The sequence below is a fragment of the Idiotropiscis lumnitzeri genome, chromosome 4 (genome assembly GCF_059441095.1).
Source record: "Idiotropiscis lumnitzeri isolate Australia: NSW breed Sydney's pygmy pipehorse chromosome 4, RoL_Ilum_1.0, whole genome shotgun sequence".
NCBI lineage: Eukaryota > Metazoa > Chordata > Actinopteri > Syngnathiformes > Syngnathidae > Idiotropiscis > Idiotropiscis lumnitzeri.
Window position 1 is genome coordinate 21,400,632 of NC_142394.1, and position 124,586 is coordinate 21,525,217.

The 124,586-nt window shown below is 39.6% G+C and overlaps 1 protein-coding gene and 1 long non-coding RNA gene across 2 annotated transcripts; one reads left to right on the forward strand and one right to left on the reverse strand.

The window, feature by feature from the left end:
- Positions 1-1,458: 1,458 nt before the first annotated feature.
- Positions 1,459-4,059, forward strand: LOC148338540 (uncharacterized). Its single transcript, XR_015842873.1, has 3 exons — positions 1,459-2,208; positions 2,304-2,398; positions 3,838-4,059. It is a non-coding gene; the product is annotated as an uncharacterized LOC148338540 (long non-coding RNA).
- On the reverse strand, positions 3,269-94,061 carry LOC148338541 (uncharacterized). Its single transcript, XM_088293843.1, has 5 exons — positions 93,946-94,061; positions 83,420-83,556; positions 61,060-61,178; positions 7,519-7,585; positions 3,269-4,071 (listed from the first exon to the last, which is right to left on the reverse strand). Exons 2-5 carry the CDS (start codon positions 83,536-83,538, stop codon positions 3,903-3,905), a joined length of 474 nt encoding a protein of 157 aa, XP_088149969.1. The 5' UTR covers positions 83,539-83,556; positions 93,946-94,061; the 3' UTR covers positions 3,269-3,902.
- Positions 94,062-124,586: the final 30,525 nt, after the last annotated feature.

Consider the following 124,586-nt stretch of genomic DNA (forward strand, 5'->3'; position numbering starts at 1 on the left):
GAAAAATAAATATGGAAGAAAAATGAACAAAAACCCCTCACAAAACCCAAGCGAAGTCAGTTACACTTCTGAGGTTACTGTAAAAGGTGGACTGGAACCAGAAAAAGTGCCCCCAAAAAATGCTTCGAAGGTTACACAAAACTTACAGATTTCAAAAAGTGCATGGTCCGCACACTTGAGATACAATTTGAAATTGGACTAAAATTCATCATCAGAATCAGAACGATGAGAATTAAAAAAAAAAAAAAGACTAATTAAAAAAAAAAAAAACAACGTCATACCATAACCCTAAACCTAACCGTTAAACCCGAACCCTGTGTTTAAAAAAAAAAAAAAAAAACAACCAAAAAAAACTAGACCCCAGCTGGGAACTCTAACTGCGTTATAAAACCTTAGCTGGGAACCCCTCCTGTGTTTAAAAAAAAAAAAAAAACTAGCTGGGAACCCTTTGGAATCTGACCAAATATTTCAGAAAAAATACACTTCAAAAGTTTCTATTCTCCCAAAGTTTTAACTGTGTCCAGGTAACACCATATAAGGCCTTTTAATCTATATATTTTGTTCCCAGCAGGGTCGTTTCTGACACTTGAGGACAATTTCTGTCATTGTTGCGCTTTCCTGTTTTCAGAGTATTGTTGCAGAATGTCTGAAGGCAGCAACAGATCAGGTCAAAGGTCGAGAGAGAGCGACCTGTAATTGACTGTGAACCTCGTATTGTTTTGGTTCACCCATTAACCGCCGGCCCCCCGAAGACCACCCGCCTCCCCCCAGTCTCACATGCACACACAAACAACAAAAGACGAAAGGAAAATTAATCCACCAATTTGACAATGGGATTACGGTGTTACCGAGACGTTGGCATCACCATCCCGCTTCCACTGGACTCTTTGGAGAAGTCTTTGAAAGGCCGGACTCCATTGTGGCGGCAGCTCTCCCACTGGGCTCGTCCTCTGAACTGTACGTTGACGCTAACTCGAGCCGACGGGTTAACTTGGGCAAAAAAAAACAAAGTCTGGAACTCCGGGACCCGATAAACAACTACGGTTTGACCGCTTTGTTCGTCTAACTGCTCGCTGTGGGACTACGTTGCTTTTTAACCGAGGATGTTGAAAAGATTGTTTACATGAAAACTTTGGTTTGCGGCTTTACATGGCAAATATTTGAATACTGGTCTCAAAGTGAATGTTTTTGAAAGTGACAATGTTGAAAAACAATGGGGGAACAAATTTAGGAATTATTTTGGGGTCCAGACAAAGACAACAGTGTGTGCTTCTTAAAAAAAAAAAAGAAGTCACTAAATACGTCTTGATGTCCAGTCACATGATAACCAATTATTTCATGAGCAATGAAATAATCACCAATCATTTAATGCCCAGTGACTTAAAACCGGTGGCATGATTATTACTAGAACTTAATTGAACCGCTAAAACGCCTAAAATACCAACTCTTGTCCTCCGAGCCACGATACGACCAGCATAAATGGATCGGAAAGCCCCGTTACTGCCGTGCGACCGGTTCATTTGCCGCCAATGTTTAAACGTTTGTCTTTGTTGTATTGGAGACTGGATTGTGTTGTCTTAATCCTTGTGAGCAGCACAGAGACGTCTGCGGATCTGTGGAACGAACGAATGGAAAACCAAATGAAGAACGTGGTCTTTAACTTTGCACTTGAGGGATCAGCGAATGTGACAGCGGCGCATTTTTATCACGAATGAAAATACAGTGACTAATGTGGAGCGGGGGGACAAATTTAGAAGGTATTTCGGGCTCCAGACAAAAGCTATAGTTTGTTTCCAATGCAGCATGCTGACAGTATGTCACCAAATATATGATCTTAATGTAAACGTTTTGAGTAGCGACAGAGACCATCTCCTTACTACACGCCAACGCACCACAGCGAGTGTGGGAACAAACAAGATTGAGTGAGCGAGCGAGCGTGTCTCCTACTTTGATTCGGCGTCACAACAGGAATACAACCAGTAGCTCTTTGTTGGAAATAAACGCGAGTTCACCGACCAATGACTCCCTAATCCATAGTAGGCGCTACAATATGTTATCGTAACCAAACATGACATCATGACACACACATAACCGGCTTGTGCTAATGCTAGCTTCAGACACGACTGTCCCTATTTCAGAAATGTTATCAGGCATCAGCCACAATGCGCCTCTGCTCATTTATCACCGCCGTGCCGCCACGGAAGGCAGGTTTGCATCACATTAAGTATTTAGGATGAAATGTGCCTCACCTTTCGGACTCGGGTGCTAGCCATGACGATCGATTGCTTCTGTTTACATCACAGGTGACCCGGATTGCCATGACTGTGCGTGGGCAGACGGCCAGCAGGAGAAGCCAAAGACGAGGCAGTTTGGAGAAAAAAAACAGAGTGACACATACGTAAATAAATAAACAATGTCGATGATTTGGCTCGTTGGTTCGGTGTCCGACAATTTTTATGATTAAGGGTTGAGGCCGTAACCATACCGAGATAGCGGCCGAGGGCGGGGGACTCATCGGGAAAAAAGGGTCAAGTGCCCAGCTCTGCCATTTACTACGACTCTATTTGAATCAAATGAGATTTTCTTCGATTGGACTATGACATGTTTTTTTGTTGGGTTTTTTTTTTCATAAAAATGCTGATGTAAACACAAATGGCAATTTTGGGTGCAAGTCCGGGCTCTAGTTGATCTCCGGTGACTTTAACAAGTGAGCTGAATTGATGACCAACGAGCTGATTCCAATAAACCGATGGCCCAATAACCAATGACGATGAGCAACGAATCTTTGAGGTCCAATGACTTGATGACATATGACTCGATGACCAACGACTTAATACAGCTAGGCTTGCGGAAGTATTTCTATTGCCATTCTATGAATTTAGAAGTTCAGAGCCCGACCGCCACTCATAAAAGTTAATTGCAGCGACAACACTCTCCACCTCGCCTTTACGGCCCGACCCTTCTATTTTCGATCCGCACGATTTCCAAAGTGAAACAAGAGCAGCACGCCTGTGACATGCGTGTCAGTGAGATATGCATCCAAAGAGCCAGGCGTTATTTATCAGTCTAGGCTGGAGGCCTTTGGGAGAACGAAACTGGAGCTTAATCCACACAGGTGTCTATGTGTAAAGCAGCCAGCTGCTCTTCCATTGAGAAGCTCATGCAGTCGAGTCGTGTTGTTTGCAGTCTCCAAATGTCAATATTTTAAAAGCAGTTGAACTCAAGGCTATAAGGCAGATTTTTATTGTTCAGAAAATTGTGCGATTAAAAAAAGATTACCTCATTATCCCATAAATGGAAGTCAACAAAAAAAAAAAAATTACAGTATGTTACATGAAGCCCCACCAGTCTAAATATCGTATTCTGATTAATGTTGCATTTGTGGGAAAGGAATTGAGCAACAAAATTCAAGTTTTTATCTATATCAGCGGGCGGACATTTTGCCACTTGCTGTCGATTCCAGATGACATCTTACTGTAGTTGCTCAAGGGTCAGGTATTGAGCAATCATGGCTCAGCTTGTGAACGCCTCACGGCCAAATTCAGAAAGCTGGGGAGCCGTGATTATTTTTTGTACAAAAATAATCTATTATTTTTGGTACAAAAATAATATATTATTATTTAAAAAAAATATTATTTAAATTACATCTGATTATTTTCAAGATTTTCCTTCTGTGGAGCCCTAAAGCCCAAACAGTCTTGGTGATGATGTTTCAATATCTGAGGAATATTTTTTTTCTTTTTCACAATACCAGACAACTGCATATCTGATGAGTCACTTGAGACAAAAATAGGAAGATCAAAAAGTAGTGACATATTTTCCATTTGTTTGCAACAGGCCCATTTCCTCCAATGCTCTGTGGTGACCTCATGTGACCCCCCCTTCAGTACCGCCTTGCTCTATTAACAGCAGGCCGGCCCATCCTCATCGGCCACAAGCGGAAAGCCATTGAAACGGTGGAAGGGCAGGAAGCCAGCGTCCTCATCAGCTGCTTCCAACTTCATTTGTCTGGCCAATCCTTTCAGCAAATGCCATTTGGCCGATTGATCCGATCCAAGTGATCCCGAAGCCCTGACCGGAAGCAGAAGATAAAAACATTTAAAAACATGGACAATGATAGATAGTATGTACAGGAATCCAAACTTAAATCTTTGGTTTTGTGCAACAATTTCAACTGGTTTTATATTTTGAATCTATTAGTAACTATATGATAAACATCCTGAACTCAAAAAGTGTCATTGTTCAAATCCTCCTTTTCAATGTTTTCTGATTTCAAACATCCCCTTGAAATCCTCAAATTGCACAGGATTTACATTATTTATGGTTTGGTTTGCTGTAATAGTCCAAAGTGTTTGGTTCCGTTGTGAGCTTGCATTCCATTGGTACAAACAATTCAACGCTTAAAATGTGCTTCGCAAAGGCGAGGAAAAATCACAAACGCTTTCACAAACAGTTAATGACATTCAGAAGCAAAGCATCATTTTGACCTGTAAGCACAAATGTATTTATGAACATGTTCTCATAAACATAAGCGCGACATGTATATATGATTGGTGCTGAGTCGCTAATATGGTAGTGGCTCGATACAGATACCGATTATTGGTAGTCATGGAGGCCGATAACCGATATTTGAAGCCGATATTCATTTGTTGAAAAAAGGGCAGCTTAAAGCCAATTGGCTGCTACCCACTGCACAAGGAACCGATCAAATGGTGCTGTGGGCAGGCCAATCTGCTTCTGCAGGCAGGGCCACGAGCACAGCAGAGAGAGAGAGAGAGCGAGCGAGAGAGAGAGAATGTGCCAAAATAAACAGCTTTTATCAGCCTTGAAAGTTAAGAGAAGGCCGATGCAGATAATCAGCAAAATTCCAAATATCGGCCCCGATAATCGGCCCGGCCTGAAGCGTAATTTGGCAGGTTTGTCATGAAGTGCTGCCCCCGCGAGTGAAAACACATATTTATGAGGGCTGGCTTTTAGTCTTTCGACTACAGGCGACAGTGGATGCTCGCCCCGTCACAATGCTCTAGCCCCGCCCACGGCAGTCTTGATATGATATTTTCGAGAGCCTAATTTGCACCAGGCAAATCTAGTGGGCATAGAATGTGTTGTGATTGGTTTGAAGAAAGTGTTTCAAATTGTGACAAACAAATGCAAATGCCTCGTTTAAGCAATGGCGAGTGTAGTTGCTACCAGCTCTTCAACCCCTTCACCAGAATTTCCGTAAATTCACAAAGATTGATCAAAGTGACTCTCAAGTACTATTTATATGCAGTTTCTACCGTTTTAATTTAAAAGTAAAATAAAAGCAAATTTGTTTCCCTGTGTTTGCGGCTTCCTGCACAAGCATGTGTTTCAAATCGTTGACTCGTTCTTTTTTTTCCATCCTCTGGAAAACATCTCATTTCAAACTAAGCCAGCAAGTGTGCCACAGTTACTTTTGTTCTACTTTAATTACATTAAATGCAGTCGTGACAAAGACTGGAGCGGACAGTGTGCATGACTTTCAAAAAGACTGCCGCAGTCTCAAATAACAGCAGCACAGGCCAATTATGCAAAAAAGTGTAAACACGAGCAGTGGGGGTAATGATGATGGGAAAAATGTGCGTTGCCTCGACTTGAAATACTAAACATAATTCATCGGAAGAACAAAAAGCCTCAAATAGTGTCAATAATACAGCCGCAGGCCAAGTGCATATAAATAGCCTTAGAAAAACAAATTGTTATGAAAGTGTATCACCACACATCATGAACGATTTAACGTTGAATCATTTCATGTAAAAAGTGGATACGTTTTAGTAGTCAGTTGCTGTAAAAAGAAAAAAAAATATATATTTTATATTAATAACACATTTCTTTAACAGCACAGTGTGCACTCATATTGTTAGCCTAAAAGCATAACTCTATAAGTATTTTATTTTATTTTTTTGACACAAAATGAAAAAAAGTAGCAATGGGCTTGCAAAAAAGTTTTCTTTCAAAAATGACTGAGGCAATTATGCTATTTGATGACTGTTTGAAATTAACGTTTGTTTTTTTTTTTTCGGGAAAAAAGGTCAATTACGAAAGAAATAAAGTCTGATTGTTTTCAAAGAGAATATATAAATATTTTAAGGATTTTTTTTCCAGAAATAAAGGCATAATAAACGACAATAAAGGTGTATTTTTTTTTTTAATATTAAAAAATCGGACTTTATTCTTGTATAATTAGAATGATTTTATCCCAACAAAATACCTCTTTGTTGATGTAATCATTCAAACTTTAATTTAAAGAAAATATAAATTTTACTTCTAAAACCTTTTACAAATTTGTTACCGTAATGTTTCAACAATACATTTTCAGTCCTACGGGCATTGTGGGTTGCACAAGGTAGTTATGTGTAATTAGCGTCAGGATTATGAGGGGCTCCTATGAACATTTTCTCCGGTGTAGAAAAAAAAAAAGAAGAAAAAAAAAAAAAAGAAGCCATGAAGTAGATTTCCCTCCCAAAAGCCTTGAAAAGCCTTGAAGCAAATTGTAAAGGAAAGGCTGCCAAGAGGCCTCCAGCTGCACATTGTGTCACAAAGGGCCTTTTCACATCCTGCGATGAGCGATTGTAATGAATTGTTCAAGCCGCATTTGAGAAGCTTTTCATTATTGGTTCACACCAGGACAATTTTTCAAATAGTCATTGAACACACGCTACGATAAGAACGCAAAGAAACACGGAAGGTCGGCGGGGGGGGGTGGTTAAATGACGATATTTGGAAAAGCGGCTAGCATATACTGTAGGCTTGGAAACTAAAGATGACTAACACGCGCAACGTCAGAAGGATGTTGCCGTTCGGAGCGAACGCTGTAAATCAGATGCACGTGTGCGGCGGAGGGTTCAGCCAAACGTCGCCTGGCACTCAATACCAGTTATGCACACAACAATCACAGGGCTACGCAAAGCAAAGGAATGCACAACACACACACACACACATGAAGTTTTCCTTACAGTAAGTAAAAAAGTACAAACGCAATCACATTTGAATGACGATTTTAACCTTCTGAACCGTTGTAGTTGGATTATTTCAAGTGTCAATTGAAACCAAGATGTTACGTGAGTGACACGGATTGGAAGCGAGACAAAAATGGCAGTGGTAGAAATTCAGACAACGTTAACATGATCATTGAGGAACGAGCTAAATCATTCAGGACGTAGATTTAACCTTGGTCATGGTAGGCGTAGCCTAAAGGCTAGCTTAGCAGCATTCTGGAAATGAGGCTAGCCGACCATGGTGAGTTTGATAACAGATGCGCCTTAACTTCAGGCCTCTACATACATGCCTTTCACTTCGTCTTTGCGCTACAAAGTTGTCCGCTTTCGTCCAGTGCACTGCTGACAGCCAATCACAGTGATGTGATCATTTGTTTCGACAGCCCGACCTGATTTTACCTGTTGAATCGGCTGAACACGCCCCCTCCCCCGATGCTCCAAGAACGGTTCTGACTTTACAACGTCAAGGGGCTACACCAAACAGACGGCGTGTACCAACCTTCCAACGCCCGACGTCGAATTGGCGTGTAGCGGCTTTGAGAGTCTGTTTGGCTGTTGGGATTGTTCTACAGGGACAACAGATACAAATTAGCCATTGGCTATAATCTGGTATATTTACGGGAAACTCTTTAATTAACCTTGTATACATTTAGAAAATAAATAAATACAAATACAAAATACAAATACGGTTTGTAAGAAATGTTGGACAGGTGTGACGAAAATTATTTATTTATTTATGCAAAGGTTTTCCATGATAATGTGGGCCAGAAGCTCAACCAGCATGTCAACAAAGACGTTTGATGTTGTGACGTTTGCCGTGTTCAGTCCAAGAGGCCAGAAAGGTGGCAGGACAAATCGTGGCAGCTTTACCACTGCCTGCTCACAAGGGCCTGAGCATCTGACAGTTCCTGGCTGACAGGAACATCAGTGTGCTTGAGCAATTTTTGATTTTTATACCTCTTTCCCAAGATCAAGAGGGTCATCAAGGGGACTCATTTTGAAGACATGGACATTGTCAAAATGGCTGTGATGACGGAGCCGCAGAGGATCCTGGAGTAATCCTTCCGGGAGTGCGTGTCGGCATGGCACAGAAGGTAGTGGAAGACAGAGGAGTCTAAGGGGAAATCTTGTACCGTGAACTTGAAATATATCGTTTGTGACGTCAGTCCTGCAACTTTACCGAGAGACCTCAGATTTACAATTATCTGACTGAGAAAGCTATGATGGCTTTAAGTTGACCTCCATGTAGCTCCACTTAATAGATAGCGCACTGTACCTGCAGGACGGCCGTTACGTCTTCCTAAATTACTCTAAGGGTATCCATCTTAACATTTTCTACATACCGAGGACAGGCTTCTCTGTTCAACAATTTACAACATAGACTCAATTGATCCACAGCTTCCGCTGGATTCATACATGAAAAATAAATAAATAAATAAATAAAACTATAAATATATACATATATACATACATATATACATATATGTGTGTGTATGTATATAACAAAAACTGTTGGAAAAAAGTCAGAAGTCAATTGATAAAGTAAGGAGTATAAAGAACAAATATCTGTTTCAAAATGGAGGGTGTAAAGTGAAACATCATCGGAATAATAAATAAATAAATACTCAAGTAAAGTACAATCCAATACAATTTCATTCATATAGCGCATTTCACAACAGCTGGAGCTGTAACAAACCTGAAAATACACTTAAAGAGAGTAACAAAGTATTTGTAGTTAGTTACTTAACACCACCAAATGCAACAAACTACTGTTGCGCCAGAACGTTTTTTTAATTTCCCTGTAAACCCTGTGGCCACTTCCTGCCATCAGCGCTTGTAGTGAACCACAACGAGTGTGTCCCCAATCACTGTATGAAGTCACTACATCAGTGAATATGAAAACCACATTGGCCCACCAGCCCTGCGCCCTCCCCCTCTCGTACTTTCATGAGGACGGCAGCTTGTTTCAAGCAGAGGGATGAATTGTACACATTCAAGCGCAGATCTGAAGTCAAGGCCACCGTAGACGCTTCCAAGTGGATCCCGAGATGGAGCTTGCTTAAAAAAAAGGGACGGAGGCCAACACAAGAGCAGAAACAGATTGAAGCCAAACTGTAAGAAATCAAATGATCCCTTGTGTCTTTGGAAACTTGAAATCTTTGCTGGAACAAAATGTGGACTGTGTCATGGTGTTAAGTTGTGATAGTGCCATGTCCCTGTTATCTGTCTGTGTTCAAGTTTTGTGTTTTTGTTTTTCCAGTTGCCTGGGCTGGTGTGGACACAACAATTACCATAATAAGCCAGGTTCTGGAGTGCAGGAGAAACAGACGAAGGTTGAAAGACTCTTGCTTGCTCATCAACGTGGCCTCATTCAGTATTTTGATTGTTCGTCTTAACTTTCACCACAAAATACAGGGGAATTAGCGCTGGACCGACAAGTCTACATCTCTTTCAGTCTAGCAGTTGCAGGTTACCATCACTAATTTCCCACACAACTCTTCATATTTTGAAAGGGATGTGAGCTGCTAGTTAGCATGCTAGCTGCAATAACCACGTTTCCATCGGCCTAAACAGAAAAGAGCACATGAACTGGGTCAGAATTCAGGTGCTCTTCTTGCTTGACCTTCAGAGTTCCGCAAATTATCGTCTACATTGTCAACGCGACAATCCTTAAAAATTTGAAGGGGATCCAATTGGCTAGTTAGCATGCTAGCCGTTGTCACCACAAAAGTATCAGGATGGAACCCTTAACCATCCTGTGAGAATTTGTTGTGCTCTCCCAGTTGCAACACTTGACACATTTTCAAATGTCTACTGATAATTTCCGATACCAACAAGACTTAAAAATTGAACATGCTATGCTGTTGCTGCAAATCGATAGGATTAATTCAAACTAAGCCTTGAACCACTTTGAGCATTCACTGTACTCTACCAGTTGCAAGTTCCATTGTGTGTGTTCCTTTCCTATGGCAGAACCGTTGGTGGCAAACAATTGCTCTTCAACATAAAAGATCAAAGTAATTTTTCTTTGGATCAATGTATCAGTCAGAAACGACTACCGCTAATTTAGGTCAATAGCCTTCGTGGGTAGCCCAAAGGAATTATTAGTCCAAAAGACAAACGAAAAAAAACAACTACAAAAAAATGTATCAAGTCTGCCCATCTAGGCAAGCTTCTTTTCTCTACGAAAATGCACAAAAAAACCCAACAATATTTTGCATTCATCTCTATTAGTACATAAATGCGCGGCCTGTTGAAATGCACTCAACTCTTATGTAGATTTACAACGCACATCTGGTTCTTTCATCCCAATCTTAATGTCTTCTTGTCAGAGATATGAGCAACTTGCTTCCTCGAGAATACTTTTAGCAGCAATCCTCCCACCAATATATGTGTGTGCATATGCTAAGTTCCGCACCTGTTTTCCAAGAAGATGGACTGGCTTTCATCCTAATCCTCATCGAGCAAATATATTTCCGTTATAACGTGACGTACGGGAGACGGTGGTTCTTTCTCCGCAAAGACAAGGTCAGCTGTCAGAATCCAAACGACGCTATATAAGCGCCTCAAAGCATCCTACTGCGTCTGGCAAGACAAACGCCGGCACGACGCTTCCGGCTCACAAGCTGTTCCCATCACTGCGGGTAGAAAAACGGGTCGAAACCTTGGCTCAAACCACCAGAAGGCGTTTAAGCGTGACAGTTGCGGAAAGGCATTATCTTTCATGTTTGGTATTCCCGGGTCTGTGGACCGCAACAATTATGCATCGAAAAAAAAACAACAACCATGCGATATAATTGAAATGTTTTCAGACCACAACACAAAATGCAAAGATGATGAGAAGGCCTCTGTAAATCCCGGTTGGAATGTCAAAACTAGCTCGTCTTGACTTAAAAGCTCGGGAGTCGCCAGTGCCTCCAGCTGCATTTCAACCCCCCCAAAAAACTGAACGGCCCAATTTTCCTCGAGATTGGTTGAAGGGCGTAAGCATGAGCCCTGGGAGAAACTATTCCGACTTGGCACGGGACCTCAGATTGTGGGGCAGATCTGTTTCACATCTGACAGACAAAAAAACCCCAACATGGATTATACGCTCGTCAGCGAGAATGAAGATGTGTCACAGTGATGTCAAAGTGCTATATTGAGGAAATGCAACCGGAGGCGATATCGCATTTGTCCTTTTCGCCCCAAAATTGTCCAAATGGTGGATAAAGACATTCCATTTCCCATTGCATGCAAGTCATCCACTCGATTAATCGTGTCTTGAAGCAATTGAGGCAATTGGGCTGCGCGTACTTGGCCACAACGACGAGTAGACGCGCTGAGATTCACTTGCAACTAGTTTGTGGTCTGGAGAAGAACCACAACTAAGACTTTCTTCCCTGCAGGCCTCCACATTGCCACGACTCCATCGGCCAATATTAAAATCGATGGGCAAACGGGAGTTCAGAACACGACGAGAGCGCAAAAGACTCTCCATTCAATCAAATATAACGTTAAACACTGACGACCACATTCCATTGCAACCTGAAACGCTGATGGAATGTGTCATCTCCCCAACATTCTCTTTTCCAACGGATTGAAATGTTTTTCTTTTAGCAGCTTTACAATTCCTTATTTTTTCCAGCTCCATGGTTTTCAGGTTGGTTTTAGTTCAACAGTTCAGAAAACATCATCCAGGAATCTTTTTTCTGTTGCTCTGGGGGATCGACACCGGCTGACTTTGGTTGAAGGCGGATGAAGAGTGCGGTACAACTTGGACTAGCCAGCAGTCAACCAGAGGGCAGAAACAAAAATTCACACTAACACCAATAGACAATTTGGAGTTGTCAATGCACTTATTTGGAAAATGGGAGGAAGCCGCATTACAGAGTTCATTGGTTGAGAATTGTTCTCACCCTGAGATCCAAATTTTCCTAGAGTTGCTAAATTCTAAAAAGTAAAATATAAAGGACGTACATTGTTTAAAATAGCTTTTAAAACATGTTTCAAACATAAATTAACATGTTCAATGCTTTTTAGAGAAACTTATTGAGAAAGTGACGAACATTAGTACACTAAAAAATTATCTGGCACAGATCGCTTCTTTTTAAGGAAAGTGGAGCATCAAGATGTTTGTATTCATTTTAGAAAACGAAGGATACAGACCAAGCCGACTGTCCCGGTTTTACCAGACTAAATTATTATGTTACGAAAATAAGCACTGGCGTTTGGGTCTTGAGTCTTGACCCACCATTTGAGAATCACTGATCGAGTCCATCCATCCATTTTGTGAGCTGGAGCCAGTCCCAGCGAGAGGATCCCCAGACAATTCCAGAGCCCAAAATAAAAATCACATTCACATCTATGGAAACTTTTGATACTTCTGTCAAGCTCAGATAATGTTTTTGGGATGAGGGAAGAAGCCAGTGTACCTGAAGAACTCATGAAAACTTGACACAGGATGGCCGTAATCGTGATCCCAACACTGAAATCCAGAACAGGTTCCACCCTCTCCAGTACGACACGACCTTTTGTGAGTTGGTCAGCACCAGATTCACTTTACATCACTCATATTGTGTAATCTGCAAATCATGACTGATGGAGACCGTTCCAAACATCAAGCCTTGCACTTTAAAGCAGGCGTTCAAAAGTGCGGTTTTCGCATAATTCCTTTGCGTCCTACGCTTGAAGCATCCCATGGCGCAGATGTGCAGTCTCTGGCAGCCGATCCGCCCGTTCAACAGTTGCGGTGCTGCGAAACCTCACTGTGCCAATCAGAGGTGCATTGGACCGGATTGCGCACACGAAGGGGGCTGTTGCCAGCGCTTTGAACTGCGAAAATAAATAGTGAACAGGGGTATGGCCTACTATACATTTTGAGAGCCAGGCTTAGACAACCGTAGTCGTCCGTCTCGGCATGCGCGCCGGTGAGTGTTTGCCTTGGAGGGAAGCCATCTCATGCGGTAGCTGCAGGATTTTCACCCCGACCCACCAACCCTTGATATTTATATTTTTTTTTTTTCTAAGTGCGCATTTGATCAAATTCATTTTGCACACGCAGCCTGTCCTTGTCAAGGATGAGGCCTGTGCAAACATTCTGATTGTCTGCGCGTCTGCTAGAGAAGTTTGCGTGGAGGCTGAAAGAGCGATCACAAAGTTGAGGGGGGGGGGGCGCCGAGAGGATGTGAGGCCACTCAAAGGAAGGAGGCAAACGGAGCACCTGGGACAGATTGATTTGGATGATTTGGACGTGGACGAGGGGGGACTTGTCGGCCGGCCAACATTCTGTTTCTGCGCGCAGATGACAAGATCTGACAGCGTCGCACGGTAGTAGTAAGACGAGAGCGAGAGTACGAGATGGGATGTCAGTGTAAACACTCACGGTGCATTTCGGAGGATTACCTTCCCCTTGTTGTATGTGTGCTTTATCCGCCGCGGCATGGAGCGGCTCCAACAATCATAAGAGTATTTAATAACAGCATGAGTGAGGAGATTAAAATCGCTCTCCAAAAGAAGGAAGGAGCCTCCAAGTGTTTGGGTTTCAGGAAGGATTCAAAAACATGATGGTGAGGATAATCTGTTCAAAGTGGTTCGAGATAGAGCGCTAAATCAGTGCATGTGTAATCCTTGTTCAGAAAATACACCATCAGATGAATCATGCGTCAATGTTCATTTAAAAAAAAAAAAAAAGTGTTCTGGCGCTGCAGTGGAGGCTCTCAAGCGCATGTACTTATATCTTCGTACTGTATTAATTAAGCCTTTGAGAAAATCTCACTTCTGTTTACCGATTTTTTTCTGGGTGTAGCGTCTGATTAATTAGTTGATCATTAATTGTAGAAGCGTTGTGTGTTTAATGTGTGAATTACATTTTTACATGTGAAAAAAATGGGAAAATTCTTGAAATCTGAAAGATGACCAGTTGAAGTAATTGAAAAATAAAAAAAATTAAAAAAAACGATTAATTTATGACTAATTTTCCACATAGTCAATAGAATAAAATTAGTCAAAAATCAACTCTTAAAAAACATTGAATTCAGTGTTATTCAGTGTTATGGAAACAGGTACTGGAAATAATGTGTCTCTTGTGAGTGATTCCCTCAAAGAAGGATGGAGATGGAAAGTATGTACATATGGCCAAGTGGAAAAACATTGAACATAAGTATTGGCTGGAGATGATATGCAACACGCTCGGCTCATGAGGGTGCCATCACAAACGTGGCTCATCTAATTGCATTTTCCGCAGTGCGCACGTGCATTGTGCCAATCAATGTTCCCGATCAATCACCGTCAGTGACAAGTTAAGCCTGGCTATTGTTTTGGTGAAAATGACACGTGTTTTATGTTTGATGGCAGAAAAATGGTTAATGGCAATTTTTGGGTTGCGTAATAATGCCACAATGTAGTGTGATGAAATTCTATCTCCTGTTTAAAAAAAAAAAAATTTTCCAAGCACTATGAATAGCAAAAGTGGGGATGGCAGTCATTAAAGTTGCATCAACTGGCTAAATTAGCTTTCGGGAAAACGACCCCCCTCTCTCGTCTGCAATTATTGTTCTAGCTTCCAACTTCTTTTAGGGCATTTTGTAGTTGCTGAACTAACAGGGAATTCTTCATACGGCTGACGTGAACCCAAGAGAGTCTTTCAGTGGTGTGTATTGGATGTGAGGCCAAATAAGCTTTGGCCAATGCGCACACGTGGGCTTTTACTGCCTGGATACTCACGGAGCGCTCGTCGCTAATCGTAACCTTCACCCATGTCGTATGCGGAAGGTGAGAACTGTAATTCATTACAAAAACATCAATTTAAAAAAAAAAAAAAAAAAGAGCTCCACCAGGATCTTGCATTTTGGCCAAGACGGTGCGTAAAGAATTATTGTCCCATGACGACCCATGAACATGGTCCCACATGCAAAAAAAAAAAAAAAAAAAAAGAACTGTGGAAACAACCAGATAAATTTATCGAAAATCGTGTTCCTCCGGCTCGTTTTTTTTAGCCCCAAAATCAAACCCAGCTGTGGACCGTCGTGTCAAGAAAAATATGCACGGGCGACAAGACGTCGACGACTGTTGGTGTGTACGTCTGAGAGGCGCGGGGCCAAGCTGCCATTTTTTAATGCTAAAATATCATAGTCATCGTGTTGTTACATTTCTAACTAGCTTTAATAGCGCAGACGCTATGAAATATTTTGACATGCTATTTGCTTCCAAAACACACAGTTTGTCCCTGAAATGTAGCAGCAGAGCGTTAAAAGTGATGAATCCCCCCTAGAATCCACCGTTTTACCCCAACTATTTTATTTGCAGGTTTTCTCTCCAAACTGCCATCAAATGTCATTTTGATGTAGCACTAGCGGAGCACATGTTCAATTACAAGAACCGTCGACGGCTGAATTTATGGAGCGGTATTAGCCTCGCCGATGTCGTAAATCACACCCATGCTTTCCCCTGTAGTGATGAGTTCTCTGTGGACGCTCGTGAAAAGGAAATCGGTGAAAAAAAAAAAAAATCATATTTCATCGCTCCCTGAGGTCAGGTTACTGAGGGTCAGGAAAGCTCTACCAATGTGCTATGGCATGATTTTTTTTAAAAAGATTTTATAATTATTTCCAAAAATCCAAAATTAACCCAGATAAATTCCGAGTCAGGCTAAGGCAATCCGTCAAAAATCAACCCGAGTCGAGAAACGTGTGTATCATTTGAAAAATCACTGTCACAAAAAGTTGTGTCAGTCCTGTACGGTGAGCAGTAACAATGAGATTCTCCACCTGTTATCTAGTCCCACGCCTACGTAGCATTGCAGTAATGTTAAACGTTAATTCAGTTGCGCTCTTTTTGATTTTTTTTTCCCGCATGAAGATGATAAAAAAAAAAAAAAAAAGTTCTCTCAGGGATGCATGCCATCAGATTGATCTCCACGGAGCTCATTCTACTGACATGGTTGACAACTGGAAGTCAGAGTTGATATGTAGCGCCTCACATGAAGGTCGTCCTGCTCTTATGTTCACGTCAACGTGACTGCCTGCACTTCGATAATTTTCCCATAAATTATTGCAGTATGCGGCCTTCATTTCGACATACAGTGCCTCTGGTCTGTAATCTCGGCTCGAATGACTTCACCCTTTTGCTATTGTGCTTGAATCCCCCCCGATTGAAGAGGCATTACTATTGTCCTCCACACAAGTCCCAGTAGATGGTTGAGTTCTTGGTGTTCACCGTCAGCGCGCCAAGACTCAAATCGGCAGGATTAGACGGCCATCAAAATTGTGATGAAATTATCGTGTCGGGCAATCCCCTTTTGTGAAATGGAAAGTCGGGTTTCCCGGCACCAAGTGTCGAAAGTCATCACAATGGTCCTCAGGCACGACCGTCGAGTCTCACCAAGGCCCTTTTTAATAAGACGCAGGCGCCTCTTTGTTTGGTGCTTTAAGAGGGCGTGGCGCAGCAAGTGACTCACGGTCGGTTTTTTATCAGCAGTACAACGGAAAACGGGTCAAGACTGCAGAGTCACAAGAGGATTAGTCACTAATTGGTCTTAAGTGTAATAACATTTGGAAAAATGTTATCTGTCACATTGGCAAAAGACGATGGAACTTGACTACATTCCCAAAAAAAAAAAAAAAAAAAACTAAAACAAAACCATCTACAACCTTTAATCAGAAGCCTGAAGAAAATAATTTTCAGCACAGGAAGACTTGAAATAACGTGTGGAACGAGGACATAGACAAAAGTATTCCTGACTCAGTGCAACTCAAATTTTCAGTCTTTTGAATAATTCTGAGTAAGACGTACATCAAAACAACATTAATTGTATGCTGAGAATGACATTATAGAGACGTCAGGCCTGATGATCAAACTTGAGTCATTGTTTATTCGTCCGTACCTCCCTTTAGATGCCCCCCCCCCCCAGTGTGAACATCATACTGGATTTCAACATCGGGTTAACAAAGCACCAAACCAGTTTTCCCATCAACATACGAACACAGAAACCTGAGACTTGGAAAATCTTTACCTTGGCCCAAGTTTTCCTAAGAAAAAGTTATTAGCGACCTTAGCATGTGGACAAAAAGCCAAATCCCATCGGAAAAAAAAAAAAAACATGGACAGTTTCAAACCCAGCGTTGTCCATCCATGCAGGTTTCTTTTGCGCCCAATATTTTTCTGGCGTCAGAGTAAAACGCATCTAAGCTCGACTTCCAATTAGGAGCTCTGGCAACAGGAAGTGGTTCAACCGTGCCAAAGCAGCCAATGAGCTCTTTGTTTGAGGTCCACCCCGAGCTCCAGCCGTGCATCGTGATGCTCGCCACTTACTCGAGGCCACCGGCCCACCCAAGAAAAGAAATCACGGCGTCCAGAAGTTGTCCCCGTTCCTCAATAAAAGTTTATTGTTGTCGGGGTTTGAGGAAGCCTCCAGATGGAGAAATCAGACTGTGTGCTTTGTGTAAAAGTCATGCTGTGGCGGTTTATCAGTGGTTACGTGTGCTGTGTGAAATGTACAGAGGTGGGATGGTCAGTTTCAAGAGGGGGAGCATCATTTGCCCTTGACAGTGAGGTTAGGCCTCAAAAGCCAAGTTGGTCATCAAACATTTTCCATGATGATACGACAAATCAACTATTTATCGCTACGTTTGCTCAGTGTCTCATGGAACAAATTTGGATGGAGTGACTAAACCTATTTTTGAATTATGGACAGTATATACAGCACTTATCTAGTCAGTGTTTAATACTACTAACTAACTAATTGACTAACTAGATTACCAGTTGTCTATACAATAATAGCTAACTAAAGTTAATCCCAGATTTATGTACATTTTTTTGGTGAATAGCACTCAAAAGCTTTGAACCAATTAAATTAGTTTCAACAGCTACCTGAATTTTTTTCTATTAACTTGCTGACTAATTCAGAGTTCTGTAATATTTGTTGCATTAATTTGGCCGTTTTTGACCAGTATAATTGCCTCATGGAAAGGTACGTTTTTTTTTTTCATGTATCTTGACCTAAATATTAGATTCATTTATTTGTGTAAATATCGACCCATTATCTTTTCCGCTTCTCCTCACGAGGGTCGCGGGGGTGCTGGAGCCTATCCCAGGTGTCTTCGGCCAGTCGGCGGGGTACACCCTGAACTGGTCGCCAGCCAATCGCAAGGCACACAAAGACAAACAACCACTTGTGCTCACAATCACACCTGCGGACAATTTGAAGCGTTCAATCAACCTACCATACATATTTTTGGAATGTGCGAGGAAACCGGAGTACTTATTCAGTCTCGAATTAGGGGAACTACAAGAGTACATTTTATTTTTTTTTTACTTAATCCTAACTGACATGGACTCGTATGTCAATAAATAATTAAGTCAAAACAAAATATATGGCAAGTCAAAGAATGAATACATATTAAATCATTATTTAATTAATTATAATTACATTAAATTAAACAAATCATGAAGGAGAATTATTATTTCTTCATTTAAAGTGCACAAATATTACCCAAAGGTTTGCTCGTCTTACGTATAACATTGCTCACTAAAATTGACGTGAGCAACAACATGAGAATTTTCTGTTTTATTTCACTTATTTTTCTTTTTTTGTGATTTACCGCAAGTTAGAAACCTCATATTAACATATGAACAATCTTTTAAAACTAAACCCGTTTTGAAGGAGGGTTGAAAGACTGAAGCGATCAACAAGACTCCACAGAAGGTTTTCGGCCTCACTTGAACGTCTCGCCACATAAAAGTAGAGTGAGCGTTTCCTATCACACATTTGAGAGGCTCTCTTGTGAGTAAATGAAGCTGCCGACGCCATCGCCGACAAGGGTTGCCGTGGGGTCGTAAAAAGGCGGCGAAATATGCGCCCTGCCACACCAGAGCGCTTGCGACGCCCACGCGTGCTTCCTCGTCATTACTGGCGGGCTGGCGCGCTTCCTCTCCTGGTGCCTCGTGGGTACATCTGGAGAACTACTGCACCAAGTGTGGAAACACAGAGGACATGGAGGTGGGGGATTTGCTGACAGGTTCAGGAGTTCAGTTCAAGGAAAACAGCCAATGAATTATGACAGACACATAGAGTCGCACTTTTGAGGATCTCTGTGAGGAAATAAAACGGACAAAATGAAGATGCTAAAAGTGCTACATGCTGGGGAGGACTGGACAATGCTTACTGTTACTTATTTTGAAGCACATGAGATTTATTGTGACCAGATTTTCTAAATGAAAAACCAGGACACTACAATTTTGCTGAAACTGAAATACACAATAAATTAACTCAAACCTTTTATAACAAAATCAATCTGGTGAGCAGTGGTTATTACTTTAGCTCAGGGGTGAGCAAACTTTTTGATTGGCAGGCCACAATGGGTTCTAAAATTCGACAGAGGGGCCGGACCAGGAGCAGATGGATGGAGTATTTTGGTAAACTCACCTCATCGGAGAAAAAAAATACATTTCATTTTAAATGAAAGTGAACAAAAGCATTCCAACACTATATTTGTCTTTGAAAACCACCGTATTTAGAAAATAAAACATGAACAAGGTTTATGCGTTTAATTTTTTTCAAGTTCGGCGGGCCGGGTTAAAACGTTTAACGGGCCGCACGTGGCCCCCGGGCCGTAGTTTGCCCACGCCTGCTTTAGCTCATGTTAAATGATATCTTGGTGGACAAAATATTGCCAAACAAGTCAATGCACTCAACATTACGCAAATTGTTTTGCATTGGCATGACATAACCTCGCCGTCCCACATTGTAATACAGTGAAACCCCGCTACTTCGCGGTTCACCTTTCGCGGGTTCAGTGCTTCGCGGGTCTAAAAAATATTCAAAAATTAAAAACTTTTTTGCCCGGGCACGATCGGGGCTCTCCATTCACTCCGCTCCGCGGGGGCATTGTAGTTTCGCCGAGCGGCACGACGGGGCGCTGGAGCGGTTAGATGGCCGGCGTGTGCCGAAGAAGAGCGTGGGCGAAGAGGAGAGTGGACGAAGAAGAGCACGTTCCCCCGGGCACGATCGGGGGCGAAGGTTTCGTGCGGTTCGGACCGTACCAGAGCTCCGGCCGGCGTGCTTGGCAGTTAAGCCGTAGAGGAGCACCTTCCCCGGGCACGGGCGGTTCCAAGCGGCCCCTACGTTGAACCGAATGGAAGCTCCGGGGGAGGAGGGCGGGCGTGCGTCACAGTTAAGCCGAATAGGAGCACCTTCCGCCCGGGCACGAGCGGGGCGACATTTCGCTCCGTTCATCTTAAATCCAAATATTTGGCATGCTGACTGGTCTGAAAAATAAAAACGGGACGCCGAGACCAGACCTTTGTTAAAGTGTGACAAAACTATGGGGTTGGTGAAATCCGCAGGGACTCGGGACACAAGGCTCAAAACCGGGGCAGTTCTGGTTAAACCAGGATTTTTGGTGACGCTAATTTCTCGCCAGCTAGCTAACAACAAACGATGAGCTCTACTTATGTAGGTAGCTATATAAGATAATATGTAAGTGACAACCTATATGGTCAACATACAAACTATTTTCCGAGGACGCATTCGGAAACTGAGGGCGCACTGGTTCACACTGACCTTAAGTGTTATATTCAGAGCGCACCAAAAACGTGCTCGTGGATAACTGGCTGGCTGTACAGAATGACGATCTAGCTTCCAAACCATGACCTAATCAATGTGACTATTGCTATCTATATCTTGCTAACTGCCCAATCCCTACACGACACTAACTTGATAGTGCTCTTCATATCGCTAGATAGTTATAGAGCGTTTGCTAACTCCCTGTGCTCTACGGAAGAAATTACCTTTGGAAAACAAGCGAGAATATCACAAACACGCTTTCATCCGAGTCTACACACTGTTTTTGAGAACTAATTTTTCCCGCCTCACTTCTTGTTGGTCAACTTGGTTTCCAACAAGGATGCCTGGTAGTCGTAATGTCTTCCAGCTGTGTGTCACCCCCTTCGTCATCCCCTCCCCCATTCTTATCTTTGCATGAGTTGAACTTTCCATTGGTGGGAAGGAGGACCGAGAAAAATGCGGAGTGGAAATTCCTTCATTTAGATTTGGTCCGCGGGAGCCATCCGGCACATTGGAGAATAATTTATCAGGATTCCCGTATCGAACCATGACATATACCCTCGGATCCTCGTCTCCCCAGGTCCGGATATCCCAAATATGAAGACATGTCCTGCTTAATGCATGTGCTGATCCTCCATAAATAATTGGTCGCCAAGGCCCATTGACACGAACCAGCTGCTTTTGACATGCTCTCCATCCTTGAAGAATGTGTGCTACAGCTTGCGTCCACTGTCAGGTGTGTCACTAAAACTAATGTTGATGTTTTATGGTCGGCTAGAAAGATGGCAAGAACTATAGTTAGCTTGTTAGCCACCAACGGCCACAACTGCTCTACAATTTGAGGTATTTGATCAGCTAACTAATCAACCGATATTTGGCCAAATGACTAAATCTACACAAAGTTACCAAATATGGATAACTAACCAACCAACTAACTACCTACAATATTTATATTACTAGCCAAATAGCTCACAATCTGCATCATTACCTAGCTAGTTCAATGTTACTAATGACCTAGCTTGGTAGCCACTAACTAATATGCTATGGCATAGCAATTAAATAACTAAAGAACAACAGAACGTATGAAAGAACTAACTATAGTAAATATGGCGCCACAAAATCAGAAATCTACTTAATCTTACCTAAATAATTACAACAAACTACGTGAATAGTTCTATCATTTGAAATGGATGAGTGAAAAAAAAAAATGGTGCCTGAATGAGGCATGCCAGGGACTCAAAGAGCTCGTTTTAGCACTGTGACCAGTCCAAGTGAATGAACTATATAACCTGCCGCCTCCAAACCGCAACATTTTACCAAAATATCCCCTTTATTTTCCACGTGTTTCCTTGTGACGTTCACCATCATTCTTGTCCAATGGTGAGTTGTTCATGCTGTCAAACGCCTCGCGATGGTTAACAATTCATGAACGGCGACAGACAAGTATCGCAGAAAGGTCACACTCAAGGCCTCCTAGCAAGATGATAAAACATGCTTTGTGCGTCTGTGTGAAGAAAAGCTGAGTCGCGTGGCCAGGAAATTTTCCATCAATCACAAGAGAGGATGGATGCCGCTGATCTGTTCACCTTTCTTCCAACGCACGTTACATGGGCATGTGTTTGGATTGGGGATAGGACTTCAAAAGTTGAGCTGTGGTGTACATAAGCACAAGTATGAGAAACTGATGCGGCTGACTTATTGACATGTAATTACCTACCTAAGGTACCAACCTACCCACCTATCCTTATTGCTAACAAAGTATTCCCACTGTCCAAAAAAACCCCAAAAAAACCCCCACGTATTTTTCTAAGTAATAAACTACATTGTCTTGTTACTACTCGTATACGTCACTAACTTGAGAAAATGAAGTGAGCTTATTAGCCAGTGATTGAACTGATAATCGGGGCCGATATTTGGTATTTTGCCGATTATCGACATCTGCCTTCTTTTTTTTTTTTAACTTTCAAGACCAATAAATTAAACGCTGGTTTATTTTGGCTCCTCTCTCTCTCTCTCTCTCTCCCTCTAACTCTCTCTCTCTCTCTCTCACTCACTCACTCACTCTCGCTCTCTCTCTATCGATCTCTCTCTCTCTATCGATCTCTCTCTCTCTCTCCCTCTAACTCTCTCTCTCTCTCACTCACTCACTCACTCACTCACTCTCGCTCGCTCTCTCTCTCTATCGAACTAACTCTCTCTCTCTCTTTCTCTCTCTCTCTTTCTCTCTCTCTCTCTCTCTCTCTCTCTCTCTCTCTCTCTCTCTCTCTCTCTCTCTCTCTCTCTCTCTCTCTCTCTCTATATATATATATATATATATGTACTGTGCTCGCGGCCCTGCCTGCAGAAGCAGATTTTTCCGCCACTATCTGGTTCCTTGTAGCAGCCAATCAGCAGTAGGCTGCTTGTTTGGTTTTCCACCCTGAGTTGTTTAAAAAATATGTGCTTAAAGGCATTTAAACTAAGTTAAGTTTTGGAATTTTTATTTTTCAAAGTTTTGACACCTTTTTTCAACAAATTAATATCGGCTTCAAATATCGGTTATCGACCCCCATGACTACTAATAATCGATATCGGTATCGGCCCTGAAAAAAGCATATTGGTCTGTCACGATGATTAGCTACTATCATCCACAGCCACCTGTCAATTTGCTGCCCATTTCCAACTATCCACTTTTTTTTCCAAGTTATGATCCTCTAGGTTTTAGTATCCTACGTGGAAAGATGATAAAAACCAGTTCAGACATGATCTTTCCACTGCTCATAGGAGTACACACAGAGGAATATTTTAGATTGAACCAATATGGACGTCGCCTTTTGCCAGAACGTCTGCTAAAAACGTGTGTGTAACAACAAGCTGTGACTACAGCAGCAACAAAGTCTTTCCACCCGGTGCATCACGGTGCCACGGAGGAGTCACAAAGCCAAAGGCGGGCCGTGGCCTCATGTCTGGCGGAGGGTCTGCGGCAACGGTTGGGCAGATGTGTGACGTGGCGGACAAATGCGCCGACTCCTGTGTCTGTTTTGGAAACTGGCGATACAAAAAGAACAAAAAACTAAAAATACATACCGTCGTCGTTGCATTATTTATTATTATTATTTTTTTTTATCATTGTCTTTCCATACTTTAAAATATGACAATCATTGTTGCCAATAAACTAAGTGGACGTCACTGATTGGTCCAAGCCACAGCATCCCGCTAATCCATCAAGCCTCGTGATGAAATAAATCTCAAGAACACCCAACAAGAATGAAAGTATAAATCATGTTCTTCTACTCCAAACCCAGAAATAGTTGTTTGTCCTGTTTCCAAGGTTTTTTTAGGGGGAGCTCTATATATTATGTACAATACAGTATGTTGCCATGTCTCCAACTAGCTTGCAAAAGAACCAAAATACACTTTGTTCCAGATTCCTAGATACAACAATAACGCTACATATATCTTACTAAATATCTGGTTGCCACTAATCACTTTGCTATCTAACATTAATAAATTGCTTGACTGACGAACTACCGTAGCTAATTCTACAGTATGGACTATAGATTGCCAACGAGCTAACTAAATATCACTAACTGGCTGTATTGTATTAAAGAGATTGTTTGTTAGCCTCTAACTCGACCCTAATTTACAATCAATGACACAAACAAATTAACTCATTTATATCTGCCTGAAATGACATTGGTATTTATGAATCATAAACTAAATTGCTAGCTAACAGTTGACCAATCTATATGTTACTACAGCCTCCAAGTCACTATCAGGCAGAGCTAGGCACTTGACCCTTTTTTGCCGGTCAATGTTCCGCCCTCTGGCCACGATCTGGCTAGCCTTCCTGCCTCGACCCTCCAGCCTTACTCATAAAAATTGTTGGCCCCAGACCATGTTAATAATAATAATAATTCCCTTTATTAGTCCCACAATGGGGAAATTCGAGATTCGAACCCAGGCCTCCTGGGGAGACTGGGTCCTGAACGCGGCGCCTTAGACCACTCGGCCATCCTGGCAGCCATTAGGGTATCACTAACAGTCACTAACTAATTAATGAACTACATTAATTGCGTTGCATCAAATCAAGGACCAATAGACTGAGAAACAGTTTCTTTCCAAGAGCCATCTCCATTCTAAACTCTCACACACACACACACACGACCACCCTTACCTTGCAGAACAGCAACGTGATGTGTTTTTATATATCCTATTCAGTATTATTTTCCATTGCACTAACTATTCTCTTATTTATATATTTATCTGAATTATTGTTGTATTGCACTGGAGAGGGGAGCTCTCTAATCTCGTTGCACACTTGAGAACAATGACAATAAAGGGATTTCTGATTCTGATTCTGATTATTTGTATTGAAGTGATAGTGAAGTCGTTTGGTTCCCAGCATGCATTTTCACCGAAATAACATGAACAGCCGGTGAGAAATCAATGTATTCAAGTTAGATGTGCATAGCGAATGGCAATGTAAGATGGCCGAAGGTGGCTTCACTTCTTGCATAAAATGCAACTTCTTTAAGGGAATTATGCAACCTTTAAAGTAGCATATGTATAAGGTTTACCACTGTATAAAAAAATAACTTAAAACTAAAAAAAAAAATTCCATTATGACACAAAATACTGCAGAGGCAATGGTGGCAATCCATCAAGATGGCGGGCTGCTCAGGTGTTGCCTGACAGGAGGGAAAAAGAAAAGAAAAGAAAAAAAGACAGACAGTTGGCTGTTTATTTCGCTGGCACAAAGACAAATGGCCGATCGATTGATCACATTCAAGTGTGATCTGGAAAAGCTCCCTCGTGGACATTAGATTGTCGTTACAAAAGATGAGAAGCCAATTGTTGGTGGCCCAATGTCCAGCACATATCTCAGTCTGAAGAAGCTGATTTAAAAAAAAAAAAAAAGCATGCAGCTTGTTTGATGTCATCTCTAGAGCCTTTTTTGTCACATTTTCTTTTTTTTGTCAATTTTTTTTGGGTTATTTTTGTATCAATTTTATTTCAGTTGCATTTTTCGGTTCAGTTCATTTATTGGGATTCATTCGATTTTTTTTTTTACTTTTTTTGTCATATGTTGATTGATTGAGAAATTATTTAAGTAAAAAACAAAAAAGATAATTACTTTTTTTTTTTTAGAATAATAATAGATTGATTTAAGTTAATGTTCGCTTATGGATGATAGAACAACACATTCTTTTAAAAGTCAAGGGAAAACCCATTAAAAGTCTGCTTTCTTCATGTTTTAAAACTGTGAGACTACTGACTGTGAGGGAAATTGAAAAATCTCCTCCAAAGAGCAGCTTTATATAACTAGGCATCCTACAGAAGCAAATCTTTTGACTTCAATCTTCAAAAGTCACCGGCTCGTGAGCTTTTTTAAAAAAAGATCCAGATTTCCTTTACCTGTCCACGCATTTAGAAAAGCAGTCCAGACTGTCGCCCGTCTATCAAGGCACTCTTCAACCGTCTGCAGTGAGGAGATATACGACTGACATACTTTCATATAAAAGTCCGGATTTGGATTTACACCTAGCAATTTGCGTGAGACGGGGGGCGAAAGGAGAATTCAATCTTTTAAGTTCAGAGATGAAATGTCCGTTTTTCCTCACATAATCACATCTGACTGTCAAATTATGCAAAGCCTCAACAAGAAATGGAATGAGCACATTTAAAATAAATAAATAACTAAACAGAATTGTGACTTGTCCCTGAGTACATTCCTCTCTATTTCAGTAGACTTGTTTCGTGCGCTGCACAATGTTAGGGAATGCCAAAACCGCAAATTAAACCAAAAAGCAATGAAAACAAGTTTACTGTTTGAGGACCCGCATAATAAAAACACACGGAAATCATTGTTTCCTGTGCGACTGTGGGGCTGATTGTGTGTTACTGCTTTATTTTGCTTCAGGGGGGAATGTTTAGATGACAACATCAGTAACTGGAAACGACTGTCACTGTTGCACAAAAACATTATTAATGAAGAATGGTAGAGTGTGGAATTGAAACACAAAGAATGGTTCAAATAAAATTGGAAAAATTTGAAAACATTAATTATCCGCATTTTTAATTGAATATTTGTTTCATAATAAAATGAATGTAAGAAAATATTGGCCCAATTATTTAATTCTAACAAACAAGGCAAAATGCCATAGACAGGATAATAGAACACAAATTGTGCAGCAACACATGTGGACAGACACCATAAGACTACTCAGAGAAGAATGACTTTGTCTTTTTTACTTTTTAGGTGCTCTCAATTTTGGTTTATTTGTGAATTTTGCTGCTATGCCAATCTATTTTTCCATACTTTATATATTATTATGCCCCAAGGCGGCCACGGTGGGCACCCAAGAAGCAGTAAAGAGAGCAGTTGAAAGTTGTGCTATTAAATACTGAATGTTTGGTGTCAATTATATGTGGACTTTCAGCATTCACGGGCGGGCGTCGCTGTGGTCAAACATGGCAGGCGCACAAATCAATGCACTGCTCAACCCAAATGTGCAATGAAAAGATCCGGCAACAAAAACTCAAGAGTTGGAGCGGCGTGGCTGTTTTTGCACTTGAAGAATACATTTCCTCTGCAGCTAACGCAGCGCGACTCGTTTGTATCGGCGCCGACGTCAAGTGCGATATCGAGGCTGCGAGAAGTTTACCCCGAGGGAGACGATTGGGTTTCGACGAGGTGAAGTGTTGTGCTCGGATTTTGCTGACTGAGCTCCTCCGGGAAGCGCTGCTTGCTATCCAGAAGAAAAACTCAACACACAACAAATTGGACACTTCCTTTTCCACAAACGTCAGAAACTGAATTTTAAGTTTAAAAACATTTTTTTTTTATTGGTTGGGGTTTTCTGTTGTGGCTTTTTGTTTTTTTTGTTGATTTTTTTTCACTTTTTGCAGATTTTTTTTCTCTTTTTTCTAATTTGTTCATTTGTCTGAATCTTTTATTTTTGCCACTTTTTGGGACATTTTATTTTAGTATTTTTTTTTGGGGGGGGTTAATGTATTAATTTAAATCTTGTAGTTTTTCCAAGTTTCTTCCTTTGTCAGTTTTCTATTTTGTTGTCATTTTGTTGAAATATTTCTCTTCTTTGTTTTTTTGTTTCCTATTTTCCCAATGTTTTTCTATTATGTTGGCTTTTATAATTGAGCATTTTTTAAAATATTTTATCTTTTTGTTATTGTTGCAATGTATTTTTGCATTTTCTTTGTTTTCATATTTGCATTCTTGTGACTTTGGTGGGGTTTCTGTCACTTTGTGGTGTCAAATCTACTCCTTTTGTTGCTGTTTCTCACTTTTTAAAAACAAAATGCTGTCTATTCTGTCACATTTAAAGCTGTTTGGATGACAACATTGGCAATAGTGAAATGTTGCATCAAGATGATAGTATGCAAAAAAAAAAGGCAATTAATGGACACTTAAAAACATGCAATAAATAATTTTTTTATTTCTCTTTCCACATGCACAAAAAGTCAACATGAATTTAAAATTGAATGCGCTTGTAAGTTCATGTTTTGTTCTTCCATCTTTTTTGCATCCACTTTATTAGAAACAGCTCTCAGTATGACGCAATGTTGTTCCATGCAACTCCAATCGCAATGCTAAACATATTGCTACGTTACAGCGCTCCTCATTGCGGGAGACGTGTAGAACAGAATCCTCACATTCACGGCCAAAGAGGTGCCGCGCGGCCTTGGAGCTGTGACACGCATCCGACATATAATCAAGCAAGGATGTTCCGGGCGGAAAATACGCGTTCTTTTAACGTGATCAATGACAGAAAAAAAAAAAAAAAAAGACGTTGCTTGTTCTGCAGGTGTTTTTATTTTGCATGTGGTCATACATCAACCCCACTTAGCTTCTATGGCTAAATCCCGCCACCGCTTCACCTCTTAGTGAGTAAAAAGAAAGTGGAGAGATTTCTCAAAACTATAGAAAAAAAAAAAGTGCAGGTGCAAAAGGCAAAATGTCGTGATCCAGACAGATTGACCTCTGCAAGGGAGGTTGAGAGTGACAGCTTGTTTTTGAATCAAGACGTGTGTGTGCGAGCGTGTGCGCGTGTGTGTAAAAACAGCTCATGTTTATCCCATTACGACACATCATTTACCAGCAGACATATGGACATATTCATAATGTGAATTCTTGCCTTCCTTTTTGACTGCTGCCATTTATTCTATTTTATGACAGCATCTGTGCACATCACATTCTTATTATCATTGGGAGACAAAAAAAAACGTTCAACATGGAGCGTAACTAGTCCTGACACTGCAGATTCACAAATTGACATTTGCTAATTTATCAGTCGAATATAAAAAAAAATATTCCCCAAAAAATGTATAATGTCTGTCAGCAACAGTCCAGCGGGATTGCATGAAGGACAGTCAAGAATAAGTCAATCACAAAATTATTAAAATATTACACACGATATAACAGATACATACGAAAAGGCAGCAGTCACTAAAAAACTAAACTAAGGAATAAAAATTCTATATAAATTATCTATTTACACATCAACGAGCCGGCGTACTCCGACCAGTATCACGACAGCGACGACGCGGTGCCGTAAAGTGTCATGGCGTTTTTTTATTTTATGATGGATAAAGTTCTCGTAAGCACACAGTTGTTGTCTGTGTGTTGTCCGGTGATGAAACTTCACTTTGAGTCGCTGGCCTTGATCCTCGTCTGATATGAGTCTTTTATGGTCAACGGGCGATCAGAGTTAGATGTTAACCTGAGCTTTGGGCTAACGTCAAACTCCTCTGCTAGCTTCCACCGCGCACGTGAGCACAACTTTACTGGAGAGGACGGTGGAACTACGCCGCTAACAAAATACGGACAATATGTAACAGTTGGCAGCACTGCTAATGAATTATTAAAGTAGAGGACCGAGTGATAAGGCAGAAGATCCGGGTGGTGGAAGTTAACAGCTGGTCACGGCAGCTAGCAGCTCAAGGCAAGATGCAACAATAAGTGGCCAATTTATGATAAAGACTTGTTTGAGTCACGGCTCATATGTTTTCTGGATTTGACCACGAGACATTCGCAATGCGAGCCCGAAGCCGAACAGCTGAAGGCGGAACAGGACCAAATGGAAGCGCTCTGAGACTGATGACAACAGATAGATTCATCTGTTTAATTCTTATTCCACGAAACAGAATACTGTGTTTAGATTGGCAACCAGTTGAGGGTGTATCTCGCCTATTGCCCGAAAACAGACTCCAGCACGCCCGCCACCCTCGTGAGGAGAAGCGGATCAGATAATGGATAGATGGACTCCCCTTGATGTCTGACTCGTGTCAAGTCATGTGACGGGAGTCCCCAAGCAGATTGATCTCTGAATAATGTCCCCTTTCAGACCAAACACGTTTAAGAGTGAAACACCGGAAAGCAACAGCATCAGCAAATGATTGAACATGTGCTGATGTTGTAAACAGGTTGTCATCAACGCCTTGGAAAGCGATCCTCACGGAGCACCGCGTGTATCCAAATCCAGTGGTGTCGCTTTCAAATTGGATTGGCTTTCTGGCACGGGACGACATGATGTTGTGATGGAAGTAACATGCAGCGAGCGGCATGTCTGCTTCTCACAGCGTGTCGTGGATGTGACGGCAATTACACACGAGGGTTTGTGTTGGGGAATTATATTGGAAATATAAAAAAAAATGTTATTTGGATGATTTCCGGAATCAAAATCTGTTTAGAACTCAAACGTCGGCATGTGGTCGGGAGTTTTGTCTACAACCAAAGAACACTAATTACTGACACAAAATGGCTGAGGGCAATGCAGGTAACATTTTGGTTTGTCCTTTTAAAAAGTTGCCCTCCCACTGATATACATTTAAGCCTTTTTTTTTTTTAATATATATGTTTTTGGTGTATTTTTTCTTGATGTATTGCATTTTGTTCAGTTTTTTTCTTTAATTTTGTTGCATTTATTTGTGTTTGTGGCAATTTCCTTGTAGTATTGTTTTTGTTCTTTTAGTGTTGAATTTTCTATTTATTATTTTTTTTCTTTGCTGAATTTTGTAAAAAAAAAAAATGTTCAGTTTAGTTGCAGGTTTTTCTTTTGGTTTGCCACTTTTTTATTTTTTTGGTAAAATTGTGTTTTGTTTTGTCACTTTTCATTTGTCAAATCATGTTTTTTGTGGCATTGTTTTTGTACTTTTGTTTGTAATTTGTGCATTTTTTTGGCATTGAATACTTTGATTTGTGTTGCATATTTTCTTGGTTATTGATTGATTTAATTATTTATTTATTTTGGCCTTTGCTGTAAATTTAGCCACAACTTTCTACTTTCTGCCATCGGATTCATTATTTTTTTTTTCCATTTTATTGTATTTTAATCACATTTGTTCACTTTTCATTTGCCGTCGTTTAGCCACGATAAAATGCATGGGAGGTGACAAAATGACTCTGTTATGTGTGTTTGGTGCCAGATTTTTAATTTCACGCAGTAGGCCTATGTGTCTGCCAAGCATAATATGAATCCTTACAACTGCAAAGGAAGTATCAAGGAGCGACACCAAAGAAGGGATGAAGATAGACTCAATGAGATCACTGCCTGCCATCTTTCCTGCGTTGACAATTGAAATGTAAAACAGTTGTAGATTTACATAAAAGTTCCCGCATGTGCTACAAATTGGCCGGCAGCAGCTATCAATTGATGGAGAAGAAAAAAAAAAACACTTTGAAAATGAATTTTGAATGGGTAAACGTTTGTGATGACTTCAAGCCGGTTGTGATGTTTGAGTTAAAAAAAAAAATGCAGTTTCTAAGCAAAATATATTACAAGGTTAAATTGCCAGCACCTTCATTTTCTAAAATGAAAAGATGTCAGCGTGTGTTTTAATGTAATTTTACTGTATACATAATTTAAATGAGAATCTTTGAAATGCTGAATTTATTATATAAATGTATTTTAATCAGTTCTTTTTTGCAAAACAAAAATGCTGCAAGTAGCATCATTAATTTTTTTTTCTCTTCTTTTTCACTGCAGGTCTTCCTTTTTTGTGGTATTTCCATCCTTTCATTTTTTTCTTTTATTGTAGAATATTTTCTTTTTAGCTGACCATTTTTTTTTTTTTATTTATAGTCGCCTTTTCCCTTATTTTTCCTGACTTTGCACTTTTATAGTTTGCATTTTGTTATTGTTACTGAATATGAACCAAACCGTAATTTTCCAAATCACAGGTACCAAGGAATGAGAATTTCTGGCGGACTGTTACACCCCTTTGCAAGTACCTAATGTGTCCAGTCATCTTATATGATCTGCAAACTAAAGGTAAACTAACAATGCATCAATGAAGCATGAACGTTCATGTTGCTACTTGGCATATTTGCAGCAAATGCTGGCAGCGTTGCCTTCTGTCAGCTGTTGTGCATATTTCACATTTGACATGAAAGCTGGACTTCAGGTGTCGCTGAAACACATGTGCGACACACTCGCTGCACACACAGCACGCTTTGGTGTCGTCCTTTGACGAAGCTTCTTTTGAATGATGTGGTGTGGATGGGTCCAAGCCCAAAGGTGTTTGTATTTCAAAGCCGACACTTGACGGGGTTTAATGCGACGCCATGTGCACTTGACACCTGCCTAATCCGATTTTTAATCCCTGCGAAGAGCCTCTGCCTGCTCTCTTGCTATTTGTCAACAGCTCCGAAAGATGAACAAAAGCAGCGGTTGAATCCCGCTAATTGGCGCTGTAAATGGGGATAAAAATCCCAGAAAAGTGGGGAAAATTCAAAAAAACGAAAAGAAAAAAAATTGCGAATATGCGAATTCATGGATGCCAAACTGAAAATTTACACTGATCAACACTAGCTTCATGGTGTAATATCACTGAATGCCACTAGATGGCAGACATGTCTTATTTGCTATTGCACAGGGTCACACTACAACATTGTTAGGCATCATATTTTTGGGTAGATTTGGAATGATATGATGGACAAACCTCAACAATATTCTAATTTTGTGTGAGTTAATTTCCGTGGGGGAAAAAAAAAAATCACAAATGAGTTCTTGCGCTTAACGTTCGTTGTACAGCTGTTTTGTGCCATCCTTGAATGGTCGTTTTCATGCAATCTCATTGAAAAATAAACGTGTGTTTATTAATTTATTTTTGGGGGCTTTTAACTCTTTGTCATTAGGTTAGGATAGTGGATCTTTTTATGCATGCATTGAAAATGTATTATCAAAAATTAAATACATTAAGAGCATATATTTTGCACAAGTACATTTATTTTGTCCACATTTCAAATAGCATTTTTGTCATACATGAAGTTAGGAATTGTGCGGTCCGTGGTTGTGGTCTCTACAGGATTTAAATTGCCCAATCCTGTCCTGGAGATTTTGTCCAGTCAAATATGAAACATGTATGCTGGACAAAAAGGGCAACACTAAATCGTAGTCATCGCATGCTCCTGCATTTGTTTCCCTTAAGTTGCCCAATCACTATTCAGGAGATGACAAAATGGGCCAGTCAGTAATTGAAAGAGCAGATGTTGTTTGATTGATAATGAATGCATCATCAGGGACTACTGGCTCTCTCAATGAAAGCTGTTTGATTTGCTGGCCGCCTGACAGTATAAACATATTCCTTTTATCTGCGTGCGTGCCAAGACTTGTGGCTGCTTCCACAACACAGGCCCGTGTAGCGTAAAATTTATTTCTGTTTACGGAGCAGCCCGGAGACACTCCATCACGCGGTCGTATCTGCGGGCCGACGTTTGAGGCCAGGCTGGTTTTTCGCAAAGGGGCGCGTCATCCCGCATGTTGGTTTAGCGCATGACGTCTTAAGAAGTCTGGAACGCAGACCAGTCTTCCGAATGTGGTGCGCCGCTGGGACCGAGCCAAACAAACAAAATCAATAGCAGAAGTCTGTGAAGACCGTGAGCTCCTGGTCATTCTGTTTTTTAAACCGGATAAGCACGTTCCAGGTATATCGGAAACGTTTGTCCATTTGTTCATGAAATTCCCAAGATGTCATTCCGGTCCAAACATATATTAGAAAAAAAAAAAATAAATAAAAAAAAAAAACATGGCCACTTTCCAGAAAGCACACAGTGAGCCTTTCATTTTACATTCAGCAAAAAACACAAAGCTAAGCATGTAATTAAAAAACATCCCTGCACTTCAACCATAATTGAACAGCATGCATTTTAATTAATAGGACATAGCATAAGGGTCAAAAGTTGAAACATTTGGCAAAGTGTACTCGAATTAAATACATTACTGCTCTACAGTACAATAAACAGTCAGACAGAGCACATCTGTTCACAAGTTTTGGCACTAAACCCTCACTTTTACCGACCCCGAAAGTTTGTACGGACACACGTGCCTAAGTGGAAAATGGATCATTCCGTGTTCTTGCAATATTTCCACGGCATTACTCTAGAAACTAATTGTGCAAGAAAACTTTACTCCAAATGTGTTTTATGTACATCATCTTAACTTGGAAACACAGCCAAAAACTTTATTGTTCAAACACGGACAATAACGAGCAAACTGCTGACCTCTGTTGCTAACTACTCAATTCTTACGGCACATAAGTACGTTCCGTGGACCTTATTAAAGATGATCTTTGATTATATTATATGACAGGGTTGAGCTGAGGTGGTAGCAACTTCTAACATTGTTTGAAATCATTACTAAAATCTCAAAGTATTCATAGGATTATAGTTAACCTTCACAAGCCGCAAAGATACGCTCCAAGAATAATCGATTACCCTCACCCAAACCCCAGGAATAGTAGCACTCAAAAGTCATTCCAACTTATCTTGAATTATACCCCTTTGAAAAAAAGAAAAATGCTTACAGCTCAGCGCGTACAGTATACTCCAACAATTCTCACAATTACTAAGATGAAAATGATTCGTTGTAAATTGAAATAAGTTCCCAGACAAAAATGTTTGGCGGCAGAAGATACAATCAGACAAACAAACAAATAGCCAAATTAATTGAAGCCATCCCCTCCTCCTCCTCCTGATAAAAATAAAAATAATCTAGGGTACCTGTTTCTGATTGGTGGTATAGGAGCTCCACCCAATTTCGTGACCATCCAGCTATTTTTTTCCAACTATCCAGAGGGCGCTACCCAATTTGTTTTTGGAGGGGGTCGGGACCCGGGGGGGGGGTGTCATGTTCAGGACACCTAAAATGCAAACATTCTCACCTGGATGCATACACTTGTCAAAACGTATGCGCTTTCGGGCATGATGAGGCCCCTAAAAGGCCAAGGAATCATTAGAAACAGCCAATCAAAGAGGGCCCTGATATCCAAACACACTGTACTAACATTTTTTTTTTTTTTCAAAATTCCAGCACAGAAGTTCACACAGACTGATGAAGCAGATGTTTTACTGAAGATTACCGTGGTTTGAAAAATAAGCCAATTACCAATCCCCCCACTGGGTTATCTGAATTCATTTTATATAAAGTGTGAGTCTTACGTTTACTGCATCATCAAAAGAGGCTGATGGGCCTGTGGAAGTCTTTTAATAACAATCCCGCCGGTTCTTCTCCCCTTCCAACAAGGGAGGCTGATTGGAAATTTCCTCAGAAAATTCAAAGTTTCTTTTGTACATCCAAAATGTGCATGTGTCATTGTGTCCTGCTTTATGTTTGTGTGTTAAATTGAACGGTGCGTGTGACAGATTAAATGGAATCGTGAGTATGATATTTTTTTGAGTGCATAAATTAAACACCTTCAGACTATAACTCAAACCCATAAACTGATTTTATTATTTTATTTTAATAAAATCTTTATTGTATATACTGTAGTTGTGTTGCATGGGTGTTTCCTAGTGAGTGACACACCAAGAAATGGAGCCCAGTGAGCCGTGTCCTACAGCAGCTCCTTGCAAGTGTTGTCATTTTGTATTTGTGCGTTGTCCCGTTTAATAAATGGCTGATTGTGCATTTGTGGCTCTCCTTGCCCAAATGCAAGCACCTTAATCGCACCATCTTTTTCCACTTCACGCAAAGAATGCCTCGACACACGAACAATGTAGGTGATGGCGATTCAACGGCGCCGCTGAGGTTGAGCTCCTATTTAGCTCAATTGCTTCAAGACACGATTAATCAATAGTCACCTCCACGCAATTTAGCTCCGATTAATGAATTAACAAGGCCATCACGAAGATAAAAGCGGCTTTTATCATTGAGAATCAGACGTGCCCACAACAAGGCCTTTCCAAAAAACGCTTTCATCCCGTTACAAGTTTGGCCCGTGTTCCTGCTGGCAGCAGGTGAGGGTATAAACATTCTTTGCTCGCAACATGAGGATGTGTTTATTCTCCGCTGCATCTGGGGAAACAAGATGTCTGCCCCTCTTGTTCCTGTCAGCTCTCACGTAATGGGCTCGGTAACATTTGGCAGCGCTTTAAAGTGGAGCGAAGGGGATGCACCTGTTTGTTTCATTAAGTTGCGTGCCTTTTAATAGGCTTTAATACTTCATTTTCCTTTTTTCTCTCGATTCAACCTGTCCACTCACTAACTGCCAGCCGTGTATATTGTAATGTGCGCTCACAAGACACTTCATTAGGTACACCTGCACAATCTAATGATATCCGATACAAGAAATACCGCCTCTACATTGCACCCAAATGATATTCTAAAAAAAAAAGAACAAAAGGACTCAGTTGGGGAACATATTCTTCATTTAAGTACATTTATATCAGTCTAGAATAGCAAGATTATGCAAAACAGAAACATAGCTGGCCTGCAAACCCGCACTGATATCTTAAACAAGTTGATAATTGTTATTATTATTATTATTATTATTATATGGCATCACAGTTGTTCAGGGCATGGGTAACGACCAATCACAGCGCACCAGTTTTCTGAAGCTGAGCCATAATTGGTTGTTAGCTGAGCTCTGAGCAACTGTGTCATTTTCAGTCGACAGAAATTGACAAAATGGCCGCCCTCTGAGACAGCAAAAAACGGATGGATTTTGCTGCGTACATCACATTCCACAAACGTGGAAAATGTTTCCATTAGTGAAGGCACAAAGAACATATTGCAAAGATTTTTTTGGGGTTGACTTTCCGTTAAGGGAAATTTTTATTTTATCAATTTTGTATTGTTGCAAGACCCATGACCTGTGACTGAGACGCAAGCAGTAACATTTTGCTCCATGATGTCATTGATCGTCTTGAGATTTCAGGCACTACACAGCTCCAACGCACCCTTTGCAGGTAGTAGCAGAGCAGCCCCAGCCTCGAACTGACAATTGTCTGTGTCCATGGGCAGCACATTTCACTGCAGAAAACCTTTAAAGACTTCAGACTTCACTGTACCGTTTCACTTTCAAGTATGGCAGAGGTAATAACGCTTGTGACAAATGTGACACTGAGTAATTCCAGGTCAAGCTCGCATAAAAGTCCACATGGTTGCAATCAGTCATGTTTTGTCGTTAGCCCAGTTAGCTTTGGAACGCGCTACCATGACTCATCACTGGGAAAAGATGGATAAAACAGTTAATTTGCACAGACATTTACTGACTCCGTAGGATACCTCATAGTGGACACTCATAAAAATTTTAAAAGCCTGACCCGTATCGCATGGACATACCTCGGGAGTGTGCTCAGCGGACTCAATGATCACAGGATGAGTCAAGGCTTCTTTATAATCTATTAATCACTCACACGTTTCGCTATGAATGCGCAGCCAAATGAAATATGATATGAGGGCTGTGTTCAAATGTGGCACTGTGAAGGCAAGTAAAAAAAAAAAAATAATAAAGCACTGATGTTATAAATCTCACTGGAAAAGTTGTAGATTTTCCCAGACGTTAGGATGTGATGCGACGACATGAATACCCGGATATTGTAGTGGTTCACATAGTCATTTAACAAAAACATTTTTAATTATTTGAATGCACTACCACAAGCTATGCACATGTCGGTAGATTACTGATTTTTTTCGATTATTGATTGAAGAACATTCGAGTTGGGATGCTAACTGTAAATAATGACCAACATGAGGAAGTGTTTCGGTTTTACATTAGAATAATAAATGAAAATCTTTGTTTTAAATGATATATTATGTTGACTGAATACGCAAAAAGGTGACATGACTTAGCATGTCCGCCTCACAGTTCAGAGGTGCAGGGTTCGAATCCGGCTCTGGCCTTCCTGTGTGGCGTTTGCATGTTCTCCACCGTACTAGTGTGGGTTTCCTCCCACATTTCAAAAACATGCATGGTAGGTTGACTGGATGCTTTAAATTGTTCATAGGTGTGATTGTGAGTGTGCGTGGTTGTTTGTCTTTGTGTTTTGATTGGCTGGCAACCAGTTCAGGGTGTCCCCCTCCTACTGCCCGAAGAAAGCTGGGATAGGCTCCAACAATAATATATGCAATAAACTACTACCAAGTTTTGAATAAGGCTGAAGTTGACTAACAGGTATTCACTCTAGTTACCTTGAGGAATGTTAATGTTAATGTTCGCTATTAGGAAAGTAGTGCTGGATACTGGAGAACATTAAACAAAAAACGAACCAAATAAATTGAAGACAAATTTAAACAGTCTCAAATAAAAGTAAAATAAAACAGAACAAGAAAAGAAAAGAGTCCTATGTGCTATATGTCTATCTATCCATGTTCAAAAATTGTAACCAGTAAAGTCATTCTGACTGCAAACTTAAAGGGGAAGACAACCCCAAAATTTTCTTCCCAAGAATATGTTCTATGCAGGCCCACTAGTCGAGCTTCAGAAAACATGTGAGCCGTGATTGGTCGTTACCTGAGCGCTGAGCAAATGTGATTTCAGATTCAGTCGACAGATGTGACAAAATGGCCGCCCCTGAGTTGGTTAAAAATAGGGGAATTTTTCATATTCCACAAACGCATTATTTATCAGAATGCCATGGAACATTTTATTGCAAAGAATTTTGGGGGATGACTTCCCCTTTAACACGCAATAAATTGCAAATCTTGTATTTGAGGCGAGGCATTTAAAGTCTGTAGCGGCATCACACGAAAGGTTCTAACAGAAACGCAAAGACATGTTAAGCAGTCTGAGCTTTACTAAAGCTTGGTTAAAGCGCCGATGCCTGACCTTGTTCATGTAACGTAAATATACGATGGTCGTTATTAAAGAGAAGCAAACGCGACACGTTAAAGGTCTCGGCTCAGCGTCGGCCGTCTAGCACGTTCGCCTTCAGATGGCGATTAGCGACTTTAAACTTGAGAAGAGAGGTCACCTCTGTCAAAGGCGAGGCCGTGATTAATGGACGAGCCCTTTGCGGGTTCCCTCTGGCGGCCCATGTGGCGCTCGCTGCAAATACTCGACTTGATCTACCCGGGTCTGACCTGCCCTGGAGGTTCAGAGGTCAATGGCGGCGTGAAATATAGCCAGAGCCTCGCCAAACGGCGGCGAAAGACAAGAAAGCGGGGCCAGCGTCGGCCCGGCGACCGTAAATAATTTCACTTTTGACACCGTAATCATGACTGAGTTGTAAAAGGATCTTTATGTATCAGCACGAGGACTTGTTGCTACTTAAGGGCCAAGAATGAGCAAAATCTGGAGGTTTTTTTTGTTTGTTTTTTTTTGACCAGGCATAATTTTCCTACTCCTGATTATACAAAGCTTTTCTGCGTTATAACTTTTGATCATGTTCGGTGGCAACAAAAAATAAAATTGTCAAAGCATTGCACAAGACTTCGAGCAGAGGTATTAGCATTGAAGTAGAGAAGCCAACATAAGTGCTTTCATTGTTAAAAAAAAAAAAAGGTAAAAATATATTCTTCTGCATGTTCTCCACTCTTGGGCGAGGTCACCTTCTCGGGCAGAATTTACGACCCTTTTTAAGTATGCAACTCATCATATTTTTTTTCCATCCTTCAGGGTCCCGCTGCCTTGTGTTAAAAGCCACTCAGCATGAAAATCGGACCGGCTCCCTCTCCGACTGCGGGCCCGTGATGAAAGCCAGACAGAAGGTGACGTCCCACCTTATCTTTCTGCTTGTTTCCACTCCAAACATGTAAAAAGATAGACACTAACCATCTCTCTCATCGTCTCTTTCCCCAGGATGTGAGTCACGGCAGAAAAAGTTGCCGTCCGACAGGTAGAATTTTTCTCACACGGCTCCAGCCAACAAACTTTAATTGCTTTACCTTCTCTCTTTATTAGTGTTAGAGCTCATTTTTCATGCAGCTGGAGGCAGCGCCACTGTGGCTTTAAGTGCTGAGTGTGCACTACTGCCACCTGCTGGTCTACTGACAAAGACCAACTACTGAAAACATGGGGTGGAAAGAACAGGAATTCCCTCTTTCCCTTGAGTGAACATCATCATATTTCAACACAAAATCAACACACGCTCCATGTGTTCAATTTCTTGTTATAGCAAAGCTGACATATTTGATTAAAATTCATTTAAACAGCACAAACTGGGTGTCGACTGATGTCAAGATGTGGGCGTTTTCACTCAACTGACCCTCAAGTCATTCGCTATTGACAGCTGAATTATGTCCTTGACGTAAAACTTTCATTTACTTGAATATATGAGTGGAACATTTAAAGACAAATCGGAATGAGTAGGAAAAAATGCGGCGAAAAGTACACAAAAACATTTGAGCTGTCATTTTGCAATACTAAATTAAGTGTGAGAGGATTTAATATTTCAAACCCAGACTACAAGTTTACCCCAGAAAAACAACTAGCAGATTCATAAAAAAAGATTCTGTGGTGTTTTGCTAAATTCAGCCTGAGCATCTGACACTTCCTGGAGATAAGAACACCGCCACCCTGGAGCTACCTCACTACTCCCGGATCGATCTGAAATGTTTCTATCCCTTTTTCACGAGCTTACAGGAGTGCATAAAGATGTGGTAAAGTTTGACTCAAGGGGATTACGTGGAAGGGAAAAAATTTTGAAAAAAGTTTGAAGTGTGGATTTCAAATACATCTTTTGTGACGACAATCCTGGAACATTTCTGACAGACCCCGGAGACAAAAATTCATGTGAAAGGAGCGGATTCACATTCAACATGATAAAATGGAAGGACAACTTAAATGCTGGATGGGCCACAATTTTTCATCATTGTTACTGCGGGACCATATCGGACTACACGCTTCCTAACCAGAAGGAGCACAAGCAAAGAACAAAATAACCACAAAGTGTATTTTTTTCCAGAGCAAAGGCCTCACTTGCATATAAAATAGCATTCAAGGATGGCACAAATCTGCTTAACAGTTCAAGAATTCATTTAATTAATTTTTTCACAAAAATTGTAACATTATAGAGGTACTGTTTGTCCAGTATATCATTCCAAATCTTTAAAAATAAATATCAACTTGCATTTTAGTAGAGGGCAGTGTAAGATCTAGTGTAAGTGCAACTAATACATTTTGCCATCTAGTGGTGATTGATGATATTACAACTTAAAAGTCCAGTCGTTCGGATATTCGTAATTGGGCACCCGTAGATTTGCATATTCATAAATTTTAGTTTTCTTCAAGTTTTTTTTTTCAACATTTGTGCATACTTAGGATTTTTCCATATAAAGCGTATTCATCAGCTGTCTTATTTATATATTTATTTATTCATTTATTTATATATTTATTTTCAAATTAAAAAAAATAATCAAGGGGCCTCTCAGAGTGGCCAGCGGGCCCCCAGTTGCCTGTTCGTGAATCATATTACATTTTAAACACAGTACATAGTAAATTAAGTTTAGGGTTACAAAGTAGTGTTTCAAACTCAAGTTAGGGGTTTAAACTATGATTAGGGTGTACAATTCGGCTTTCAAAGTAACAAATTAACTTTCAAGTATAGCCCATTTCACACTACTTGCTGTTGTCGTTTGTGTTACAAATGGCGTTAAAGTGCAGTAATGACCCAGCAAATTCTTCACAGAGTTGTTTCTGTTTGACGAAACCTTGTTTGCAAGCCTTGTTTATTTTTCCCGAGTGTTGGCGACCAGAAGCAAAGCGCTGCACAGCGTAAACCGACCAACCCCGGAGGCCTCCGCGGTTTCTGGATGGACGCTTGTGGTCGGACGCTTGGACCCCAAACGACCAGGGAGGACGGAGTGCGATAACCTTGGATGGAGCCGGCTGGAATCCCAGACCGCGTTTATTTGTTTGTGGCCGGCGATAAAATGCTTATCATTCGGGTTCACCGATTCTTTGACATGAGCACTGGAGCCGAAATGGGGGGATTTTTTTTGCAAGCACAATATGAAACAGATTGAAAAACTGGCAGATAATGACGGGCTTGTATTTGAGTTATAGCTATTAGCTGATGACTTTAGGATTTTTCCCATCAGTGTTAAGTTTAGGGAGTGAGAGAGAGGGGTCGAACTTGTTTGCAATGCGGGGGCCACATTAACTGCTAAGATTGAGTTGCAATGAAGAGTGGAACGTGAAAGTCATTGTTCATTCAAGCGTCCCGCTAGATACAAATTCTTGTAAATAGCACATACTATTATTTAAAAAAAAAAAAAACATAGTCATAAGAATTGAATTTTTTTCCCATCAGGATTATTTAATTGTCACTCCGTTTGGTATGCACAACTGCAAGTGACTCTGTAATCTGCAGTATTAGTCATCTGTCAGAAAGGATAAAAAATACATGCTTGTTGTATTGTCTGTTTATATGTGTTGCTGCACAGTTTGTGTAAAAAAATCCATTGCAACAAGGCCACTTAGATGCTAACTTTGTTAGCCCAGCTACAGTGTTAGCATAACAGCCAATGATCAGCTATTTCTCTTAAAAATGACTCATCTGTCTGAATACCTCCTTGCTACCTTAAAAAAAATCCTCCTAACACATCCATGACCATTGAACTTGTGGTAGTAAATTGTCTGCATACTCAAATACTTCGGCGCCACGCTCTCAGAGGACCCAGCTATGCCTCTAATTGCTTATCCTTCTTTATGCAGCAGTCTTTGCGCCGTGTACGTTGGTGGGCTTCAAGGGGGGAGCGATAGAATATTTTGGGGGTCTCTGTGACCCCTTGCTCACATGCAGTTGAAGAAGAATGGTCTAACAGCGAGCATCTCTGCTGTGAAATTCAAATAATGACTGTTGTGTCTTGTTTTTACGCTGACATTTAAAAAAAAAAAAAAAAAAAAAACAATGTCGCTAACAAAAACACCAGCACCTAAGACTGCTGCATAAAGAATTTAAAGTTGATGGCTAATTGAGAGAGGTGTTTGTTTTAGGTCAATGGTTGTGTGAGAGATTTTGCATCAAGTTGAATTAGAGGAATTTATTCCTCTTGTTGTTTGGCATTTATTTGAGGGTGGTGTTTGAGTTCTTTTTTTTTTTTTTATTCAAGGGAGGTTGTTTGTCTCATGTGTTGTACTGTTAATTTACAGGATTGCCTGAGCTGCTGTTTATTTCTCTTCATGTGATTAATTGAGGGAGGTGTTTCCAGTCAGCTGTAGAATAGATTTTAAAATTCTCCAACTGTAAGAATCACTGAATGGCATAGGTTCTGAATACATTAAAGAACTGCTTGTGGAATATAACCCCAGTTGGGTTCCATAGTCAGCAGACTTGGGCCAATTCGTGGAGCCTGGATTGCAAAGCAAACATGGTGAAGCAGCATTTAGCTGTTATGCTGCATGCAAATGGAATTAACTGCCAACAAAGTCAAATGAGTGCAAATGGAGATTAAAATCAATGTTTTCTTCCCATCAATGTCAAGATTTTATTCATTTTAGAAAGCCTGTTTTTATTTCTTCTTTAAATCTTTAAGTCTTTTTTGTAAGGTGTTTAAATATTGTCACTCTTTGTGACGGTAGTAATTTTGTGACTTTTGTTTTCTCTGCTTTGCTTTAGAATGTCTTTATCTGTTTGTTTGTAAACGTTCTTGGGAGTTGTACCTTTGGTTGTGTGTGCCTTGTGTATGAAATGTGCTGTATAAATAAATATAAATAAACTTTTGTCTTGATCATTTGAGGAGACATTTATTTGCCTTTAGGTGATGATTACGAGAGAGAAGTGTTTGCTCTGAGTTGAAGATTGCTTGTGGGAGGCATCTAATTGGGGCATTGCGTCTTTTAGAGGGCCAGTCATCGTCCAGAATGAACAGTTTGCTGGTCTAATTGCAGCTTAATAATTCAAAAGATGCGTAAGGGACATGGAAATATATACACAATAAAAAAGAGATTAACATTTCGTAGCTATTCATGTGATACGTGTGAGCAGGCATTTGTCTGCAAAATGAGCTCGAGTGGCAATGGAGCGGGATGTTAAACGTGAGCAACCAGCGTGGCTCCACCAATGCCCGCCTTCATGAAGTCAAAAGTCGTTTAAACGTCAACGCTATTCCACTCTTGCTGGAATTCAGGGTGTCTCCCCTCCCAAAAACCATAAAACAATTGTAGGTTGGCAGAGATAAAACACGTTATCTCGGGGAAAACAAGCAGAAATATGGCCGCAGCAGGGATCACGAACACAAACAGCACATCAAATATGTCAGCAGACGATTTAAGAGACATTATGCTTTTTTTTTTCCCCATAACTAAAAACAGTTCCCAGGTGTCTTAATAACATGTCTGTCAAACTTAAAGACTGTTTTGAGGGGGTGGTGATGTCTGACGAAAATGATTGACTGTTTTAACATGAGGGTGGAACTCAGAGAAAGGCTTTTTTTTCCCACTGATTCCGAATCTCTACTTGTTTTTTTTCCCTCTAGCACATGTTTTCATAATAATAATAATAATAATAATTTAATAATAAAAAATAATAACAACAACACACTAAATAATAAATAATAAATAATAAATAATAAATAATATTATATTATGTTCAGCAACAGGTGGAATTTTTTTTCTGAAACATCATTGGTATAAATAATGCATAGTAAAATCTGTATTGCACAAGCTGTCATGTCAGACTTAAAACAAAACGAAAATATCTCAGAAAACCTGACATGCTAAAAAAAATGACATATTTTAAACAACTGTAAAAAAATATGTCAAAGGACACAGAAAGCCATTTTTGATTAAAAATTGTCCGTTGACCGGTGTAATCTGTGCATCAAACAATTCAATGCAGCTCTGCTTATCCTTAGGCTTGGACATGATAGAATTTTTGTTTTGTGACTTGATGTGACTCGGATCTTCACCCAGTCTAGCTTCCTAGCGTCATCAGTAGAGAAGCTCATGTGGGGGTGGTATTATGTAAATGAACTTAAATATTATGTAAATGAGCCAGTGTTTTATAAAAACATGGCAGGAATTCATCTTGCACATGGACAAGTTTTCATAAATTTGCGAAAATTTCACACGTCTCCTTTAAAGTTCTTTTTTTGTGCTGATGCTCACTTGACTGCCTGCAGTAGTTGTGCATGTGAGGAACGGCCAACTCTGGAGGCAGAATATTATTCCCAAAGTGGTGTTTGCGTTGGACACACTTGGTCTTCTTGCAAGTTTTTTTTTTTTCTCTTTGACACTTTTTTTTGACTGATGAAGCTGGCAAGGACTTTCGGAGTGCGCGGTCATATTAGCGGGCTGCGCCACGCCACTGGAAAATAGTCTGTATTGATTTTGGTTTGTTTCCTGTCAGGATACAAGCGCAATTAAAATTGTGTCTTAAGGAGACTTCCCATGAGAAACCGCTGAGTGAAATAGGAAGGCTGACATAGCAAGCACTCAGAGTAAAGGAACTAGGGGCGAATTTGATCGGATTTGGAAAACATTGGCCCCCATAGGAAATCATACACATCATAATAATGCGTGAAATCAAATTCAGCACGCTAGCAGGCATTGGAATGCGAATCAACAGAACGCCTCAAATGTTGTCACACTTTGAGGGAAGTATTCCAAATAAACATATTTATTTCTGCCAGTTCATTATGCAATAAAAATCCAACCTGAGAAGCTTACTATGCTGTTGCCGTGGTAACATGCAGCTAGAAATTATAGCAGGAAAAAAGAGAGGGAGGGGTGGAGGGAACAGGTTGTCCGACCTAGACTAAGAAAAGTCTTTCAAAACATGTCGCTGTATGACGGGAACCACACATGTCCAAATATGGACATGTTTTTTTTTAACAAATCAATACCATTGCTCTGTCCCCGGTGATTAGTCAATTTAAAGAGCTGAAAATAGCTCAAGAACAAATTTATTAACTCTCATGAATGCGCAACCCTGTGAGATGTGTCATCAAACTCCGTCTCTTCCTTAATCTGCAGGACTGGAGAAGCATTATGTCACCTCAAGATTGTTATCACCCGAGCAGAACGGTGAGTACGCAACACCCCCACCTGCCCTTGACTATTCTGTTTTGTTTCAGGCATATATTCTTTATCTTTGCAAATAATCACTATTACTACTTCAGCATACTGAGGAGCTGCGACTCTCTCCAGGTGCCCAGTAATTTTACACTTAAATAATTACTCCGTAAAATGTATGAAACAGCACCACCTGCTGGATGTGGTAATGAAAAATCCCCATTGACTCTGCTCGGAACATGACACGTTCCCCCATCACTGCGCTCCACCCAATTGTAAGACGCATTTCAAAGTGTAAACTTTAACATGCCGGGTGGGAGGAAAAAAAAAAAAAAGTCCAACCATGTGTTCCGCATCAGACGATGGAATTAAACGGCCAGAAGTTTAATTAATCCTGGTGGTAAGATAAAATCATGTTGAATATTTCGAAAGGATTGCACAAAAATTTTTTTAAAAAATCAGACGTAGCCCCTTCAAAGGCTCATTTCACGGCTGTTATAACACATCAGCACCTGGAGAGACAACGTGGGAGCGCGCACGCATTTGGATGCCAGTCCAGTTTCCTAGCCGCATCCACGCCCAAATAAGGAATGTCAATTTAGCCGGGATTTTGCCGCCTTCACTTGCTGACTGACTGTACGGTCATAAAGGAATTTGGAGAAGTAAAAGTGGCAAGACCCCAAAGAAAAATAAAGACTCACTCTTTCAGCTCAGCCTAAACACGGCCGAGCACATAAATAATGTGAAGTCGGAGAAATAGAGTGAGTTTAAATTTGGCTCTTGTAGCCAAAACATAATGTAAAACCTTCCTGGGTCGCAGCTGGCTTCTACTGTACTGTACTGTATAACCAAAGGCAACAACATTAAGACACAAATGCAAGAGCCTTAATCAAGATATAGTATGTGGCTTGGTGTTGAATGTCAACGTATCATACTTAAAGGTGTTGCTAATTTGTTGTCCCTCTGTTTAAAGTAGCCATCAAAATAAAAACCTACCCATCGCAATCTACATCAAGCAATTGGACAATAAAGACATTTTTTTTTAACAAATACTAATAAAATTCAATTTAAAAAGTAACCTTTAAGGGACACTTGATTGACCTTAACATTGACACTTATATCATAGATTGGTATGTAAAAATGACATCAGTACTAAAATCCACGCCCCCTAAAAGATTCTGTAGTGATTTCAAGGCTTAGTTGCGATGAGATTTAAAAGCGTTGTTGTCTAAAATGGCGAACGATCACCACCAAATTGCATCCTGAGAAAGCAGAAAAGCCTTTTGCACAATAGTTTGGATTTATTGACATTAATCGTGAGCTCATATGACTACCTCTACAAAATCAAAGATTCCCTGCCGGTCTCTTCTCCACTTATACAGGTTAAAGCTGACAAGAGAATGAATGCACACACGAATCAGAGCTGGTAATATTTTTAGCTACGCTGATCTTTTATTAAGTGCCAGGCAAGCAGCCGGAAGCCAGGCGTGGATGTTTACATTTTAGTTTTTAGTTTTTCTTTAAATGAAAATACTTTAAAGTAAATTACATTTATTTCACAATGGCATCTTCCTACATGGGCAAGAAATTAAAATGAAATCAATTTAATAATTTTAATGTCAATTTTACCACAATAGAAAAAGTACACCGTATGTAAGAGGTACGGTGGTGGTCCAACAGGTTCAAAAAGGTTCCAGAATGGCCTGACGATGGAAAAAGTATAGCTGGCCGCTTTCATTACATTGCTGGTTTAATCTCAATTGTAAAAGCAGCAAGCGAGTATACTTCACAAACAAAAGCATTCTCTTTGTGGTCATTTGCCGTTAAACAGCTGAGCCCATTCGAGTCCTTCCAGCCCTTCATTTCCTGCTATTGACCACTGCGCTGTTTTTTTCACCCGCTCAAACAATAACTTGGCACCAGAACATTTCAACGACGAGCACTGCTGTGTGCAAACAAAGAAGCCGGACTGAGCTTAATCCAAAAAACATGGTGAGTAGAGTACTTTGCACTTTGTTTCTTCATTTTGGTGTACGTGCACTAACTCTGGGTCCACCCACTTGAGTGTACAACTACCTAACACAATGATCATTTGCTGGAAATGATAGCTTGCAAAATGTATTTATCTATTAAATAACTGGTTTGTTTATTGTAAATAATCAAATAGACAACAGCGGTAAAACAAATGTTAAATGTTTTAAAGATGAATTATACATTCTGTTATTAAATTGATTAGAAAAAGAATTAATGAATAAATAATCTACTAATCAATTCACATTTTTTTACTTTCTAACTCAAGTAGATATGAAAAGTCTACACCCCCTTGCCAGATATTTGTAATAAAAAAGAGAAATCAAAATAAATCATTTGACAACTTTTTCCAACACTAATGTGAACTATAACCTGTGCAGCTTGCATTAGTGTGCACACCCCAATAACGAGGGACGAATTAACCAATCATTTTCAAGCGCCTGTTAAATGGGAGTCAGCACATACCTGCCACCATTAAAAGTGCCTCTGATGTTCAGATGTTCTTGTATGCTTCCCCGGTTCAGAAACATGCATTTTGAATAGGGGTGTGTAGACTTTTTACAGCAACTGTTGCAATTTATTGCTTTAAAAAAAATATGTGCTCAAGTTCTTTAATGTTAGCTTTTTGTGCTTTTCTTTAATGGTAGTTAAAAACCTTTATTGTGATTTCAGTTGATTATTATGGCGAAAAAATGTTTTGAAAGTAGAACAGATTGGACTTGAAATGGATTGTGTTCTACTTTGGAGGTTTCAAGGTTTTGCTAATCGGCCGTGACAACTTTGCTTGGTAAAAGCTCCAGTTTCTTGCCATAGTTTGTTTTAGTGCGCAACTTCTCTGCAACAACAAACAATGGCGTGCAATCTTGGCCATGATAGCCCTTGAAAAATACATCTCAAGGGAGATCGGACTAACTAAAGAGAATTACATTTGCGTATTAATGTCCTCTTTGTATACAGAGACTCCTGCCAAGGAGAGCTCCGCAAACCGACGAGAGCGTGTTGGGTTCATCTCCTAGTGAACAATTGGAAATATGGTAACTAGATGCGAGATCTGCCAATGTCAATGTCATATTTTCCTGGGATATTAAGTAAAAACATCCAAATCTGCCCCTGAGTGAGTTCCGCTTTGGCTCACGCTCCAGATACTGAATAAACCCTCGATGGAGTCATGATAGTTTGTTTTTGCCCAGCACTGCCAACACAACCAACGATTTCAACATTCCATTGCAATGTGAAGTTCAATCTCAATCAAATGTGCTGAAAGTATCAGAGTGACGTAAAATCATCAAACAGCTAGAATTTGTTGAAACTAATAGTTTTGCATTCATTTATTCATTTTCTTCCACCTACCCGGGGTCGGGTCAAGGGTGCAGCAACCAAAGCAGAGAAGCCCAGACTTTTCTTCCCCAGCCACTTTGTCCAGCTCTTTTGGGGGAATCCCAAAGCGTTCCCTAGGCCAGCCGGGAGACATAGTCTCTCCAGGATGTCCCAGATTGTCCTTGGGGCCTCGTCCCCGTTGGATGTGCCCAGAACACCTCACACCGGAGGAGCAGCGGGTCAACTCTGAGACTTTCCCCGATAACCAAATTTTACCCCCATCTTGAACAAAGAACCCTCTGGAAAAAAATGTTGTTCGGCCTCAAATTTGGAGGTGCTAATGCTCACCCCAACCGCTTCACATTCCACTGCGGACCGCTCCAGTAAGGGTTGAAGACTGCATCTTGATGAAAACCAACAAAACCAAATCATCTGCAAAAAGTTGAGAGGCCACCAAACCGGATCCCCACAACGCCCTGGCTATGCCTGGAGATTCTGCCCATACAGTTTATGAAGAGAATCTGCGACAAAGGGCAGCCTTGGCTGATGAGTTAAGCGGTAATGTAAAAGAAATACAAAAAAATACCCCTTTGCTTTTAAATATCTTAAATTATTGTAAATTCCTTTGAATGTTTTATGTTTAACCATATTGAGCATATTGAGCTACCTTGTGTGTGAAATGCGCGACAAGAATAATGCTGCCTTGGCTACTGCAAAACAAAAATATTAAAAAATTGAACTGAATTCACGAGCCACAAATGACGGGGTTCGTACTTAAATACAGCATTCAAATGCAAAAACAAAGATATCCTATTATGTATTTCTTTGTGGAGAACATTTATAATATATCAGCACTTTAGTTTTATTGCACTTTATTTCGGTGCATATGGTGCAGCAGACGTGGGGGTCTTTAATTGTGAAGGGCTTGTGACGATTGCACAAGGCATTCAGGTTTTATTTATGGACAAAACAAAACCACAAAAGAACCACAGTGATAAGTAAGAAACACATTTGCGGGCTATTTTTTTTTCTAATATTTTGGAAATAATGGCCTGGCGTTTAAAAAAGCTGGCAACCGGCTTTCGATTTTAATAACCCTTATGTGCGCCTAATTTGAAAATAAGAACCATTTATGAGTCTTGTTGCGCTGCAGCTGCAAAATGTGCGATCCCAGCTGAACTGTTTAGGACCATTCGCTCACTAATTCTCAACATTGCCCGATTTGATTACGTCACAAAAGTGAAGTCATGTATAGTGTAGTAATTTATAATGTAGCGAGGACAGTAAATGAGCATAGCGGCTTTAAAACATAACCACCAAGGGATATTTTCTTGTATTGGCGTATTATGTCATGGCTTGGATCAATTATAGAAAAAAAAAAAAAGCATCCAGCGCTCTGGAATGAGATTCAGGCAGATGTAGGTGTCACTATTCTAATATTCTTGAATGGCTGAGTCAGTGGCCCGTATTTAACCAAATAGCACATGCTTTCCACTTAATGAAGACAAATGTGGAGGCACGAGCAATCACAGAGAGGCAGCAAGTTAGGACTTAAAAGTTAAGGAAAGCAGATTTTGGGTTTTGTCACTGCTGAAGACGGAATTGAAAGCAGTGGCAATCACAAAAGTGGCATGAGGACTTTTTGAATGTAATCATATGAAATATTAAATAGGACAAAGTAATCGCTTAAGCTGAAGCAAAAAGCGCATTGTTTTCAATTATTGGAGACAGAAATGAAGGCAGAAGACCCACAGAAAAGCAGCGTAGAAGATTTTTTTTAAGGTAAGAAGGTTAATCTTGTATAGCCAAGTTGCCAGTTTTCATTCGAATAGTTAGATTTTTTTTTTTTATTTATTGAAGACAAAAGTGAAGGCAACAAGAACTACTGAGAAGCAGCCTAAAGAAGGCTTTACGAGGGAGATAATTTGCATATTCAATAGCATAGTTGCTTGTTTTCAATGAAATAGTGGCGTTCTTGTCCCTCCTTCATATTTATTATTGATTTATTTTCAACAATAATCAAAGTCAAGCAGCAAATTAAGACATTTGGAAGGCAAGGAACAGAATATTTTTTAACGGCCAGGTCTGGGGCCTGATCCTATTCACAAAATAGTTTTTGAAAGAAAAAAAAAAAACATTCTTCATTGTCCAAGTTACCGATTTTTCAATTTAAGAAAGAAACTACTGAAGGCAGCAAGCAGCATATGACGGTGCCTAACCAAGCCTTTCCAGAGAGGACACTTGAGATTCAAGGACTGATTGACAGCATAGGATTTCCATTCCTTATTCTGTTGACGGCTCAGTTTGCCCAAAAAAAGAACACCAGCAGCGGGTTTGCGATTTTTTTTTTTTTAATGTAACACAAAAACGGTCAACCAAAGATAATTAGCTAGCAGCAGGGGGGGGGCTCAAGTGCACTTGAAGGTTGCATGAGAGCTCTCTCTCTTTTTTTTTTTCCAATTCTGTGCTTCTTTTTTACCAGACACTCCCCCCTTGTATTCAAAGAGACAACCATGAGAGCACAAGGTCACTTCCCCCCCGGTAAGGCCTGCGTGCCACATGGTCAAGTAGTCGACTGCGGAGCCAAATGTAAATACAGCTCTTATTAGTCTTTGCCTTTAACAGGAAGTCAAGCTGGGCTACCTTTGTCCATTAGGTTCTGGCAAATGAAAAGACATAATTCACATTATTAAGCTGGTCGGGACAGAGGTGAGGGAAGGGATGAGGGGGGGCTCTGGGATTGTCACACAGTGCAAATATTGCAAAACTCTCACCCTGCCTCCTAATCGAATGTGTCAGTATGTCCTCATCTGGCTATTACAACCATTTTTAAGTTTTTGTTGAAGGAAAAAAATAAAGAAAATAAAGACTGAGACATGAACTTTAGCTGCTTGCTTTTGCAGATAAATGTTTGCTTTCATTTTACTGTCATAAAGATCTGCTATTTTTCATTGTACGGCCTTGAAAATGTGGAGAATTTCAGCCTGGGTTCATGGACTATTTCCAAGGTGAAATTGCTGAGCCCATTTGAACTGTCTTGCTAACCAAAACTGTGGCACATATGTAAACAGGCTCTCAGATGAGTTAAAGTGGGGAGACTTGCCGAGTGATGTCAACAAGTTCCGGTATGAAAGATGATCGGACGATAAAATTGGTGGAGACGTAACTCTCTAAACTCTCTAAAATTAAGCCCCCAAAGGGAGTTTGACTTTGGATTGTGAATTTTGGGAGGCACGTCGATCATGAGTAGAACCACAAAATATACTCAAGGACCCATGCTCAAAAGACCCAGGAAGTCCGATTTTGTTTTGTTTTGTTTAAAGTTCTCAATTTGGGGGGCATTCTTGCTATTTTCAGGGTACCTTTAAAGAAAACAAAGAGCCGGTTTGAATTAGCAACATGAAATGTGTAGACCCACAAAACGTCAAAGAACCCATGCCCGAAAAGACAGATATGAGGTCAACCAATTTGGATTGAACCTGCCATTTTAAGGTCATTTTGAATATTTCAAGAGGACACTAAAGAAAATTCAGCCACCATAGCCAGCTTTATTCAGAAACATGAAATTTTGTAGGCATGTCTATCATGAATAGACCCACAAAAAAGTTTCATGTGGCTATGCCAGCAAAGACAGAGGAAGTCTGCCTTTCTGGTTTAAAGTGACCATTTTGGCTAATTCCAGGCAATCCAGGGGGACTTCACTGAAAAGTCAGCCCAAATTTAGCAACATGATATTTGGTAGGCATGTCTATCATGAGGAGAACCACAAAAAAGTCTCACGAACCAAAGCCAAGAAAGACACGAGTGCTGCTATTTTCGGCTCATTTGCGTCCAAGAGATTTTTTTTGTTTGCTACAAAAATTGAACCATGCCTACAAGAAAGGTGCACCACAAAAAAAAAAACAGCAAAGAATTGTTCATTCTCGACTATCTACAAAAATATATATTCACAAAGAGGTGTGAGGCCACTTTACATTTTTTTTTTTCTGACAGACACTGACATACAAATCCGCAATTTTCCATGACGCAGCACTACAGCACCGGGGCATTTAATTCCCGATCCTGCTCATAAATCACACGGCTGCGCACAATGCTAAGTAACGCGGCGCTGTTAGAGCCACGCAGGTGTGGTCGACGTCTGTCGAGAGTTAGTCGTCGGTAGTCAGACTTGGAGCTTTGCCAAGACATGTTAAACTGCAGCCCATTTCGCAGGCCTAAATTATATGGCCAGCGTGGAAAAATACGGGTGAGACATGGAGTAAACGTGGAGAGGAGAGGAACTGAGAATTGTCTTGAGACATAAGAAATTAGATGTATGGACAAACAGCTGAAAAAGATAGACTGTTAAACAAATGAAACACGAAAAAGTCAATTGGTTTAGCAAATGACAGCTTGTGTGGATTAGATTTCAGGAATTGGGAACATCCCGGGGAGTTTCTTTAATTTGAAATCCGCCTGATCTTCCTTCCTGTCAGTGGACCCAAAGCCAATTTAAAGTCAGTCGGCATCTACGACACCTTTGTCGTGCGCTCCAGTGTACGGGGGTTCTTGGTCGTGACTTCTTTCAATTCCAGCGATACAAAAAGCTTGCATTTGCTATGAAATTTCAGTATGCTTTTTTTTTTTTTGACACTTTCTATAAAGTTATGTTTTGAATTAACTTCCCGTTGTGTGGAAGTACCACGATATTTCAAGCATTGCTATCAATTTACTCAATGAACCTATCAAGGATTGTGGCAGTTGCAGCATTTTAATGTTCATGGGATTATTAAAGCGTCTCTGGCATTTTTGTGCGCATGTAGATCTTGAGTCGCACTGAAGCTGAGACAATTATTTATATTTTTATGATACATTAAATACAAACACATTAAATGGCCAAAGCTTATGGATCATGTAGTCTTCTGTCGCTAAGTAATGGAAACAAAACATCAGGGATGATTCAGTGCTGTAACAACATCCTAATGGTAAACTGAAAATTAAATTATCGCCAACTGGACTGTTTACCCGAAACTGAGCCTTATTAGTTTTGTAAAGGCTATTTTGACGATCATTCTCAATGGTAGAAACGGCATTGTGAACGCTAAATTATGACTTGTGAATTCTACTCAGGGATTGTTTTCCAAAATATGCCACCTGGACATCAACCAATAGCAAGGATATTTTTTTTAGCCACACATGCTAACAATTTACTTTAAAAGCTTCAGATAGAAGACACTGACTGAATGGACATTTTTTTTCACTCCCACTTCATTATATATTCATGGACCCGAGTTCAAGCGTAAATCCGGCCCTTCTTCCTCATTGCTCCACTTTACTTTCAACCCAAATCCAAAATGGTAGTTTGGATGAGAAATTAAGATTAAGCAACACTACCGTGGTGAGGAGTGAGAGTAAATGGCCACAAAGTGGAACCAGAGTCCCCACGTGACGGTGGACCATCTGGTGGGGTGTCAAGTTGCTTTTGTTAGGTTAACCTCGTCTTCCAATGGCTTTCTGCTGCCTTCGGGGTGTCTGATGATGTACGAATGGACTCAGAGTCGAGAATAGAGTTTCAACTATTGCAATTTCCATCATTTCTATCGCCTTTGGCCAGTGAATTATTCGGACTTGACTCAGTTCACTGCTAACAATCATTACAAGTTGGAAGCAGTGTGGTGTGAAGGCCATCTTGGAATCTTTGTTTATTATGATCTTTTGGGGGCTCTCAATTGGCTCCAAAAGGCACCAGTTTTGCGAGTATACCCGTGAAAATGTAGGAATTTCCAGAGTCACACCTCTGGGAGACTGAGCCCCAGGCACAAGTTTCACCGAGGGACCCGAAATTGGACGGACATGTCAATCATGACAGGATATATGAAAATGTTTTAAGAACTCTATGAATCTGTGAATTTGTACGAATGAGCACTAAACAGAAGCAGGAATCCTAAACAAATGAAAAGCCAATTTTGTTGACGACGCCATTGAATGTTATTGGAGCTTGGCGTCCATTTGATGATCTTTCACGGATGAAAAAATTAGATCAACTATGCTTTCCTGTCAAGAACAGATTCTACACTTGACAACCGTCTCTATCACTACACTGCCGGTGACTCCACCCAATGAATCGTGTTCGGTAATATCGTTGACCTCGCAGTAATTTAGCTTGGGTGGCTCAGAGACACATTGTCAGAATGTCAAGCTGTTTTTTGTGCATTTTGCATCCAACCCTGCTCTGTTGATACTTTGTATTTTGGCGTATACCGAATTTTTAACTTGCCACATTTGTGTCTTGTCTGCATCTGGGTCCAAATTTCGCTCCTCACATGATAGTTAGAACAGATGTGATCTGAATCGGATAGAAACCCAAACGTTTCTCGCGCAAGACACAAATCAGAAATGCGGATCCTGCCCGGCACTTAAACTTTACAATTTATGAGCCCAACTAGACATCAATCAATAGAAAATGATTTTAACTATGACTACAGGTGACCCAACAACAACAGGAACATTCGCGACACAGGTTAAGGAAAATTTCATCTATGGAAAAAAATGTAAACAGAACCCCCACACGGTCATCCTAATGGCCTCACGTCATCTGACTTAAATGAGACAGACGATATGGTTTTAAGTCTTGGAGCAGAGATTTCTTCTCCTTCGTGGCAGTTTTCACATCCACGTTGATTAAAAATTGCCTTCCCATGGAAAAACCTGCCCATCTGTCTTCCAGGTATTTGTTATAACCTACACTGAGCAGACATTATAGAGCATAAATCACATTCAATGTCTAAAAACAACATCAAAGTATCAGTCAGCTCAACCAACTTGCAGATAAGGGCTCATTGAAAGCATACGCTTCACTATATCATGTTTTCTGTCTGAATTGTCTACACCCAACATTCATTCAAGTTAGAGTTGTCACATTAAGAGCGTGATTTCCTTTGACATCCACATTTTATTTGGCTTAAGAGCCGTTCGGTAGACGACCGGACCCAGGGAGACGGATGCTTTATTGGGAGACAGCTCAGAAATCACCGCAGCCTTTACACTCATATCGCACCGTGTTGGCTCCTTTGAAATAAGTGGACCATATGAGCATATTTTTGATGACAGATGGGCCCCCAGAAATATGTGTTTAGACTGCAATGAAATGCTACTGTCCCTTGGATTTTCTTTAAAGCAATAAGAGCAGCAAGCTCAAGCAGGAGGACGGGGTGAAGTTTATCCCTCACTGCCTTCCAAAAACGGCTCCCCTGGGAGTCAATCTGTCCGTGTTTTGACCCAAACTATTGGTCAAGTTTACTCCTGGTGACTTCCTAGTACACTTCTGGGTACCATTTGGTTGTTTACTCCGTCTTGCCTTTTTGCCTCTCTGTTAAAGCTGCTTCTCTGCACTCAGCTATGTGGCCAAACTGCCAGTACGTAGCCTTTTTTTGATTCGAGCGCAGTACATGTGGTTGAAATCTGAGCCGGGCGGCTGCGCTGCCAAACCACAGGCCTCGTAATGGAGAACTGGCGCAGGAGAATAAGCCATTGTTCTTGACGCGAGTCGCTGGATGGAGTTGGGAAGGATGGAGGGAGGGGAGTCCATTTTGGAAGTTGACTCTTGCCTAACGCAGAGCCCGGGGTCAAAGGAGAGCCCCGTAATCTTGTTGTAAATCCAGCGACAGGAGGAAAATGCTGCCTGGAAATCATTTGTGGGGACAGGATGCAAAGATGTTAGTGAGGCAATTGCAAGGGGGTTGATATCCTGCTGTCAGACAGACTTCAGGCTGAAATAACTGGAACCTGAACCATTCTGCTTCATGATAGAGTGATACCTCGTTTATTGCGGGAAATGCACTAGATTCCAGATGTGCAAATTTATGATTATAAAAGAGACCATATCATTTTTTTTTTCAGTTTTTTGTTTTGTTTTCTGCCTCCCACACACAAGACGCACAACCAGTGTTCCCCGGCTATATCGAGTTTTCATCGTAGATTTTGAAGCAGCCGTTCTCGTTAAAAAATGTTTTCACAGTGCTCTGGAACGTGCGATTTTAGAGATGTGCACCTTCATCAAAGTACCAAGTTGTGTCGCATAATGCAGAGCAGAAGGAGGTCTACTGTAAAATTGGAATTAACAGCAAGAAGAAGCGACCGTGAAGGTCCCTAACTATTTATACTCTTTTAATCGTCATTCCCACAGAGCAGACAGAGTGTACAAGTATGCCTGTGAGTATTGTTGCATGATGAGTTGGAACGTGTTACTGCTCCATGTCAGGATTAAATCCCGGAAATCGTTTAGGGTGGTTAATGGAGACCAGAACCCCCCCGTGAAAGCAGAAAAAAAGGTGACGTAAAGGTTGACTTTTTAAAAAAAAAAAAATGAATATTTTTTATTTGGGGGGCATTTAAAGCTGTACTACGTCGTTGCGACCCCCTGGGCATGCTTCCCAACCGTCTAGATTCTCGTTACGCAACAAATTAAACTTTAAAAATGAAAAATGAAAAAGAAACACCAAGCTGCAGCTGTGAGAGGAACGTGATCTACAAGCGCGGCAACAGGCGATTACGACGGAACGTTGGCTAATGACTACGTTAAAGTTTTCAATTTTGGCCCAAATTTGGCTTACCTTGACTAAAACGCTGCGGTGCATTTTAGCCAAAGGTACAATCCTGGTGGATTAATGCAATTTTAAACCTACAAAGAAGAAGAACTAACCCGGAAGTTTCACTTTGCACCATAACATCAACAAGGATGTTTGGATAAAATAAAACGCAGGGTTCTAGTTCAGAAGCAATTTTAAGACAAACTTCAACAAACACTAAGGTTTTATTTGCAAGGCCTGCTTGTCGTGTGGCTGAGCAGGCCCCGCTCACAGCTTCTGAACACAGCTGTTTACTATCCGCTTAAACGGCTCGACTGACTAACTGAACGACACATTTGAATAAACTTTTGAGTTTCTGAACAGAACATTGTTCAAAAGTGCCATTCGTATATTAACGTGGACGAGACTGGCCAGATTGAACACGGGAATATGCTGGGCCATCGCAGCCAATCGGCTCACGGGAAAAATCCACCCGTGCTCTTGTTGGTCAGTCACACGCCTTGAGTGCTCATGGGTATGTACAAAGCCTCAGAGGTAACAAATCTCTTTGAAACAACGCGTGAAGTGTGCGTGGGGGTGTGTGTGTGTGTGTGTGAGAGAGAGAGAGAGCGATAGAGAGAGAGAGCAATAGAGAGAGAGAGAGAGCAATAGAGAGAGAGAGCGAGAGTGAGTGAGTGAGTGAGAGAGAGAGAGAGAGCGAGCGAGTGAGCGAGAGAGAGAGAGAGAGAGCGAGTGAGTGAGCGAGAGAGAGAGAGAGAGAGAGAGAGAGAGAGAGCGAGAGCGAGAGAGAGAGAGAGAGTACATCTTGCAAGTCTCACTTTTACAGTAAAGCTGAACTGGGAGTGATACACAGCTTCTCATTTGGACAACTTTGGAAGCAAGAGAGTGAGAGAATACTTGAAAACATGTGTGTTAATAAGTTTAAATGTGTTTCCAATGTTAAAATTTGAACACACAAAATATGAAATCTGTATTAGATGTGATGTCTGTGTGTTCGCTAAGTGCCTCGAATAGGCCTGGCGGGGTGTGACGTATGCGTGTATGTGCGCGGGCATAGCTGTGGTTGACAGCAGCTCACGCAATAAGTGTGCTCAGTGTTTGTGCCTTATTGAGCTCCAGCCATGGAATCAATTTCTGAAAATTGTATCGGTGACTGCGGATCTCCTTTTCGACTTGCAAGGGCATTACAGGAGGAATAAACGACTACTGTCCCAGTCCCCAGTATGGATTATTTTATGGCTATCAACCCTACCATGATCCAACCCACATGTTTTGCCTGAATCCACCAACACTTAAAAAAAAAAAAAAAAAAAAAAAAAAAAAACACCCTCAAATTGCCTTTTTTTATGCGAGACACTCGTCATGCTGTGTTTTAGTGCTTCAGTGCTTCATTGTTTGGATTCCTTCCACTAACTATCGTCACGACTATTGTCCTGCACATCAGACAGCTGTTTTCAGTTCTTCCAAAGACCAACTGTGAACTCTCTGCCAGTAACACACATTTGGTCACGAGCGGGCGAAGACAGTGAAGACGTTTCTCGGAAGTCCAGGCGGACCAAAACGAAAAGAAATTAGCGGATGGACAGCTGTTCTTGGGTACTGATGGAACGCCAACGTCTGCATAAGCAACTGCTGCGTAATTGAAGCCACATGGCGAGCATGTTTGCTTGTTGCGGAATGAACAGGAACGGTAGATTCCTGATGGTCATGATCTGTCGTGCGATTGCTTTATAGACTGAGTGATAAAAGGAGAAACGATTGAGTCTGGATGGGCAACCATATGAGTGATTATAAATACATCTGCTTCTGATTGACCTTGCTTTACTGTAAAAACCTCAATCCATTTTCAAGTTAATGACATAGTCTGACGGGTGCAAATTCTTGTTGTTAAGTCACTCCAGAAGCAATTAAACACGGTCACCAGTTAATTACGTCTCGGCCACGCCTAAAGATTGCGCCAATTATAACGTTTCAATTTCGGTCAGAAAATTACAATCACGACAATACCTTGTAAAACGTTATTGCAGGCAAGGATGGAGACACTGGCAGCCGGCTGAGAGTCTTGCTTAACTTCATGTCCAGATGGATGTTCTTTTCCCATCATTTTACAACAGAGCCATCACACAGACAAACACCAGCGCGTAACAAGAAGACGGCCATAAAAAGTGTGTGATATGGGGGCATGACAACAGTAGACGTGATGGTGAGCGCTCACCTCCATTTATTTTTCTAAAAAAAATTTTAAGCCTTGTAAAAATGCCACGCAATTTCTCATAATGTTGATGCGGAGACACTCAGTCTAACATTTTTTTTTTTTTGTTAGTCTGATGCCTCCACCACAGCACATTCGAGATGTAACGCAACGCTTTGGCGTCTGTTATAGAGAACGCACAAAATTGGATCAATAAGAGTTTTCAGCGACTAGCAAACGGCAATAAGGCAGTGGATCACTTGTGTTAAAAGTCAATGTCAAGGGGAAATATTGACTTCTAATTTCTAATTCTCAGTCCAAATAACCAGGGAAAATAGTATAATATTCATTGTATAAAAGGTAAGGCTGTGTGAGCAATTTATGAGCACATGATGGATCTTCACTTAGCAACATGAATCAGTTAGCATGCTAACTGTGTACTGTTCATGTTTTTAAAATGTGTTCAACTTGTTAATTTTATATAAATATTGAATATTTGTCTATGATAGAAGAATTGTTAATCTTGACAGCATCCAACGAGATAAAAAAAAAAAACTAAACAAGGGTGTTATTATTCACTCTGTAACAAGACACTGTTTCAGGCGCCATTTAAAAAATGCTAGTCGTAATGTGACGTAACGCATCAGAGGGGCAAATGCAAAATGTTCAGTAAGATTAAGAAAATAGAATATACATCAAAATTTCATTTTTCATCAAATAACTTGTAGAAAATAAAAACAAAAATAACCATATACATCCAATGGAGCAAACGTTTAAAAGGAGAAGGAAGGAAACACTTTGGAAGAGATTTGGCCACTTATAATATGTCCTCAGAGTTTCATTTCTCTTCTTAATTGACTCACTGGTTCTAATGCGGGCGCCAAAGTTTTGGGCTTGAGGTGGTCTACAAAGATGAACAATTTAGAGCAGATCCTAACTAAAATTGTTGAACCTTGGAGGAGACTGCGGTTCAACACTTCCCAATACGGGAATGCCATTGCTACAAATTCACATATATTTGCGCGGGACTTCTGATTTGTTGATTCTTCCAATGGGCACCTTTGCTCAAGGCTAGAGTAACACCCGGAGAGAGAGAGAGAGAGAACGAGAGGAAAACAATCTCCATGTTGTCATAGCTGACGGTGGATAAACGAGCTGTTCTAACATCACAGGAGAAAGCAGCCACTGTCCGATAGGCCAGCTGTTTCCTACCTCTCTTCATATCCTCGGAAGGTGACGCTTGAAGAAGACCTGGAGCAGCGTCGTCCGACTCAACGAGCGTAAAGAGCCAGAAAACATTGGCACAGCACACAGAAGATCCTCGTTTCGCTCTGCAAAAACACAAGTAGTCATCTTTATAATTTTCTTCTTTGTTCCATAACTTCCTTGTTTTGATTCCAGTATCAACCAGAAAGATGATTGGTCAGCATCCCGCCACCACTAACCATAACACACCATACCCATTATTGTTTTTGAAGAGACATGAAACCATTCAAATGAGGCATCTACAGTTTCTTGGACAGGCGGCCATTAGACCAATCAGGCGGTGGATGTCAATTTGTTAGTTGTGTTGCATTTATAGTTTTCAGATTATAAACCCCCGCTTTTCTTTATAGTTTGCCTGGTTATGCAACTTTACTCAGTTGTGACTTGTATGAATTAGAATTAGAGGTTGCTTGGACTGCCACCCAAAATTGCTGTGTTGATTTTCTTTTGGTGGTTGGCCAATATTTTTGATGCATCACCGCTGTTGACCTGAAGGTGGCAGTAATGCACCAAAACTACCCGCCAAACACCAAAACGACAACTTTTATGAATAAGGTTGGAGGGTCGAGGCCGGAACGGTAACAAGATTGCAGCCGGAGGGTGGGGGACTGATCGGCGAAAAAAGGGTCAAGTGCCCAGCTCTCCTAGCATGCAGAGGTAGCAATAATGCACCAAAAGCAAACACCAAACGCTAAAGGAAAGTAGAATAAGAAATGGAGGAAGACGAAGAGGAAGAGCAAGAAGCAGTAGAAGTAGTGCCACCCTCATTTTGCTCCCGTTCAGAATGACTCCCTCTCCCGTGCATCAAGTGGGATTCCCCCCAACATGAACCCCTTTGCTCTGAATAACCGAACAACACATTTTTCCAAAGTTTCCGGACGGTCGGTGTGAAACAGTGTTCGCTCGGAGCATATTTCCAAATGTTTTTCTTATTCATGATGCATTTTTTTGACTGAGGCAACTTATACTCCGGTGCGACAGATAGTCCGAAATATCCGATTATACAGGAATGCCTTAAAGTACTTGTAATACTCAAACTGTTGGAATCAAGACGAAAAGAAGTCCACCTCGTGCTTTATTTTTATATTTAAATTAGTTGTGTTACGAATATTTTTTGGTGTTCAGTCTTAGTTTCAGGTTGCAAATGAGAGCGATCTGTTTGTAGGAGTGACTCTCAAAATGTTTCTACTGCCACCTGTTGGCTTATTTTTGAAAGGGCACACGCTACAGCTGATGGATGAAGCCACTCTCATACTCGAGTTTTGGCCACCTCTGACATGTAGTGTATCTACAAAAACCTGAGAAAATGTCCCCCAAGAGTCTTGAAATGTGCTTGGTCACAGTAGCCGCCGTTGCCGCCGCCGCCGCCGCTATGGTTGGCTGGCCCCCTGTCTATACCGCAAGCACCACATGTGCACACAATTAAGGCGGCGTGGCAGATAATCCATAAAGTTCAGAAAACATTTGATGTGATGGATGCCGCCGCGCTGCCCTCTGCGCTCACATCATCATTAGTAGTCGCGCTAGTGTGGGTCATCCATCCCCATTGCAAGTGGAGGTGTCAGCCGGTAGAAGGCCACTTCACACCGTTTGCCTTCTCGCTGAACCACAGAGGTGGGAAGTAAGGAGGTACAAATACTTTTTGTTGTTGTACTTAAGTGGACTTGTTAGGTGTTTACGTGACTACCGTGGTGCTGTTTTATTTTTACAAGGGTAATTTGGTGTTTTTAACATGTGAACAAAGACGATGCTGACAGTTTCTTACTAAAATGCCATAAGACTCATTTTTTCACAGACAATTAAGGTCATTATATTGTCGGTCTACGTGTGTTGCTGCACCATTTGTGTTTGAATAAGCTTGGCTTAACATCGCAATGTTGATGCTCTTCTTTAGCATGTGTTAGCATTAGGTTAGCAAAGTTTTCGGAGGTAAAATGATGTGGACTGGTTAGATACGCAATGAGTAGCGCTTTTTCTTTTATGTTTAGTTGGACAGTAAACTTGAACCTGGAGTGGCAATAAACAGCTTGAATCCTCTTTTTTGGAAAACGTGTTCATTATCTGCCAAACTGTTGCTGCAACTGATCTGGTGAAGCAAGATCGTCTACATTCATTCATGCCGGATTGAAGTTTCAATGTTGCCTAAAAGAATAATACTGGACAACAGTAAATTGAAATCAGAGATGGCTTTATTTGTATCGAGGCATATTTTTTACACTAATTTAAAAAACATCTTTCTTTTTTGGCATATTTTCATTTTAATTACCGAAAAAAGCTTACGTAATATGGATTTTACGACGTTGCAATCTATAGCTATGACATTTCAGGGAAAAAAATGCACCTCTTGCTGAACTTCAACCTTAATTGATAACTATTATTCAATATGTTACTATATTACATATAGTTATTTAATTCTCATTAGTAAGTAGTAGTACATAAACCACGTGCGCGAGAAAAAAAGGAGGGCAGATTCGGAATTATAAAAAACAAATCTAGAAAACTTTAATTGCATCTCTGATTAAAATAAATAAATACATAAATACATAATTTAATAAATAAAATAAAAATAAATAAAATATTTTAATATTTTTGACCAGTGTAATTTGTGGCAAATGAAATAAAAATTTTAAAAAAACACCAGTTGCTGGCCAAAATCATACTGTTTAATTTGAACAAATCACATCAACGTCAGGTGTCTTTTTTTCAGTTATCATTCACTTATTTAGCATTTTGTGTTACTGTACTCAGTTCTGAGACCACAATTTCAGAATAGTCAAACAAACCAAGTTCCATTGCAGTATGTCAAATGATTTTTCTAAATCAGAATAAGCTAATGAATTATTTCTTGAAGAATTTTCTGTACCCAGTTTGCTTTTAGCACCTATGCCGAAGCGCGGCTTTTGCACGTCGCGGCAAAAAGTATAGCATGTCTGGGTCACAACGAGACACTTGACTGATGAGGCCGAGAGGAATGGTTTCAGTTTACCGCAGCGCCGGAAGGAATCCCATGCGATTGAAAAAGAACACCACATGGGCCCGGTTGGATGCTAAGTGTCTGCTTTGGATATTCGTGACTGGCACGGTGGTAGCTTAACGAACACCAGGGCAGTTACACGGTGCTGGTAAGCGTCCTTTGGAGCGGGCATTGAGAGTGATATGTGCAATTATTTTTACATAGCCTCCCACGCTTGGACAGTTGTGATTAGCAGGGCTTTGTTGTCTTCCCCACATAGCATGCAAATTGTGGTATGATTTTGGGGAGAAAAACATTTTTTTTTTGTTATTAACAACCCCTTCCGATCAAGACTTTTCATCAAACGCCGGCTCAAACCAAACCAGATTCGTATTTGTTTTCAATCGATTTTCTGTTGCTTTCATGTAACAATGCGGCTATGTTTTGACATAATATATTTAGAGCAAACCCACACATTCCGCGGTCGATCCCGACGAGAGAGCTGGTTTGATTATGGGAAGATTATTCATCCTCTTTGGCCTGGCACAGTTTGTCAAAGAAAAGACCCCCCACCCACCACCACACGTTTGCTCAACTCATTCATCAAGTGCTCGATTGGCTTGGTCGGGTCAGCATATTCCAGCATTTCCATCAGCGTCGGCGGAACCACCACCAACCGGATTATTAACGACAATTACGGATTTCCTTAAAAAGCTGCTGAGACGTTTAAAAGCACCTTGTAAACTTCCCACTGGCACCTTCTACGATCCAACTCCATTCACCTCATTGCAAGTACAAATATTATCAATTGGCCTATTGAAGGGCGTTATAAAACGCATATCCTGTAGGTATGTTATGTTCCCATAATGTCGGTTTCAATTTGGTAGAGCTGTTTTAACCTTGTAAGAATTGCGTCTTTATGTGAGAAGAAAATACAGCGCTTTTATTAATTGCCGTTTTTGGCATTCAGTCGTCTACTCAGAACCTGACCTAGCCAGGGTTAGAATAGTTTGGGTATTTTCATTGTAGTTAGTTTTTATTTCTTTTTTTTTTTTATTTCAGTTAGTTTTAATTCATTTGCAGGGAGGGTTTGCTAGTTATTCTTCTTTTTTTTTTTTTTTTTTTTTAAATATTGATTTTTGTTTTGTTTCCATTAGGTTTAGTTTTACTTATTTTCCGGAATTTCTTGGATTAAAAAAAAATAAATAAATCATGCTTAGCATTAAGTAGTAAAAACACAACAAAATATTTTATGAATAATTTATAAGTTTGGGAATTTTCACTATAGTTGTAGTCGTAGTAGTCAAGTTTTTTTTTCAAATTTAGTTTGTTTAATTAATTTTCAGAGAGCGTTTAGTTAGTTTTCAATTAGTTTTTTTAAATATTGGTTTTAGTTTAGTTTCTAATATGATTTAGTAGTTAGTGTGAATTTCTTGGATTAAAAATAAAATCACGGAAAGCAGTGAGTTGTAAAAACAACAAAATATTTTAAAAACGGTTATCAGCATTTACATTTATTTATTTCATTAGCAAAAATGTTAAAATTTTAGTTTTAGCAGTTCATTAGATTTTATCAACGATAATAACCTTGATTAGAATTAGTTTCAAAGAAATTAGCTGCCACCTTGATACGTTCGATATTGTAATAGATAATGGAAAACAACAACTCTCTTGTCAGTGGCTTTCGCACTATTACCTCCCCTAAAAAATAAAAAATAAAAAATTCACTGGCATCACACCGAGCAGCCGTCGCCCAACACTCCGTTGGATCAGTTTACAGGAAAACCGCCGATTCTTCACAATAATCCAAAACTGACATCTGATGGCAAACGGAGACGTTGGCTCGCAAGTTGACCCGATGAAGACGCACCCACGGGGACGAGCTACCTCATGACTGGAAAAACAACTATTAAAGAAATAATTGGACATAATCCATTTGTTATTTTCAATGCATTTTCATTGGAAGTGACATCTTAGCAGTGTTATTCAAATTAATTACTGACGCATAACGACACGCGGTTTAAACTTTGTCAGCTCAGAGTCAAGCATTCGAGGTTACATGAGGGAGTCTCGAGTTCATTGTGGGAAAGAACACGTTTGGACGCAAACTACAACCTGTTACGACTGATATGACGTGAGGACTGATTGATGTTCTTGTTTTTTGAGAAAATAGAAAGACCTTCACATCGGTGAGAATTGTGGGGGCAGGTAGACCCCTGAACACAAAAAAAAAAAGCAGCCTTAAGTGAACTTCAGAAGTTTCCGGAGACAAAAAAAAACTAAAAACCTCCAGAGACTGAAGTGAACCAAGAAAGTGAATGAGAAGCTTTTTCAGACACAGAAGCCACAAATTTGCTGAATCACAGCCACGAAAAGAGTAATCGCCAGCGTGCTATTCACAAACACATCGATCCATATTTTTTGTGTATTTCTGAAATGCTCTAGGATGCCATCAAAGATAGAAAAATGCTGTCAACAAAGTATGTTCACGTGATGCATCTCAATTTAGACACGAGCTCTGCATTTTGGGAGGGGCTAAATTTTGCCTGGATCAATACTGGTGAATGTTTGGTGAATTAACTTGTCTGTAAAAAAATGTGAGGGTAATGTTATAAGGTGCGTTTTGAGATCATAGTTTGGGATATTTTAACTGTATAAATATTAAAATATAATATTTTAATATGGGAAATTATACCCATTATTAGGCCAGTCAACATAATTTTTTGCTATTGTCCTAGATGGTTGCGGGGATGACTGTACTGTTTTTTAATCATTAAATCAGTTCCTCTTTACATTAAAAAAAATCAAATTAAATTAAAAAAAATGCATTTTGGTAACACGCTATCCTACTAAGGGATACAGAACTTAAATTATTATTATTTATTATTAATTATTATTATTATTAGTAGTAGTAGTAGTAGTATTATTTTCAAGGATAATGTTGTTGATAAATATTTCTGATATATTTCCAGTGAAACTATTAATATAGACAATAACAAACATTTGTATTGTAACATTTGCGCTTGGGATTATTGAACAGCATCACAATTTCGCGAGAGAGCACTCCGCTCTGCAAAGCAAGTCAGCATCTGGTGTGACGTCTTAAAAACAATGACCACTGCTTTGAACCAAAGACGGTGGGAAAAGTGAGTGTATGGTGTTTAAATTCGCACCAGCTCTGTTACAGCTCGGATTCTTCCTAGACTAGCGACTGGGGAACAGCTCAACATTTCCAGACTTGAACAGGCTGTGTTAAAGTGGCTACTGCAAATTTGTGCTGAGGTTATCTTCACTGCAGCCTCTACAAATATTAGTCATCTATCTATGCTAATAAATAATATATTCACTCTGAGTAATTACATTTGTGAGTAAATTGAGATGCGTTCAACATTTAACCACAAATACTTTGTTTTATGGCGTTCTGTGACATTTTAGCTACTAATGAAAAATATGTGCCTTGGCTCAACTAAGTTTGGGGAATACTGCACGAGTCCTTTCTATTTCAACTGTGCTTTTACTTTTTACTAGTTTACAATTATTAGCTGTAACATGAAACCAGATTCAGCAAAAAAAGTGATGCCGCCGATTCCTTCAACGATTGTCTCAGCTAGTCCCGAATTAATCTGGTTCCAGAGACATGTTAATCCAAATAATGTGGGCCGGATTCCAAAAAACGAAATAAATCAGAGGCTCCGGATTACTGTAGTGCGAGCGGAGCCACTGTAAAAACAGAGGGGCACCGCAACTCAGCACATCATTTATACAAATGTGTCAGCAGCAGGAAATACCCTCTCACTAAAAAAAAAATAAGAATTCTTAAATTAATCACTTTCACAGCTCCAAAGGAATGTTGCACTTATTAGAGTACATGGGAAGACATATAGAACATGTCATGGAATTTAACTTTGAATTCATTTCATTCAATTCCTTATCAGGACTTACTGAGCTACTAGTGAGGAAAATAGAGTCCACATGCATTCTAACGATGACAGTCAGTTTTCTCTTGATATGCCTTTAAACGCGTTTCTGTGGTTGTCTGATGAGGACAGTCATTTTTCTTTTCATATCCATTTAAAAGTGTTTGTGGTTGTCTGAGCTTTTGAGCTTTTTTTTTTTTGACAGGAGACGTTTGCGGCAAACCGTTTTTAATGAATATTAAGTCCTGTTATGCCCAACATTCATAAACTAAATTAAAGACACCCCCCACTCACATTTATTGACATATATATATCTATATATATATATATATATATATATATATATATATATAGTGAAAGCTGGAATATCAAACATTCTGTTGAGGAATCATTGATGTATTGAAAAGAAAACATTTCCACTGGAATTAATGAATCCTATGTGAATGCCCATTTGATATAATGGATTGTGACGCAAGTGTAAAAAGAAGTTAAAAATGGTAAAATGGAAACCAAACTAAAGTTGGCATGAGGATCGGAAACATTGTAACATTTACAATTGTTTAATCAGCATAATCTTTTTGAGAAATCTGACCATTGAGCCACTAATAACTAATGAGAACAAATCATTTGTAACACTCATATATCAAGGGTGGGCAAACTTTTTGATTGGCGGGCCACCATGGGTTCTAAAATTGGACAGAAGGGCTGGAGCAGATGGATGGAGTGTTTTGGTAACCTCACCTCATCGGAGAAAAAAAAACATTTAATTTGAAATGAAAGTGAACAAAAGTATTACAACAATATGTTTTTTTGAAAAAGCACAGTATTTAGAAAATAAAACATTAAAAAGGATTCATTTAATTTTTCTCAAGTTCGGCGGGCCGGATTAAAACGTTTAACGGGCCGCATGTGGCCCCCGGGCCGTAGTTTGCCTAGCATGCTCTATATCAAAGGCTAATCACTCAGGATATGTTTTAGAGGCATCCAATAATCAGACCTTCACTGAATTTTATCAGAAAACTCCCTCTTAACATGTCCACAACACAGGGAAAAGCCTCAGGATAATTTTCCATAATAGCCGAAAATTGGTCCTTTGCTGTCTTGGATCGCAAAATTCCCTCTAAGCACAATTAACACATCCAAATAATCTCTCAGGAAAATTTTACGTTCTGCATTATAATCTCTGTGCATAAATTTAAGACACACAACACAAGGTCTAACATTGTCCATATTGTCGGTATGAATGTATGCCGTTTCAGAACACTTCAAGGCATATTTGCATCATGACAAAATGCTCTTCCGTCGTTCTTCTAAACGCGCGTCTTCATGTGGACGACACTGTCACGCGACCGCTATTGTTTTCCCAACCACTTGTCGTCTTTGAAGGCTCATTAATTCTGGTCACGCACGCCGTTACTTCGTAATTCAAGCAAGACGCGTCCCATCCGACCTCCTTTCTCTGTTTGACATTTGGAATGTGTTGACAAGACATAGTCGTACCAACTCGGATCACAATGTGTGGTGGCATGCCAGAAAGATGGGTCGTCTTCAAATCTTTTGCTTGTGTGGAGTAAACAAACACCAGTGCTTAATGAGCGATAATGAAAGGATCATTGCCTTTGATGTGTTTTGGTTCAAGTTTCAGCATTTGTTGGATTTAGGCACAAGACGTTAGGAGGTGAAATTCCATGGTGAAGCTAAAAAGCACTCTCACCTTTACATGTGAATATAAATTGTGTACACTTTCGAATGAAAAAGTCAAAATTGAGGCACAAGTTGCTGTTCTCTAACAAGAACAAGCAAATGTCCACATCTATGCCTCTCTGTGACTCTTCCAGTCTCTCTTTTTGTATCTGCGCTCAGCCGCCGATGACATTTTGTGACACTCGAAGCTTCCTTCTAAGAACATCCAGTTTGTGGCCTCGAAAAATAACGAGGTACTGTTGATCATCTGTTTAGTGACGTCGTAGTTTTAATGATGTCTAGATGTGAACGACAAGATGGCGACGACTGAAATTAATTCTAATTGAAAGAGGATGTGGGGATGTTATGACTTTTGCTATTCAGCTTCTTGTTACAGAACTGAAAGTTGTGCAAAAAGTACTGAAGCGTCGGAGATTTGGACATTTTCAAGCCGCTTGAGGATTGACTGTCCTGTTGGAAAGGAAGACGGGATTTAGAAACCCAAATCACGACTAACATGGCTAAGCGATATGACATTTTTTTTTTTTGCTTTTATTTTATGCTACAAAAACTTTAGAATGATAGAATTGCGCCTTCTGTGTTCATGTGACGTTCCATTTGAATTATGTATACCATTCCAAAAAACAAGTATGAATCTGGGGATTTTCAATATCACCGGAAATTTCAATGTGTAACAAAATCGACGCTGCAGTAAATTGCTCCCTATGGCGACATATCATAAATAATCTCAGCAAGTTCTTTCAGATCTCTGGAAATAGCTTGGAAAGAGAAAAGTTGTGTTTCTCTTCATAAGTTAAATATATGATGTTGACTTGACGATACGTGAGGTCCAATCTATAATGATATGTCAGTCCGGCGCTAAGTGACGACGATACTCAACAGCGAAGTTATGAGATTTTTTTTTTTGTCAATGGAAGAGATGGAACGAGTCACGTATGGTGGTCTCATAAATGTTCTGGGCGGATATTTTATGGACCCACCAGGAAGGCGGCTGATCAATCCCAAATTTCTTTGCGATCCAAAGCATACAAGTGGCTGCCACAAGGCTCTGTTTCCGTCCAAAGGAATAACAACTAGTCATGGAACACGTGCTTTGAACCCTGACCAGACCGGATCTCAAAATGATGGAGGCCACAGAGAGACGACCGCATTAGGGATGGTTGGAACGTCTTCAAGGTTTGGAACAATTGCACCAAGGTAAATTGGTGCTGAGCAGATCCCTTTTACGCCCAGTATATTATTATTCTTATTATTAGATTCCATCGGGATGTATTGGATTTATAGGTATTCATCCGGCGTATCTGCTGGCGTAGAGATTTTTGGGTGTCGCAGTTTTAATATGGAACATGTTAACATGGTGTGCCTTCAAAACATCCATTCATTTTATAGACTGCTTGTCGTCATTTGGGTCACGAGGTCGCTGGATGTCAGAAGACTGAGAAGGGGTACACCCTGGAAAGGTTGCCGGCCATTTGCAGTTCTTCATAATAGTACATTTGGTTATTATCTGCCTAGATTCTCGGTCATTCAGGTCATGGGAATTTGCAAACTGCCACTCGTCTCATGCATGTTCACCATGTTTGTTTGCGAGAGGGAGAGACGACTCTTCACCGATAAAAGGAGGAGCACTCATCCTTTGTGAAAAAAACATTTAGACATGGCCAGTCCGTGTGGTGACCGTTGGTGGTTGTGTTGGCAGCTAAATGCTGTGTTGGTTGACACAAACAGTTGGAAACAATGCAGGCAACTCAAAAGATACTCCCAGCCGGTTAAGAAAGCTGGTAGTGTTGCACTGGAAATGCAAGCAGGAATTAGGAAACCTCGGCCGTTTGCTGCTCTCCCATGACGCCTTTTTTTTTTGAATTGGTGAAAAGTATGAACAAAAACGCTTTAATAGAACAAGGACAGACAGGGACAGTGGATGATTATTTCTATGAATAAGGTCGGAAGGGTGCCCGAGTCGTGGATGGAAGATGGAGGACGGACCGGCAAAATAGGTTCAAGTGCTCATCTCTGCTCATTTTAGCCTGGGTTGGTAGACTCTCCACCACATGCTCAAAAAGAAGCAAGTTTGAATAACAATGTGTTTTGAAATCAGACTTGGAGTCAATTTGTAGTTTAAATGATTAATATTACAATAAAACTACTGTATCTACTCAATGTTGAGGTGTAAATCTAGACTTCAATGCGTGACCATCCCACTTGGAGACCCCTCGATGGAAAACACAAACCAGATCAAGCCTCACCGTTCTAAATTGAACCTTGGCAAACAGAACTGAACAGCACCGCTTGGTGGAAACATGGCTACGCTCTCTTATAACAAGCTTTCTCTCCCTAAAGTATATTTCAGATTACTAAATGGGCAATGAAGGTTTTATTGTGCGCATTAGGCCGTGCTGTTGCTGAGCCAACTAACCCGTTAAAAGTGTCTCCTCCATCATCACACGAAGACGACATCCAAAAAAGCTTTGAAAAACACGCGAGCGACAGCGGAGACAGACACGTCTCAGTGACTCGGACTGACAACTTGTGGTCTTATCTGAGCTGAAATGAAACACATGTACATTCTTTCAGCGCCGCCAGAGCAAACAGATTTAAGGCCTCTCACTATTGGCAAGCCATAAAGAAATTGCAGAAACGGCAAAGGAGTTTGAAGGGGGAGCCAAAACACTCACAGAGCGTTCTGCCTTGTGTCGAGCCCGAGGAATTTGAACCTCGTAGGTATGCCTCATGGTGGCCTGAGAGTGGTTTCGCTCGACGAGGGATTAAGGGATTCATATGGATCTTATCGTGTTTTAGTGGGTCCTTTAAGACGGTCACGCAACTCGCGCAGATGACCACTTCCTCTGAAAGTGTCCTGACACTCCCACCGCCGAACTAAGTGCGAGGTGGTCTTCCATTTCACTTACGAGCACAGACGACAGACCTGCTTTGCTATACCTGTAAAGTTTATCGCAGTTTCCCGACATTTATTCAGCCATGGTACATATTTTATGTTAGAATAAAAACTCACGTTACACCAACTCACAAAAATGTCACAAAAGGTACAGCATGTGACAAATTCGCAAGCAAATTCTCATCAGGAACTCAACTCAAATTCATTTCTCTGCTCACCGGACATAACACCACCAAAGTCCGCATGACTTTTGGATGATCATTTCAATTTTCTGTTCCAAACACGCACAAATAAAAGAACTCACCTCATTCATTCCAAACTCAAATGATCTATTTTCTCTCTATGATATAAAGTTTGTGAGGGACACGCTACATGCCTGCTGCAGCTGTTTTGAGCTTGTTATGAAAAAAGTTAGTTTAATATGTATCGATATCGCATCGTACACTTTGTTGCGTTCGGCATTGCAACGCAAATGAATCATTTCGCAGTTGCCTTACGTGGACAAATTAAAGTTCATCAAAATAAAAACTAAATCTGATCATTTCTCAATTGGAGAACAATTTACTTATCGAAATATTGGGAAAAAAAAATATGTTCTTATGTTTCAAGGAAAAACTGGAAATAAAGCATCACAATCCAATTCTTTCAGCTCAACCGTCAATGTAATTTGTTAAAATGTTTTATTTGAGATTAATTTTGCTGTGTTTGGTGCAAACCTGTTACAGATCAGCGATTCATAGGAAAAAAAAAAAAAAGAAAAAAAACACAAATTCATGTATTTTGTGCTCGCACCACCGAAGCAATTATCGCATGTAAATTCTTTTTTACAGGTTGGAATAATACACACCTTCATACTTGGAATTTTTATGCATTTTTTCCAAATCAAAACGATCTGGAAGCCATTTGTTTATAAGGCAAATGCAAAATATATAATATAAAATGAGTGAATATAATGATTTATTTAGTGGGTAAATAATTAATTTAGGATTGATAACACAACCCTGTGAATAGGGAGATTGAGAGTAGTTCTAAAATGAGGTTGCCGTTAACTCATTTTGAACTAAAAATACTCATTTATGCTTTTGTCTCCTGACATCTTGATAATTGATGAAAACTTCCTGAGACCATCACTAATTCCCATTGGCTCAACCACATCACTTCCATTCAGTCATTTTGCACCAGCTCCCAGTTAAATTCAGGACTCGGTGCAGAGTCGCAGTGGAAGACTGGTAAGCATGATGGCCTCACAGTACAGAGGTGCAGGGTTCAATGCCGACTCCGGCCTTCCTGTGTGAAGTTTTCACATTCTCCCCTTGCCTGCGTGGGTTTTCTTTCAAGAATTTACAATTTACATATGCAATGACAGAGTGCAATCACAAAGTCAAGACAACAGATTTTCATTCCTTTTCAGGACACAAAATGATGGTCCTCAACTCAAATTTTTGCTGCTGAATTTCCATTCTATAAATAAAATGTATTTACTGACCTGATTGTTATGGACACATGAGAGTCTTCTCTTTTTAGGATGCTCATCCTAAAAGCTGAATATCCTTAACTTTTTGGGACTTTGACTCAGCTTCACGTTGCCATCTCACCCTATGATTGACTGGAAAGCAGTCCAGGGTGTGGACCACCTGCCGTGACCGTGAACACCATAAACCGCACTTGAAAATCATCAGTGCAAATGCAGCCGTTTGAAAGTTTGGCCAATTTTACTGTACATTCTTTGGCTTGGAACAAGACTCGTGCAATAAATTGACACTTTTGGCGCTGGTGTCAGCTCATTCTTCAACATGTCAACCTTGCCTAAAAGTGTTAAGTTGGATTCTTTTGATGGAGGCTGACAGCGTAACAGGAACCGTTTTATCATTTTCCACCAACAAGGCCGAGACCAATTTAAAAACAATTTTACGACATGAAATCCAATAGGGGCTTGTGATGCTGACGTGTGATTATGAAATGTGGACGGTTGAGCCGCAGGTGTTGGTTCGGCAGCACGTGCAAAAAAAAAAAAAAACTTGCAGGAGCTTGATGTTTTCAGAAGGTTCAAATGATCGCTGTGGTTCTCTTCAGGGGATGCTGACAGGCAGAAAAGCCAAATGTTTTCAATTTGAATTGACTACTTTTTGTCTTCTATTATTACAACTTTAATTTCCTGTTTTTTTCCCAATTGTAATTCTAGATTCCACGTAAAAATATGACATTATGAATAGTCCTCATCAGTTAAAATTAGGACTGTTTTCATAAAATTATAACTATTGTCATAATATTTCAGCTATCCTCTAAAAATCAGGACTGTTCTTGTACATATTTTCTTGTCACATTTTTTGATGACTGCATTTTATAAATGACTTTTTTTCATCTCCCAAGATAATTACTGTATTTTTGTAAAACTTCTTGTACAATAATGACTATTTGTAAATGTTTAAAAATCTAAAATGTTCTCTTCAATTGCAGCTTTAGTCTCAGAAAAGAAGAATTATTTTCATTAGATTTCAAATATTCTTGTAACATTCTAAAATGTTACACATACAATTCTGAATTCATTCTATTGGAACTTTATTTTTGCCCAAAAAAATTTCTTGTAAATCAATAAAGGAATGTTTTTATTTTTTTTATAACTTTATTGCATTTTACTAAATGTTAATAAGATTATGACGACTTTGTAAAATTATAAGTATTCCTAACTTTAAACTTTTCTCATAAAAATCACGACTTGATTCGTGGAAAAATTACATATTTTATACATTACAACTTTCTGACCTTATTTTTTTAACATGCTACTTTAGCTTATATTATTAAAACTTGAATTTGTAATTTTTGTGTAACTTTATGCTTCTATATTGAGGACTTTATTATTGAAAGACTTCAAATTGACTTTATTTTTGTAAGACTTACATACTTAAATACAGTATATATTGTAAAATAACTTTTTTGCAAAGATTAAGAGAACATATTTTGTAAAACTAAGAATTTTTAATGACTTCATTCCTGAAGTATAGATTCACTCACTCTCATAAAATCAGAAAAATAAAGCTTTTATTCTCATAAAAATAAAGCCTTTATGTACACAATTCAGAATTTATTCTCGTTACATAGCAACTATATTGTTGAAAAAGCACGCTTGTAATTATATTCCTTGACGTACTTATATTGGAAAACGAATCTTGACCGAGCCTACCTCCAATCATGGGCGGAGAAACGTGGTGTTGGTGCAGCCTTATGTAAACTGAAACTATTATGTCACAAATTGCCCTCTATTACAGATGCAATTGCAAATATTTTAAATGGACAAACAAAAAAAAAGAATCATGCTGCTATTCAGCTAATTTTAATCAGAGTTGGCCTTATGCGTCAACAATTTCAAAAATGTATTTACTTTCAAGCACATTAAGTTTTTGATATATATTAAAAAAAATTTCTTTGTAAGTTTGACCTATAAAAACTTGCGCAATACTAATTTTACAATGCGTTGTCAAGAATTTTATCAAAATTTGTTGACCAGTGTTATTAGTAAATTTTCCCTAATATTTCCCTCTAAAGTATACTCATTAATAAATATTATTGACCCACATTTTGACAGCTTGTGCAGAAAACCCAAGTGGTCTAGCCAGAGAGCGCTGACCATATCCTAGCTTTTCCTGCGCTTGTAGCTGTTAAAAAACGGGCGCAGACGCTTTCTCTGTTTTCTCAAGGCGGCCCAGCTGCAGCTGTTACATGTCATTTACTTTCCCCCAAAATAACCAATTAATACGCTCAGATGGAGCTGAGGTTTTTACGCCGGCTCGGAAATCTCACGGCGCGCCACTCGATATTTCCTGCACGTGCGAGATTTGTAGCCTCGTTATTTGTTTTAGCTCAAATTTCTGCATGGGCCAATGATGTTTTCTCCGAGATTAATAGGACGGGGCGCACCGCTTTTGCGTTTAATTGTTATGTCATTCGGTAACAGGTTCAGCTTCCATGCGCCAGTGAAATTGTTGGCTATATTTAAATTATAGCCAAGGTAAAAAAAAAAAAAAGGTATGGCCAGCGTTAATGTTCTCAACAAATGGGAGGAAATATTAGAAGGAATTCGAGGGAACGTCAACAAACATTGCGAAATTCAGTTTATCTGGAGAAATCATAACATTTTAGCTGTTGATATGAAACACGACCTAAGTTGGAAAAAAAAAAAACTGTGTATTGCGATTTCATTCTTGTCAAATTACGATTATTTTCTTGCAATATTTCAACTTTATTTTGGTTAAATTAAAACTTTATTCATATTCAATTATTACTTTATTATTACTCTTCCCCTACTAAATTACTGTTTTCGCTCCCAAAGTCACAACTTGATTAGTATAAAAAAATTAAGACTTTTATTTGACAGGGTATATTTTAGTATCATAAAAACAATTTTTTCTCTTTAAAAATTCTAAATTTATTTGAGTAAAATCTCAGTTTTATTCCCGTAAAATAAAAACTTTCATTTTCATAATATTGTAAATAAATTCTAATCTATGCTTTTGTATGTTGTCTATTCTTATATGACTTTCTCCCTTCAAGCATAAGATTATAACTTCAATTGCATATATTTTTTATTTCAATCCTGTAAAATTATCATCTTTTGAGTAATAAAACAACTATATTCTCATTTAATTATAACATTGCAGCTATTTCTTTTGAATTGTAAAATACGACCTTTTAGTTTTGTTGTTATCATCTTTATTTTATTTGGGTAAATGTTTTTTTTTTCTTATAAAGTCAAAACTTAAGTCGCATAAAACGTTGTTTCTTTGTGAGTAATATAAATGTATTCACATGACTTAATAATCCTAATATTGGAACGGTTAGGACTTTGTGATCAGAAAACTTTGGCATTATGTTGTACTTGTAAAATTATGACTTTATTATTGTGACAGTCCAACTTTTCTATTTTACAACTTTTTTTTCATGTGTAAATACAACTTGATTTTTGTCATTTGTATTGTTTTTCCTAATAACATTTTGACCTTATTCTCAGAAGACATGAACAAAACATGATTATATCCTCATATTGAAAAACACCTACTTTTTTTTACAGTACTTCATGAAATTAGTTTTTCCGTAGCTGAATTTTCTATGATCTCAATAATCATTCACAAATTTCTGCAGGAAACAACGTCATGCTAACAGTCAAATTATATCTACACAAGTAATAAAAAGCATTTTATTGTCAACATTACATAAGTAAAAAATCCCCCCCAAAATGATGCAATGATCGACTCTCTGACAATACTTGACCACAATTGGCCAATTGTCATGTGACAAGCCCCTCGCCCAGAATTGCTTGTGTTTCCACAAATTTGAGCGTCAACTTGCTCTATTTGCGCATTTTCTTCCCACGTTTGCGGGAAGAATGCATTTTTGGGATGGTTCGAGGTCTTAGTGAGTTAAACGCAATTAGGCAGTCATCTGTACAAACAAGCTCGGGGCAAAAACCACACAGGCGGAGGAACGGGGGGGTAAAGAACTCTGGACTCTGGCTAACGTGAGAGCGGAGGGCTCGACGCACGACTGACGCTGTCAAGACTCGAACGCTGTGGCCTGATTGTCGGCAGATGTGCTTCCTCTGCTTCCTGTCATGTGATGGCACACCGAAGACGTATTGCACTGCGATAGGTGATTTGGTAATACTGATGGAAATTAGGATACTTCCTGACTTCGAGACACATCTGCTCAGTGCTCTATTGTGAAATGTATATTGTGGGGGGGGCAAAATAGATGCGATGTTATCAACATGGCGTGTTCTGCGGACCTGCTATATTACACAAAAGTGAGCTACGGATCTGCAAAAACTCCAATGACACGACAGATGGATTATGTCATGAAAAAAGTTTGTTAGAAAAATCAGCGCGGGCCAAGAAGTTGATTGGACGGATCCACTAGGGATTCATATGTGGGACACTGGTTATGATAAAACTGCTGTGATGGCAATAATCCAAAATCGTGAAATTTGGTAATTTTGCGTTTGAAGCAGTGTAATAATAGTTTGGGATATTTTTTTTTTTTTACTATGGTTAGTTTTTATTTTGTTTTGCCTTTTTTTGTTTAATCCAATTAGTTTGAATTTGTTCAAAGAGTGGGTTTGTTTGTTTTTGTTTGGAAAAAAATGCTTCGTTTTAGTTTAGTTATAGTATGTAATGTTAGTTTATATATATATATATATATATATATATATATATATATATATATATATATATACATACAGTAATGACTATCTAAATAAAATCTGAAGAAATTCAACAATTTTGCCCCATTTTTTGTTTCAATCCAATGGACATTGTGCTGCTCCTACTGTGTGCGACTTGGTCACCTTGGGGTGGACGGTTATTCTTCTAAGCCACAGTAAAAGTAGTCGTCCGTTTCAGAATTGATTGCACTATGAAGATTTATACCTTATATAAATATATTCTTACATTGTCTAGTCTACATGTGTTGTTCTACATAACCACTAATGTGAAGTAAAGCGCTCAAGATCTTATGTAATGACGGGGATGGTGTGTCATGTTTTGGACATTTTCACACACACACCCAAAAAAAAAAAAAATAATCACCTGGAAAACTGAAATGGTGAGAAACTGATTTACGCTGTAGCTACACAAATAAATTGTACAAAGTCTCTGCACGTATTCAGCAATCATCTGACATTCTTATTTTGGATTTTATGATGTATATTATTTTATTAATTTGATTTGGAGTTACATTTATGGAATTATTGTTTATGGAATTATTATGAAACATTTTTTGGGCAGTTTTCCGTTTCATTTCCATTAAATCTGTTTTCGTTCACGCAAAATAATAAGCAGCTTTGAACCGTGACCTAAGAAAAAAGATATGTTACGAAACCCTGATGTCTTTTTTTTTTTTTTTGGACATAATGATTATACTTTGTTGTCACTTTTCATTTGACAGAAATAATTTCGTGTATGATTTAATTGTGCCAATAATCAAGCTAATTTCGCTAGATGGATGCCAAAACAAAACAATCTCCCAAAGTTGCACGTTTGGAAACTGGCGACTGAAGAAACTTGTCCAACGGGTCGTACGAGGCCTTCTACCAAGTAAATATTATGTTTGGCCCAAGAAGAAAACAAGTGTATTATTTGCTGAGCGCATTTATTAAAACCATTCTGCAGCTCTCTGGGTGGCTCGTCCCTAATCTCCATCCATGAGTCCTCCACGTGGAGACGGTCCAACACAAACTTTGCTCTCAGACAACAGAGCGTAATGTCTTTTTTCTTTGAAAATCCTGCACCCAAAGCTCCGCTGACGTGATCTTTTTTTTTTTATGACGAAGGTGCTGAAAATCCAACAATAACCAGAGGGGACAAGAGTACAAACTCTGTACTCAAGTTGCAGTACAGATACTTGTTTGAAAAAAAAAGACTGGTAAATGTAAAGTAGAAGCACTGATTACAGTCTGGTTCACATTTCTTCATTGCTCTGCTGTCACTTTTTTGGCTTTATAACTCGCTTAGATTTCAGTCAATCAAATCGTACAAGTTTTTGAGATACAAGCAGTTACTTAGTTGATTTTTTATTAAATTTTTTTTTTATTTGAAATACTGACACTAGATCAATTTACTTCCTAAGTAGTAGAAATTTGCAGAAAGTGAACAAAACGAGTCTCCAAGTTGTTTATTATCATTCTACGTAGGAGTTTACTGTCAAACTTAACATGAAAACAAAGACTCTACACATTGTGTAGTAAACCAAACCGTGGGAAAGTGTGCTAGCTTAATGCTAACACAAACAATACTAACACAAAATGCAACCCAGGGGTGGGCAAACTTTTTGATTGGCGGGCCACAATGGGTAGTAAAATTTGACAGATGGGCCGGACCAGGAGCAGATGGATGGAGTGTTTTGGTAACCTCACCTCAAAGGAGAAAAAAAATTTAATTTTAAATGAAAGTGAACAAAAGCATTACAACAAAACATGTCTTAGAAAAACCACAGTATTTAGAAAATAAAACATTATCATTTAATTTTTTTCAAGTTCATCGGGCCTGATTAAAACGTTTAACGGGCCACATGTGGCCCCCAGGCCGTAGTTTGCCCACACCTGGCGTAAATATCGACAGTGCAACGGGGCATTTGTCCTTCAGCCCAGTGACCAACGACATCAGTGTAAATCGTAAAGTCGATCAAGTTGGTCTTGCTATTGTTAGTGACAAAATGCGACAAAAACGGTGCCTCATTATGTAAGTGGAATTATCCTAAACTCATTTTAAGGGGTGGGCAGCTGTTGTTGAGAGCGAGCTGCGTTCCCAGGGTTCATATCAGGGTTGGAGAAAGGTGGGGGTTCCTTCTAATTAAACTCCCTCAGGGTGGGAACGTGAATGGAGGTCTGTTTTGGCAACGCCACACCATCATGTGTGTGCGCGCTCCGACTTAATGCCGCCTGACAGGTCATGGCTGCCGCTCAGCTGCTGGCGTTGGCGTACGGGGGTCTCGGCTTACAGGCGGCGGTGGAGAAAGGGTGGCAAGGCGAGAGGGGTGGAGCGCCAAAGTTCACAAGAACAGTAGCGCGGATGTCGCGTTTCACCACCTAATTAAGCTTTCGCTAAGACTCATGGCGAATCCTGGGAATGATTTGAACATTTTTACGCCATGCTCTAGATGGCAAATTATCCATTCTGGCATCGAGTGGATGAACATTTCATTGTCCTGCCTGTCACTGTATGTCGCTGGCATTGATAGATGTACTAATCATTTTCAGAGCAGAAAAGTTGAATTGGATCGTTTCGCAACACAGTGCTTGGGAATCGCTGAACTTGCAAAAGTGGTGCCTTCAAGGTCCCTGCAAAAGACAGGAAAAAAAAGTATCCCTCACATCCATCTCATAGATGCTTCCGCACACTTCCAAGGTTGTTTCGGAATAAAACGATTAGCCACGGAGCGCACGAGTCGGTCAGCACAATGGCTTCCAGCTGTCCGGTGCGGTGTGACGCCGCCGGGGGAATATTTTGGAGCCCTTGTCACTTTGGCAAAGTCTTCACACTTGATTAGCGAGGCCCCATTCCACACGTGAAAGTACGAGCGGAAGAAAATTGTCTCCATGTTGCAGAGGCCTCTGATAAACTTTGCCAGCTTTTTGCCGCCAGACTGTTTAGTCCGATCGATGACGGCACAGACACAAGCTTGATAATCAACACAAAAATGTGCTGTGAGTGGCAATGTCAAGTTCAGTAAAGCAAATGCTTCAATGGGTATATCTGGGGTTTTTTCCCACTGGTTTGTGATTCTGAGAGCCGTTTTGTCCTTATCAATTGATTTTACCTGGCTGTTTTTTTTTTTTGGGGGGGGGGGGTGATTTAACTTTTTTCACCCCAGTTTTAAGTTTCAACAAGATGTCACAGATCTTTTGTTTTATTGTTTTGTGTATTTCTTTCTTTATTTTTAGTTTTTTTTTAACTCATGGAGAGGTTAGAGTCAGACATTTTGTCCTTGTCACATTCAATTACTTTAATTTTGCTTTCTATTTTGTTTTTCATTTGGTTTATTTTTGTATTTTATATTTGTATAAAGCTTCAGTTATCTTTATTACAATTGTATTAATTAATTTACTTTTAGTATCCTTTTTATTGCATAGTGTTATTGTATATCTAAAACATTGTGGGTTTTTTTCTTTATTTTATTTTTCTACATCATAAATAAAAACAATAATAATTATATTTAAAAAATAAATTAACATAATTCAATAAATATAGTTCAGAGACAGTGTGAATCTAAACTAAGCATTATAAAGCCTCATTTTGGATGCCCCTCTCATACTAGCGCAACTGTTGGTAATAATAATAATAATAATATTCCATTTATTAGTCCCACAATGGGGAAATTTGAGATTCGAACCCAGGCCTCCTGGGGAGACTGGGTCCTGAACGCGGCGCCTTAGACCACTCGGCCATCCTGGTGTACCTAATAAATTGAATGATACTTTGTATTTTTGCCATGCAAATTGACTTGAATTCCATCTGGAGTCTACAGAGCAAGAGTTGCGATCTTTGCAAAAAAATAAGGATGATTTGCTCCATAAATCAAGCAAAAAAAAATATGTAACTAAAAAGTTGAACCTTTGGCCTCTTTGTTTCCAGTGACCAATAGCGTGTGGTCGTGCGTGTGGCCCCCGCCAAGCTCAAAGCACATAGAGCACCACACATACCTGCAGGCTGCATGCAGCTGCTGTTAAATCTTCCCGACTAACCTGCACCTTCTGTGCAAACAAGCCGCAGTACGCCAGTCACGTGAACGCCTCGCTTACTCCAAAACTATGTGGTCTTTTTTTTTGCCTCCCCTCTGTGTGAGTCAGATGGCTTTTGGTGCGTTTTGTAAGCAGATTATTTCAGATCAAGATGTTGGCGCGTGTAGAAAGCCCATTTAATTCCCTTTTGTACTGGAGTCCCCAATGAGGAATGTGACTGAGTAATAACCGTATTAATGTTTAATATTTTCAAGAGATGATTGACAGAAATTTCATCATGTGTTTCGCGTCGCAATTTTAGAACCACTTTCTCCATTAGTGCCCGTGACCCGTCAATTACTTGCGGTTTACAGAACAGAGGGGGTTACAACAACACCTGAAAAAAAAAAACACCCGCCCACAACTAAAACAAATAGGAGTCCTGCCTCTTACGTATTCAGGCACCCGGCGAGGTGTCGACAACACGTGAAACTCTACGCAAGCGTGAACTCGCCCCAGTTCCTCAACGTTGCTCCATTTGCTGCCCGGCTATCGTATCCAGTTGCCGCCGCTGAGAATTGACCCCCGCATCATTCACGGAGTTAAAAGAGTTGGGGGAGAGGGCTTACCTTGACGTGAGCGGCTGGAGGTGCTGAGCGGCGGACATGCAGACGAGCCAGAAGGGTTCGAGTTTCCATTCCATCAGCTGTGAGCCACCAGTCTGGGTGGTGACACCAATGCACGACATCACGGCTGGAAAATATACCTGTGTGGAGAAGGGCACTTTGTCACAATGAATAGAGGCTGTTGAGTGAACTATTACAGAGGACAAGGCTGATTTGCACAGTTACTTTTGCTTTTCTCGATCATGAGATGCTTTTAGGCCATTTTTCATGGAAATAAATCATGAGGAAAGAACCAGTCCGTGGAAACCGTCCGTCCATGATGTGAAACTGCATTCATGAATCGTTAATATTTTCAGGTAGAAAAGGCCACTTCAGAATGTAGTCGAAATATTTAATACGATTAATTAATAATCTAATTCAATAGAAGGCGTACATTTTGCTGCATACTTTGGATGGTAAAAAAGTAGTCATCTGGTGCACAAATTGCATTTGATTAAGTAAACAAACAGTTAGCCAACATCAATGCACCTATAATTTAAATAGCAAGGTTATTATTAAGAAGAAAAAAAACATGTAATTTTCCTGCATGGTTGGGGTGAGAGGGTGATGGAAATCTAAAATATCTAAAATTATAAATTGTAAAAGCAGTTGTCCAAATTGAAATCTTAGGTAGCTACATAGATAATTGACCGACTTTGGTAGATGGTGAGGTAACCATGTGTTTATCCTTTTGGTTGGCTGAGAGAATCCTTGAGCTGATGTATGGCAGAGACCAACCGACCGACCGAAATGAACCATCGACCGACACGACCCTAAAAAGTTGAATGCACCTGTCCAACTTTGCCATTTTTGGAAGTACGGACGGCTGGTCACGGAACGGCATTCCGGAAAACGGGACGGGACAGATGGATATGTTGCTAGGTATACAGGCTAATCGGTAGGGTAACCATGTGATTACTCCTTCGAGATTGGCAAAATCCTTTATTAGATATGCAACAGAGCCTGATTTTTAAATACATTGATCAGGGAAATTAAATCATAGCAGCAAAAATCACGATCATGATTAAAATTTAATTGATTGAGCTGGTGGCTAGCGATTTGATTATTTGCGTTGCATCTAGGGAGCTAGGAAGCTATCTAGACAGATAGCTGGCTAAGTAGGTAGCTAGCTTAATATAGTGGATGTTTAGAAATCAAGCTTAGCAGGTATTGTTAACCTATGTGTAAAATGTACAAAATGTTACATCGAGCTACATCCTTTGTAGCTAGCTAGGCAGCTAACAACGAGATAAGTCACACGGCAACCAAAGTTGTGTATTTTTGTACACGGAAAGTAGTGACAACTGACCGTTTCAAGACACTTTGTTGTGAAAATTACATTTTAATGAAGGGGAAAAAAACAGCTAGTATTGTGTCTTCATTTAAGGGTGTAGCAAGTTATTTTAGCACAATCGTAGCTAGTTGGTATCTATGAACGCGGTAATCGTAGGCGAGAGAAAGTGAAGGAAGTGAGACGTGATTACCAGTGACTGAGGCTTTCCACCACAAACCGCGTGTGTGAATCATATCTCTTTGAGACTAAAGCCACCGTCTCGGGGAGCCTTTGTATTTTTTTTTTTTTTTTTTTTTTAATGTCACTGCTAATCAGTGCAGGCAACACGGCCTATCTGTGAATTCCAAGGGCAACAGGAAGTCTTGATTAGGTCTCGGGAGGAAGTCGGTGGAAATTTGTGGTCACTAACAACAATGTGCAGCCACCAACTTAGAGCACAAACTGTGAAATTTACAATACATGCTAAATCTATTGGATGAACTGGTATTTAGCTTGGAAAATGCCTTTAAACAGTCCAATTTGGTGGGTGGGTCCTCAAACAATTGTGGTTGTTTGTACTGGATGGAAAATCTGCATAATTTTTGTATTGTCTCTAATTATTGCTGTATTTTGTTTTACTGCCTGCACTCTGGATGCACTGTCATACAAAGTATTATGTGCTTGTCCCTGAAGGTACAATACGCGTGTCTGGGAGAAAGAGAAAGAGAAAGAGAAAGAGAGAGATAGAGAGATAGCGAGATAGTGAGAGAAAGAAAGATAGAGAGAGAGAGAGAGAGAGAGAGAGAGAAAGAGAGAGAGAGAAATATGTATTGGGCTAATAATTAACCATTTAATATTTAATTAATTTGGGATTCAGTATGGACTTTTGGAAAAAATAGTTAATATTTTAGTAGCAAGACAGCCTTTTTAAAAAGGGTAAAATGTTGCTGCATGCTTTGAATTGGAAAGAAGTAGGACCATCTGGTGGACAAATTAAAAAGCAAATAGTCCAAATTGAAATCTTTATGTAAAGAATTGCATTCACACTTTTTCAGACAGAACATATGCTAAAATTAAGGTGGTGTAAAATTTATAACATTTTGTAAAATTTTGCTGCATGCTTTGAATGGGGGAAAGAATGTTTTAGTTGCGGGCAGGTGTTTTTTTTTTTTCAGGTGTTGTTGTAATCTGGTGCACGAATTCAGAAGATGGTCACTCAAATCTTAAAATATCGATTTTAGTAGTTGAAGTTGTGACACAAATTAGCCATTGTCCAATAACTTATTTCAGTACGGAAGGGTATGCTGGACTGGGCGCCGGCCAATCGCAAAGGCACACATAGACAAACAACCATACACACTCACAATTACACCTAGGGACAATTTGTTGTGTCCCATCAACCTACAATGTATGTCTTTGGAATGTGGGAGGAAACCGGAGTACCCAAAGAAAACCCACATAGGCACGGGTTAAACTCCACACAGGAAGGTCGGAGCCAGAATCAAACCCTGCACCTCAGTACTGTGATGCCATCGTGCTAACCGGTCATCCACTGTGCCGCCCCAACAAACGACAAACCTGTCCATTGGATCTTTAAAGGGTTAAAAATGTTATTGTTATACTTACTGGGATTGTTTACATTTGCGTTCGCTCATATGGAAAAATATATTTCCGGATAAAATAGATCCACAGTATTCCGATTCTCACCAATCCAGTCCCCCCTATAATGCTGCCTAAAAGCAGCTATACATAGAATAAATCACATACAGCCGATAATGTTCATAATAAAGTCTCCTTCAACTGTCTTCAAGTAAGCTTTTCTCTACGGGACCGGTGAAACCAAACACAAATATGTCACATATTTTAATAAAGTTTTTCTTCCCACAGTCCACCAGGGCCCATGTCATTTAAAACCCCACAGAAGCCATAATAAGTACATATAGCTAAAAATCTTGTCTTATCTTGAGGAACAAATATTAAAAACTTGACCTGTAATAACATAACGGAAAGGAGGAGCGGGGATTTACCTGCACGGAAAAGGAAATGAAACAGTCGTGACCACGCGGGGGCAACGGGAAGCCAACGCTTGACAGTTTGGACGACCAGGCTTGAGCACACTTCTTTTTTTTTTTCTTTTTTTTTTTTTAGCACTTCATCTGTCAACGAATGTATAATGAGGCTCATTACACGGGGCGAGGCTCATGCAGCAGACAACCCGGCATTCCTGTGTTTTATCTGATTCGTGCTAGCGTGTACCTGTGGCTCACGTGAAGAAGAAAAAAAAAATGACACTTTCCTTTCGACTAAAGTGCTGAAATATATATTTTTTATCCCTCTCTCATCATGTGTAATAGCAGGATACACTATTGCTGATTCACAAAAACCTCTCTCAACGTCGCCATTGTGGAAGGCCAAGGCGGAGTCCTGTCATGCTCCGGGAGCCAAATCGTCCAACGTGATTCTCTTGGCATGGAATACGGTGTTTCCACGCCAAATAAACACAAGCCACAAGAAAACCAAGCCTATATCAAACCATCAGCGGCGAAAGGAAGAAGCGAGGAAACATTGGACATGGTTTAAATTTGTAGCTGGTGTATAGAGGAAAGTCATGGTTTAGACTTGTACCCAGTGTGAAGGAAAGTAACATTTTCACATTCTTAACTGGCATAGAAGCATACAAAAGTTAACCGGCATGAGTAGCCGCACAGAGACATGCACACACGTTCGCCATAGGTGAAAATTATTGGTGCGGGATGTCGGTAAGTGCATTTGAGTATCTGGGCGTGAGCATTTTGCTTATGTTTTCCAGTTTTAACTGCATTCAATATATGTTTGAAAAGTGCAACGGGCAAATGCATGACAGGACGTATTGTGTAAAAAACCAGAGCACTAAAGATAAACCGTGACAGAGCTGGGAAACATAAATCATTCTAATTTGTGTGTGAAATTGTAAACGTTACGTTGACAATCTAATTTCCCTCACGGGATGACACATCTATCGATTGATGACTAAGACAAAAATTTGAAAAATATAAGTCAATTGTTGAGTTAAACCTTGCTTATTGCTTTGGGATTTTTCATTATTTATTTATTTATTTTTCATTTAGTTTTTACTTTTTTTGTTCAGGTAGTTCATTACTTTTTAAAACAGGTTGATTTGTTTTTTTTATTAGTTTTTATTTTTTTGAAAACACTTTCACTTAAGTTTTAGTATTAGTTTTAATTCTATTTGTATATATATATATCTATATATAGATATATATATATTTTATTTATTTATTTATTTTTTTTTAATTCAATTTGTTCAGTGTATGAAAAAAAATTTAAAAAAAAAATAAAAAGATTATTACGTCTTGGGTAATAATGTACAATTCTCAAACAACTGTTTGACCTTCCTTCTCCAGCATGGATGAAAAGCACACTAAAAAAGGAACCCCCGAATATTAATAGTAGATATGAATTGGCAAAGATGAAAACAAAGGATTTTTTATGCTAATTATACTTACTTTTAGTCAGTTTCACTGACATAATATTTAGATTCAGTTGGTTTTAATTTTTTTTATTTTATCACATTAGCAAAAATGTTTTTTCAATTTTAGTTTTAGTTATTTCGTTAGTTTTTGCTAAAATAATAACATTGGTTTGGACATTACGGGAAAAGCAAATATTCAAGGAGGGGTGCTTTATGAGGACTACAGGCCTCATGCCTTTGTTAGCTTCTTGGAGTTCAAGTGCTGTCTTTGGGTTGGCCAATGTAAATATTTCTATCCCTCTGTTGTCTTACAAAAATGCAGTGTATGTACTCCATCACTCAACTCAGACTAAATAAAGTCTTTGCTTGTTTTTCTTTTTTATTGTATGATTGTTTGTGCGCTTTGTTCTCTCTCTGGTGGACATTGTTTCCATTCCTTTCAGCTGCCGTCCACCGAGAATTACTCGACCCAAACCACCCTCCACCCCCTAAAAACGACATGTGTTGAAGAGAGTTAAGCGTTTAGGGTCTGCCGCATGACAAATATCGGCACCTATCAGTTCAAACAAGAACGAAGCAATTTCGATTTTCAGACTGCCCGTTGGGATGATTTACACCCTGTTTCAGGTTGTGTTATTTTTCAGACCTAATAGGGAGTTCAGGATACAAGAAAAACACTTCGCTTCGCATAATAAGGAGGTCGACTGAAGTTTTATCTCTGGCGCGTATCTGATAAAACATGCCTCCTTTCAAGCGTGATACAAGCTGAGAACGGGTGGTCCGAAGCGGAGGCACGGCCCGGTGATTTGTGGCTCTTGTGGAGACTCCGAAATCAGAAGGGATAAGGAACGATTGGATTGCTTTTTTTTTCTTCCTTCACAAAACGCTTGGAACGTAGCGTGGAAGCAGAGGGGGGGGGGGGGAATATGAGGGCCCTGCACGTCACTAAAAAGTCAGAATTATCGTCGGGGATTTAAAGCGGTCAACAAGGGTGAAGTGGAAGTTAGATTATAGAAAAAAATATATGTACAGTATAGTCCTCGAACCACCTCCATCTTCTTCATGATTTCACGGTCGCGCTGGGCCTGCCCGGAAGATTTTCAAATACTATATCTGTCTACAAATTCGAGAAACTGTCCATGAATATTTTATTGTTGAATATAACACACTAATATTTGTAAAAATCTTGTCCCATACACTTAAAGGAACATTGATCTTGACCATGTGTGGGCAAACTACGGCCTGGGGGCCACATGCGGCCCGTTAAACATTTTAATCCGGCCCACCAAACTAGAAAAAAAAAAAAATTAATAAAGCTTGTTAATGTTTTATTTTTTAAATGCTCGGGTGTGTAAAACACAGGTATTTTATTGTAATGTTTTGTTCATTTTCATTTAAAATTAAATGTATTTTTTTCTCCGTTGAGGTGAGGTTACCAAAACACTCCAATTTTTAGAACCCATTGTGGCCCACCAATCAAAAAGTTTGCCCATCCCTGGTCTTGACTATCGATTCCAGTTCAACTTTTGGGCAACATCTGTTTTCAAAGTAGTATTTCACATTCATCACATGTTTTGCTATAGTACAATTAAAATAACAATGTGCTGTTGCACACCACAGATAAGATGAGGATTACAAATTTTCTGAACTTTTGCCATGCATTAAAAAAACAGCAATGAATTAAACACACAGCAATGATTTTTCTTCCCAAAGGAAAAATAAAAAACATTCTTCGGGGGGGAATTGATTCTTAAAGGGTTTAAGTCCTTTTTAAAGATTCTCAGAATTAAGAATCAGGATGAACTAGTGGGTCTTATCAAAAACTGGTTTGATTATTCAATTGGTGAGAATGGAACTGGATCATTTCAGGAGACAGAAGACCAGACGGTAAAAGCGTACTGTACATTTCATTCATGATCCTGCCCTTGGAAACAATCACTTTTTTTTTTTTACATTGACGTTACCGAGGACAAACTTTTCACATCATTGTTGCTCCGATCGGGCGAGATGGTGTCAAATCCCGACCGCAAGTTGGCCAACTCTCCACTTTGTGGGCTCGTATAAAGTTTAAGTAACCACGAAGCTGCCTCTCCGGACTTTTGACATTTAAGGCTGTGGACCACTAGAAAACGCTTTCTCCCTCTGACCTAAAGACTCGCACTCCATGTCTGGAAGAGCCATTTGAATGCAGAACTTTTGGTCCAGTGTTTTATGAATATGCGGCGCCACCGTGTTTTGACTTCCAGTCTTGAGACCGGCTAAATGCCAAAAACCATACCCGAGCAGGATCTTGTAATCATGTTTCGTCGCACTGTACTTCAATGTTGGCACGGTCAGACCCAAGCTTGTGTTATTTGTAGGACTCTTTGTTTTAATATGCAAGAGATTCCCAGCGTCTTGAATTTATGGTGCAACCTATTACAATACGTTACCATTATTCATTGCTTTGGGTTACGACCACATCTTTGAAATATTACCGTCATAGTCATATGGGTCTCTTCTAGGATGTATTTTTTGTGTTCGCAATACTTTAGCTATTTCGCAAATATATAAAATGCCACAAGATGGCACCCTAGCCTGTCTAAATAGGAAAGTAGTACAGTTAGTGCACGAAAGGATATATTGACGTGATAAACATCGGCAGAGAGACAAGCTTTTAATTTGATCTTTTTCATGAATTCTATTGGTGTTTCTTGCCTTTGTTATCGAACACCTGTCATTTATAATTGCGAAAAAAAAAAGGGTATTCACAATGTAAGCTTTTTCCTTTTAATTAAGAACACAAGGCAAGCCACCCGGTCCACACTCTGACAAGTTGGGGCAACAGTGTGCGTTAACATCCTGTCAACACTCGTGACTTTAAAATTAAAGCATAACAATATGAAAAAAATTTCTTGGGTAACTGATGCATTTCACATCCATCCATCCATTATCTAAGCCGCCTCTCCTCACGGGGGTGCTGGAGCCTATCCCAGCTGTCTATGGGCAGTAGGCAGGGGACAGGCTGAATCGGTTGCCAGCCAATCACAGGGCACACAGAGCCAAACAACCATGCAGGCGCACACTCTTACCTAGGAGCATTTTAGAGTGTCCAATCAACCTGCCATGCATGTTTTTGGAATGTGGGATGAAATCGTAGGCAGGGGGAGAACATGCAAACTCCATAGAGGAAGGCCGGAGCCAGAATCAAACCATGCACCTCTGCGCTGTGAGGCCAGCGTGCTAACCAGTCGTCCACTGTGCCACTCCAAACAATATATATTAAGTTAAGTAAGCCACCGCGCTGTCATTGCAGTCACACTTTCATTTGTGCTAATTGCTGATATTTGAGTGTGAGTGTTAAATAAGTTGCCATATGGCTCAAGGAAGTGTTGAAACTGTCCATGCTTTTATTTTGAAGGTCTGACTTTTACCAGGATGCGTTACGCTGATGTTGTCACTCATACAAATTTTAGGAAATGTTTCGGATGAACATGCAAGGATTCTGTGAAATTTCATTATTTTTTTCTGTACAAGAAACTAGCAGATGTACGAAAACCGGAAATATTTGTAGAACATGAAAATATTTGAAAAAATGATTTTCACTGTAATGTTTAAAAAATGCAGCAGTGTTTAAGATTGCTTTCCAAGTAAGCAAAATTAATAATGACCTGCAGCAAATCCTGATCAGCAACGGAAGCGGACAATTAGAATGACGATAATCTTTGGTCTTTAATGGTGTTGCAGGACTTTCAAACTGAACCGACCTCCATCCACCAAAACCTCCGACTCCACACACACTGCTGTTATTCTCAGACACACACTTTGACTTGTCTGAAGGACTTTTTATAGAGGAAGTCAATCATTTCCCGGCCAAACTGCGTCCCGGTGAGATGAGAACAGATGGTTCGACCCGAAAAGCCAACGTCTGTCGTCAAGCGGCGAGGTTACGTCATTAGCCAAGTGAGTCTGATGAAGGTCAAAAGGGAGTGGGAAGGTTGAGCCCCCACGGAGCTCCTCCTAATTATCACGTTCAGTGTCAAACATTGCCGAGGAAATCTCCATTGAAGAATTTGTTACCAAAATATGCTTTCTGTTTTGGAAACACTTGAAACTGACGTGGCTTTCCTCTTTTGAGACGCGTGAGGTTTTGGCAAACAAGAGATTTAGTTTCCCATAATCCATTAGTACCACTTGTAGCAAAGTCTCTATTGTTTGCACTTTTTGGGATACTGATCTATGTTTGTCGCGGTTGTTAGCGGATGTGCATGCGGTTGCAACTCATGAGGCTGATTAGGAGCCTTTTGTTCAGTTTCGACATTTAAATTCCAATGCAAATTGCTAGGACTTTTAGAATCATGGAAAACAATGACAGACGTTGTACACATTGCGCAATATGTTGTGCACTCACCAGCCAAGGCATTCAGTCCAATTAAATAACTCCACTTTAAGCAGAAATTAAATAAAAACATTCAATATGTTCTGTGTGCGCTCACTACTTTAAACATGGTGTTCTGATTAATATTTCGTTTGTAGAGTAAGAAATAAACATAATAATCTACCCCGTTTTGCGCCCTCTCATGGGCGGCCATTTTGACCTGCAGTGCCACTTGCTGTCGACTGCAATTGACCTCAAAGTGCCCACGGGTTCAGCTTGCAAACATCACGACTCACCTGTTTTCTGGGTTCGGTGATGCAAGGTGCTGTTGTTTTTTTATGTCACTTACTAGGCCACGCCCCTTAAAAATCTCTTCAAGAACAATTTGGGTTTTAATGCCACTATTTTTAATAATATTTGCTCTAATGTTCCAATGTTTCTGTCCTGAATCCATTTCAATTTAAATAGCGGTTTCATTTGAATTGAAGTGACAGATTTTTGTGAAAATCTGTGTCTTTTTTTTTTTTTTTATTTGCATAATCCTGTTAAAGTAAAAAGTCCCTTGCACTCCAAGCTTCGTTAATGTACCCAATGGGACTAACTATTGTCCCATTTCCAGGACAAAAGGGTATAAGTGTGGTCCTAAGCAATAGAAGTCAAGTGTCAAGGTGAATCACTGAGGTTAGCCACATGACAAGATTTCTGGACAGCCATTATCTTATGTTTGCATGAGTTAATTACATCCCAGCTTGGGGAGCGTGCATGTGTATGTGTGGTCAGGCAAATGTCAATAAAAACCCTCAAACTGAGTTAAACACCCCAAAAAAAAAGCAGGGGACTCTTCTTGAAGGATGATGAAACAAATGGAAGCAGTCATAAGGAGGAGTTGACACAAGGCTAAGTAATGAAAGCCAGACAGCAAAAATTGAATCTGAACGCCTCAATGAGACCAAGCAGGGCCGCTGATGAAAACATTGCAAGATTTTTTTTTTCATCGCTCGTTTTAATCACATGCGTCGAAATGTTTTCTTGGAAGTGAATTTTCACATAGATGTGGAGGTGGCGTTGGTGTGACGACATGGTGGACCTGAGTGAAATTACAGCCACTTTTGTTTGGAATATGACTTAATTAAGTCATTTTAAAATCAGTACAATATTTAGAAGAGTTGTAATCGTCACCGCTCAGAAATTTAGATTTTGTCAGCAACACATCTCAGCCAAAACAAGTATACGCCACCAGAGAGAACTCCAAACACAAATAAGTTTTCAATTGAAGGAACAAAAGACCTTTTCACAACGCACACATAGTGTTGTTCTTAATTCCAACAAAATGACATAATTTCCACCCAAATATTCATTTTGATATTAACTTGAAATGAAGTACTCACAGCATGTGGATGGTGGTGGCGCTAAAAGAAATGCTAACAGATTAGCCTGCTTCCGTGCGTTGACTGACAGGAAATGCACCTGCTAAACACTTCAAAATAAGAGTCAACTTTCAAAATCAAAGTTTAAACAAAACACAACAATTTGCAATTAGTAATATTTACTTGAATATTAAACTACTTATACAGTGGTATCACAACTAACAAGCTTAATTCATTCGCTGTGTTAACAAGTGAAATGGATTGAAATTCCATTACTCCATTCTCCTAAAAAAAAAAAAAGAAAATATTTTTTGTTCATAACTAAACACACTACAAGAGAATGAATAGAAATATCATTATTGCCTGACCGATTTGATTGGCGAATATCAGCTCTTTAAAAATCGGCTGAAATATTTTTTTGTCAATTAATTAATTTTATTTTTTTTAATTACATGTTAGCACATTACAACATAAGACACAACTAATAAAATTCAATTCAATTCAATTGTTGTCATTTTGTATTTATGTGTTTGACTCTTAGTTAATAAATTTCACTTCACTCATTCACCCTTATGTGAAGCTAGAGTAGTTAAAATTTTTTATAGCAATCTAAAAGCAAAAATCTGATGGCTCGCAACTCAAAAAACTCAGAAGTCAAGTCACTTTTTTTTTTGTGCGACTGAGTTAAAATGTATTGCAGCTGAGGTAAACGGTCACTACTCGTCCATTCTGTCATGTTTCCTTTTGTGTGACAAAATGACATTTCTGGGTTGAGATCAAAAGCAGACTTTCAAAATGACCACGTTGATGTCATTGAACATCCACGCCAAAGCCATCCAAGCCCATCATCCTCGACTATATTAGGGGGAAAATCCAGAAGTGAGCACTTTCCATTTCTTGGGAAAAGGCTAACTTTTTCCGCCCTAAAAATGCCTGGGACGGTACAATTTCATCCGTGTATTCAAAGTCTTCTTTGGCCACATTGTGAGTGCATATTTCCGTCATTGGACAGTCTGATGGAGGATAACTGCACATATTGCTTGTCTGATTTTTTTTTTTTTTATTTAATTGTATCTGGTTCTTTACTCCTGAAAAATAAAGTAAACCACTGCGGCTTTCACAAATCTTTTTTTTTTTTTAGTCCCATTTTATAACTCAATTTTGTACTGCCTGCAGTTTATTTTGGTGGTAATTAAATTTTTGGTCCAATTGATACGTGTGATTGGCCAATCTGCATTCCGGGGGCGTGGTTTATTCAATTCGGCGCTAATCCAAATCAGGTCTGTTCTTTACTGGATAACTCTTGTCCCAGACGTCGTCCGTTCACCTGGAAATCCATCAGCTCCATTGTTTGCTATGTTGCAATTAAATATCAATTTCTTGCAGCTGCTCCTCGTGTTTTGGATCCACCTGTCACGACTTTAAATCTCATTCATCCGCCGGTAAGTGACAAGGATGACGGCAGTGTTCGAACACTTTGTGACGACGTCAGCTTGGATGGCAAACAAAGCAAACTATCAGGAGGTCAGACGGACCAATAAATTGAAGCAAAACGGAACCCAGAGGAAAGCGTTCATCCCGATCCAATAACTCTTTACGCTCTCTCCGTCTATTATATTTTATGTCTGCGTAAGCTTCGGGCCTGATTGCATTAACAGGCCTGCACGAGGCCTTGGAAGGACAAACCAGCCTGCGGAGGATGGGAGTCTGGACAGGAATGGCGGGTTTTATAATGAGGGGAAAAGTACATTCATCAACGTATATATTTGCATCTGCTGGCAAGTGTTGAGAAAAAAACCTCTCGGGTCGGAAGCGGCTAGGGTTGGAACGTGGAGTGTTTTGGGGGATGAAGCGAAATTTCCTTATTGAGGCAGATAGCAATAAATTGGTCAAAGAGGAGAACACCCACTTTCTGAAAACGTCGCGGTGGTCTCGCCTCCATTCGTTAACGTCTCTTTTCTGGCAGTGACGACGCAAAACGGGACTGCCCACTGTGAGAAAAAAAATCCATACCGAGTGCAGCACTACGTGAGGTTGTCAGTGTTGGGAAAGTTCATCTTCTAAGTGATCTAATTCAAAGTTCAGCTCACAAATCGTAAAATGAAGTCGATCGGTTCATAGTTCAGAAGTGGAAATATTTGGAACAAAGTTCATCGTTCCAAAAATGAACTCTTAAATAGTTCTCGGGCGCTGGTCATAGCTCGGAATGCGTCATTGTACTTTGTTGTTGTTGTTTTTTTTTTCTCTGTTTGTGTTGAGCCAGATTTTTTCCTTGTAGTGTAACAAGAGAAAACCTGGCACTTCAACAAAAAATGAACTGCCGTTCATTGGCCCCACAATGAGCTTATTCACAGAAATGTTCACCAAGCAAAAATATGAACAAGTTCAATGAACCATAATTCATTAAACTGCGTCATGCACAACACTGATCAGTGGTATAAATCACCTTTATCTCTCACCAAGGTTATTATAGGAAATGAAAACTAATGAAAAAACTCAAATTAAAATTGGAAAGACATTTTTATTAGCAAAATAAAAATGAAAGCAAAAATGCTTTTAAAAAAGCTAACTTGTTGTACAACCATATCTCCAGAAGAAAAAAACCCAAACAGTTATTTGAGAATTGTAGTTTACTTGACTTTATTGCACAATAGTACTAATTTTGCAGAAATATGCCATATATTTAAAAGAACAACTAAAACTAATACTAAAACTAAGAAAAACTCAACTAAAATGAAGCTTTTTCAAAACAACGACAAAGAAAAATGAACGTGTTCCAACAACGAACGGAATTTTTAAAATGAAAGTTAAAATGTAAAAAATAACTATAATGAAAAACCCAGAATTATTATACCAACGCCTCTCACACGCTACTGAAACGCTTTCATACACTGCTGAAAAACAAGCTGCTGCAACTCTGGCACATAACAACTGAAAAAGCTCTCACACCCACAACTCAAATGTCCACACTACTGAAATGCTATGACAGAGATACTAAAATGCTCTCACACAAACTGCTGATATGCTCTCACTCACTCATGAAAGGATATATGCGCACACACCAACCTCACTAAAATGCTCTCACATTAATCACACACTACTGAAAAACAGTCACGCAGGCTCAAGACTCTCATTACACCAATGAAACCTCTCACATTTTCCACTAAAATGCGTTCTGACACAGAAAATTAATTGCTCACACACTCTTGAAACACTCGACGTACCAAAATGCTCTCACATCCAACATTGATGTGTTCTCACACTTACTGAAACCTTCCCACATGCACCTGAAAAATGAATTTCTCACACACCAGCGAAATGCTCCTGAAAGATGTACTGAAAGTCTCTGGCACAGAACACTCATACACACTGATGAAATGCTCTCATTTACTACTGTAAAATTGTTAGCTCACAAAAATGAAATGTTCTGAAGCGACTGAAACATCAGCACACACTCCCGGATGCTCTCACACAATTTACTTCTGATTCGGATTCTAAACTGCTCTCACACTCTATTGAAACCCTCTCACACTGATGAACCACTCTCACACAGAGCTGAATATAATTGGCAACAGATGGATATACAGATTAACTATGCCGGAAGAGCATTATCTTGTTCTGCCAGTCACTATAACTCACTGGCATGGATTGACGAACAATGGGTATTTTTGAAAGAGAAAAAAAAACCTTTGGACCAATTAGGTGAAACTGGATAATTTTCCGCAACATACCCAACGAGCTCTACAGTAGGGAACCTCGAATCACTGCAAGAGCTCATCATGGCGATCATCGCCATACGTCACACATCACTTTGAAGTCTTTACCACAGTATGCTGCTCGCTGGCATGTAAAGTCTCTGCAAGCCATTAAGAATAATGTATTCTCGGGCCTGATTCAAGCCATATTGATATTTCCTCTTGTGGAAATGAGCGCAAAGAACAACAACACAGGTTTAAAGGTTATAAACATGAAGAGGATCCGGGACAAAGATAATTGTCGCAATTTTCCATGATTCATCCACGCCGAAGCGTCGAGTGCTGATAGCGGCCGTGAACTCTGTGACATGATGACGACACGAGGAGTTGAAGGGTTTCATCACATGCAGTGCAGCCTTTATGCCATCGGTGGGAAAAGTACGGCACGTGGGCTCCATTCCTTCATCCTTCCCAATAAGCATTTTCATTATCAAGACTCATGGAATATTTCTTGTTTTCATTTTTTTTTTCCCTTGAAATTGGATTATTCAAATTTACACAATCGTTCAAAAGTTGGTCACTTAGAAATGTTCTTTTTTTTTTTTAAATTACTTTTGATAAGTGACCCCCAAACTTCTCAATGGTAGTGTATTCGGTCAAATTTTATTCTGTAACCTCATGGATTTATTGTGTTTTAAGTGATAAAATTACAAAATATTATTCAAATTTATTTTTATTATCATTATTATTATTGTTGTTATTATTGTTATTATTACTATTGTTATTAGTGTTATTATTATTATTACTTTTATCATTCTTTTATTGAAAGAAACTATTACATTAGTTTATGGAAACATTTTTTGTGGAAAAATATATATATATATTATCATTAATTTTCAACATGCAGTACCAAGCAAAGAAATAGATTATTTCAACTATGTGATAAATATTAACCGACACGGAATTACTGCTTACTGCTGGTCCAAATAAAATAAAATAAAATAAAATAAAATAAAATAAAATAAAATAAAGAAGAAGATAATTTAAGCCTTTAAGGACCATGGAATTTTAAAGCAAATTTAGAGATTAAAGTTGTGTTCTTCCGAAATAAAACCATAATATGATATTATTCAGAGGGAAGTGATTTTTTTTTTTACATTCACGACTGAAAAGACAACCATGTTCTCTACATAAATAGCACCCTTCTAAAAAAATAATTCATTTTATTCTTGAAATAAAAATACTTTCTTACTGCAATAATAATAATTTTGTGTGTCAAAAAATTATGTAAAAATTGAAAAAGAAATCATGTCATGATGTCAGAATTGGCCAAAAGCTAAGGTAGGGAGAAGTAATTGGTGTAGGATGTTTGTTTTACAGGAACATTGTTCCCCATTTGTAGGTAATTGCTATATGCCCATTTTCAAATCATGCCACATAATAACTTATTCCAAATACTTTTGCCGAGTACGACTTCAAACCCGCCTTAAACACAACCACCTGACGGGATAAACCAAACCTCAGTGTGGTTGGTGTAGTAAGATTAGAAAAACAGATAAACAACACAGCTGCTATATATTTGCATTACAAATACTAAGAAAACACGCTTACAAAGTAATGAAAAAAATAAAAAATCTACATCTTCAACTCCAAGACAGTAAGCGTGTGTATATTTCTGTCAGTTTCCCTCACAAAACGGCCATGAGATATGTTTTCCACCACGGCCATATTGTCATTTATCCACACCACAATGGCTGTAATCTACTTATTAAACAATAAACTGTGGCAGTGAACCATAAAATAGACACACACACACACACATAGTGTATATATATATACAGTATTTCAAACGGAGACCACACAAAATGGAATTCCAGGGAGCCGCAGGACGTCATCTATAATTAAAGCTATATGGAGACGTACAGTATGAATGAGATAAAGACGAACACTGCTTCCTATAAGTCACAGGAAGAAGACGAAGGCCTCCCAAAACTTGGCGTTGTGGCTTTAAGAGACATCTTTACTGGCGATTCTAAATGAGCTTGGGGCCTGAGGGGCATTTGTGATAAATGATGCCATGTCATTTAAAAAAAGTGCGTACGTAAGAACAGTTATGCAGGCCATAATTCAAACATATTAAATCAATTCTTTGCTTCGGGCCAACTAAACGTTCTGATATCATTGTCAAATAAATCTGATCATTTTATTTTTTCCTGACGACTAAAACAAAGGTCGTATTTTTGTCAAGATTTTACAGTAGTCCTGTCTTTTAGTATTGTTTCTATATGACTTTATAGTGACTTTAAATTCATATTGTCACTTAATCTATGAAAAAAACTATTGCCGTTGTTGATTTCTTTTACATATCTAATCGGCAAGATCGGATCAGAAGATAAATAGCATTTTATGCAAATATGTTTATCAGTTTTTATAATTTAATAATTTAGCAAAGCCAACATTTTTTAATAATTAAAATTTTTATTATTTTTACACAACAGACGAAGAACAACAAAATGTTGCTTTGGTATTAATTATTTAATATTTGCTGTGTTTGTCTTTATTTCATGTAAGGCAATAAGAAAACTGCTCAAGTAAATTTGTTCCAAATCTCCCAAAAAAAAAAAAAGAAAAAATTATATAATGCTCTCAATATTAAAAGCCAATGGGTGTTTGTATATTTTAATGGCGGGTTCAAGGGGTCTTAATTCAATTTTCACTGCCCATATGCCATGTCATGGCAACGTTTCCTTCTTGGATTCAGAAGTCGCCATCATTTCAGAAAACAGAGCTCTTGGATGGCGAAGCCACTTTCTCTTCCAGACCTCATGTTTATGTACGTGGAGCTTTCGAACCCCGTTGTGCCGTCTTCAATGCGAGAAAGTAATACCATAAATGTATTTGAATCTCAAATAATAACAATCATGTGAATCTCAAATAATTTAATGCAGCTCTCCTTAGGTGCACCGAACAACTTTTCCGACCAGGGCTTATAATAAGAATGTGCAATGTTTTCACAATTTAAAACCTGTTCCCACCATAAATGTATTTGAATCTCAAATAATAACAATCATGTGAATCTCAAATAATTTAATGCAGCTCTCCTTAGGTGCACCGAACAACTTTTCCGACCAGGGCTTATAATAAGAATGTGCAATGTTTTCACAATTTAAAACCTGTTCCCAGGTGTTTTGTCAAAAATCCCAATAGCTGGAAAATGAAGCTGTTTTGACTTGAGCACTTGAACTTGCAGCACTTCATCACCACACTAAGTGCACGTCAAATACAAACCGCCACACTATGCTGACAACTTCATTGTTTTTAATAAGTGCCACTTATCCGAAGCTAATAAGCATCCAACAACACTGCAGCTCTGCTTACCTTACATAATAGGGCTCCCCTGGAGTTGCTTGAAAATGCCGTCAAGTCATGGGTGGAGAAACCTTGTTGAAGGGAGTGATGATGTAAACTTGTTGAATTCTGAGGTCACGATTCTGCAAAATTCAGAACAGCGCAGTCACGAACACATTTTTACAAATATTCCATAACGCAGTGTTGCCCTGAGATACAACTACAGCTTCTCAGTAAGCTGACTGCGGCAATAGTAGCTGCTCTTCACGGAGGATAAAGAATATACGTATGTCTACATGTGTTGCATGGTTATACTCAGATGATCTGAATGAGTGATGCAAACGTGTTGCTTACATATCACAGACTTGGCCAAAATTCCAGTCCAGGACTTCCTTTGAAGCACACGCAACAAAAAAGACTAAATCTAACTCTTTTCCTTATTTTCGATATATGATCCTTTCTGCTGGTCACTCTCCAACGTTCACTGTCCAGAAACACTCAACATAATCTGGAAAGCCTCTGAAAGGCGAAAAAAAACAAACAAAAAAACCTTTGACCCTTGTGAATGATTATATGCGTGTATTTTTTATTTTTTTTGTGGCTTGGTTTAAGTCATCTTGACGGTGTGCCAGCAGATTGTTCTTTGATTGTAAAATGTCTGGACGGCTTTAAACGCAGATACACACACAAACACACGCGCACTGTATGAGTCATTAAGTTTGCATTAATGGCTGCAGCAAGTAATATTTACACACACACTTGCATGCTGTCAGTGTCATCATTCATTGGCATCCATGTGCGAATGAGGTCATAATAACGTGTCATAAAAGGTTGAAGCACTGTACTGCTCGTCACGATGTCGTAGTACAGTAACTCTCGCTAATCACAAAATGACCTCTTCGTAAAACTTGGGGTGTAATTGGTTTCGAGAAAGTCTATTCAAACGATCCATCTCGACTGAAAAACTTCAAATGTTGTTGTCGTACGTTTCAACAAAGGATCGTATGTTAATACGCTGCTGTATCTTGTTTAACTCATTCACTATCAGCTGAGTGAAAAAACTGGATCTTTGACGTATTTATCCGTCAATGGCAGTGAGTGAGTTAAAAATGACACACATTCCAAAAAAGATATATACATTAAAATGAAACGAGCTCTCAAACTGAATTGGTGTTGGGATTCGAGTACCTCCAAAAATGGACTATAACCGCTGCTATACATTCCAAAACACATGATAGACAAATTTGGATGAGAGCAGTGACATCATATGACATAATTTTATTTTGTTCCCATTTTTGAGCGCTGACTAACATCGCTTGGACGCCAGCGACACAACCACTGCTGAACTCATCCCCGGAGCTTTGTCTCATATGGGACACATTGAGTCATGACCGCAGCCCCTCAGTTTCATCCTGAATGGGCGCTGCCCCCCCACCCCCCAAAGCCCCTCCCCTCTCTTTTTAAGGCCTTCCCGAGCCCACACAACATGAGTGGAAAACACTGATTCTCGCCACGCATGGCTGACGTCGGATGAAAATCTGCTTGGGGTCGGCGGTTTGGCGTCTTACGCATGAACGCTGTAATTATTCTACACAGTGGTGGAAAGTAATGAAGTACAAATACTTTGTTACGGTACTCGAGTTTTTTTCCAGGTACAGTGAGCCTGAAATATTTGTGGTTCTGTATTTGTGAATACAACTATTTTCAGATTTTAACCTACCGTATTCTGCATTATTCGATGCCATCTTGTGGCACTTGTGGTGCTAATGAGCTATGTTGGCGTACATGAAGGGGCTTAATTTGGACAAAAGTAGTGTTTAGACACCATCTTCGGGCATCTTGGTACCAAGGAACTAAGATGAAGCGAGTTGAAGAGTTTCAATTAGACCAATGTAGTGCTTTGCCGTATTTTGCGACATGTTGGTGCCAAGGAAATTTATTGAAGTGAGATGAAAAGTTTCATTCGGACAAAAGAAGTGATTTGCCACCATTTTGAGGACTATTGGTGCAATGATGTTGAAGTGAATTGAGGAAATGCATTAAGACAAACATAGTGCTTTGACGTCATCTTCAGGCATCTTGGTGACAAGGAACTAAGATGAAGCGAGTCGAAGAGTTTCATTCAAGGAAACGATGTTGAAGTGAAGGAAGTTGAGGAACTTCCAGCATTGCGCTTTGCCACCATCTTGTTGAATACAGGTGCCAAGGACTGAAGTTAAAGTGAATTCAGGGACTTTATTTGGACAAGGGTTGCTCGTTGGCACCATCTTGTGGCACCTTGATGCCAAAGAACTAAGTTGGAGTGCACTGAGGAGTTTCATTATGACAAACGTAGTGCTTGTGTGTACTTCACGTGAGTATTAACTTTTCTAATTTTTTTTTCACTTCTATGTCCTCCATTTTAAAACAAATATGTACATTTTAGTCCTTGTTTTATAAAATTAAGTTTGTTTAGTTTTTTCAACCATGAAATGTATCGTAAAAAAAAAAAATTCTCTTTGAATACAAATATCTACTTCTACTCAAGTACAGAATGTGAGTACTTTTGCCACCTGCAGTTCTACATGTCATCACCGGCATCTTAATATTCCAGCTTGGCCAGAAAGTGGCTGCGGATCGAAGTGAGGAAGCTCGGCCAATCGAGAGCTCACACAAGCCCGGTCGCCAGTCGCTCTTCACTGTGTCACTCCCGACAAGCAGCAGCTGCGTCTCATCTTCTCCGCCGCTTATTGGAAATATTCACGCTTGCGTCAACAACCCCACTGCTTAAATTCTCCAATTATTATTCAACTGAGGAGAAGTTCGGGAGACTTTTTATTAAGAACCATTTTTTTTTTTTGCTTCCCATCCTTAGATCACATCCTTACGATCTGAGCCAAAAAGACATTAGGCGTAATCACCGTAATCCAATCCAAGAGCTGCACGCCGGCGAGATTGGGGTTCAGAGAAAAACTTTTCTTGTTCGTCTTTATGAGCTGATACTTAACTGCGTGGCTGTTACTTTGACTTTTTTACAACGACGGGAAACAGACGATCTGGGCCTTTTCTATGAAAGACCTCATGCGATGTTGCGGGTCACATTGACCCGTTCATCTATTTTTCTTTCTCGGCCTTGTTCTCATTATGGCCCGGAGTCAACTGTAGCCTAATATGTCTTCTTCAAATGTGTGTCTACGGTTTGGGGGGGGGCGATGACACTGTTGTTGCTTCTGTAGGTTTCAAGTGGCTGACCGACATGACCTAATGTGAACCCCCCGGGTTGCGGGGGCGGTCAGGGCCAAATAGCGAAAACCGAAGCTCAGCCCTCCTGATGCGGCAGCGGCGTTATGATGCTGACGTGGCAAGTTGCGTGCTTCCAAAGAATGTGGGGACTTGATTTATTTGTTTAGAGCTGATTTGGGCACACTGCGTTACTGGAGTCAACTCTTAGTGCTGCCCTTCTTTCCTGGAGCCACTTGGGGGGGGTGGGGGGGGTGGACTTATTCAACACTTTTCACAGTGTTTTGGGAGTTCAGTGGAAGTATAAGTCGTCCATCTTGTAATACCACCGCAATGAAGTTGTAATAATAGAAATAATCACAATTATACAAAACACAATACAGAGAACCTTCGCATAGTTTAGCATATGTGGATTTTTTTTTTGTTTACCTATTCTCCATTATTTATTGAATCTCGATGTCAAAGAATTGTGTTGAAGGTGTTTGAGGAGTTTTATTTCTCCCCAAAAATATAAAAAATCTTTGCAGCTATTTTATTATATCTTGGTGTCAAGAAACTATGTTGAAGTGACTTGAGGAGCTTCAATCGGACTTGAGAAGCTTTTGAACAAAAAAGGTGCACTGCCGCCATATTTTCACAATTTTATTTCAAGGAACTATGTTGTTGTTAGGTGAGGAGTTATGCATCCCCAAAAAATATGCTTTGCGACCATCTTATTGCATCTTAGTGCCAAGAATCTTCACTGAAGTAACTTGAGGAGCTTTGTTTCGGCAAAATAGTGCTTTGACGCTATCTTGAGGCATCGTGGTGTGAAGGTGCTTTGCTGAAGGTGGTTGAAAAGTTTTATTTCTACAAAAAATATATGTCCTTTGCCGCCATTTCAATTCAACCCCAAAATATGCTTTGCTTTCATCTGCTCCGCTGTGCACTACTAACGAGTTTTGCTCTGATCATCCAATAAGAAGACAGAAAAATGCTGAGCTCATTGCAAGGCAAGCGTTCTGGCCACGTGTGGGAGAATGGGAAATCTGATTGGTTTAAGAAAATGTCCCATTTCTAATATAATTTAGGTTCCATTTTCCCTGCACTACTGATTCTGAAGGCCCTGACCAGATTAGATTGTCATGGCCACACATACAGCATACTGCAATCTGATTGGACAAAAACAAAATTAAAAAAAATAGAACATCCACATACGGTACTGGAAGCAGTGCAGAGCAGCCAAGAGAAACAAGAAAATGAAAAATGAATGACTGCTAAGACATAGTTGGCAATAAATTGTCAGGTATAAAGTTATGATTCTTGCAGTATGTCTGAAATTATCTACTACACAGGGAAGCGTTTGATAAATTATCCAACGTGGCGCGGCTCCCTAAACCGCTCATACTCTAATCTATTTGTAGAAGCAACATTCAAAAAGCGGTCTGGGAGTCAGAATCCTTTTGCCGTAATTTGCCCTGCGCATGATATTATACTTTCAAAAATACACACTGGCAATTGATATGTGTGGCTGGCTATTTTTTGACATGTGCAGAAGGGAGACTAGCTGGCATTTTTTGGCACAGCGAAGCGAAAGTGCCCATATAAAAAAAAAAATAATGAGAGTTAAATGTGTGTTTGGAAGATAATGACCACAACCAGACAAGGAAGCATAAATCATTGGCGCATGAGTCCATGCACAGATGCAGCTAAATGCTAACATGCTTGCTAGCCTTGCTTTGTAGATCCAGCAGGTCAAAATTAAACGACTAAATTACATGAGACAAGCATTTTCATCTCGATTTAAAATCCTCTCATGTACATAACAAGCAAACGGTTTCTCCATATGTCACTGATCCAAAACTGTCTCTTGGATACCCCGTAGTTGGTAGAAAAATTGATTTCAGTCTTTGTCAAACACATGCTTCATTTCATGTTTATGAGAACAGCCAGTATTTGTTAAATGAGTAAATATAATAAAATAAGTTGGACTAACAGTTGCTGAACTAGTGATGGAAAAATGAAGCTTCAGATTTGCTGCATGAATCAGTGGTTATTTTTTTTTTTTACTCCTCTAGATGGCACTCTCTGTTCACCCATTGCAAGTACACTCACTTTCCATTTCTTGAACCACTTTATTAAAAACAACAATGCCATCTAGAGGACAACTGGTTCATGAATCAAATTTGAAGCTTCATTTTCCATCACTATGCTGAACTGCTTAAAGCAGAGCTGGGCACTTGACCCTTTTTTACCCGTCAATCGCCCGCCCCCGCCATTCGGCCGCTATCTCTGTACCATTCCAGCCTCGATCCTACGGCTTTATTCATAAAAATTGTCGGCCCCCGACACCAAACTTCGTATTTTGTCCAAAATATTTTTAGGCCACAAACTGTAGTAAAGGCACTGTCATGCCGAGATGCCAACTTTACATTCCCAGCCAAGATTTGCACGAAATGCAATAACTTAAAAAACAAATTGATCTAATAAAACTAGCTAGCTAGCATCACATTGTGGACACGGGAGAAATGCTAATTTCATCAAATAGAAATCCAAACGTTAACCAGTTTTAAAGAATTTTGTAAGGCCTGCATTCTTACGTAACGCTGAAGGCATAGGATTTGAATAAGCTTTGATTCTTCTTATTGTCGAAGGATGGAATAATACTTTTTATATATTTTTTTTATTTCTTTGTGTATGTTGTGATTTTAAATAAAGGTTCAATCAATCGCGAGTTAACTAGAAGCTAACGGAGGCTAACCGCACCAAGGAGAAGAAATAACTAAACCGCCCTGTGACACATTACTAAAATATCCAGTACGGTCTTAGCATTTGATTAGCATAATATGTTAGCTTTGCAAATCATCTCAACCAAACAACTACGACTGGATATTTCCCAATAACAGACGATTTTGTGAACTGTTTTTGGTAGCTAGTTAAAAACTAAACTGAACAAATTCTCCAGCAAGCACAACTTCTTGGGCTTAAACACGTAAAAACGTTCCGTTGGTGCTTGAAAAAGACAAGGATCTGTTTCGCGCCGTACACCCGTGGCGTGGCCTCCCCAGGTGTCTCGTTTCATAGCGAATAGTCCAAAAAAAACATATTGATTTAATTAGCATATTATTAGTGAGCCAGGCGCATCTTAGATAAACTGCCTTCCAAAAGCTTTTACCCACATTGCCACTGTTTTTCTTGACTAATCAATTTCCCGGGATTACTCCCAAGGCTGATCCACGCCACTGCGAATGGCATCCGTGCTTATTTTGCTTCCACCCCCCTTGGCGTATTTAACTCCGTTTGTTGATCTTGGTTGCGCCACTCTGGGTTTGACTTGCTTCGCCTGGGCCAAATCTCGCAGACGAAGGGATGGGCGCTGAACAAAAAAGCATCGAAGGCGTCAAATCTGAATTTGGGGAAACTTTCCTTTGGTCCTTTCCTCTGCAAAAAGTGAAGAGGAAACAGAGCGCCGACCTTTATTTTTCCAGTAACTTCCGATAGAACAGGAGGCATTCCGAAACGCTGATTCACAACCGCAGGGGTCGCTTTAACTAAACATGTGCAAAGAAAGGGTCAGAAGAATGACTGCTGGTGAATAATTTCTTCAACAGGAAGAGAAAGAAAAATCAACACCCCATGCATTTCTATTATAGTGGTGCCTTGCAAATGTAATCCATTCCATGACCGAGCATGTGTGCGATCAATTTTCCCAGTTTTGATTTTAAGAGAGAGAGATATGAGCAAGATAACATTAGCCTAAGCATAGTTGCCGAAAACATTGACAGGGAAAAAAAAAATAATTAACGACTGGTGTTGTTTTAATGATTTGGTAACAGTAAGTTAAAAGTGGGAAAAAGTCTGTTATTCAACTTTGCAATTAAGTTAACAATAACAAAAAAAAATGGTGGTATTGAGAATAAATTTTAAAAAAATATTTTTAGAGGTTATTTTATAACCGGAGATATTGCACAAACAAATTGGAATTTGAAGGGTTAAAAAAAATACAAATGAATGGATATTTTATACAAATGGCAAGCGCAAGAACTGATGGTAGCACAAAATTTCATACAGTAAAACAAAATAATTCAAATCCAAAATGAAAACAAGCTGAATTAATTGAACAAGGTGTTGACTTATGACCTCGCTATATACTGAAATTATCAATTGAAATGAAATAATCTTGTCTAATTTGTTTTCCCTACAATTATTAAACCAGTTGACTGAAATTATTTGTAGCCATAAATTTGTATTTAAATGGGTCTATATCACGCGCAAGCTGCAACATGTGCATCGACAACTAAGCGATTATCAAATTAACCGTAAAAGTATTCATGATACGACAGAGGCCTAAGGCTGTCCATATCCTAAGAATGCCAGCCGCTCAACAAAAAATATTCTTAGATTTATTTAGTCCTCGATGAAAGCTGACCGATTTTCATTGAGTTGAAACGAAATAAAACATTGGTGTTTTACTTTGGAATACAATGATCAACATTTTTGTCCCATTTTCTGACATGTCACGGACCAAACCAGTAACCAAATCATAAAATATTTGAGTTTTTTAAATGTTTTTGCTTTAATAAAGGGATGGAAACTAAACATGTTTTCCGATTAATCGACTAACCAACGAAATAATCAACAGATTAATCGATCATTAAAATAGTATCTAGTTGTAGTCCTTATATGAGAGTATTCAAGTAAAGTATAAGCTCGCTTGTCTATTTTTTGAGAGGCCTCCTAAATGTACGCTCGGACACACACATTGTTGACAGATTTTTAACTACGTCGCCAAAATAACCTTGTCGTAATTACACAGCCACTCTCAAACGCGTATGGCGTAGAAAACATGAGGTGCGTTCCGTGGGAACATTTTCGGCAGCAGCTCATTTTTCTGCTCGCCGCGAAGCGTCTGGAAAAGTAAATCACATCATTGTTTATGCGTCCAATCGTTTTGCCAGCGAGAGAACAATCAAAAAAATGTGCTTGCTGTATTTAATTTGCGAATGGTAAATGCCAGCTCCTCCAAAACCTGTCAGAATAACTTCATACATCAGCTGACAGTAAATTCAAACTCACTGGGCTTGTCAAAAATGGATTTTTTTGGCGTTATTAGTCAAAGCGTGTGCAGTGTGGACCGGGCGCCCGAAAACTGATCTCAGCGCAGATTGAGTGACACGTTCTTTATGGTGGTCACATCATATTTGATTTCATTCTATTTGATATCGGGCCACCTTTCAACCCGCTCCAACCCGTGTTTCATCTTCACTTGCACCTCGCCAACATGCTCGCATTTGAAATTTGCTGGCCAGGTCTCAAAAAACGCCACAACCGGCGTACCTCCGAAGCTTTTGCGGAGATGAGCTGTTGTTTGGAAACATTTTGTTCCTTGGGCAACTGCGCAAACAAATGCACAGAGACATCAAACGAACAGATGTGTAGCAATGCAACGAGCAGGGAGTGAATTTTGTAGTCCGTAAATTCTGGATTGATTGATTACTTGGCAAGGAAACAAACACAACAAGTTTAGGATATTCGGCTTTCGGTTGATATTTTGGGAAGACTTGCTGTTTTCTAACAGGGAGCTGAGCCTCAAAATTAACAGGCCGTGTTTGAACCACGAAGGGACCATTACATTTCCTGGTTCAATTAGAAGTGGGATCGGAGTGGGAGAGGATCGTAGCTTCTGTCCTTCCTTGTATGAATGCACATATTGGAGTCAGACAGGACTACTTGCTGTATGGTGTAAGAAGTGGGATTCGCTGCTCTGTCATCACTAATTTTGCTGCATGATAGTCTAGCAGGACCAAAGTGATGAAATGATCGATAATGCAACTACCGGTAGTTGTTGGACACAAATTCATCCAATCTAGCAGAACACATGGGTGTCAGAAGTGAGATTAACACTCTGTCGACTCAACTCTTGGAAAGAATCCTCGAAAGAGAGCCACATTGGTGTCAGAAGAAGGATTGGTTTGGGGTGGCAGAATCAGAACACGACTATGGACCACAGCACCACACTGGTGGCGGAAGTGGGATCAACAATGTTAAGCAAATTGATTTTGGGATACATAGAAGTCCCCCGGATTCAATTCCTTCTTGGACGGAGAGTCAAACAGCGCCAGTCGTTGGTGTCAGAAGTGGGGCTGTCTTGGGGTGACAGTTTATGTGGACATGACATTAAAACAAACCACCTACGGCTTTAAAATAATGAAAATATCGAAAGAGTAGTTAAAAATGTCGTCATTCTAATAGGGCTGTTCACAAGACTGGTGTCAGAAGTGGGATGGAAATCAGATTCAAAGAGTCAGACGGGGCCGCATGCCACATTGGTGTCAGAAGTGGGATTCACTGCTACGTCAGTACTTTGAGCCCGTCCTCAGATTCTTAAGCCGACTTCTTTAAGCGATAGCAACTGACGCCCATTTTTTGGTAACTAAATGAAGACATTGAACCATCTGTGACACCGCATACCTCCATAGAAGGATCCCGTATTAGATAGTATGGAAAAAAAAAAAACACCAGAACCCACTCCAGAACCCACACCGCCCATCTGCTTCCCCACAGGACTCGTGCTGTCTTTCACAGGCAGACATTCTCCAAAAACCCGTCTGCGGTCGAGGGCTGAACCGCAAGCCGTTGACACCGAGCCATCGGGGTTAATTGACACTCAAAAGTACCTGAATTTGCCTGCGCGGGGTCGTTTTAAAAGAGAAACTAAGAAGCAATGGAAACACGGTCACATGAATAGATGCTCTTTATTCCACCTTGTTTTTGTTCAGTGAGTTTGTGGTACTAAAGTGCTTTGGCACGCCGACTTTTGGCAATATCATGCAGAAAATAGTGCCGTGGGGGGAGGGCGGGGATCTTTTGCTTGTTTTTGGATACGGTCATCATACGTGTTCAGTCTAAAGCGGTCGTGTTTAACCTGTCTGCCACTGTGACGTTTTTGGCCTGGAGGCCCCCAAGAACGAGGTCCAAGGCAGCACTTGCCCTGGCAATTTTCCGCAAATGGCCGAGGAGCGTTTTTGTAGCCAGGAAACATGGCGGTAGATTTATGATGTTTGAAGCTGAACCAGATGCTGACTACTGTATGTTCTTAGCCGAGAAAATAAGTTGAAAAAGCGCGGTGTCATTAAATAAAGAAACCCCAAAATGAAAGAGATGCTACAACATAGAATTTGGTTGGCCTTAGCCGTATAAATTGATAGTCAGCGCTTTACCAGAATAACTCGACTAAAATTAGCCTCTTCAAACCTTTTGTTTTGCACAATATCAAACCATTGTCAAAACAATCATGATAGAAATATACATTGACTTTAATATGAAGTGCTGAAGTTGGACAAAATTATGGCAAATGCACTAAAACTAAAAAGCATTCTTTTTGTGTCTCCAAAAAAAAAAAAAGTCAAATAAGACAACAAAACACGCAGAATGAATCTTTTATGCGTGACGTTTCCAGGCATCATTTTCTCATGAATGGCGGTCAACTTCTAAATTGTTTGCCATTAAAGATTCGCTGTACTGCAGAATTATCTAAACATTTTCAAATGATTGTGAAATGTTTCTGACAGTTCTGGCGTGAAGGCATGAAAGGAAACACGGCTTGAGCCTCGTCTGTGGTCCGACCGGAATTAGGGGTCGGGAATGCGAGCTTTTCTACGATCAAGTGACTCATCCAAAGCGATTGTTAATGGAAAATGGAAAGCTAAGGCGTCGTTAACTCCATGATCATCCAACATAACATAAGTAACACAGAAAAAAAAAAAGAATGCAACATAACCTAAGATAATGTAACCCAAAACTGCTTCATTTCAATTGCGGGTTATTCAGGCGCTACGTCTGCAAATGTTTGGGCCGAAACATGTCAGAAAATCTGTTGATCATTGTTTTCAAAAGTAAAAACAGATGATTGTTGTTTTGACGAAACACAGAAATCTGACAATATTTACTCTTGAGTATCTGAAATCAGAGTACTGTGAAGTTAAACAATGTCTCCAAATGATTAATCAATGATCAATATAATTAATTTGATGATCGATGAGTTGTCGATAAACGATTAATTTTGTCACCTCTCAATACAATTAAAATACAAAATACAAAAACAATTCTCGCCCCCCACCACCAGCCACTCTTCGCCGCAACTATAAATAATAGCATTTTTGTTGCAAAATTAACCTACATTGTAGCGTTAACACGCAATGCGCACAATGGGCAAGGAGAGCGCCACTGCCAACTACTGGAGTGGATGTGCAATTACACTTTATTGTAGTACGGCGGGGGGAAAAAAAAGCATGTTCCCCAGGTTCATACGCACCTCCCTCAGCATCACACGGATGCGAGAAGCACTGAACTAACGTAACATAACCTAGCATGATATAATTTAGCGTAACATAACATAACCAAATGAAGCATAACCTAGCATGACATAATTTAGCGCAATATAACCGAACATAACATAACCTAACGCCACGTAACCTAGCATAACATAATTTAGCATAATAGAACCGATCTTAACACAACTTAACGCAGCATAACCTAGCATTACATAAATTACCATAATATAACGGAGCATAACATAAACTAATTTAACATGACCTAGCATAACATAATTTAGCGTGATGGAACCGATCTTAACATAACCTAACGCAACATAACCTAGCATGACATAACTTAAGCGCAGTACAACCGAGCATTACATAACCTAACGTAACATAATTTAGCAAAGTACAACCGAACATAACTTTACCAAGCATACCCTGACATATTTTAACAAAACATAATATCGCATTACGTAGTGTGGCTATGCAAGGCAACTTCCATTGTGAATTTGACATACAGCATGTCAGTTGCCTGCCTGACATTCCAAGTGATTCTCTACACTACGGCGTAGCAACTCAAAGAGCCCCGCCATGTGCATCGGCTGACCCAGCCCTGACTTTTCCCACCGTCTTTCATTGTTTTATACGGCCGTGCGTCGGGGAGCATCCCTGGACCTTCTTTTCCATCGGGAGGGAGGCAGCTGGAGCAAGTTACCGGCCGGCCGGCGGCGGAGCAGCGGGAGGAGATGCAGATGGTTCGGTTCCCATGTCACCCGTGTCTTCTTGGCCCGGATATCAGCCAGGCAGTGGAGAAGGATTTACACAACATGTGTACATATACAAAAGGTACACGCTAATAAGATCCCCTTCATAGTAAGTCACGCACATCACATGTGGAATGTTTTCACACACCTTGTTTCCATTTGAGTTTTGCACTCTCATCCTCAGACAAAGAGACATGTACAAACGTACATCAGGAGGAATATACATCACTATGACGACACTTAGAGCCAATAGAACCACACAATACTGGCACATGGGAGAGGCGCAACAATTTGGTAGCAAGTTTTAAATGCAATGAATTCAAAGGAAATTCATATACAATCAGCTATAAAGCATCCTTGCCCTGCAATATTTACACAATTAAAATGAGAAATCGATTAAAATACATTTATTAAAAATAGGAGTGTAGCAAGAAAAAAATATTCCAATCAGACAATTGGTTTTGATTAAAGAGATTTAAATGCATAGAATCAAAACATATCTAATCGTCCCACTTTAAAATATATCAAGATACGTATGTATTGAATCATATTTTATTGGAGAGCTAAACCAGAATCTTTCAAGGAGATGTCACAATTAAAGTTGCCTAGTAACAAGTTCATTCATATTCCAAAATGACGACAAGGAAATTGTTACATCATATCTTCCCGAACTCAGCGATCTCATATCAAACCAAATTGTTCACCGAATTGAACAGAATATAATTTTTCCACTTGAATTATCTTTTATTTATTAAGTAATATCGGGTAATTAACGTATGAATACAAATCAATAAATAATATTGATAAAGTGCTGTGCATGTAAATACCAATGCCACAACATAACGCTATGTAGAGTAACGTAACACAACGTAACGGAATGGACCGTAACAACCAACATGATGTAACACAAAACAAATTGCACCAATGTCACATAATGTAACGCCGCACAGCGGAATATGACGTAATGGAACATCACAAAGTGTAACGCCACGCAACATTATGTAATGTAACATAACATCGTAACATAGCATAGCATACTGCGTAAAAATAATTTTCTGAAGCAAGTAAAAGTAGTAAAAGTGACATCACGTAATATAATAGGACAAAATTTAATATTTACGGTAACTGGCAACAGTTAACCAAAACCCACAGGATTTCTAACATTTTTCAACACAAAACGTCGTCTTCACATTTCGATTTTAATAAATGTGTTTTTAATCAACCTAGATCCCGAAGTTAATTTAATCGCGATAAACAAATTAGAAATTCGCAGTTGGTTCCAACCCACCGCCTGTGTTCCCATAGTGGCGCTACCAGGCAACGTGCACAAATCCCATGACAACATCAGCACACAACACTGACTCACCCGCGCATTAATATTTCTTTAATTGCAAACATATTCCTCGCCGTGACGGCTGCCGCGAGTGTGCCACGCACCGTGTTTCAGCTTTATTGAAAGCATACTTTTGGATGAGCCGTGGCGGTACGGGAGCGGGATTTGGAAAAGCCTGGAAATGACTTTGGAAACCCCAAAAAAAAAAAAAAAAAAGCAAAAAGAAACGCTGGAGTTGGGGATACGCTAGAGGCATTCTGTTTTATTGTGTCAGAGAGCCATGCCAAAGTTCGAGGAAAGGTTGATAAGCTGGACAAAGAACGTGACCTCGACCCCACACCGTGGAGCCTACAGTATATTGTGTGTGTGTGTGTGTGTGTGCGCGCGGTTTAGAAAATGCTGCCGATAGCTGCCGACAGGTGGAAGACGTTACAACGCACTTAGTAGTTTTGGAACTCCAGTACATACTGCTGGTTTTGATTGAGCACCCAAGTACACAAAGTTTAACACAATAAAACCTCACAAATCGGTGATATTAACTTAACATGACATAACAGACCGTAACATACCATAAAGTAACATAACATAATGTATCATATGGAACCGTAACATAATGTCAGAGAAGCTAACCAAACCAAATGTAATGAAGCATGTAAAAAAAATAAAATAATAAAAAAATGGGAATATAAGTTCCACACAAATCTGTTAGCACACATTAACAGCAAACTGATGCTAAAAACACCAAACAATACAATTAGTAAATGAACGCCAATTTCGGATTCAACAGAAGCTAACGCTAATATAGATGCTAATGAATTGCTAAAACTGGCCGACTCACAGCTGACACACTTCTAAAATAGGTTTTTACTTCTCCTTACAATTGAACTTGTTTTGTTTTATTTTGTTTTAATGTCTGAGTGTCATTTCTTTCCCCCTCTCTCTCTCACGTGTTCAAAATGAAACACCATTTCACGAGGGAGACCCATGCAGATGCTAAAGCGCTGCAAACACCACAAATCGAGGTGGTCATTGAAGGCAGGGAGATAGCTGAGGCTAACACATTGTTGACACAAAGCTGGAAAAAAAAGAGCTAATACATTGAAAGCGCAAACAGCGAACAGAAGTCGACAGTGAGCAAACACACATTAAGCGGTGGCTAACACACTGCAAACACGTAGATAACGGAGGAAAACGCAAGTGCTGCTGATTCAAAGCTAGAAGATCTCAGCCAAGACAAACCAAACAAATTCCCCTAATTGAGTTTTTTTTTCTTTGTTGAAACTATCGTCAGCTATTTGCAGAAAAACTCACCAATTCGTAACCTTCAGCCATATTTTGTACAAGTTCTGTCATGCCCTCGAATGCTACAAAATTTCAAACCTGCTAATGAAAAAAGATCGTAATTGGTGTCAAGGATTTCCTGTTTCCTAAACTTTGAGGTCAACTGTGCATTAGTTTGTTAGCCTCAAACATATGTTAGCATCTGGATGTGTCAGTGTGAGTTGGGCGGTCTAAGCGATTTGTTGCTGTTTTAGACATGAATAGTTCATCTGTTTTGCTTTTATTTTTATTATTAGCCGCTGTTAGCTGCATATTAACAGCGCATTAGCTTCAATTTGCTGTGTGCGCCATGAGTTAGCTTCTTGGTGTGTGTTAGCCGGGAATTGACCAGTGTTAGCAGACTGTTAGCACTTTCATGAGCGTTCTCTGCTGCTTTACACACAATAATTACTTGTCTGTTTGGCTTTCGTTTTCACTTTTATTGCTATTGTTAGCCAGCGAAGCCAAAACTCGCTGTGTCCTCACAGCGTGTTCGCCTCTGAACGTACGTTACCATGAACAGTCGAGTGTTAGCAGGTTGTCAGAATTGCAATATCTGAGCTCGGAGTGTGAATATTCGTTAAGAGCGGGCCTGTTGATTGGCGGTTGTGATGTTAGCGTGGAAAAAAAGCGCAAAGGAACATTTCATCTTGAACATTGGGACAAGCTAATCAGTCGGGTGCGTGCGCTAGTGTCTAGGTGCATTCTGTTACCGCTCATTGTAAATAAGAAGAGAAAATTATTTTGTGTATATATAAGCGCCCTCTACTGTTTTGACAAAGTGTCAGTCTGTTTGCCATTTATTTTTTTTACTTATCATTAGCTGCTATTACCCAGAGTTTGGTGTTTGCTACAAAGTATTAAGACTTTAAATACGTTTGAGCAGTGAACTGGCTGGAGTTAGCAGTGCACCCCATGCTCTTTTTTAAGACTTCCATTGATCATCTGTTTTGCTTTTACTTCAAGTTTTATTGTTATTGTTAGCTGCTGTTAGCTTTCATTAACCTCCGTCTGTGTGCTACAATGAATGTGTTTGCCTCCGGATTTGAAGTGGCCACAGTTAGCAGTTTATTAGCATTAACATTTGTGCTTTCTGCTATTTTAGACATAAATTGCCCATCTGTTTTGCTTTTGTTGTTAGTTTTTTGTTGCTTTAGGACAAAAGGATGGAAAAAACATGATGTAAAAAAAATAAAAAATAAAAAGTTGCTATCAGTTCAAAGAGTGTGGAAAGAAAGTGTAACTGTTGTTGTTATCTCCTCGAGTTCCTTAGTGGGATCTGAAGTGTGAGATAAAAAGAAAGCTAAGACGTTTATCTTAAAGCCGGGCTGACATTCCAATTGAGACAATGCTGTTGACTGGGCTGCTAATTGAACACACATTTTGGTTTCAGTGTCTCGCCGTGCGTCAAGTTGGCCAAATTGCGGTGCAAGTGCGACATCAAGAGGCCAGTTGAGGCATAACCGCTCTTCCTCTTCATTCCTCCCCCAAGCTAAAAATAAATAAATATATGAAACAGTAACGCATGGATATAGTTGGACATTAATTACCCTGTAAACTAAGGCCAATATTCAGCAATTTAATAAGTAAATACAACTCTAAATACAAAATAATGTCGATAATCATGTTCTATAAAATAAAAGGTGTAGACTTCTTTTAACAGTCAATTAATTAATTTGAAATATTTGTGCATATGGTATATTTTAAGCAGGAAGAAAATGAGTAAAAAAAAAAATGTGACCAAATGTGAAGCTATTTATTTCATTCATTTTTAATAACGATTGTAATTTCATTTGCGTAACCATTTCTGGGGTGGTAATTGTCAGCCATTTTATGAATCATTTTTTATCATTTTGATGAACATTTTGTGCAGGAGCATTTATTTTAAAAATGTGCATGAATTAAGACACTTCCAAATTATGTTATGATTTAATACTGTATGATTACCTGAGCTGGGCACTTGACCCTTTTTTGACGTTCAGTCCCCCGCATTCCGGCCGCGATCTTATTACGGTTCCGGCCACATCCCTCCGGCCTTATTCAATAATTGGCGTCCGGCCGGGCCAGAGGACCGGACTGTTCCGTCCCCAGGGAAGGACTTCCCAGCTCCAAAATATGAAAATGAAATTTATAGTATATTATTATATAACTCTAAATACAGTTGTTTACAGTATATCACCTTAATGTTGTAATCATCATAAATATATTACCAATATTTTTTATTTCTAAATGTTTCCGTTTTTTTTTTTTGTTTTTTTAAATCAGTGGATTTCTTTTTTGGTCGAGGTGGGAGAAATAATGTTTGAAGCGCCTCAGCGTGATGCCTTTTGACATGCTACCAAATATACGTGCACTCCATAAAGAGCCACATTGAGAATCAACTAAAACAATGGAGCCATCAATGTCACCATTCACAGTGCATTCATGTCCATGCCATCAATGGATGGAGAAGAAGCCCATGATGGAGTCCTCAATGGATAAATAGGAAAGACGGTGGCAAAAAAAAAAAAAAAAGTCTACAGTTCTACAGATGTCAAACCAGAAAAGACCACTCAGGACCCCTTACAACATGTCCTCTGGTGTTTTCAAGGTGCCAAAGTGTGACTGTGTGCAGAGAAAAGCTGTCGAAAGAAAAGAAAAGCGAGATGGAGGGGGGGGGAAAAAAACGGGGGCGGAAACAGTCGTGCCCTGGCACCCGTAAGCCATTTTAGGTCTGACAGAAAATAGATTGCAGATGTTTACACACGCACACTCAGACACGCACACACACACACGTGTGCAAATAAAATTGTGGAGAAAACAACCTGGTGCACCTTGTATTTGAATTCACATGAAATTAGTTGACAATTTCTGCAGGGGAGACGTGAATCATTAAAGCTTGCGCCATCGACCCAATTCAAGCTTTTCCCTCATTGAAAAGAATCCGAAAAAAATTCTTAATGTACAGGCAATGCTTTAAGTCAATTTACAGCCACTCATTCAATTTCATTTACTTTGTCCAAAAAGTATTTATTTACGATGACAGGAAGAAGAATTAAACGAGTGAGATTTTTGTAAAGTACAATATGGCTCAAAAAAAAGTTTTCGAAACACTGCTTTAAATAACATTTTTGAATGTCATTTGCATTTCAAATGAAATCAACCAGCTCTAAAAAGTGAATGTTAAAAACAGAGAATTGTGTTTGCGCCCTTATAGCGGATATGCTACTCACAAACTTGCACACTATGCTGTTTTACGGATACATTTGTCATCTGTTTACTTTTTGGGTGTTAGTTTTAGTGTTTGTGTTAGCCACTAGCCATTGTCGGTTGTGCGTTAGCATTTTGGGCCAACCGAGCCCTCCTGAGAAAAAAGAGCGAAAGTAATTGACACCTCATATAAGAAAATAAATACAGAAAATAAAAAAAACACAAATTAATATCAAATATTAGAAATATATCAAATTCAACTAACAGCACTACACATAAAATGATCTGACGAATGATTTGGACTTTATTAGCATTAATGCTAAAAATAAAATATCCTGCAGAGATTTGGTTGAACTTCTCCTAACTACTTAATTCCTCCCTGACAAACAAAGATCCGTTGAACACACTTCTTTTACACACCAATTAGCCAGTTAACCTTTGGAGCCCTCTTGTGGCAATTTAGGGCATCACAAAAGGAGCCCAAAATTGCGAAGAGATTCCGCAAAGAGCTGAAAATAGCTTCCACAGAAAAAAGGAAGCAAATTTGTCAGATGCGAACCACAAATAGGTGGGAGTTATTTTACGTCCGTAGCAGAATAGAAACGTCAAAGAAAAACAACAAATTAGCATTTACGGCCTATTCCATTCTTGATTCTTTGCCTTCTAAGACTTCAGTCGCTAGTTTGAACAAATTGGAAAAATTATCCTGGGAACAACTAGCGAGAATACTAGTCATACTTTCACTGGAATACTGCAATGTGGCCAGTATAAACAGTCCATAGACGGGAACGCTCCACGTGGAACACATCTGTCCCGCAGGCCGGCGGCTGACGTTGGCCTCGGTACGACAATAACAGACTTTTTTAGCTTAAAAACTGGAACGACCTCCACACTGCGCATCACCTGCTCGCAAGACGGTCCGAGCGCCTGTCTGGGGGCCCCCGCCGTCACCCTTGGCTTGAGCCGGTCAGGGTTCACGCACGTCCATGTACACGCCATTGTGCTACGACATATGGCAAGGTCCTTATAAGCCTTATTTAGTGCATTCAAATGTTGGGAGGGAGACTTGGGTTAAGCTGGACAATTTTAAGACTTGGGACTCAAGTTGACTTTGAGTTGAATTAAATGACGAAACAAGTCTTGGCTGTTTTCTAGCACAACTAGGGTAAGTACAGATATGGAGTGCAAAGTGGCTAATGCGTGGATTTCTTGGAACTGTATTTATTTTTTGGGGGGGAGAACAGATCTTAATATGTAGATGCAAGAAGAGCTGACTCAGCTCCAAAGAGTGAGTTGCGGCCTTCCTCGGGGGTCAGCGTAAAGCCTGTTGTTGTTTTTACTTTATATTAATGATCTGTGTATGATTTGAAACACTCCGCACTTCTATTATTCGCAGATGATTTTACAACTCCTTAGCAACATTTGACGCTTGAAGTTGACAAACAGCTAACCATGTGTTCTTTGTCTTTCAATAAGCCAATTTACAGAGGAAATGTGACTTGCCCGTCTGCTGACGTGACCGAACTGTGACACTTTATGGGCAGCGAAACGTCCAGCCAACAAGGCGACACAGTCTTCATACGTCTGTGCAGATCCAAGAGTGTCAAAATAAGCTGGTGGTGGAAAAGCAGAGTGGTTAGCCTTGCTAGCTTCAGCTATTTCAAACAGATTCATACTAGCAGTGCAGCGAAGAATGAGGGTTTAATGACAATATGCGTTACAGACATATGGATGCTAGCGTGCGGAAATATTTAACCAGTGACTGGTAGCTCGGTCACTTGCAAAATAAGTCCATCCTCAAATACAATGAAGGCACAACGCTAACTAAAAGATGCTGATCCCCTTAATTCAACATGTTAGGCAGCAAGTAGCCACAAGATGTCGCCAGAACAACGTTTTTACATTAGACATAGCCTTAGCACAAAAAGAAAACCAAAGCGTTTCAACTCCCAACACTACACATTACCTCCGCCAAGCTCAAATCACAATTCTACGATTGTTACCAGAAACTGCTTTTTCAAAAACAGGAGACAAATTGTCGAGGGCAACAATTAATACTTGAGTTTTTGCCACATTCAACTGAAGTGTCTCAAGAACCTTAACAGGCCTCAAGATTTTTTCTCGGCATTATGGTGAACTAAAACGGCTTTTAATTACACTATTTCCAAATTTATGATCCACAAATGTCACAGTTGTCACATGTGAACAACTACACAGACAAAAGAGCTGCTTTCCATTATAACAAGCCTCCTTATACCCTGGCATTAAATCTCCGTGATGTGTTTTGTCTGGCTGCGTATAAACACTACGCTATTCTTCCTTCGCGTTTAACGCCGCTATTAATAACACCTCCAAATGTCACAGTGTCGTCACGTGTGTATTAATTGTGTGCAAACATTGCTTGTTTCCGATCGTCACACAATTGGTTCATGTGTCGCGCTTTGGTAGTCGTTGCCGCCGCTAAGGGTGTCGCCATTGTGACTCAAAAAGTGAGAAACTAATATTTGCCACATATGTGGGAAAAAAAAAAGTGTGGAACGGTTTAATTTGCAGTTCCCAAATCTTATAACAATGAGGTGAGCGTGGGTAACCACAAGTTCATGATGCTACCGCATATGGTTCCATTTGTTTGTATTATTAACATCTCAAGAACAGGTGCAACATATTTTGTTTGCCACGTATGTTTACTTGGCCACAATGAAAAATAAAGAACCTTGACGTTTTAAAAAGAGCATCGAGACATGCGAGAAGCTAAGGTAGTAAAATATAATTTTGTTTCAATGCTGTAACTTAAAAATTCCCTGACATGTCACAGAGGCATCCAGGCTATGATGGAATTTGCATCCATAAAAAAAAAAAAAAAAAAATCTAAGCTATTCCACCTCTGGAGTTCAGACATGCTCATCCCAAGTGTACCATTGTGACATGGAAGTTGTTTTTGAGGCCAAAATATTCGCATCACCTGTGAGTTGTTTTTGGCTCGTTGTTCTCCCCATGTCCGTTGTCCACCCGTCCATGTGTCTGTCATCTGGATCGCACATGACCAACGCTCTGACTGACTGCTGCCATCTGGACAACATGTTTGGTTTGGAGGGGGGGGTGACGGCGGTGGCGGGAGACCAACACAGCTACAGTATAACATGAATGATACATTAAATTGATTTACAAACCGAAATGCAAATGAGTCAGGAAGATTTTTTTTACTTACTTGGATCAGAGTGAACGGGGACATATCCAGAAATATCATGGTTCGTGAGCTGGTTGGCTAGTTGGTTGATTCATTCGTTCGTTCGTAAGTTAAGTATGTAGGTGCAGTAGGTAGGTATGTTGGTAGCGTGATAGGTAAGTGGCTAGTTTGAAAGGAGGTTGATAGGAAACTACTATACCGTACATACTAGATAGATAGGTCGATAGGGAGTTATTTAGGTAGCTACATAATTGTAGACTGTTGGTAGCAAGCATGATAGGTAAAAGTAGGTAGTTAGCTAGTTAGGAAGGAAGCTAGATACAGTATTTGGGTAGCTAGTTTGATAGGTAGGAAGCTACAGAATGTGATAGGTAAGTAACTACTTTGATAGGCACATTGCTACAGTATGTAGGTTGAGAGGAAACTACTATAGATACTAGATAGGTACATGAGTCGGTACTTAGCTAGGTAGTTATTTAGGTAGCTGGATCCTGTAAGTAGCTAGATAGGTAGCAAGATTCATAGGTAAAGTAAGTAGATAGGTAGCTAGCTAGTCAGTAAGGTAGCTTTAAGTCGGTCGCTAGTTAGATAGGAAGTTAGATAGGTATCAAGCTGGGTAAGTAGGCAGGAAGCTACAGATAGGGAGGTACATCACTAGCTAGCGAGGAAGCTAAGGATAGGTAGAAAGATAGCTCGATGGCAAGTTAGTTAATTATTTGGTAGGTATAGGTCAAAAGATAAGAAGGATGATGGCTATCTTGAGCAAATGAGTTGGATAGGAAGATAGCTAGATAGAGTAGAAGATAACAGGCAAAAGGAAAGAGAAGGGAAAATCGCCCAGGACACCACCAAACAGAAATTAAGATGATCTCGTCCCAGTTTACTCACAAACTGACTCAAATCTGATGTGCCAGGAAGTCAAGACGTTGTCTATTGCGTGAATGGCAAGAGGTGGATACAAGTTTGTTGTGCTGTCTGTGAGCATTTAGCGTTTTCTGCCTTTCACTTCGGGTCACTGGTACTGTGACACTGTAGCTCATGTATGTGCAACATGCGGTCCACGTGCTGATTACAGCCCATGACCACACTCTGACTTAATTTTCAGAGGGACAAAAATGTGAATTTTATTTTTTGTTGTTTTTATAGACCCCGTTATTCTTAAAAAAAAACACGACACACACACACAGATAACTATGCAACATATATTGTGTACGGCAAATCTGGGAAATGGGGATAAAAATTCCTGGAGGGGGGGAGGTCAGAGGAAATCAGAAAAAATCCAAAATATGAAAAAAACATATTGAAAAAAAGGGGGGAGTGTAATATCACCATCACGAGATGGCAGACATGTCTTAAGGTGCCCCTACACTGGGTCTTGTTCTAACTACCCTATGTTACTTGAGTTAGAAGAATAATTCATCGCAGGTATGGATTGAGGACAAACTGTATCGCATGCAAATTTTGAGTGAATTTTTTTTTTGTTAATAAATGAACAATAGTAGTTGTTGCAGTTAGTATTGGTTTCGTGTTCAGTAATTTTGAGCCATCCTTGAATGGTATTTTTATACAAGACAGCCTCATCAAAAAAAAAAAAAAAACATACAATATGATTGTGTTTGCTTGTACCCTTTGATTGGTTAGGAGAGTGGAGAGCACATATTTTGCACGTAGTTCATTCCTATTTAAAATAATAATTTTGTCATAAATCGAGTTAAGAAGTGATTGGTCTTATATGGCCTCCAATTAGCATTGATGACGAATTGTGACAACCTCTGCCATTTAGGTCGCCCATCCATGCTAGCTAAAAACATATGTTTGTTATTAATAAGTATTCGTTTCCTGACCCCCCCAAAAAATAAAGAGGAAATGGTTAATTTCCAGCGGCATCACTGACGATCTCTCACGGCACGGCATGGCACTCTGGTTGAAAATCACGGCTTTTAGGGACACGTTTGTGCCATCGGGTAGAAAAGCTTCCGATATCGAGCCAGCAAAGTAAACTTTAAGAGTTTCTAAGTAGAGAAGGGGATGTGATAATACAACCAATGGCATCATCAGTTAAGTCGTAACAGATTCTCAGCAGGGGAGAAAGATCATTAGAGGCTCTTTGAGGACCACAACAATTTGTTTATATCCTCCCCCGTCCACCAGCTGTTGCGATCTGGCATGGATTTTCTGACTCAACAACAGTCAGGTGACTTTCTGCTCTTGTTTGAGGAGATGATTACAAGGTTGGAATAGTGGAAGATTACTGAACGTGACCCTCGGGCACATGTGATGGGCATGTGTGAACATTCCTACATATGTGTT

Coding starts and splice junctions, on each gene's coding strand:
- LOC148338541 (XM_088293843.1), bottom strand. CDS start 83,538: ATGTCGTGCATTGGTGTCACCACCCAGACTGGTGGCTCACAGCTGATG. Junction 7,586..61,059: donor TTCCGAGGATATGAAGAGAG/GTAGGAAACAGC, acceptor TTGTCCCTGTAG/AACAATCCCAACAGCCAAAC. Junction 4,072..7,518: donor TCGACGTCGGGCGTTGGAAG/GTTGGTACACGC, acceptor GCTTCCGGTCAG/GGCTTCGGGATCACTTGGAT.